This window comes from Cotesia glomerata, linkage group LG2, assembly GCF_020080835.1.
Source record: "Cotesia glomerata isolate CgM1 linkage group LG2, MPM_Cglom_v2.3, whole genome shotgun sequence".
In the NCBI taxonomy this organism is placed as follows: Eukaryota; Metazoa; Arthropoda; class Insecta; order Hymenoptera; family Braconidae; genus Cotesia; species Cotesia glomerata.
The window spans coordinates 2,985,004-3,129,182 of record NC_058159.1 but is presented as its reverse complement, the minus strand read 5'-3'; the positions used below and the strand labels follow the sequence as shown (position 1 = coordinate 3,129,182).

Here is a 144,179-nt window from a genome sequence, read left to right as displayed (position 1 = left end):
ACCAGGCAAATAGCATGAAGGTTGTGATGAAAAGGAAAATAAAAATGAGCTGATATTATGCAGGCAGATGTTGGGTTTGTCTCCTTATAAATCGCGAACGGCTCCAATTAGTCGATCCGAGCCAATTACTCGGCTATTCCCTATTCCCTCCATATCTCTCCTCTTATAAGAGGATATACTATGGTATACGATCCAATACGATACGATGATCTTGTTAAGTATTATCAAGGTTTGTAAATAAACAAATAAGCCCGGAAATCATTAATTCCAATCTTACAACACTCCACCTGATTTATCGATTTTAAAATCGCCTCTATGAATTTTAATTATTTAAACAAACAAACAAAAAAAATTAAATAAATGAATGAAGTTCTGTTTAAAAGGATCTAAAAGAACAGGTGAACGAAAAATTGCCTCCAGACTCGAACTTGGAGGTAAAAAGAATAAATTTTGAAAGATGATTTTTATTAAAGTCGCGGGTCCGAAGCGGTATCGGGCTTAAGCTTGAGCTTGAGGGGTACTTCTTCCCGAGCCTCACATACTCGCGGTTTACATGCATATAAATGTGATACACACACCCACCGGTGCTAGCTAACGATATATTACTCGCGCGCCTCGTGACACCTCACCTGCCGGGGTACCGCTTCCTCGTGGGTGGATCGCTGCCTCGGGACTCACCGTCCGAGAAGTAAAGAGCAAAATAAAAATATAAGTATATGAGAAGAATATAAAGGAGAAGAAGAAGGAGGAGGAAGTCATAGAGGCAACTAAGTTGAGAGGCATAAAGAGTGTAGCTACTTTTTTTACAACAAACTGCCGCTCATTCAAGGAGAAAAGCTGCTGGGGAATAAAACTGCGGTCAGAGTCACGGGAAATTTATAAATTTTATTGAAAATTAAGTTTCATAATTTTTAAAAATACTGCACGGAGAGAAAAATATGGAAATCATTCCTATAATTTTAATGAAATGTTTTCCTAGACAATTTTAGGAGCGATTACTTAAATTATGGGAATTGTACCCGTAATTTTTAGAAAATGTTACTATAATTATGGGAATGGTTCCTATAATTATAGGAACGATACCTATAATTATAACTGTAATATCGGCATGATTCCCATAATATATAGGAACAGTTTCTATAATATTATAGGAACCATTCCTATAATAATATGGGGACCATTTCCATAATATTATAGTGATGATGCCTAATAATAAAGATATTTATCATTACAACTCAAGTTATTTGTGACTTCGATGACCACTTTGAAGCATTTGAAATTATTAGTAATTTCGATAATTTTACTTGCTTCTTAATAACATCATTTGAAATTTGTAAAATAAGTATTATTGTTAATATAAATAATAAAAGTTACATACCCAGAAGGTGGATTTAATAAATATTCAACGTATTTATTGTAAATAAATAATTTGTTTTAAAAATAAAATGAAATTGTAAAAATAAACAATGAATTTCCATATCTACTTTGCTCCTCTAATTGTATAGTGAGAAAATATCCTTTTTATTAGAGAAACTTTAGAATTGCTACAATATTTTTCAATATTATCCAACACAATAATAACTGAGTTGGAATAAACAATTTAAGATTAAGTACACATGTGAATAAAAATTATGAAAAAGAAATTTTTTCACTCTAATAAAAGATCAATTTTTATTTACAAAAATAAATTTATTAGTAAAAAAATGTATAATAATTACTTTATATTTTTTAAATGATTGCTTCATTATTATGAACATAAACATTTTTCTATTATTATGTGCGTCATTCCCATAATATTATAGGAACAATTCCTTTAATAGTATAGAAACAATTACTATAATATTATAGGAACCATTCCTTTAATAATATAGGAACCATTCCCATAATATATTGAAGCTATTCCATTATTGTATAGGAACGTTTCCAATAAACCATGGGTATGGTTCCCATAATGAGCATAGGATCGATACCTATAATGATCATTTTATTATAGGAACCATTCCCATAATTATTGGAATGATTCCTATAAATTTCTCTCCGTGTACTGAAAATTATTCTGCCGATTTAAATTAAAAAATTAATTGGATTTACCTGCAAATATTCGTTTATAAAATAAGTTTAAGCGTTATTTTGTTTCTTTTTACATAAGAAATGCAGGTGCTTGGCCTTGCAGGCTTGCGTATAACTCAACACAGAATCTTTTCATTTATTCAAGTAGTTGAAAAAGTCCACTGGCATTCTGCGAGTGATAACAATTTTTAAAATAATTGTTAATAGGAAAACATCTATCGGAACTAATGCACTGTTAAGTGTAATCCACTATCTGTGTATTAGATACTGGATTTAGACTCGTGTTATTTAAATTCTTGTACACCTGTGACATTTTATAAAGTACAGGATTGAGGAAATATACGGGAAGGAATTAAAAAGAGGTATTTACAATAATTATAAGTATGACTGATATAACGGATTAGATATGAACTGGTATACTCTACTATGTTTATTAGACGAAAAAAAAAAAATAAGTGGTAATAGTAATAGTAAGAACGAGTAGTGCAAAGTGGATTCATTAAGGCAAGAAGTGACTCTAACTGTGGAGGAGCAATTCTTAATACTTAATAGTAAGCAGTAGCTTGTCTTGTATTGGTCGGCAGAATTCATACATATGATAGCAAAGTATATTTAACACGGTGCATGTACGAGAGTGGACGTTATCGAGTAAATCTGTGCTGTGGATAGGATGTAAATGCACGTGTGGGAGAGTGTAAATGTATGTACGTATATGTAGATAGCTCTGGATAGCGTATAATAAGTAAGTACACCGAGACCGGGTAAAGCTTGGACATTAGTTGGTGTCTCGGAATACCGTAGGACACATTAAACATCAGTAACCCAGTCTTTAAGAGCGTCACATTTCCAAGCGTCGCGACGTTACTATGTCTGAGTCTGAGTCAGAGAGATATCGAGTAGAGGTACAAGAACACTGCAATAAATATCCCTGGATGTCAAGCGTTGTGGCAACTATCTGGTTAAATCCTTTTTACCTCAAGACCAAGATATACAATATTTACGGAGACAATTAAATGATCCTATCGCGATCCGGTTATCTATTACCGGTAGCCGAGTTATTTTTAATTAATTTATCCTGAATCAAAATGTTTGCTGATAAAAACTACGCTGGGTAATGAGGCTACTGTGAATTTAGATGGTGAATTTATCAAAATTGATGAAACAAAATGTTTTGGTCGTTATTTAAAATTTATTCCATTTTTATTCAAATTTTCATTAAATGATCTTACACAGAAAGAAAATTTTCTTGACCGGAGAACAAAATTCTTGGCTCAAGAAAATTTTCGGGTGCCTGAAGGAAGACCGAAGTTGTGTTGGCCGAAGTAAAAATTTTTCTTGAAATTCTATTCTTGGTGGAAGTCATTTATTCTTAATTCAATCATAAATACTTGATACAATAAATTTTTGTATTTGATTAAGATTTCTAGATACTTTAGGGAAGCAGCGCCACCTACTTCAGCTGAGAAAAAAATTTTCTCACCTTGAGAAAATTTTTCTCTTGAATATTTGATACCTATTTTATATTATTTTAGCGTACAATTGTAGATATTGAATGAAAAAAAAATGATTCAATATTATTTGATCTTCCCATTTGACATGTTAATCAATAAAAATATTAATGAAAATTTACTTCTATCTTTATATTTAATTTTTTGGAGCAAGAGAGAAATTTTCTCAAGACAAGAAAATTAACTTCTATCAAGAACTAAATTTTTTGGAGCAAGAAGCTAAATTTTCTCAAAACAACAAGATTTTCTTGACTTAAATAAATTTTCTTGGATCAGGATACGTATTTCTTAAAGCAAGAGAATTAATTTTGTTGGAATAAGTGAAATTTCTTGTATCAAAAGAAAAATTTTTTTTTCACTCAAGCAAATAATTAGGAATTTTTTCCTGTGTATATTTAAAAATCATTTATCAAAAATTAATAATAAAGCTTATCAAATAGAAATAAATCCTTCTATGAGTTTAAAATCATCAATAAGTATAAAACAAAGGAATAGTTTCGAAATATCATAACAGCGCTGTATTATACAGTTGATTTAGTCATAAATGAATCGATTCTCAGGCTTGTACACTAGAGATTACTTTTGCGAATGTAAACCAAAAGAACTTTTCTATCGAGCAAAAGAGCAACCATCTGACATAAACAACCTCAGGTAATAAACTTGTGTCCAGTGTCGTAAATAACTTATTGATGCCGCGCTTTTCTCCCTCTCTGACAAATAAACTATTTTATAGAGTACGCTTAGAATTCCCGGATCTCGGTATTGATCAAATTTGAATTATCAGAATCAAAAAGTAAATTAAAATTATCTCGCTACTAGCCAGTAGATTGTTATACGTTGATAGACATTTAATTGTCTTCATTAATTCCTTACATACTAATTAACTTCCGAGTTCAATTGCAGGAAATTTTAATCAACTAAAATTTTTTCTAGTTCATTAGAACTGGCTTTTAATTAACGAATTTATTTTCCAAAGATTACATACGTTTCCCACAAAACATTCAAATAATTTAACTATCACCAATAACCATAACTTAGATAAAACTTTAGCGAGTAAAGCTAAAGCAGCTTCCAGTAAATTATAGCCCGGGTATAAAACAGTAAAAAATGTTACAATAGAATAAGAGCCTTCGAAGTAATACATTGCTCCTAGTGACAATAAATTGTCTGAGAAACCTAGCCAACGATATCCAATTGGAGGCTGCTAACTCCCAGTCCAGGAGAGAACATCGAGTATTATTACTATTGCTATTACTAGTAAGTGTATAAATAGAAAGACTAGAGATAGAGATAGTGGTAGAGGTCTGCTCAGCATAGACCTGGAAGAAAGCGGATGTGCACTTGGCACACCGACGGGGTCGCATTCACCGGCTACCTGGGGTCTCGCTCGCCCTTTTCTACAGCAGCTAGTCACGACGCTCTAGTCTATCGGCACTTCCTGAACGAACAGATATCCTCACTTACTCCCATCCCCGCTTTCGAGCTAAAATAATTTCATTCAACTATTATATATAGTATACTATACTATTTATAGGTATGCATTGAAGATAAAAAATAAAAAAACTCAGGAACATTTTTCCTACGGCTGTAGTTAGAGAGCCATAACTCACGGCATGTCACAATTAATTACTTTTATTAATTAAATAATTTACCGAGAAGAAATTGTGTGACTCCCGTAACAGAATCTGGCTAGTGGCAGATACAAATGCAAAGTCCAGATCAACTATGAGACCTTTAACTCCAAGATGTACGCTGTTGGTTGTATTATAGTTAAGTATAAGTAGTGAGTAGTTAAAGAGTGTATAATATAATAATAAGCGGTGAGATGGGCGCCAGAGCTGAGCATTTGCCGGTATGGGGCGTGCGAACGCTGTGACATATGCAGTGTCGCTTTCTTTAATCGCCCCACCGGAATATACAGCCACTACTTCTATTTAAAATGAGTATCTTACGTGATCGTAAAACACTATAAGAAAGCTGTTACACACTATAATATTTCTCATGATCCCTAATCCCTAATAAATAAATATGTAAATAAACAAACATTGAATTTAAATCGGTGGATTAGGAGTTGCTTGAATAAATTTATTGGAATTTAACAAGTAAAAAGTTTTCAATGAAGAGATACTGATTTATCATTTTCAAAAGGAATTTTTATAATAATTTATCCAATAAATTACAGATTAATAAAATAAAAAATAAAAATTTCTGATATGCTTATATTGAATTTTTCGATCGAATGTAGTGTTAAAAATCTCCGACAGAAGGTGCATAATCGTTTAATCGTCTCCCTTCAAGAGAGTTGTTTTGAAATAAAAATAATTTCTTGTAGTCTGTAAATCTTCAAGTCGGTAAAAATGTTATATAAAAAAATCCCGTTACATAAGCATGTAAATACACACAGGTCAAGCTAATAAAAATTTCTACAATTTTAAAAATGATTTTCTTTAGACTGTAAATTAGGGTGGCGCAAAAAAACCGACTATTTTTTTTTTTTGAATCTCGAATGAAAAAATGTTAGTTTTTGATGTTTTAAGAGCTCTCTCGAAAGGACATCTTAAAAAAAAATTTTTAAGGTTGCTTCAAATTTTTTTAAATTTCAAAAATCGTCAAAAATCGAATTTTTTTTCTCGTTACGTCATAATTTTATAGACCAAAAAAAAAGTTTTCCTAAAAGTTTCAGTTCAAAATGTGAATTTCAAAAGGTCGCTCATAATTTTTTTTTAATTTATTAGTGACTATTTAATTGGATTAGCATTTTTTGATTCTGAAATTTAAAAAAAATTATGAGCGACCTTTCAAAATTTAAATTTTGAATTGAAACTTTCAGGAACTTATTTTTTTTTTTGGTCTATAAAATTATGACGTGACGAGAAAATAAATTAAAAAAAAAAAAATTTCGATTTTTGACGATTTTAAAAATTTTTAAAAATTTAGAGCGACCTCTTAAAAATTTTTTTTTAAGCTGTTCTTTGGAGAGGGCTCTTAAAACATAAAAAACTAACATTTTTTCACCCGAGACTCAAAAAAAAAAAAAATAGTCGGTTTTTTTGCGCCACCTTACTGTAAATAAATAAAAAAATTTTCAGGCGTGAGTAAAACATATCCTCGGTGCTTGAAGCTCCTAAGGCCTGCAATAACCAGGGAATTGATTTATCAGAGAAATTAATAACTCGGACGAGTTAATTAAACAAATATTTATGTGTTGCTGGCCTCGATTAATTCACGATTAACACGTTACCCAGTCAGGTGGATTGACAACTCTCACGATGGTCGTAGTCACATATGCACGCGTTAACGCGATAGACTGGCCAGATTAAGCCCGTCGTCGAGTGTCCGACGAACTTTTACGTTAACGGGTGTCAGGTAAGGTATGGAGCGCTACACACCATCGCCATCACCGACGGCAGAAGAGGAAGAAGAAGAAGAAGAAGAAGAAGAAGAAGAAGAAGATAAAAAACGTGTGATGTTCTGCATTGCATTGCCCGAGGGTAAGAAATACTTGGAAGACATCTCGAAGCTGGATCCAGTCTCCGGCCTTCTCTCAGTTGTGAACAGATAAAAAAAATAAAAAGACTCAATTCCATGATGGGTAATAGCCCTTGCATTATGTCAACCGTTAGCGACAACCGTTTATTACTCGGCAACCTGATAAAAAGTCATTTTGCATAATGCAAGATAATCAAGGGGACCGAACCAACGGGTTTCGGACAGGTGGGTAGTCGAGAGTGTGTGTGACGTCGTCACGGTTTATCATCCTTCGTCTCTCACTCTTACTCTCACTCTCACTATCACTCTCCGGTGCTCAGTGCTCTCATCTCACGCTTATCCATCGCTCTTAATGTGTATAATATATAATAATAAATAATAAATTAATAATCCGCCTTTGGACTCACGCACTTTACTCCTATCCGAACTTTTATTATTTTATTTTTGAGGTTTCATTTATCCGAGGAAAATAAATATTTATTATGCTAATGAGAAGAAATATTGAAAAAGAATTTTTGTAAATAATAATGTTTATCGTAATAACTGTTGATCAATTTTTTAAATTGTTATTCATAATGTTAAACCAGAGATTATTTTGCCGTATCCCTTATGATAAAAATATAAATGTAATATTTATGAAAACATAAACATTTTATATCACACATAAATCTCTATCTTCAATTATTTTAAAATTAGCAGACATTAGTAAAAATACATAATATAAAAAAGATATATTGTTAAAAAATTAATTCGATTCGAGAAAAAAATTTTATTATTAAATATTTTTTTTATTTATTAATTTATTATTTATTAAATAAAAAAAAATCATTTTGAAGAATTTTGTGATCATGAATCAAGTTAATTTTTTATAATTATCATGTATCTGGTTATAAATTTTCAACATGTTTAACATATAAATTTTTTTTTACGAGGAAATAACTAATCTCAATTATATTTTAATTGAATAAAAGCTTTATTCGTACTCTAAATCAATTAATTTGAATACAAAAAAAAAATGAAAAAAACGTATTGAGATCGTGTCGTCGTGTCGACACTTGGATGCTTAATCTCGACGGTTAATGCATACCAATGGAGCAAGTTAAGTGGCTCATTATCGAGGCGCCAGGTGAGAGTGCGAATAAAAAAAGGAGGAACCTAACCACTACATTCACTCGAGCAGCGTTGTAGCTGTTGGTGCCCTTGAATAAAGTTAAATACTCATTTTCATTGGCATTTCTTCTACTGAGGATCGGCATTATTTATATATTACACACTACATTGCACGGCATTATCCTAGGGCTGAAGTATTAGACCGAGGCCTGTATACTTCTCGAATCGGAACTGGTACAATGATTACACTTATTTTAATCTAACGGTATATTAATGATGCCGTTAACGATTCGACTTTAACTCTGGTATCGTGACAAGAGGCTGTATGAGCACGGCTAAGACAATAATTATAATTAAATCTGAAATAGTAAGTAGTAAATAGTGAATTAAAGCTAAGCTCCCGAGCACAATTAACCAAATAAAATAAATTTCCATTCTCGTCAGGACGGAGATCAAACGTTTAAATATATAAAAGCGGCTGTACTGAGTAGAGGCTCTACTGAGGACTACGACGTATACGCGGATATGTCAACTTGGTCTTACTTCTCAGCTGTTACTTATATGCTAGTTGTATCGTTGGTTTAGTTGTAATCGTGCTATGCAGTCTAAGTCGTAATATACTTTAGTGTACTTACCGAGATCTGACATGACTAGAGTACACTGAAAAATCTCTTGCACAAGTATTACGTGAGATCGTACAGCTTTTTTGTCCTCGATCCTCGATAATATGTGTAACCAGAGACCAGAAATCAGAGGAGAGGTATCTGTCGAATCTATCTCGGCTTACAGCGGGCAATTGGAACTCTGTAAATAAGTCAAAGGATGTGTTCATGTTAATCATTTAACAGTGATAGACGTGAGTGATATTGATACACTTAATTACGTATAGTATTGTAAAATATTGTTCAGGGAATATTACATCAGGGTAAATGATGAATTTATCGCACTCTCGATTGCTAAATAAATAAGTATCGCTATCTTCTAAATATTCTTTATGTTATCAAAAATGTCACCTAATTTAAAAGGATAATTCATTTGTAATTCAAAATCAAAAAAAAAATCGCCAGATATATTTGTCAATACACAGAAAAAAAAATTAACGAATCAAGTAAATAATTTTGAAAAACTTCATCTTCTTGATTTGAGTAGAAAAATTTTTAAACTAAAAAATTTTTCTTGATTTAAGTAAATTTTACTGAATTCAAGAATTTTTTGTCTTGATTCAAGACAATGAAATTTTTCAAAATTATTTTCTTGGTTCAAGAATTTTTCACTTGATTCAAGTTAATATTTTTTTCTGTGTACCAATTTAGATTAACAAAAAAATATAAATTATAAGTACACTTTAAAATTATTTTAATAGAAAAATTACTTCGTAAGTATTCTAAGTATTCCCTAAACTAATAGAAAGATTTTTTTATAATTAAAAATATTTGTTAATATTTAACAAATTATTTATTAGAGACCACTTTTTAGTCCTTAACAAATATTTCTTAGTATTTAAAAAGATTAATTAATATTTAATAAATGAATATCAGATTTATTAAATACAAACAAATCATTTTAAATACTAAGAAATATTTGTTTAATACTAAAAATTTGTCTCTAATAAATGATTTGTTGAATATTAACAATTTTTCTAACTATAAACAAATCCTTTTATCAGTGCTGTATGTTATCAAAAATGTCACCTAATTTAAAAGGGTAATTCATTTGTAATTCAAAATCAAAAAAAAATTCTCCTGATACACTTGTAAATATCAATTTAGATTAACAAAAGAATATAAATTATAAGTAAACTTTAAAATAAATTTAATAGAAAAATGAATATCTACACTGAGTTTTTAAAAATTTCCAACTATTGCAATTATTTATTAGTACTACTATATCTACTATCTTATGTTTACTGTGAAAAACAATTAAAGTAACTAGAAATTGAATTGGATGTAATTACGTAATATAAGTTATGATGAGTCGGCTCGTAGTTCAACGGGAAAAAAGGATAATAATAATTTTATTGGAGTAAAAAGAAAAAGAGGAATTGCTGGACGATTAACGATCGCTCATCGAGCGTGCAATGTTTCTCTGGTTACTGGTTACTGGTTTACTCAGCTCAAGTATGCAGCAAGAGCTAAGGCTGAAGCACCAGGATAGAAACAGCAACAGCTGAAAAGCCCGATGATGCCAACGCGGATGTGAACTCTGGGGATTTTATATGCCGGACATAATAATGGATAGCGGATAGTAGTATGGTAGACTAATGCTATGTACTGGGCAGTTGGTACTGGTACTGGGCACCGGGCTGCTGTGCTCAACAGCTAAGTTCGAGTGCAGGAGCTTGTGCAGTGATTGCCGTAACCATCGGGCACGCCTGCCTCCTTTTTCTCCGTATCTGCTCCTCGATGCTCCCGGTCGTATTATTCTACCTGTTGTCCTTTACTCTCATTATCATTATTATTCTTCAGATGCTTTTTATTCACTCGATCCAGCAATTATTTTGTTTTTTGTCACTGATTGCTTTCATTAATCAATAAAATTACTTTAATGCTTGTTATTTGTTTCTTTGTGGCAATAATAATCGAAAATACTGAAATTAATCGAGCAAGCGGTATAATTGTAAGGTTATTATTATTACAAATTAATACGAGAACAAATATGAGAATAATTTGTTGTTTAATCATTTTTTCCTACGCAAAAATATTTTTTTTGACACAAGAAATTTCACTTATTCCAACAAAATTAATTCTCTTGCTTTAAAAAATACGTATCTTGATCCAAGAAAATTTATTTAAGTCAAGAAAATCTTGTTGTTTTGAAAAAATTCAGCCTCTTGCTCCAAAAAATTTAGTTCTTGATAGAAGTAAATTTTCTTGTCTTGAGAAAATTTCTCTCTTGCTCCAAAAAATTAAATATAAAGATAGAAGTAAATTTTCATTAATATTTTTATTGATCAACATGTCAAATGGGAAGATCAAATAATATTTCATCATTTTTTTTCATTCAATATGTATAATTGCACGCTAAAATAATATAAAATGGGTATCAAATATTCAAGAGAAAAATTTTCTCAAGGTGAGAAAATTTTTTTCTCAGCTGAAGTAGGTGGCGCTGCTTCCCTAAAGTATCTAAAAATCTTGATCAAATATAAAAATTTATTGTATCAAGTATTTATGATAGAATTAAGAAAAAATGACTTCCACCAATAATAGAATTTCAAGAAAAATTTTTACTTCGGCCAACCCAACTTTGGTCTTCCTTCAGGCACCCGAAAATTTTCTTGAGCCAAAAATTTTGTTCTCCAGTCAAGAAATTTTTCTTTCTGTGCATGCAAAAAAAATCATACATCAAAATTATTATACACATATAAATAATAATAATAATATATAATATTAAATTTTAAATACACAAGTATATATGGACATGGAGGGTAATGATATCGTGTTGATGTAGAGAGATCGCGAGTAGAGGCCAAGCAACTTATATTAAAGTGGTAGCACCGCAGGGCAACCATCCACCTGCCTCTGCCTGACGTCTATACAATTCCAACGCCCACGCATTTAGCTTGATTCTCTGTACTGGACTCTGCGGCATTTAGTCAACTCTTGATTCGCATGTGGATGCACATATCTACATCCACATCCACTTACACGAGGATGTGAACGTGGACGTAATAGCCGAAGCCGACACTGAAAAGAGAGAACGCAACGCGGAAATGAACGCCCGTATCCTATTCTCTCTCTTATTGGGATACGATGATATGATGATACGATACCAGGATAATATCAATGTTATTATATTTGTGTTGTGTGGCATGTTAGTGTATTACGTTAATATAATATATAATGCGTGGTAGATGTGGATGGATACAAGGGAGCATCATATCATAGCAAAGTTTTCAGGTTCCAGACTTGCTGCCATTACGTGCAATGCCCTGGTCATTCGCAGGAGATGAGATGAGTCCGACGTCACTGATCTGGAGTTCAGTTTTCATCTCGCATGTGATGCTGCAATGCCGTACTGAGTTGAGAACGCGAAAGAGCAATAAATGTATTATACATAGTATGCATATATGTATAATAGAGACTATACTTGACGGAGAGAGGCCCGGAGGCGGTCGTTATTACAATGGAGCTTTCCTGCTCGTGGCATTCCCGGAAACACGTCACACAATCCGATGAACTGCTGCTCATGAGTGCCCGGTGGGTGTCTAATACCACAGTCAAGCCGTACCGGTTTGATACTACACGGTTTGAGTAGAAATATCCTCGGGTCAGTTACTAATATTGTGTACCACAATATTACACCGACGTTGTAGACTGTAAACCCTCCAGTCTCCTCTCTGGGCTTAAACTTTAATTCCAATGACTAGGCCGAGACTTTTCAGAATTCGATCTGACACACACGCAGAATACCAGGAATTTTGTCCAAGAAAATATCCGCCAGATTGTAGATGGTTCTGGTCTCGCCGACCAGAGAATTGCAAATGCGAAGCCGCTGATTGTGAGTTTATAAACGTATAAGGAGTTTTTACCCGATCGGGACTGCAATAATTTACTACTTCTACTTTTGTGTCGTCTCTTCTTACTTGTACTCGGATTTTTTGGTGCCAATTAGCTTTTTACTTATTTATACTTTACTTTTTTGATGAATGTGTTTTTTTTTTTAAATTACACTGATAGAAGGATTTATGTTAGTACGGAGTACTAAACTGATTTAGTAACAAAATTTTTATTCATTAATTTGGGAGAAACAAATATTTTGTATCCATCAATATTATTTGTTATAGTTTAATAAATGATTTCTTTATATGAGCAAAGCCTTATTACAAGGAAATAAATATTTATTTCCACCAAATAATATTTAGTAACAGGTACTAAATATTTCTTTGGCAAGTATTGTCGGTAGATGGCTATGCTTTAATTCCAATGTTTATGTGATACATAACCTAATCACTGACTTAGATTATTTTATTCAGCTCGATTTTTGGAGATTTACCAAACCTTTAAAACCATACATACTTCCAATAAATGTCTTCTATTTATGTCTTTTCTCAGTGGAGTTTAGTTTACATTTTTTAATTTGTCTATTATTGATATGTTAAAAACTTGTTTAATTTTAAATTTTATAAATGCCTCAAACAAAAAAATGTAATTTAATGAGATTCTTTTCTTTATAATACCTTATATTTTTACTTAAAATTATTTATTCTAATTATTTTTATTTATTTTAAGTTAAAAAGTTAGGCTACACGCTAAAATTAGCTAAAAAATTAATTTCTTTGATACCAATAAACGATTTATTGAGTACCAATAAATCATTTGTTAAATACTACTAAATATTTATTTGCTCGAACTAAATGGGCTTTAATAAATGATTTAGTACTTATTACTAAATATTTGGTTATGAAAGGTTTGTAACTAAATCATTTAGTATCTGTTACTAAATCTTATTAAATAGAACTAAATCCTTCTATCAGTGTACAAATCGATATAAATTTAATTTTTATTATTAAAATAATCATATCGTGAAATTGTCAACACTGGATAAATATTTATAATCAATCAACCTTTTAAATGTCTCAATAATATCATGAAAATTAGTAAATATATAATATTACTAGCCGAATAAAATTGCACATGTATTGGAGGACAATAAGCAAAAGAGATAAAGATAAAACTAAAGAGATACAGACATATATATTTAAAAGAGTGGAGTCGGTTGTTGAATTGACTGTTATCGAAGAGCTTGAAGCTTGCCTACGGGCATCATTAACGTGAGTAGTGTATATATAGTAACCCAGCAATAGCAATCTCAATGTGTTCAGCCTGTCGACAAAGTACCTTTTCTCCATCAGCGCGTCTCGTTCAATTAACGATCTTTTTATATTATACATACATATCTACCTGTATCTACCTGTGCCTGCAACTACAGGCCCGTATTACTATATACAATACACAGACTAAGACATAAATTAAACTTATTATTATTTTCTTACACTAGTGCAGTTTGTAGTTAAGTCTTAAGTCGCGTGAGTTAAGTCGGAGTTTAAGTGTGTAGAGAGAATGTCACGCGAAGTCAATGGAGCGGAGAGCTTGAACTGGGTCGCCACGATGTCCTCATGATCCGCCGCCTTACTCCTCAACTCTACTACTGTACTGTAACTACATATACCTATAGATAAATTTAATACTCGTGTTACTCCGAACAAAATAATATAAAGCGAAATACTGAGAGCAGAAGAGGAGAAAGTGTTATTGCAATCATAAGCTATTAGTCCGGTTTTATTTAAAAATTAAAAATAATAATAAAAAAAATAAATATAATGCGGGTAAAAACTATTACCAACCTCTCCCACACTTTATTACTATTATTACTGTTATTTTATTTACTCAAGAGTCTTGACTAAACTCGTGAGAGAGAGAGAGAGAGAGAGAGAGAGAAGGTAAATAAGGACTTTACTGTACGTACTTATACTGCGCTAGGACGTACGACGTTCGACAGCCAGTACAGGTAAAACGCCTACTTGCTGTAGTTTACGGACGCCGCGGGTGGTCATGTGCATCTGCATCTGTTCTCGAATGAAACTCTCGGTGCTCAACATCCACCAGCCAACTTTCTGTGCATGGATATATGCTCAGCATACATACTGTCCGACCTTCCTTTCCGCGATGCCTTTCATTATTCGCTCTCGAGACAATTATTACAAGTCGCGCTTTGACCTCATCGCGATCGCGAGGACCCGCGGCTAAATAGTTACGCTTCCGCGCCACCCAACTCAGAAACCTCCTCTCAGCTATTTTGTTTTGTTTTTATCTGGCTTCGCTGTTATACCAACACCGAGGATATGGACCACAACAACAATGAAAAATGTTTAATGTAAAATGCAATATATAATGCGAGGTGGGGCACGAGAAAACAATGGCTCCGACTTTCATGCTTCAATCATCGCTCGGACATTGTATTGCCTATAATTTCTATCTCATCGCGGACATATATCTACTGTTTTTTAATTTATACACTGATGGAAGGATTTAGTAGGGAGTACTAAACTGATTTAGTAACAAAATTTTTAATCATTTATTTGGGAAAAACAAATATTTTGTACCCATCAATATTATTTGTTACAGTTTAATAAATGATTTCTTTATATGAACAAAGTCTTATTACATGGAAATAAATATTTATTTCCACCAAATAATATTTAGTAACAGGTACTAAATATTTCTTTGGCAAGTATTGTCGGTATAGGTGGCTATGCTTTAATTCCAATGTTTATGTGATACATAACCTATTTACTGACTTAGATTATTTTTTTCAGCTCGATTTTGGGAGATTTATTAAACCTTTAAAAGCACACCTACTCCCAATAAATGTCTTCTATTTATGTCTTTTCTCAGTGGAGTTTAGTTTACATTTTTTAATTTGTCTATTATAGATATGTTAAAAACTTGTTTAATTAAAAATTTTATGAATATCTCAAACAAAAAAATATAATTGAATGAGATTCTTTTCTTTATAATACTTTATATTTTTACTTAAAATTATTGATTTTAATTATTTTTATTTATTTTAAGTTAAAAAGTTAGGTTACACGATAAAATTAGTTAAAAAATTAATTTCTTTGAGACCAATAAACGATTTATTGAGTACCAATAAATTATTTGTTAAATACCAATCAATATTTATTTGGTGGAACTAAATGGGCTTTAATAAATGATTTAGTACCTATTACTAAATATTTGGTAATGAAAAGTTTGTTACTAAATCATTTAGTATTTGTTACTAAATCTTATTAAATAGAACGAAATCCTTCTATCAGTGTATGAATTGTGAAGAGAAAAATTCTTGGATCAAGAAAATTATTTTGAATCCAGCATTAAAATTATTAAATCAAAATAAATTTACTTGAACCAAAAATATTTTTTTATTATTATTGAAAATTTGAAGGCTTTTTATATCATTATTTCTAAGTCAGAAAATTTTAAAATTGATTTTTAATATTTAAAATAAAATATAAAATTAATGATTAAATTAAAAATTTTAAAATATTTTTTAACAATGTACGATGAACGATGAGATTTAAATATAAATAATAATTACGAGAGAAACTCTGAACTGCGAGTGTGAGTATTTTATTCAAGCAATTACGATCGTGTGGTACGTGCATACATGCGTTTAAAATACTACTTATATTATATCAAGAATTCACATTATATTATTATATTCAAGTAAAGTATTTAGAGATGTGTAGAAGCTCAAGCATAGTTGCGGTGGAAGAGCACTAAAAACCCGGAGATCCAAGATGAAAATTAAATTTCTAATCAACGAAAAATTTGAATCCTGTCCCAAGAATTTAAATTAAACATGAGGATGTACATACGACGGTATAACAACATCGAGTGAATTAAAAACAATCCGGTAGCCGCGGCTGGTTAATGGCCGACAAAAAGTTGAGTGGTTATTGAAATATTGCCGGAGGTAGCCGACAAATAATAAACCCGAGATGTCTCATTAAAGGGTGGTAAGATAACGCTGATACCCGTTCCCCGAGGGCACACTTCTTCTCGTGCGGGCTCTCCATATCCACTGATGCGCCATGACTCGCGCCGATGACGTCCGATCGCTGAATTACGCTGCATAATTCCCGCATTATGTTCCGCGATATCCGGCTAAATTTACTGCGAGCCTCCAGCTGCTTCTTTATTTATATTTTTTACTAAATATAAACTACAGAGAGCTTTATTGCCGATAATAAAACAAAGTTCTTCTTTTACTGGTAAGTTACTATTTGCAATTTAAGTCTTTGTAACACTTTTCATCGACTATTATTTTATTAATTGATGTAAAGTAATCAAATAATAGAACTTATTGTCAATTTTTATCTGTATTTTTAATCGATGTGCCCATCAGACTTAATCTAATAATTTTTTTAATAAAAGTTAGTGTTAAAAATCTCCAACAGATGGCGCATGGTAGCTTAATTTTTTCCCTACAAGAGAATTAACTTTGAGGTATTAAATTTTAAATAAAAAAAATTTTTTAATTTCTCTCAAAAGCATATCCGTCATTAATTTTTAATATATACTAATCTATATTATTAGGAGAATAAACAAAATTTTGTAGCCAGTGTATTTATTTGATAAAATGGGTTTTTATGGTTAATATTTATAATATTATAATATTTATACTGAATTTCAGTATCGTTGGGAAATTCTTGACCTGGAGTTGTGTCTTTTCATGGTTTCATATTATTCTTACCAATAGTCAATTTATGTGATAACTATTTAGACTGCATTCAAAAATACTCCATCTCTAGATAGATAATTAAGAAATGACCTTGTATCTGGTGAACTATTGAAATTTTTAAAGATATAAGTTCATCCCGATGTTACGCTCATCAAGACCTTTCATTTGAGTACCCACATCAATTTTTCATATATTTTATATATTTATATATATTATATATATGTATAAATGAAAAATATGTCAAAAATGCATATGGGTGCTCAAATGAAAGCTCTTGATGAGTGTAACATCAGGATGAGCTTATATCTTTAAAATATATATTATATATATGTATATATGAAAAATATATCAAAAATGCATGTGGTTACTCAAATGAAAGCTCCTGATGAGTGTAACATCGGGATGAGCTTATATCTTTAAAAATGTCAATAGTTAAAAAAAAGTGCAATTTGACAAAAGTTATTATTTAATAAAGCAAAATTTTATTTATTTATAGTTTACAAGTCACGGCAGTCACATAGTGACAACAAGGTTGCTAGTTTTATACTACTTTAATATAACTACTAATCCAATTTTATTTCATATAAAATCATAATGCACTAATGCAATAATTTGGCTGGTATAAAAATTTGTCATGTAAGGTAATGACAAACATTTTTTCACATATTTATAGAGTAATTCAACATATTGTATTGTCCAAAGTTATGTTATAAATAAATAAAATAGAAGTGAAACAAAATAAAAGTAAAACGTCAATCGCGTGTATGGTGACTCTCTCCAGATGATGATTTTAGAAAGGCAAACGCGGACGCATTTAAATATCGAGTTTATTGGTTTTGAGGATACCGCTGCCGCGTTCTGTGCCTAACCAGATACTAGACAGCTCGACTGGGATTACTATAGCTCTACTGTAGGATAATTGAATGGTGTCTCCGCTGAAGTAGATGTTGTTACGAGTACGACTTGAGACTCAGCTCTCCAATCCGGTGCATGTTCCCTCTTACACTTAATACCGTACCCCATCTATATGTATATACACCATATACCTTGTACCTAGCAGCTAATGCATATACCTAATATAATATAATAAAACCGAGGCGACTGCGGAGTAGAGGGGAAGGCTTAAACTCAGTGCTCACTACTCAGTGCTCTCTGTTCTGTGTTCTAATACTTGATACTATTATACATAGACTACATACTATCTATCTAAGAGTATCTATCTATCTAGTGGGTTACACTCTCGTCCGCGGTACGACAGCTCGTGGGAAAATCAAGTACCCTCGCTTTCGACGGGACGCTTTATTTTCAAATAAATATTTTAGCTCTGGAAAAATTTATTCCTTTAATGATAGCGTTAATGTGTCGCCGTCGACTGATTGATTAATCGTTTTTCCGATTAACCGCTGACTTTTTAACGTACCGCTGCATGTACACACACATTATTGTATCTACAGAGCATACATTTATATATTTATACTGCACATTCATGCATGCAGTCTCAGCACCGAGGATTAATATATTTATGCTTATTAAGAGCCGATAGTTTAGTGTGAATAAGTAAGCTGAAAGACACATTACATTGAAGTATACGGATAATGAATCGATCATTCAATTCAGGAGTAATAACAACGCGGCACGCTGATTAATTCATTAAGATCTTTTTAAGATTCGCAACTGATATCGGTTTTTGTTTTAACTTAATTTATTAATTGGCGGAAAATTATTACTGTAAAAATGGATTTTTTTTAGATATATGTGATATAACACACAATCTTAGCAGGATTGCGCCTACACAGAAAGAAAAATTTATTGACGAGAACAAAATTCTTGGCTCAAGAAAATTTTCGGGTGCCTGAAGGAGGACCGAAGTTGTGTTGGCCGAAGTAAAAATTTTTCTTAAAATTCTATTCTTGGTGGAAGTAATTTTTTCTTAATTCAAATTATCATAAATACTTGATACAATAAATTTTTATATTTGATCTAGATTCTTAGATACTTTAGAGAAGCAGCGCCATCTACTTTAGCTGAGAAAAAAATTTTCTCACCTTGAGAAAATTTTTCTCTTGAATATTTGATACCCATTTTATATTATTTTAGCGTGCAATTATACATATTGAATGAAAAAAAAAATGATTCAATATTATTTGATCTTCCCATTTGACATGTTAATCAATAAAAATATTAATTTTTTTTTTTTATTAATTATTATTTAGAGTCGGTTTTAACTGCTGAGGTCATATCGCCGACTTTAACTGTTGGGAGTGGTACGTTGGGGTCTTTTTGGATTGTGTAAATCTTAACCTACGCGGCAAGGGCCGAATATCAACCAAGTTGGTTTCTAAGACCAGCTTGAGATTCGAACCCACGCCTGGCCGGTAAGTTAGTCCGAGTTCTCTATAGGCCATGCGCCTTAGACGACTCGGCTAACGTCACTGGTTAAAAATATTAATGAAAATTTACTTCTATCTTTATATTTAATTTTTTGAAGCAAGAGAGAAATTTTCTCAAGACAAGAAAATTTACTACTATCAAGAACTAAATTTTTTGGAGCAAAAGGGTGAATTTTCTCAAAACAAGAAGATTTTCTTGACTTAGATCAATTTTCTTGGATCAAGATATGTATTTCTTAAAGCAAGAGAATTAATTTTATTGAAATAAGTGAAATTTCTTGTCAAAAAAAATTTTTTTTCGCTCAAGAAAATAATTAGGAAGAAAAATATTTCCTTGGCTCAAGTAAACCGTTTTTTCTGTGTAGAGTTTTTAACCGATCTTTACGAAATTCTATAGACTTATTTTGTGAATCAATACCAGGATCAGATTTGTTGATATGCCAAATTGATCTGTTAGTTTATGAGCTGTAGATGTTTAAAAAATTTTTTCATTTCTAAAAGTTTTGAATTTAGTAAATTTCATAAAAATAATTTTTCAACCGCCAAAGATAGCTCAAATCTGACAAAAGATAAAATATTCTTTAAATTTGGTTTTGTAAAATTTATTATAGAAAATCTCCTTTACTTTTTATCAAAAATAGATGATAAATATTTGAAACTTGACTTGCATCCCACGCATGGGACAGAGGGTTCACATTTTCCTCGCGGATAGTGCGTTGTATGTGGTTTAAATCGTTTCTCACTGTCACGACGTGTGAACAGAGGAACAGGGTCTTATGCCCAAGCTTATGAGCCACCAGGGTCCCACCAAGTTCGTAAGATGCTACACCGTTTACAGACACTCTCATAAAATAAAAATGTACTTGTCGATGTAAGTGTATAAAATAAATGTACATGTGGGTTAGTCATGAATATTCATGATTTTTGATTACCCCGCGTGACTATATACACACACAAATGAACTACATACTACACACACTTCATCTACATAAAGTTGTCCCACGCACACGCGCTTGATTCGCGTGCGTTGATCCCAATTTGTCACACACCGTGGCATTATCCCATTTTGTTTAATAAAGTAATATTATATTCAGCCGACAGGTGATTCACCAGTTTTTTCTTTTTACTCTCATTGTTGTTATTATGTATTATATATTATAAATCATATATTATACATTATATATTTACTTATTCTTTCATCGCGTACTCAAGGTGCCACGGTGCAATTATGCAACTCGGGTGGCATAATTTAAATTGCGAACGAATATCAACGAGGCACGGATATAATAATGTTAAGTATCAACCACTGATGCTATTTTATTATGAATTTTTTTTAAATATATTATGCTTTACGGACACGATGATTATGATTTCGATGATAATGATGATGATGATGATGACTTTATCTGTATAATTAACAACCAAAAGAGAAATTCAGTGTTAACTCTATCGCGGTGATTGATTCAATGAGGCTAATAGAATTTTCGATCGATAAAAATAGCTTGATTAAGGTAAGCTCTTTTTACAGCTTTATTGACAGTTAACAGCAAGATGACTCCCGGAACAATTTTCTGATAATTCATTTTCTCTTGTCTGTTCTACAGTTTTGACGTGTTAGAGACAAAAATAGTTTTACAGGTTAAAACTATTCGACACTTTAAAATCTGTCGATATCAGAGTGTCTATATAAAACAGAGTGTTATTTTTTTTTTTAATTTTTTAACTTTCCGCTTTGAAAATTAGTAATTTTAACAACTAGAAATTATTGATTTTGAAATAAAATTTTTATGTTTAATATCTTACATTGATAAAAGGATTTGTATTTATTTGTATTAAAAAATATTTGTTAATAATTTATAAATCATTTACTAGAGACCACTTTTTAGTATTAAACAAATATTTCTTAGTATTTAAAATGATTTGTTTGTATTTAATAAATCTGATATTCATTTTATTAAATATTAATAAATATTTTTAATTATAAATAAATCCTTCTATCAGTGTATAGGATAAATGAACTCGATTTGCAAAGATTTATTGAGAACTAAATCTAATTTAGAATTAGATAAAAAATATTGAAATGATAAAAATTAGAGATAATAATGATCAAGTATTTGGAGCTTAAAAATAACTAAAAATTTAAGAAATGGTCTGCAGGGCCAACTATTTTTAAAATTTTTCATTGAATAAGACAAAAAAACTATAAAATTAATTACCCTCTGGAGAAATGAAATTAAAATAACTAGTAGATGTATTTGGGCATGAAGAGTACGAAGGTTTATTTACAAGGTACATTCCTTTCTCCAGCGTCTTTTAATCTTATCAGGTTGATGTGTACTCGCAAAGATGCTCCCTTATCGTCCACTGTCGTACGGTACACGTACCGGTCCGCGTTTACTCTTCCGCAATGGGCCCTGACGAAGCCTAACAAATGACCACGCAAATTAAATCACGATAATCATCTCACCTATTAACTCTCCACGAGGACGTCAAAATAAAACACCGGGAACGAACCTGTCCTAGCATCATTAATTTAATTAATCCAGCAGGTTCAATTATTTTGCTGGAGCCTAGAGCGAGCTAGCTTCGCGGAATAAATGAGCAGAGGCAAGTAAAGGGTATAATTTAAAAAAAAAATATATAAAAGAGTTAGGCAAGAATCTTAAATTTACACCGAACCGACTAAAGCGTCATATCGAGCGATATCGTCACCAGGGCGAGATACCGGTAACACGACTTCGGCTTTCCTCGAGACACGAGCTTCGTTCTTTGAGTTTCTCTACTCGAGGTGCGTGTCCCACCGGACACGGCTTGCCCATTAGGTGGACCTGGGCTCCATCAGATTAGATTCCGTTTCGTTTTTGCTTCAGAATATAACTCCTCTCCGTTCTGCGAGACCAACAACAATGCCAGCTCGTAAAAGCCACCGACCAACCCGGAGATTTCCCACCACGATCAATGACCTCTGATATAAGTACATGTTTTACTTAAATTATTTTTATTTTTTAATCTCCCTTTTACATTAAATTGATATTAAAAAATTTACAGTGAAAAAATCGAACCAAAATTTAGACAGTTTTTTAAAAATTTTTTTTTAACCAAACTCCAAAAAAATTATATTATACTTGAATATAAAAGAGAATAAAGATCTAGAATAGTCAAAGTATTTCCTTATTGACTGAGTCCTTGTTAAAACAATTTTAATAACCGAGAAAAAAAAGTAATAGCAAAGTTAAGACGAGGTGTTGCCTCGCGATAACATTAACGCGGCAAGTGATAACTGGTTTATACGGTAATGACTCCACGACACGGAATGACTCTCACGATGCATCCGAGCTCGTAAGACACATCTTTTTCATGAACCTCTACTCTCTACTCGTTACTGGATTATCTGATTTCCACGATTACTCCAATTACCCGAGCAAACAGCAATAAACCCGAGGAGAACAGCATCGATAGCGCCTGAGCTGATAAAAACAAACCTAGATAGTAAAAAAAAAAAAGTATTTTTATATGTTTGTATACACGAAAAATATATAAAAGTAAATAAACTTTCTAAAAGGCCACCACATGTTTGGTGATTTTTAAAGTTCACTCTTACTTTTAGCGGTTTTTATCTCGAAAAATTGACCAGATCTCAGCTTCGGATAGCATCCAAGTACTCGTGTGAAATAAATTCAAGTCGCGTGCTCGTGTAATTGGCTTAAATGTCTGCGATTATTGTCGCCAGTTTTCGATATCCATCAGTTTTAAACTCACAGCTGAGCTTCAATACAGAATAAAGTATACAGTAGATGTTGGTGAATGTTGAGGTTGTACATAAGTACGTGATTCTAAAAAGAGCTCGCGTGTTTGGGTGATACCAGATGTCTGTTGGATTTGTTTCTACGGTTTTTATATAAAGAAAGAAAGAAAGAACCAAGAGATTCACTGAGAGATCGTTAAAGACAAGACGTCGAACATTGCCGATCGCTGCGAATGGTGATCTAAAAAACACGTCGCAAGAACCAGCTTCAGCAGTACACTTTTATTTATATTTTTATTTTCACCCTTCTTATCTATATACATTCCCCAGATCTCCTATATATGTCCTCGTATGTACTTTACTTGGACATGTGTGTGTTTGTAAGACCCTAAGTGTCGCCAAGACGTATCGCGTGCCCGAGGCTAGCAGGAGATAGCGGCAAAAAGGTTCAGTATTATATACATCCATACGCTTGCCAGAGACTTCAACTCATGCCGATGCCGATTTAAATTTATTCAGACTAACGAGTCCGCGGATTCCGCGATGATCGCGACAAATGGCACCGCTGGACCGGACAAACATTTCCAGTTTACGGTTAAAGGGATATACCTCACAACTGTCACACTATTTGTTTTATTTTTGCTTATTGAGAGAGAAAAATTAATAACTTTGATGCACTGATAGAAGGATTTAGCTCTATTTAATAAGATTTAGTAACAGATACTAAATGATTTAGTAACAAACCTTTCATTACCAAATATTTAGTAATAGGTACACTGAAAAAAAATTTAACTTGAATCAAGACGAAAATTCTTGAACCAAGAAAATAATTTTGAAGAGTTTCATTGTCTTGAATCAAGACGAAAAATTCTTGAATCAAGTTAAATTTCTTAGTTTAAGAATTTTTCTACTCAAATCAAGAAAATGAAGTTCTTCAAAATTATTTACTTGATTCAAGTAATTTTTTTTTTTTTGTGTACTAATTCATTTATTAAAGCCCATTTAGTTCCATCAAATAAATATTTAGTAGTATTTAACAAATGATTTATTGCTACTCAATAAATCGTTTATTGGTATCAAAGAAATTAATTTTTTAACTAATTTTAGCGTGTAACCTAACTTTTTAACTTGAAATAAATAAAAATAATTAAAATCAATAATTTTAAGTAAAAATATAAAGTATTATAAAGAAAAGAATCTCATTCAATTATATTTTTTTGTTTGAGACATTTATAAAATTTAAAATTAAACAAGTTTTTAACATATCAATAATAGACAAATTAAAAAATGTAAACTAAACTCCACTGAGAAAAGACATAAATAGAAGACATTTATTGGAAGTATGTGTGGTTTTAAAGGTTTGATAAATCTCCAAAAATCGAGCTGAATAAAATAATCTGAGTTAGTGAATAGGTTATGTATCACATAAACATTGGAATTAAAGCATATCCATCTACCGACAATACTTGCCAAAGAAATATTTAGTACCTGTTACTAAATATTATTTGGTGGAAATAAATATTTATTTCCATGTAATAAGGCTTTGTTCATACAAAGAAATCATTTATTAAACTGTAACAAATAATATTGATGGGAACAAAATATTTGTTTCTTCCAAATAAATGAATATAAATTTTGTTACTAAATTAGTTTAGTACTCCATACTAAATCCTTCTATCAGTGAGGTTAAATATTTTAAAATTCACTTCAAAAATTAAAATTTTATATAATTATTTCTACCGAAAGGTTTGTTCAATATTGATGAAAAAAAAAAAGAATATTCTACATAAATACATTAAACTGAGACCGATAGATAAAATAGAATTCCAAACAAGTGTAACGTCAAAGCTAAAGTCAAAGTGAAAGAGAAGTTAATAAATATATGAGAGATGCACTTTGTTGAATTCTATTCCAGCAGCTAGCAGCACGGGTCTCGGGGTGTGGGGGGTTGAGTGAATTGGTTGTCTCGTACTGACTACAACGTCACTTCTCGGTTCTCGGATATCCGTACGGCGATCCAGCTCCGTCTAGCTCGGAGGTATTTGATATTGACTTCTCGAGGCGCAGCTTTGAACTCCAGGATACACCGAGCTGTTACCCCCTTCCCCTTCTCCTTCCTTCGTATCGTATCCACGCTGGCACTCCAACCCCGGGTCTCTTCTCTCTTGCAGCCGTCTGTGTTTAATTAAAAAGCTCCGTGCGCAAGGTCGTACCCTCATGTACGGAATACGATATGTACAGGTCGATATTCTACTAGTCGATTTATTCTCTTGTCTCTCCCAGTGGCTGCCCTCCCCCATTTAACTCAAGCTTTCTATTACCCCGATTCCTATTCGCGGTCATATTTTTTCAATTTCCATCCACCGTTCGCCATTCACCATCCATTGTTTAATGACGAGCCAGAAAGTTTCCTCCTTAATTAAGAACAATTTTTTCAACAAAAATAATCACAAGACCCTTCATTAAATATTCTACTATTTCTACTCCACTCATTACTCGGATAATAATAAATAATCTCATTATTTCTTATCCCATAACTCATAACCATGTGCATCAAGTACAAAAACAAAAAAGTATACAAAGTTAAACAGAAAATAAAATAAAATTCTTCCAACTAGAACTGCCAATAAAATTATTTTTTTTTTTTACAACTGAATTTATCCACCCAAACGTTAAATTCATTTTTTATTTCAGTTTTATTCTGTGTTAAAATAAAACAAACTTCTATCAACTTTTCCGCTGAATTCAGTTAATGATTCTCCTTCAGCAAATATATAATTACATTCTCGAAATATTTTCAAACTTTTTGCGGATAAAAACTATAAATTTATGGACTAACGAATCGCTGAAGGACGAATAAAAATAATTAATGATCGGTGCAACAAAAGTTTTTATACCTTACACAGGAGCTTGCAAGGGATGATAGCGATCAAATTATTTGCGACAGAAGCCAAGGAGATATGGATCATCCAAAAACCGCTCTAGTCAAAGCTGAGCGGTCTAGTCAAAGCAAGATGACACGATAACCGAAGATGTCTTTTTACTCTGCCTCAGAAACAAACAAAGTTTCATCTGCATCTACATGTTTTGCATCCCACAATTCGCTTGACCTTAGTCCCTATAAACGCATCCTACATAAACCCTTACGTGACAGTCCCCGGAATAAGTACATTAAAAAGTCTAAATTAACACTACATTCAAAAATTTTGAATTCAAAGGCAGGTTAAAGGTTAACGTAAATTTTATTTTTAAATAGAAAAAATAAATCATTTAACCGACGATCCAAAAAAGATTAAGATTATCCGGCGATTAAAGCGTTTCCAGCAGCAGTGATATTAAAAGATAAAACAAAAAATTAAAAAGGAACTGCCCGGGGCAATACGAGGGCGTACGGAATTAAAACAAGCGAGTAAGAATTAATAATATAGGTTAAGAGTACAAGAGAGATAAGATGTTTTGAGTTATTATAAGTATAAAAGATGACTAGTTTGGGATTAACTTGAAGATATTTTCCTCTTAGGTCTTAGGTTCTTCTTCCTTTAGCTCTTTACATAAGTCGGTGATGGTTCTTTGTGGAGCAATGAAACGGCTCTCAAAGAACCCACTGGATACATTTTTAATTGCCTGAAATATCTATTCCCTTGACTCTACTCGGCTGTCTTAATTAAATGTCATATTATGCCCGAGGATTATTCCGGGCATACTTTACCATTACATTAGGCTGCGAATATCTCAAAAGCCTCTCTCCTCTATGCACTATACATTACACCTTACACATGCCATTACACTGCATTATATTTACATTTAAATTTAGATTTACATTAACATTAAGATTAACAGTAATAGTAACAGTAACATTAACTTATGTACAATATGCATTACGATACTTTATAGATATCTGACTAGCGGTGTTACTAAATAAACCAAGTTTATGTATTTGTATACTTTATACTTTAAGTTATATTACAATTAATGAAATAAAATAAACTCTAGTAAAACTGATAAATAATTTATATATAATGGAAATGGAGATTTGTATTTTTTTAAATGTTTTTTAAAGCAAATTTTGAATTGAAGCAGGTGGATAGATGTTAGAGTACTCTGCTCAGTGCAGGTGAATGTACATGCTTGCACTTGTACACATTCGACTTATCTCAGCAAATCGAGACGCGAGAGATTCTGAGCAGAGTGAAATGCCCATTAGCGTCCAACGGCGGATTTATATCACGATAACACTCTTCTGGATATATACAATCGTAAACATTGATACGTGGTGCAATGTTAATGCGTATATACCCTATATATATGTTATATGTTATACATTATGTGTATGTAAGAAGATATGTGCAAATAAATACTCATAAGATGAAAAAAAAGTCGTCAAATATGAAGAGAGTGATACTTTTAGTACAGTTATATTCAAGAAAAAAAATTATTTGTTTTGTTGTAGAAAAAATTTCTTTTACTCAAGAAAATATATAATTTACGAAGATAATAATTATCTTTTGGGCGAAAAAAAAATTATTTTTTTTAAGCTTTCTTGAAATTTTTCTTGGCTCAAAAAAACTTTTCTTTTCTATGTAAGAATTTGAATTCATGAAGTTACAATACAACAAAAGTAAAATTACAGATTCTAAAAATTCGATGAAAATTAATTAGATTGAGATTTTGAAAACGATATGAAGAATAAGGAACAATGGGGCAAGGTGATTTTTATTGAGCGAGATAAGAGCAAATAAATGAGGGAACAATATAGTGTAAAGGTAATAATAATATTATTCGGAGGAAGAAAATTCAAAGCAGATTTCTCGGTAATATCGTGGGATAGAGAGGCGTTTGCCAGCTTATATTTCTATATGTATATGTATAGGATGTACCTATATACATATGAGACAATATAAGGAATAAGGATGCATGTATTGTAATATTCGGGCCAATCATGGACTAGCAAAGTAACCAAATTTGAATATAACAACGAGGAACGTGTGGCCAAAGTCATATATGCCGCTTCGTGAGCATAAACTGACGACGGATACATATCTATTGATGTTTGCATGTATACAGCCGGCATGGTATATGGCACAGGGTACGTGGTACACGTTAATGCTACCATTGCTAAACAACTCGAGGTGTGTATTATATGTACATATTATGTATTAAACAATACGGTGGACACCGTTCGAATTGCAAACCTAATTTTTCACGGACAATGTTGCACGATATGTGTAAATTGAAATCCCTATTTACTTATTTATTTTTGTGTGTCGGGTGGTCTGCTTCTGCGACAATAAGCTTCTTTGCACACGTTGTGGTAGGTCAGTCAAGCTGTGCTTATGGTCTTTTCACGTATACTGGTTCTCTTTACATCTTATCTATTATTAATCTACCGAAAAACATGTTACAAGACTGTTTTAATAATTAAATTCCTTGCACTCAGATCGAAAAATTTATTAAATCTGACTATAAATAAATATTTTTTTAGGAAAAAAGTAAATTAATTTTTAACTGTAAATGAATGTTTAGTAAATCACTCAATAAAAAAATAATTTATTAATAATTAATGAAGCTTATTAAATATTAGCAAATTCTTCTGTCAAAAAATAAAAATTTCGGCTGAATTCTTTTTACTTAAAATGACAGTAAACATTCTGAAAATTAAGAAAGTAAAAATCCGCAAACGCATACCTCAAGTTTGATTAAAATTAGAGATTCTGCGTCCGGTCTTTCTTCATTTTTCTCTCTCCACCGTGCTCGGAATGCACAAAGTAATTTGCCTACAAAACTAATTCTGAACAATTTATTAAATAATAAAGAATAAGAAAAAAAGCTGTTTAATTAAATTAATATACGTTATATATGTTGTATTATTTATAAAAGTTTCCGGGCTGTCATTTATGTCGACGGATATTGATCAAATTGTGATGTATAACGAAAGTGTGACTGTACTCGTGACACACGTTGCGCTGACAGAGAGCGATCGTGTCCTTTGGAGAAATAACTTACATGTGTTTAATCGCGTGATTACAAAACTGTCTTAACTCGTGTTATGCACTGTGTGATGACAATCACGAGAATGTCTCTGATTCCTACATTTAAATAACAGACTATATTTTCAATATTTCTGACGTGATCGCAATCTTATTTATATTATTATTTATTATCATATTTATTATACGTTATACACGAAGAGAAAAATATATTATTTTTTGTTATTTTACATATCAATTTATTTTCGTAAAATTTATTACTCTCGTATTTGTTTTTGGGTTAAAATAATGAAATTTAGTAAAAAACAAAATTAAGGTACATTATAAATTATTTAATCAAGAAGTAACATCGCGTGCACTTTTTACTTTTATAAGAGAGAACAAGAAAAAAATATTAGCTCCATTACAAGCTCAGAGAGAGAAAAGTAAGAAGTGGAAAAAGCTTGACTGTTATCTGGAGCTTCAGCGGGAAGAAGAGCAGCAAACGTGAACAGCGCGAGATAGTTGTGTAGCGGTGGAAAGTGGAGGGTAGAGGGTGGAAGTGGGGGGTGTTGTGTGTCAGTGGTGGGCCCACAGCGGGTTTTGTACTGGAAGGGTGGCTCGAGGCAGTAATAAGAACGACGGCATAGTTTTAACTTCTCTTTTATGTTGGCATTTTCCACGGCGTTGCTTTGTGCGAACGAAAGCACAAATTGCCGGGCTACGCCTTCGGGGAGACATTGAGACACGGAAACAAGTACAAGTATAAAAAGACGGAGAAGCTAATGTTGAAGCTCCCAGTTACCAAGAAGAAGAACAACAACAAGAATAAGAAGTACCTCAAGACTACAACAACTTTTACCCTCTCCATTTATTCTTTACTCTTCGTTTTACGTTTTACATGGCAGTAACCACCCGCCCCAACCTACTCTGCGTTTCATTTCAACTGCCACGTTTACTCAAAAACCTCCAACCCCTTTATTTTGGTGTCTTAACGTTTTCAACAAAAAGTTACACACTACAGATTTACACTGTTTTTAATAAAATCTAGATGTCGGATTATTAACAGTCAAGTTTTTTTGTTTTACTTTAAATACTACACTGATAGAAGAATTTAGTTCTATTTAATAAGATTTAGTAACAGATACTAAATGATTTAGTAACAAACCTTTCCTATTTATTTGATGCAACTAAATGGGCTTTAATAAATGATTTAGTACCTATTACTAAATATTATTTGGTGGAACTAAATATTTAGTTTCCATGTAATAAGACTTTGTTCATATAAAGAAATCATTTATTAAACTGTAACAAATAATATTGATGGGTAAAAAATATTTGTTTCTCCCAAATAAATGAAAAAAAATTTTGTTACTTAATCCTTCTATCAGTGTATCAATAAATTTTGATGTTTTCACCAATAACTCAAAAACAATTATAAAAATATATTTTTGACAATGTACTGATTGAAGAAGAATTTTTTAGGATTTAATAAGCTTCATCAGCTTTTAGTAAATAATCATAATCAAACTATGATGATTAATTCGAATGATTATCAATGAAAATGTTCAAACTCTGAAACGAGGATTCAAAAATAATAAGTAGATAGTGATATCACATTACCTGCTGACGTTAAATTAAGTTTTAAGTCTAAAGAAAAAAAGTTGGGGCTGAAAAGATACGTAACGATTTCCTGCAGGTGTATATTTACAGAACAGGTCCACTTTAAACAATAATATAACTTTCCCCTCGTCTATTGTCGCGTGGATGCGCTACACCTAACGCTGTCGAGTTACCGGCAATGCATGTGCATACAAGTAAAGCAAGTACAACAGGAGAAAAAGAGTGAGATGCGTTATCGAATGTTTTATTCATGAGCGCTGAACAAAGACCGCGTTTATCCTGAGGACATCTCTCGGTTCGACGCGCGCGGCTTCTACGCAACCGACTTATTCACTACACCTATTGCGAAATTATTTGAAACTGAAACTTAATACAGAAGCGATAAAATAAAAATAAAAATAAATATAAATAATAATAATAATGAAATGATACATAACCGTGAAAAGCCCAGCACAGAAATGAATATGATAAAGGGACAAATTCTCGAGATCTGGAGTGAGATCTCGACACAGACACAAGATGCCAACGACCACTTGTGGGTCGTCAGAATTGCCCTAATAAAAATACCGCCTCCGCCCTACACTAACCCTAACCCTAACCCTATTCACCAGCACATGGGTACAAGAGGGCATGCCATCAAGTGAGCCGGAAAAAGAGAAAAAAATATTTTCAGAGTCTCGAGATCCCACTAGAGATAACCGTGAATACGGTAGCCCTCGGTTTGCATCTTTGTCGTTTGTAACACTGCGGGGATGCTGGAAAGACACACACGTGACTTTTCGCTCCAGAGATCTGACTAACTTTTTTTCGGCTTTTTAAAATTTAGTTTTGCTTCTTGACTTCGTGAAGGTATATTTAAGAAGGATAATTAATTATTCATCCAACAGAATAAACAAAAAAAAATTATACTCAATTCCTGGCAATAAAATTTTTCAGAATGACTTTCTTGGTTTAAGATTTTTTTCTTAAATATGTTCAAGTTTTTTTTGAGTGTGAACACTGATAGAAGCATTTCTTAGTATTTAAAAAGATTTCTTTGTATTTAAGAAATCATTTCTTAAACATCATTTCTTAGTATTTAAAAAATATTTCTTAGTATTTAAGAAATATATATATATTTCTTTGTATTTGAGAAATATTTCTTAAATACTAAGAAATATTTTTTAAATACTACGCAGTAAAAAATTTTGCGTCATTGCGTCAAAAAATTTTGTGTTAAAAATTTTTATGTTAAATATTTTACACTTTTTTGTGTTAATTTAACATTTTTCTGTGTTAATTTAACACAATTAATGTTAAATTTACACATAAAAGTGTTAAATATTTAACACAAAAATTTTTAACACATAATTTTTTGACGCAATGACGCAAAATTTTTTACTGTGTAAGAAATGATGATTAAGAAATGATTTCTTAAATAGAAAGAAATCTTCTTAAATGCTAAGAAATCCTTCTATCAGTGAAGATTAAGTGAATGAATATAAAAACTTTTGATTTGATAAACATTAATTATTGTATCGAATCTTCCAGAAGATTTTAAACGAGCACCGAAATAAAAGAGTGACTGAGGAGTACAAAATACTAGATCTAACCTCTAGAAAGGAAAAACGACACAGCGATAAATGATAGGGAGAATAAAGGAGTTGGTAAAAGCGAGAGGTGTGGGTGGATCGCGATGATTTACGAGTAAGCGGTGTAGTGGTGTTGGGGCTCAACCAACAGACTCTCATCCTCCTAGGCTCCTCTGCTGATATCGTCAGAAGCACATAAGTCATCGAGCCTACCGAGGGGTATCTGCTAACTAACCCTCTACTGACACATTATTTTGTCTTTGCAGCCCTCTGGGTGAAGGTCTTCGAATATTGTTGATCTATTTCTATCTAAGCTATTATCGAGCAGTTAATTATAGGTACAACAACAACAATAATAATAATAACTGTTATTGTGTGTGATTACTATTTTAATTACATGTTATATTAAATCGTTAGATGTCTAATCGAAGCAAGTATGAGTTTATCTGGAGAAAGTTCAACGATCTCGATTAAAAAATAATGGTTCCGTTAGCCTCGTCATTCTGAATTCCATTTCCGACGCCTCACGTACGCTCTTATTATTATTAGAATTATTATTAATACCATAATGATCATAAGGCGTGTATTATATGAGACTCGGACACGCCATGACCAACAGTATATGCATAACAGCCCTAGTAATTGCGTTGCACACTTGTGAATATTATTATGAATAACTACGATCGCTAAATTTCCTCACACAGCGAGGACTCGGTGCTGAGGCTCACTGGACACCCCACAGAGTTCACGGTTGTCGTCTCATCCTGTGATTTACCCGTCTTTGATATTAGAAAATATACATCAGCCTGCTTTCTGCTGCTTAGAAAAATTATAAGATGGTTTATGGTATTCCGATAATTTCACACTGTAATGATTTTGTTATTTTTATAAAATTAATAAATATTGTCAGCAAGTTATTTATGTTTAATGACTTTATAAGTTTTAAATATGTATTTGTGTAAATATAAGTTGGGGTTAAAGGTCGAAAGAGAGATAAATATATTGATAGAAAAGTTTTTAAAGTTGGAGTATGCTCTTTTCTATATAAGAAAAAATTAATTTTTATTTTTAGTTACCTATCCTAAAATTTTAACTGTAAATTTTGCGAGTCCTCTGAAAAATATTTGGCAAATGATTTAATATTTTCCAAAAAAAAAATTCTGTCTACCAGCAACCCAATAAAGATGTCACAAAATAATTCTCACCGTCTTGGAGTGAATTAAAATAAAAGAAATAAATTTCAGTGCTCAAAGAATAAATTAAAAAATAATTGTTCGAATTATTATAATAACGAATAATACAGTGGTATACATAAATAATATACCGATTAAAAAGAGAATTTAGTTCATTTCCGTCAGAGTATTTTATACAACAATGTATATTAGTGTCACGGTGAGCGCGCAATCGCAAAATCAGCGTTATTGTCGGTGCGTCGTTGTCGTCGTCGTCTTTAACGCTTATATATCTATCTTAGTATATCTATCCATCTACCTGAGTATATCTATTTATACACATTTACACACATTCAGACAAAGTTGGTTCTCGCGTCACAGTGTGCCCGAGGTCTGCATGAATATTACATGGTTCGTTATCTACCGGAAAGATAATTGTCAAGGAGTAAATATGGACTAAAGAAGAAGCCAGGCATGTGTATAGCCATCGCAAAACGGAATATAATATCCTATCCTATCCCTATCCTCAACGGATACATACACGTAACACAATGAGAATTTAGCCCGACAACAAACGCGTTGCGTCCAAGAAGTGTCAACATCAATCTCCTGAACGTATAAATTAAAATAATATTAAAATTAAAACCGACCGGATTTAAAAGACTCAATCGCATATAATATATCCTATATATCGTATCATAAGATTATTAACTTCTTGTTATAGTTCGGTCAATTTATAATAACAAAAATAAAAAAGTTAATGTAAAAAAATAATAGCAATATTAAATGGATCCCGATCCCTATGACCGTTTTCTAAGATCAGACAGTTTAGCCTGGGAGGCACCGGCCCATTTCCCGGACATAAATCACCGTGACGTGGTTGGTTGTTATGGCATTTTGAAGGTGGCCATTATCAACGACCCAACGCTATGTAATTAAGGTTTGAATAGAGCGAGACAATCATCTTGATGAGAATTATAAAATCGGTCTAGATATTTATTAAACAGTAATAAATATTTATTTGCTCGCACAAAAAATAAATTTTTAAAAAAATTCTACAGAATGACGGAATATTTTGGACGGTGAATTTCAGCCTTAAAAAATAATATTACAAGACAACCCTCGGTTTGACAGATGGACGTAGGGTTGGCCCGTGCGCATCCATACCAGGCAACCGCTAATTTACTCGGACAACCACAAAACCACAAAAATAATAACACCCCCTGGATATATGGGAGCCGCACAGATATTCCGGCTCATCCTCTGCTCAATCTAAGCTAAAAATTCCCGGCTACTCGAATGGAGAGTGGAGTAGAATGAAGAGAGCTCAATCGCATTAAAATTCGCCAATAACAATCTTTACCCGACCCTGTGATTAGTCGTGGATAAATCTCGACGCGGTAGCACAGGGGCCTTCCCTCTACACTCTGTATTCTACGTCTACTACATCGAGTGGTCTGTCCAGCCCATCCTAGACTCATTCTAGACAACGATTATGAGATTCCCTCGACGTGCTCGTGCAATTTAGCTAAGCCGTTTGGGGATAGGATTAAAAAGAGATCACCCAGACGACAGCTAGATAATTTACCTGACGGATTCCTATCTCGACACCTGGCAGTTCGTTTTTATTATAAAAATTTTTTGTTTCTTCTATTTTATTGCCTTTTAAATTTATTTAATGTCAGTTATTATCGGAAGTTTAATGACTAGAGTGTAATTCAGTCTATTCTAAAATTTATTTTTATTTATTGTTTATGCTAATGGAAATAATTTTATGCATCAATAGATGATGCAATTAGATAATATTTTTATAAAAAAATATGATAATTAACATTAACAAATTGTTCTATCAATGCAGAGATAAATAATACACATTTTTATAGAGGAAAATAATAAACAAGATCGCGAGAGTTTGAACTCAAATATTTGTCGAAAAAAAAAAGATATTTATATTGACATTAGATAAGCTTGTATTGAAAAAATAAATTTTACTTTATTACCAATAGTTCGTAACTCGAGACTAAAAAAAAAAAAAAAAAAAACTCGGAAATAAAGATAAAAAGGGTAGAGTTAGGTAAGAGGTAGAGGAGTTTGTCAGCACGAGGCAAATGAAATTGTATTAAAGTTTCACCTCGTAGTCCCTGTTTTGCTAGCTCTTCCCTCGAAGCTTCAGGATCCCCTTTCCACGGTATTCCTTTTTCCAGTTTTATCTCTCTTGACTCGACTCCTCATCATTCAGTCTTGCTCTTTTCAGCCCATTTGGTTTCTTTCCTGGCATTCTCTATCCTATCCGCCGACACCCTCATCGCCACGAGAAAACGGTTGAGATATTAAACTTGTCGCTTTAACGCAAAATGAAGGTAAGGGAGGTTGTGGCGGAACTCCCTCGCAATAAAGTCCCATGTATAAACAAAACCGATGTACAGTATCCTTGCAAACGAGCCGAGGACGTTTTTCGCGACTTTATATCGCGTTACTGTTCATGCCAAGGATTTTTATCTCAATCCCAAACAAGATTACTTTAATAATTGACGAACAACTTTATAAGCTGCACTGTTTTTTATTTTTTCATTTTTCCCCAGATTTATCATATCATATCACATCATATTTTATTTTTTTTTTCCACGTGAAAGGTTTTACGCTTAATTTTATACTTTTAGTCTACGATGTTTCGGTTGAAGCGCAAACGGTTGAAATTAAAATGAGTTACGGGGTAAAGTGCAGTCCTCATTGCTCGCTACGTATTCTTAAGTACACTGCAGAGATATATGTCGGTATATAAAGGATAAGAATATTAGAGGGAAGAACAGGTCTCGCTAACGGACACCTCGGCTGCCAATTTGCTGAACGCACGCAACGAGACGGTCATATTTTATTTACGATATAATTGAGATATATTGAAACGCGAGATACAGACTAAGACGTCCAACTGTGTTTCTGGTTCCGAGCACTTTGGCCTTTGTTGTTTAATTCTATAAAATGTCTACGGTTTTTGATCATTAAAAATTTATTTTAAAAAAAGTTTACTCATTAATTACTAAACTGAAAAAAAATTGACTTGATTCAAGAGAAAAACTCAATCAAAAAATTTTTTTAGGTTTTACTTAATTCAAAAATTTTTTGCCTTAGTTCAAAATTATAGAAAGTAAGAAAAGTCTCGCAAGTAGATGAGCCGTGCAGTAAATTTAGACCTGCGAAAAAATTGCTAGGAGGATTTAAAGTGCTTACGTCGGCGATTTTTTGACGAGCTTTCTGTATACACCAGGAGTGTAAGTAGTAGCAGTAGTCGTAGCTGTAGCATAGAGGATGTAAAGAAGAAGAAGGGTACTAATGAAATTCGCTGGCGCGATGAGAAGTGCTCCCTAAGGACGAACTTTTTATTTCTGCACCAAGAAGGTTCTTTTCTCAGAGTTATTCTCATTGAGTTTAAAAAAAATCGTGGCTCTCCCTGTATCAACCGATTGCCTAATTACTTCGCACTTTACCACCTTCCCAATAAACAAACCAAACAGCAAAACAACAATCAATTTACTTTACTTTACTTTTATTTATTCAGTCTATTTCGCAAAGAGAAAATAATCGCATGAATAAATAACACGTTTCTAGCTATGTGACGCAGTTGTTTCCCGAAGGAAATTAGAAACATCTCGCCTCCCACCCTCGCGATATTCACTCGCTTCTCCAGTCACAAATGTAATATTCAAGAAATAATCCAGCTCTAAACTTTTTTATTTTATTGCCGTATCCATGAGACAAACTGTTTAAATTATTATTTTATTATTAAGCTTCTACAGTCTTGAGATTAAATCGGGATATTGGCTTTTCGATCACAAAAATTTTCATCAGTAACAAAATATCTTTTATTTTTCTGCACATATGTGAAAATATGTCTATTTTATTTTTTACAAAAAAATGTTTGCTGCGAGCGTGTATATACAAACGTCAGCCAATAAACAGAAAATCAACTTGACGACGTCCAAGGCAATTTATTTTTTTGCTCGTCTTAGCGACTCGCAAATCATTTTGCCCATTAGACCACGTGGGTGGAGATATCGGGCTTGAAAAAGGGCAAAGAGACAAGCAGGGTATAGGGAGAATTCGTGGCCTCTATACACTATATACACTCTTAGTGTTAGTACTAGTGTGGCTCCAACATCAACATCAACAATAACAATACACATTAAAAACCCAATGGTACCTTCACTGAGAAAGATCCAACGTGAGCATCAGCATGGATATGAGTCCAATGATGCACATGTGAGCCAAAGTGAGCAAGACAAGGGCCTCATACAGACTCACTGTATATATATATATATATCCCTTATAGCTGGAGATCTCTGTCCAGTCCAAGTCTATACTCTTCCTCTCAACTTTATTCTTCACTTGGCTCCCATACACGCCCGCGCACTCATACTCATCGTCGCCGGATAATGGAGTGGGCGGATACGCCAAGATACCAACTGATGGCACAGCATACGGACAGGAACCTGAGGTCCAACAACGAACTGCCAACGAGAACCGCCACTCAAGACTGGACCATTAAATTCTTACCATCCCGAGTCAAAGAGTTGTTATATATTTTTATCTCGACATAACAATTCTATCCTAAGTTGTTGTATGTTAAGACATAAATATACATTCAACGTTAAGTGTCAAACATTCAGTTGGACTTGATCCTTGATATCACTTGTATTGGTCTTTGATAGGACTTCAAGGCATTTGAGTTCCTTGACGACCTCCAATCGTGTCAACCCTCGCGACAGAGGAGGACCTCCCTTGTCGCAAGGACCCTCATTGGTTCGAAAATTTTAATAACCCCCTCACGGATAGGCCGCTGGATTACGCATGTCCAAAGGAGTTTAGATGTCACCGGCGTGCGCGACACGCGACTCGACATCCACTGGTCGAAGAAGCACACCTATCTCCTCACCTATAATCCCTTTTTGTCCCCAACTTCCAATCGCGCAGGCTCCAAAAGAAATCTTTCATGTGGATTACTATTTATAAAAAATTCAAATCATAATTTTTAATCAAACAAAACAATTGTATATTTATTAGGCTTTTTTCATTTGAAATTTTGAATGACAATTATTTGTTATTTAATGAATAATTTTTTATCAAAACTTTATCAAGTATTGTCAACAGAAATAATTAAAAAATACAGAAATTATTTTTCAAACTTAGAGATTAGTAAATTTAATTATAAGGTTAAATTTAGACTATTTATAATTTATTAATTTAAATGAACTATTGAAAATCAAATAATTATCGTCCAAATTTTCCTGTTAACTATTATTGAAATTTAAGAAGATAAACATGAACCAACATAACTTAATTAAATAGAAAGTATGAACATATGATTAGTCTGGTCTTCACATTCTGAACTTTTATCATCATTAAAGATAATTAAACTTGATATATACTTATAGGTATAATGAAATTGTTGGCTAGCAAAATGTATCAAAACTTAAAAAAAAAGGATTTACAATATGATTAATGATAGAAAACTGTCTAGAGAAATGCTCAGGAGTGAAAGGATGATATTTTAGCCATCTCCGAAGATGACGTTGAGATCAATAGACTTGAGAGTGAGTGATAAAGATTTCTCATGTGAACACATATATTTCTTGCACTCACATAAGACGTATCATTGTAGCCGGAGGATCGGTAACGCGTCTCGTGGGACCAAACGAAAGATGGATCTGCGAATAGATCTGGGTGTGATGGCTCGGTCTATATATAGAGTTCGAGTATGGCAATCGCAGAAGAGTCTGTACAGACGAAAAAAAAAAGAGACACAAGTAAAGACCAAGACTAAGATTCGTTGGTGAGCCAAATAAACGAGTGCCAGTGCCTGTGTATGAGGGCGAACTCGCGGAGCAAAAGCGGCAAGAGGCAAGACGAGGTGGATGAGGTGACCCCGGGACTATACGGCAGTCGCCGGAAGATCGATACTGAAGAGGCGCGCGGCGGCTCCTGTCTCCGTACTCCGTACTCCGGGCTGCCATTGGTCATAGAGCTGCAGCAGCTAGACGCTCCTTGCCTCACCCTTACCACCCTCAACTTTATCCTCATCCTCATCCTTATCCTCATCCTCATCCTCATCCTTCCACCCCCAAGCGAGCAACCAAGAGTCCTCACTACTCTCGACCATCGTTCTATATCTCTCCTCTCATCCCTCGCTTTCCACCCCTTCACTTCCTACCTCAGTTCGTCCTCAACGTCGTCGTTACAATCCCGCCCATGCACTCTAAAAGTACCTCTCTGCTTTCAGATTTACGTTATTTTTAACGCTAACTTTAAATAGTGGAAAATTTGAAAAAATATATTTTATAAGCTTAAAAAACTATACAACTTTTTTTGCTTTTTATTAAAAACCAACCCTCAAAATTTTCGTTTAAATAATAGAGGTTTAAAGCTTTGAAGGTAAAGAAACACAAAAAATTTATCAAGTTATAGAAATGTTATATAAGGGTGATTCTCTGTAAAGACGTCTTAAATCTGTACAAAATTGTCTGATCAAATTATTTTTGATTTTAATAGAAAAAAAATTAATAAGGGCTACAAAACTATCAGCTTAATCATAATAAATGAACACTCGATTTAATTTTTGCTTTTTCGATATTTGTGTATCTTTTGCCATATAACATGACAGGGGACTGTTTGCCAGGGAACTGTTTTTTTTTATTAAATTGAGAAAAATCAAGCAAACTACTTCAATGCATTCAACTTTTCAAGTTCTCAATGAATGTTTACGTTAATTAGAATAATATTAAGAATTATGGATCCAATTTTATAAATAAATTATAAATAAAAATAGTTGCCAGGGAATTGAGTTTTTAAGTGGCCCAGACACATATTTCTAGCACAAACGGTGCTTTGACACTAAATAAAATAGCAATAAAGCGCTAACAGCCCTATGGTTATTAACTTGGCTAGTTAGATCCTTATAAACCTTACAAAAGGTAAAATAACACGCTGGATTTTTTTTTTGGCTTTGAACTTCTGGCAGGGGGCTGTTCTTAAAATGCCTGGGACAAACTTTGGTTTAATGAATTTAATGAAACAAATTAATTTTCGGTACTTTTTATTGAAGAAGATTGTTAGTTATCTAATTAAGTTTATAAACATTATGGACCAAATTATATATTATGGACGAATAACTTAAAATTTTATCTTAACGTTTTAATTTTGGGAGTGGGACAGCCCAGGAGACTGTTATTTCGGTGGTTTACGAATTTATAGCAAAAAAACCAAAATTTATTTCATTTTAGTTTTCAATGCTCCAAATAGAAATGTTTTTTTACTTTCGTAATAAATTTGTTTTAGTAACAAAATAACAATTTTTCTAATAAAAAAATGCCTGGGACAGCAAAAAACATCCTTACAGAGAATCACCCATAAACAAAAGTATGCTTTATTTCTAACTTCAATAATGACGAGATGAATTTTCTTACTCGAATCAAGTGAAGCAAAAAAACGCAATACCAGTGACTAAGTCCATGTGGAAACGCAGAAGTTGATGGCAAAATAATGACAAAAGATCATAGGAGTTGATATGATGTGAAAAGAGACATGTGTGCCGGTATGCAGGAGATAACATTGTCCCGATTCTTATTATGGAAGCGAGACAACCGTATTATATGCACATAGATAAAATGAAACGGAACACTCCCACGATGACTGTCAACGGTGAAGAAATAAATAGAGAATGAGAATAGAATAAGAGGGAGCAGGGAAGAAATTAAAACCCGGGATAGGATGGAATAAACGTTATCCAACATGCAGCGAGTTAGTAAGTAGAAGAATAACTAAATAACGTTTTCCCGTTGATGAGGACAACTACCATACCATGGACTAACAACTGGGTGTCTCGTATCTCGTATGTCTTGTTACCTTTGGTATTTTATATTATCCTCTCTCATTTCCTCACTCTGTGTCTTATATTAGCTTCTAAAGGCACCAGCAGCTAGCTCACCGGTTATTCTCGTGCCATGCCTTATACCCTTGCCTCGGAAGTTGCTTCTGAATATGGATGAACTTCTTGAGTCAACGGACACACTCTCATGCTCACGGGCGGAGACATAATTGCCTTAATTAACGCTAATATGTTAAATCGCGACGGTTTCCCTTTGTCCAAGACCCCTGTACTGGAATTCGTCCATCACTGAGAGTTTTAGTGTGGAAGAATTCACCCGCGATTTATATATATATTTATATTACATATATGACGAGTACAAAAAGACATTCTTTTCTTCAACTATTTCTTGCTCCGTGTACAGAAGACATTTTTACTTTATTTATATTATAAATCGGGTTGTAAACAAGACAGCAATTCACTGAAGAAATATTAAGTGAGAGCTAATGTATGAAATGTACATACATGGTCGATGAATTAATCCGAGTCATAGTTGGAGTCAGTCAACGTCATAAGCCCGCTGAAAGTCGTGAATACGAGGATAAGAAGTGAGTTCTGGACTCAGTCGGTTCTCCTCTTTCTTACATTCAACATTGTATTGTATATATTTATATTATGTTATGTTATATGTTATAGAGTGTAGAGCTGAGAGGGTACCTCGAACTGCGTTGGGGAATGCAGATACATAAATTCATGAGCGTAGTAACAACCCAGTGACGCCACGCTAGCTTCCGTGCCGGTGTGGCCGCGCGCCGTGGCGGCAATCGTCGTATTCATGAACCGACACGGTAATTAGGGACACTAGCTACTCGCCTCGCAACCGGAAGTCGACTCAAGAATCCTCCCCTCACTCAAGGAGCTACGCGGGGAGAATATTCGCCGGAACCACTTATGCATTCCGTTTCGTCTGTAAGAAAACTGCTCTGACTTACAATTTACAATTGCGATTTCAGTTCCTGACCAATTTGAATCAAAGATATGCTTCGATATTTTTTTGACCTTATGCTATTTTGCAATTTTTTTCATGAAAAAATTTTCAGGATCATAACAAAAAATCCATTGTTTTTCCTGTATTTACTAATATTTCGGGCAACATTTACAACTTTCTTCTATCGGAAAAAATCTAATTAGGATTATTACGAAAATTTAAAAATAAAAATACCTAAATTGGTTTGGTTTTTACTAGCTATTACTCGCCCGCTCCGCTGGGCGCTTTATAGAATTACATTTTTAGGTCTAAAACTTGAAATTTAATTAGAGTATTGTTTTGATTCGCACAGATTCTCCATTCTATCGAATTGGCATGCACTTTTTATCCATATAATTATTCTAGCTAATATTCATTGTAACTTTCAATGTGCAATCATTATAACATTTCCGTGTCTTTCTTACAAAAATGAATAATAATTGATATGAAAAAAAAAATTTTTTAATGAGCATTGAAAGTTTCAGTTAAAGAAATTGCAGGTCTCATAAGTGAAGAAATCTGCCTAGTATATAAAAATAATCAATAGAATTAAAAAATTTATTTTAAACAAATGACAATTGAATAGAATAAATTTAGTTACAATAAAAATTCACTATTTCTAAGTCAAAAAAATATAGGCTCCGGATAAGTAATCACCACCATATCATATACTAAAACCTTCTCCGAAACACGCTGCATCTTATGGTATAAGTATTATTCCGATCGGTTCAGTAGTTTTCGCAGTATAACCGGACAAAAAAAACCGGCCCTCCATTTATTAGTATAGATTTATATCAATGGAAAACTAGATAAATAAAAATCACTCGTTAAAGTGTAAAGACCAAATAAATACAAGACACATTACCCGAGGTAGTAAGCCAATTATATTCGTGTGGCTTGACCCAGAGGCAATGATACCCTAGGCTCTGCATAATTTCGTAGCTAGTTGTAAGGTACGAGGGATTTTTAATGAAGATATAACCGACGCGAGACATCTTTACGTCCGTGGATCTGCGTAAGTACCGAGTACCGCTATCCGTCGAATAAAATCATCGCGTAATATAAATATTATTTGAATAATAAATAATATATTAAAGTACAAAGAAACAAAGAAATTTATAAATGCAAATATATAAATAAATAAATAAGGATTTTTTATTATCAATTATAACTGTAAGCCCTGGACTTAAATCAAACTATAAATAATAATGGGAGTAATAAAGTGAAATAATAATTAGTAATCCCCACAATTATCGCAAAACAATTGCCAAAGTGTATTGATGCAAAGGAAACAATGACGACTTAATGGTATAGTTTAATTGTTTAATTGTCAGAGAACTAAACAAAGCTTAAATTTATTTATTAAAGAGAGAATCGCATTACTCACGGAAGTGAATCAAATAAATAAAATAAAAGTATATATAACATATATACCACGCCCGCAATCTGCAATTCGCTTGATTTCCGAGTGCAGCTACAGGTATTTATACACACATTGTATTATAATCCTATTACGGATATAATTTCTTTCGTGGCAGATTTTAAATATTTCCCGCGGGTTTTTTAATATTTTTATTCATCACCTTATTCTCTCGGTGATGTACGAATTCCACTTAAATAATACGCACATCATTGCGGTGTCGATCAAAAATTATCCATGTATATTTATAAAATATCGCATACAATAGAATGCTGTTATGTATAATAGCAAGAATTTTATTTAAAAGGTTGTCGAGACGCGCGAAAGCACCTAAAATTACCCGTAACGTATTTTTCCATTAGGCGAAATGTGTCCGGGTTAAGTTTTTGTAAATTATGGGTCTTACTTATCGTGTACAAGAGCACCGACGAGAGGTCGAGAGCCCAGGTTTTTAAAATAAAAATTACCTTCGAGACCTTACATAAAATATTGCTAAATAAATGTTTTTTTCTTATTTTTTTTCGGGTACATTAAAGACTTTTAAGACTTTGAACGCACTATACTTTTTACGCTGTACCAAAAGAGTCATCCGAGTAATTTAATGATAATAAAAAAGCAAAATCTGATGATAGAGGCCCGGGGTTAACGAGGCGGTCCCAGGGGATGCATCAAACGTGGCAAGGGAGGAAAAAACCGTCGAACTATAGACCCATTAAAAGTTGGCGACCTGGGGTGTCCTGACGGTAATCGTGGGAGCCAGAAGGGGCTACCATCTCTTTGCTCCTAACTTGTAAGTGAGCTGCAAATGTCGTTAGGGTACACTGGAGTTGTCTAAGAAAAAAAAAAATATAAATTACATCGTTCATGTACTTTTGGGGTGATTAGCGTTTTTAATATCACGCCGGGTGTCTTTTAATTTCCCAGTCCCGGCCAGAAAAAAAAATTTTTTCTCTTAATGCAATCTAAACATTAATAATAAAATAAAAAATACATTTAGCAGACCTAAAAGGATTCGTCAATAATTTTTTACAATTATTGCGCCGCTGAAGGGTTGATGAGAAATTTAAAAAAAAAAAAAAATAAACCAGTCTTGTCGATGGAAATTACATAATCATACTGATAATAAATCACGGTGACATTTATCTCAATTTAACGATTACTTAATTATTTTCTTGGCATTTGAAGAAGATGTACTTATTACCTGAAATAAAAGTCCCGAGGTAAGCGCGATGGGACAAAAAAGCGTTCTTTGTTTTTGCCTTGCAGAGACAGAGCACGAGAGAAAGATATCGAGGACATTGCTGGTGCATGGGCACAAAATAAACGCGAGCCCCTTTTGCGGTAAGTGTATCTAATTAGCCCGACGTTTACGTCAACGTTTACAATGATTTACAACGAAATTATGCCATGGACCTCGGTCGTAGCTCGAGCAGAAAGAGTAAAGAGCCGCGGCAAACTTGGCTAAAAACTACGAGACCATTTGGTCATTTATCATACAACGGGCGTCCCGACGATGCCCCGAGGGTGCAGATAGTAGAAAAGAAAAGAGAAAAGATGAGGAGGAATATTATCCATTGCCCAGGCTAATCGCGTTCGAGACTAGCCTATCTTCCTCATCCTCGTCTTCTGAGTCTGTCTCCTGCATAGTAAGCCAGGGCTAGAACTTGGATCATCCTTAATAATTTAGCATCTCTCGTTTTCTGAGAGAGTTCTGGAGATCACGGTGTAGGGTTCTACGCCGCAGTTGGATAAATGACTCGCGTATGAATTTACGGTCTTATGAATTATTGGTGACGTGTCGATCGTGAGCCAAGCATTTCATGCAACACATTTACCATCTTGACACATCGTAAAATTGATATTTTTATTTATAAATATGAATTATGCGATCGTCTAAAAGGGCTGCAATTATGATTACAATGATGATGATCGGATCAATGGAACCAAGAGGAAATCCAAACAGGTGCTGGGTCATCTGGATAAGACCAGTTCGAGGACCGTGTGACCAAGACGGTACACAATTATTTGGTAAGGACAAGAGAGAGCATCAGGATTCGATACTAAGGGAAGATTGTATTAATGTAATATATATGTGTAGTGTGGCCAAACGAGCGCTATACTATATTATATAAAGCAACACCTACGTGTCTCGATACACACATAACGCCTCCAAATTACAGAGCTCAGGTCCATCCATCACTGGAGGGTCCCATACAACGGACCCAGGAGAGGTCCTCGGTAGAAACGCCCCGGCGTTTAAGTCGTTAGCAATTTCCTGCACGGGACTATTTTTTTGGGCCCAAATTCCATATGGCCCTTGCCGTATTCCATAATACTTAATATAAAATATACTACGGCTGTTGGTTGTTGTCGTCTTTCTCTGATATTCAGCTCGACTGTAATCGACGGGTAATCGAGTAAATCGATCGCTCGATTGCTTTACCGTCATTTACTACCATTCATCCATTCGGGAGGAGAACTAATTCAAGAAGGAGACCGCATAATATACCGAGGATAATTCGGTTTTTTCATTTTTTTAGTATAAGAAAGAATGAAAGAGTTTGAGTGTGAGAGTTGTTGAGAGAATAGCCGGCAGGGAGAAGCAGTGAATGGGTTTGGAGTGGTGAAAAAGGTAGGATTGTTGCTGCTTTACGGATGGTATAAGCGAGTACTGGTAGACCGAGTGTTGTGGATGTTGATATTACAGTTGCGCATTGTTCTTGGGGAAGGTTAAATAGAAAAATTGAATATTTATTCCGAACACGGGATAATGAGTCCTTGCAAACTTGTTACAGCTCATTTTACCGACCTAAAACAGGCTACTTCAACAGTAATACGAAAAAAATAAATTTTCTGGAATTGGTCATTAGAAACAAATTTTTCGAGAGTTTCAAAACCTAATCTCTCTTATTATTTAAAAATGGGGATGTAACTTTTAAAAATTCTAATTTTATAAAAAAATAACTAAAGAATTAACTTTTCTGTCTATAAACCTCGTAGGAAATGCAAAAACAATTGAATGGGTATATAATAATCATTAGAAATAAATCTATTCGATTAGAAGTTTATTTTACTTTGGAAAGAGCTTTATTTTTTAGGATATAGTTTATTCTTACAGTTTTAATAAGATTTATAAATTGTTTACTTATTAAATCAACTCAGTGGTACAACAATATTTGATTACATTGTTTTATTGGAAATATCGACGTCTTATTAACAAATTTTTTTTGACATATTCTATTTATGCAAAAAACACAACAAATGAAAAAATTTTTATTTAAAAATCTAATCAATATTTATCCTTTGCATAATATTATTGTTTAAAGTACTTAAATAATATGTATTTAGACTATTGCTAAATAAAAATGTCAAAGAATCACCTCCTAAAAAATCTTGAGCTAAACAATTTATTAATTAAAACGTCGACATTGTTTAAACACATTCTTATAAATTTAAAAAAAACTACTTATTTTAATTCCAAGGTACAAAAAATATAGGATATAAATCAAAATATCAGTGATTAATGCTGAAATAAATAATCATTACTATTATTACTTAACAGACCATCCTAACATAAATGAATAATCAAGAGATTGAATCAATCTTGTCTCAAATATGTAATATTAAATCGCAGATAAAGAAACCAGAACCCCTATACCTCTCAAATCATCCCATTGTCACCATGATACCTCAAATTATCTAATAAATCAATAAATAAATAATAAATATCTAGTTTCAGTGTCTGGTTTCTCCACTGGGATCATTTCCATTGTCTTTGCGCTCTAGTCTCGCGCTGGGACGGAATCTGTCATAGTTCGGGTACTGCCCAAATACTTTTCTACCAGAAACTCTTTGATTATCCTTGACATTTATCTCAGTTCCGATTTGAACTGGCCAAGGTGCTTTGTCCTGTTCAACCCTAGCCTCGACTCCAGGAACTGGCTTCTTGGGATCTTCACGTTCTCGAGTTTCAGGAGCTTCTTTGTAGCTGGCGTGATCGAAATCTTGGTCCCGATAGCGATCTTCTTCCAATCTTTCATTAAAAGGAGCATAAGGATGATCTAAATAGCTGGATCTCTTCACATACGGGTCGTAAGAGTTGTAACGTTGATAATTTCGATACTGGTACCTGGTGTCATCTCGATCGATCATGCTGGGCATTCTTTTATGGTACCGATCGCGTGTAATCATTCCAACTGGAATCGAAGCTTTACTTACGCTGTCATAAGGTCTAGCATAAGTGCGAAGATCCACAGGCTTGCGGACGATTTCAGGAAGCGTTGCGTAGTATATTATCCTCTTGGGCTTCGGTGTTGGGCGATTCCGGTACATATCGTAGTCTTCAATGCGGTAACGATCCATAGAAAAAGCAGCAGGCTCATTAACTCCTCTAACGTAGTAATCTCTTTCTGTTCTGAAGTGATCTGGGTAGTAATAACCTCGGGAGTAAGGCGAATCAGGATCTCTTTCCCGAAGACTATTGCGATAAGGAGTTGCGTCATAGGACCTAGACATCGACAAGTCTCGAGTCATTGGTACGTCTCTGGGCAAAGGCAAATCCCGAGACTCTCTTCCTTCGAAATTTCTGCGATTTGCCGTGACAAAATCGACATGTGGAGCCTGATGACCTCGAGCAGATGATCTTGAAACTTCTTCATTTCCACTGGAAGTACTTTCATCTAAATCTGTGCGATGACGAAACTCAACCGCCAATGGTTGCTTGGACCAAGACTCCGAAGCACTCAGACGAGGTTCTCGTACATTTTTAGTAGCAGCAATCTTCTCCATTTGTTTTTCATCAACATCTCGACGTACGCGCAAATGTTTTTCTTCTCCAACAGAAATATTTTCCACCTCGTCGTCATTATCAGGACAGTAACCACGTTTTCTGCTAGTTCTTTGGGTTATCGATTTTTCCCAAGGACCTGGTAGCAATTCAACGTCTTTTCGTGAGTTCTTATTCACACCCTGAAAGATAGGGTGATCATAAATGACTTCTGGGCTGTAATAATCATTTTCCATGTCCTCGATCTCCTTAGCAACGCGATTCTCTCCAGACTCCTCAGCTGAAGTATCAATTTCCTCCCGATTTTTAACGGGCTCTTCTTGAATTTTAACCGGCGGTTGATTTTCGCGTGACGTCAATCGACCGATTCCACTGACACTCCTCACTTCAAAAGCCGACAAATCTAGCCGTGGCCATGTCGGATGTGTCGTAATTTCGGCGTTTGAATTTGGTGATATTTCCCAAGCTTTTCCCACTCCATCAGCTGAGCTGCTCACCAGTAGGCTAATCATAATTGCAATCAGTGCAATCATTATGCCTAGAATAAATTGAAAAAAACAATGAATATAATAAAATTTAATTTAATTAAATAATAATTACACGTGATACAGTAAAATAAAATTTATCACACCCATCAAGATAATTAAGTTTTAATAATCACTCATGCATAAATGTCACGACAATCTTTCTTTCACTTCAACATTCACGGTATACTAAATTAAACTCTACAATAGCTCCTAGTTTATTTGTTCGGTTGTGTCGCATTACCCTAACATAAACCGTGACAAATATCATTTCCCTAAACACTTCCGTGGCTTTTATGCAAAAGATCGACGAGCCTGAGATCCGGCTCTGACTTTCCGGTCACCGCGGGAACCAAAACAACTTGTTTGTTATAATTTCATTTTACCTGTCAAATCACACTCTACTTTTTATTTTTTATTTGAGACAACAATAATTATCGATCTCATGGTTTGTAAGCAAACCAACGGTAAGCTACTGCAATTTTAATCTACACTCTCAATGACAAACACAGATTAGAATGATAGCGGAACAAATCTTTGTAAGAATTTAGTAGCAACGTCCTACGATTGCTGTATATATATCTATATCTACTACTAAAGTTACCAGTTCCGGTATATTATAATCACAATATACAGTTACGTATAGTTCAATGTACTTCACAAATTCGCAATTAAACATTTAATTGGTTAATAACCTGGGAATCAGTGTGCGACACTTTAATTTCAAGTAAACGGCTCGCCTGCGCGATAGTAGAATTGCTTCTTTAATTAACGGACCGGTAATTTTATTTTACGGCGAAATTTTTAAGAATCTTTAAATCAATTTAATTTATAAATTTAATAATTTTTATTTATTAAAATGACTAATTTAAAATAAAATAAATCCGAGGGGTGTAGAAAAATTTTATGGAAAATTTGAATTGCAATGAAGTATAAGAATAGTTGCCAATGACTTGAACTAAATAAATATTTTTTAATTGTAAAGTTAAATAAATAAATAATGAAACTTACCCAATTGTGTCTATAACTTAAGTATAGTTGTAACTTTAAGTGTAATCGTTTAATAAAAAGGAGTATGTCCACCCCCGCGATGTGGCTTGGCTGAAGCAACAGTGATGACTGAAAGAACTGGTCACAATTCAGTACATACTTGCTCTGTAAAGTCACATCACACCGCGTCACCGTTTAAATAAACCAACGGTATAATAAAATTCACTACCCCCTACCACGCTAAAAAAACCCATTAAGTAGACACTTTACTGAATTACGAATAATATTAAATTTAATTTAGTACTTTACTCAATCCCGTACGCTGCTGATTATAGACTAAAAAGCTATCTTATAAAACTCAACGTTTCATATTTAACATCTAATGATCTGCGATAAATTACGCGCAATTTTATCGTGAATCACGAGATCCTCTTGAGATCATTAGACAATCCCGTTGCGTGGTATCTGATCTTCTTTAATAGGGCCCATAATCTTAAGATCTAGCAAAAAGTCTCACGTCCTTATAAATAAAAAATCCCGGAATCCGTTACGTTATCATTATCAAATTAATTAATTGCTTTGTTAATTTATCTTTAACAATAAGAAATAAAATTGATGTTACTTTTATGCTAATCAGGTTGATAGCAATCAGCACTGCGCACTTTGCTGGGAATCCTATTCAAATTCATATCAGTGCGGGAAACTCAGCGGTTGGTAAGAAAGAACAGTTCTCTTCCAAGCGCTCTCTAGATGGCGGGACGAGGTTATACAGCGCGAAAATTGCGATAGACACATGTGTTGAGTGACTAATTCTTTCTTACTTCGTCTAAGGTAAATGTAACATGTCACAATGACGTGGTTGTTAAATCCGTCGTTAATTATTACATCTTTTGTTAAAAAACAATTTTGTAAAGTTTTAAATAATCAGGAATATGTTACTAATAATTATTTTAATTTATTTCAGAGGTCTAAACTGCTTCGATCATGTCAGACGTCGAAAAGTAAGTTTTGCTTTGCTTGTTTTTTAATTTATTTATTTTTTATTTATTTTTATTTATTTATTTACTAAGTTTAATTTTTTTACTATTCATATTTTATTTTTTATTTTTTGAGTTCAACATTTTTAATTAAAATTTTGAAAATTATGAATTATATCTCGATGATAGTTCATAACCTTAAAGTATCTTAAGACTCCAATTTTTTAATTAAAATATAAAAATGCACCATTAGATAAATTTATTGTTCATACTTGTCAATTTAATATTTATTGTTTATACCAATCAAATTAATATTTTAAATCAATCATACCAAAAACTTAGTGAAAATTTTTTTTTAAAATTTTATTATAACTTTAAACACGTGTACTTGATTGCCGTTATTTAAATTAATTCAAATGTTGGATAAGTAAACATTATTTTCACAACTAATTAATATTTTTATAATTTACAGCGATGATGTGCCCTCCGCACAACCCTCAAACTCAATGGACGTAAACACGGCGCTCCAAGAAGTCTTGAAGAACGCCCTGATCCACGATGGAGTAGTTCACGGTCTGCACGAAGCAGCAAAAGTCCTCGACAAGTTTGTACTTTGAATAATTTTAAAAAAATAATCTAACAAAACATCGGATGAGCATTAAAGCCTCTAATGATGGAATTTTTTTAATTTCCTAGGAGGCAAGCGATGCTGTGCATCCTGGCTGAGAACTGCGACGAGCCAATGTACAAAAAACTTGTCCAGGGACTCTGCAACGAGCATCAAATCTCGTTGATCAAGGTTGACAACAACAAGAAACTCGGCGAGTGGGCTGGTTTATGCAAAATCGACAGTGCAGGAAAAGCACGTAAAGTTGTCGGCTGCTCTTGCGTCGTTATTAAGGTAATTGATTACTCTACTATTAAATCTTTATAATTTTATTTAAAAATTCATGATACTGAAGTTAGCAAACATCTGTCAATTTTTTAAATTTTTATTATAGGTCAACGATAAAAAACATTTAAAAAAATAATTTGCACTTTTAATTTTTTAAAATTTTTAGATGTGGAATTTTTTAATTAAAATTTTTTCCTAATTATTTTATTGTTATAAAAATCCAAAAAATTGACACACGTTAATTTTAGTATAATAACAATTCAATTGAATACCTAAATGATGATATGACAGGCTCCCTCAACTGAGGTGAACCCAATTTAAAAACCCTGCTGAAATATGCCAAAATGTCTGATAATTTAATTTAGTTATTTAATTTATTAACTTTATTATTAAATTTGTAGTGATAAAAAATATTTTTGATATGTTACAGGACTTTGGTGATGATACCAGTGCAAAGGAAGTCCTTATCGATTATTTGAAACAAAACAGTGGCCACTAAGCGTTTAAATAAATAATACTTTAAAATAATTGACTGTTTTTTTTTTAATTTAATTGATAATAGCTAATAATAATAATTTAATTTAATTTAATAAACGCGTTGATAAATTTAGTCGCGGTCCTTACTTATTTTTTCACATTCATTTTTGTGAGTTGTCCAATCTTTCACTTGACATTCTCTAAAAAAAATAATTTTATTTATAAACAATTTTATTTTAGTATTGTAATTTGAAAATCTGACAATTTATCATTTTTATTCATTCTCTTGCAACATTAAGGTAAAAGACCCAGTTATTGACACTTGCAATTTTATTTTAATTAAATAAAACAAATAGACTTTATTAAATTAATAATTATAAATTTTAAGATAATTGGTTTTTTAAGAACATTTTATTTGTTTAATTAGAATAAAATTGCAAGTGTCAATAACTGGGTCTTTTAACTTAATAGAGTTGCAAAAAATTCTAACAATTTTTAATAAAATTTAAAAAAAAAATTAGAAAACTGTCAGACATTCAATTTTAATTTTAAAAAAATTTCTATTGATATCTAATTACAAGTGTATTACCTTCCGCAATACCAAACTTTTTTACATTTGGAACATCGTTTATTAGCCAAGCTGCGACAAACTACACACTTGTTATCATCAATAACTAATTTATCCAAATCATAAGCTTCGCTTAAAACTTGCGCCATGTTTTGAACATACTCAATATTTTTAGCAAAAAAATATTCCGACTGTTGTTCAGCAATTTTTTTCCACTTCTTTTTATACTTATCAACAATTGACGACCTGATCTAAATATAAAACCAGCAATTAGAAATTATTATTAAGGTAGAAGACCCAGTTATTGACACTGGCGTAGTTACAGATACTTGCAATTTTATTTTAATTAAAAAAAAAAACAAATCAACTCTAATAAATATATTTTTGAATTGTAATTTAAAAAAAAAAAATTGGTTTTTTGAGAACATTTAATTTTTTTAATTAGAATAAAATTGCAAGTGTCAAACAACTAGGCCAGTGTCTTTTAGCTTTGCAAGAAAAAAAATCTACAACTCACTTGAGGAATAATTTCAACACAAAAACCAGGCTTGGAATCAGGAACCTGCGAGGTGACATTTAAACAACTAAGCCACCTACGAAAGTCGACGAGCGGAGGAATCTGATCAAGCACTCTTTCATGTAAATACTTTTGCAGCTTAGCCAACGCAGATATTCTAAACTCGGAAACTTGGTAATAAGTAGCGGCTTTGGGGTTGAGAAGAAGTTCGCGGAGTCCAAACCAAACTTGGCCTTCTATTTTAGAAACTTTGTCTTCCTCGCCTTCTTTTAATTTTTCCCAGACTCCGATAGTGGAATAAATCATTCTAGTTCCATCGACTACTTTTATCCAAGGACGCAATTCAATCAATTGAGCGAACAAATAAGGAACATCGTGAGTTGATAGCAAACGTTTTAAAGTAGCCAGAGGTAAGGAATCAGCAAAACTTCCCAGGTAACCGATTATTGAGATGCATTTGATACTGATGTCGAATTCTATCTCTTTTTTTTTTAGTAACAGCTCTTCAAGACAAGATTGATCTTCTTTGATGTTATTACTATCATCCTGGTCTTGCTCTTTAGGAAAAATAATTTCAGTAATACAAGAAACCGCGTAGTCTATTAAATCAAGAGATGGGTCTTCAAGAGACTCTATGCTGTCAGAGTGGTACAAAATATTCTCCAGTAACGAAACTGCGATGCTTTCGTGGTATAAAACACTGTAGAGCATGAAAGTGTTGGAAGGTTCCTCATCGAGCTCCAGGAGTCGCGGAAATATTTTTTGTTTCCACACGGAAATTTGTATGGCTTCGAAGATTAGAATAGGAATTTTTTGGAAAGTTACGAACCACTCTTTAATTGTTTCCTCACGCATATGAGTGATCTCTAACACACTTTGCTGACTTAAGTGCATCAGCTTTTTGTGGTACTCGAACCAGAGCTTTGTCCCAATTTCCTCGAGGTTGGAAGGCGATAGATCTTTGATGATCATTTCTGCTTCCCATGGAGGGATTACGTACTCAAAGTTTTGAGACATTTTTTTTTTAATGATAACTAAACTTGTATTTTATTGTAAATTAATAAACAGTTGCTATGGCAACGAGTTATAGCTTCTGAATTAAAGTAAATAACCGAGTAATCACGAGCTTAGGCGATTTGTGACGATTTTTAAGTCAAGTTTGAGAAAAAATTATAAGTTGAAAAATTGGTTCAATTTTTAAAAATAAAATTGTCAATTGAATGATAATGAACATCATCATAATACAAATAATAAATCGATATTTTATAAGCAAATTTATTATTAAAACTAAAAAACATGCATTACCAACCTCTGAGAAAAGATCAGAAGGGTTCCAGCACTTGACTGACTTTTTCTGAAACAGAAAATAATAATTTATTTAATAATTTTTTTTCTTATAAAATAAAATAAATAATCATAAGTATGTGATAAAATACCCCATTATGTCGGATGATGAATTTAGCTGCATCTGGAAACTCTGGCCTGCTTGTTTTGAAAATTCTGAATTTTTACACTCACACTCACTTCAAAACTTACACTCACTCACTCACTCACTTTAACTGATTACTAATTACTCAACTACACTCACTAAAGATAAACACAATTCAAATAAACTGAATTTTATTAATTCTACGGGTTTAAGAATCGCGACGATTTCTAGAACTTTTCTTATCAACGAAAAGCTTGAACTGGTACTTGTGTCAGATTTTTATATTTTTGCAAATGATTATTTTTTTTTATAGGAAATTTTATGAGAAATATACGGATAAAATTAGTTAATTAATAATTCATAAAAATATTATTATTATTAGTATTATAAATGAAAATATGATAGAATATGTTAAATTAATTTTTTTAAGCAAGTTAAAATTCATGACACTGAAGTTAGCAGACGTCTAAAAATTTTTGATTTTTTTTATTAATTAAATTACAACTAAAAAAATATTTTTAAAAAATTACACTTATAGTTTTTCAAGTTTTTTATATGTGAAATTTTTTTTTTTAATTGTTTAATTGAAATTTTTCTCAATAAAAAATTTCTAAAAATTTTGAAATGTCGGCTAACTTAATTTTCATTAAAATTCAATTTCGAAAATTATTAACAAAAAAAAAAAAAAAATATGTTAAAATACATTCAATTAAAAATACATTAAATTTTCAATGCGCCTTAAATATTGGATAATTAATGATAATTATTTTACATTATTTGATTATAAATATTTGAATGACCGTTTACTATTAATTGTAATGAAATTAGTTATATGTTAGTGTGTATATCTATACATATAGTGTATATAGATATACTGACCGTGATCTAAATGCGAGTACCAAAATATAAATATTTATAGAATAATTAATAAAAATTTATCGAAATAATTATTTCCCGAATTTTTTTAAGTTATTTTAATGAAAAAAATCCCGAAATAAATACGTAATTATTGCAAAAAAAGATAAAATACGCAGTAAATTCGAATCCCGCCACTATGACAACTTTCAGAATATATTTTAACGTTTTTACAAATAAATACGCGAAAATTTTATAAATTATTATTCCCGAGTGATTCTAGAGCTGTTTTATTAAGATTTAAGTACAAATTAGTGAATAATTACCCTAAAAAATAGTTATTTGTACCCAATTACCAAGATCTAGCTTTTCTAGGCGCGACCGTTGATTGTTCTGAGCCCGAAAGTCAAGTCGGTTGTAAGCACAAAAGTAGGGGAGAGCCTCGGCTTCCTATTGGTCGATTCTCTCTACGCGCTTGCGCACTGGGCTCGCAAATTTCAAATTTGTAACGAAACTCGGAATAGATGGCGCTAGTAGATCAAAGCGCGAAAATTTGAATGTAATTTAATTAGAAAATTATTTTATCAGCAGATGGTTATTATTATGAATTCTTTAAAAAAAATTTTAAAATATTTTATTGGTTATAAACACTGTCATTTTTTGACGCTGTATGACAGTAAATAATATAAAGTTTATTTTTTAATTTTTATAATTAATAATTGTTATTAATCTATGAACGTATAAAAATAATTACAGTGCGAATAAAATTGTTGTAAATATATTTTAACTCTAAAATCAGCAGATAATTTTGTTTTTAATTTTTAATTATTAAAAAAAAGATGTGTGATTTAATTAATTTTTTATAAAATATTTAATATTTAATAATATTGAATAAGACAATAAATAAATAAATGTATTTAATTTATTTACTTTAATTAAAATAAATAGTCAAAAATAATTCCATTGTTTTTTTTTGATAAAATTAAATAGTTAATTATCTAAAAAAAATTAATTATTTTTTATTACTGTTTTAGAAAACAAGAACATTTAATTTGAAGCTGGCCCAATAATGACGTGTTAATTAATATTCCTCAAGATGACACGATGAATTATAAATCCAGAATATAGAAAAAAAAATTCTACATTTGACATTTCACAGATTCAAAGAATAAAAAATAAATTAATAATAATTAATTAAAAAAATTTTAACTATACAAAAAAATAATACATAGTTTGTGTTTTAAAAATGATCTAATACTTTTTATCTTCAGTGTTATTAACTACGAAATTAAAATTTATTTGTGTAGTGTTTAAACAATAATTTAATTATATTAAAGTTAGCAGTCGCTTGACAATTTTTTAATTTTCTTTAATAAATAAATTTGCTCCGAAAAATCATTTCTAAAAAATTAGACTTTTTATTTTTCTAATTTTCTAAATGTCAATTTTTTTTCTCATTTTATTTGACATAATTTATTTGTTAAAAAAATTCTTAAAATTATAAAATATCTGCTGAATTAATTTTCATAATAATTTAAAGCAATTATTTGCAAATTAACATTATACCTGTCAATTAAAAAACAATTCTAAATTTTTTTTACTAAAAATTCTCAGATATTTTAAAACCGCGCTTTTTATTCTCGGCAAACTTCACGTTTACTTTCAATGATCGATAACAACTAACATAAAAGTGTCAGATATAAATACCAGAGTACAAAAATAAACCATCTGTAATTATTTACATTTTAAAATGTATTCATTTAAGCCATACGTGTTCAAGGAATGTGAAACCCAATCAAGTGAAATAAAACCGAGCCCCAGGACCTTCCCTACAATATTCTGCAATGAAAAGTATCTGTACTCATTCAGTGGCTACAAGTACATGTTGAATATCCACACTGCGACAGATTTTGACGACGCGAGAATAATAAAAGAGATTTGGAAGTATAATTTAGCCACTGGCGTCTGGACGTGCTTGCCAGAGCAGCGATTTTTCCCGACCAACAATGAAATTATCCTGGGCATGACTTTCAAGTCTGAAAAGTTGATCGTAGTCACTTGGAACAAGTGTCAGTCAAAAGGTTACCTCTACACACATTACTTGAAAAACGAAAATGAAGTTGAAAAAATGACAACCAAGGGTCCATTGCCCAAACGATTCTTTTCCCACAATTTTATAAGCCACGGGTCGTATTTATACACTATAGGAAATGACCGTGGCCTTGGAGTTTTTAGAATAGATCCAGAGACTGGAATCTGGGAGAAAATGTCTCCTGACAATGGTGATGACTTCCCAGGAGATTACGCTGATATTGAACTAGCGTTTGATGGAAGAAAAATTTATGTGATATTTGTAAAACTTCGAGGAGAAAGAGTTCGTGAACTCAAGGTACCAAAAGTTTTGTAGTAATAAATTTTATTTTATCCTCGAATAATTTTTTATCTATATTATTAAGAGAATAAGCAAAATTTTGTGGCTAGTGTATTTATATGATAAAATCGGTTTTTATGGTTAAATTTGGTATCGTTGGAAAAGTCTTGTGCCTTTTCATGGTTTCATATCATTCTCACCAATAGTCAATTTATGATGATATTTAGGTTGCATTCGAAAATACTCTATCTCTAGATACATAAGTAAGAAATGACCTTGTATCTCGTGAACTATTGACATTTTTAAAAATATAAGCTCATCCCTATGTTACACTCATCGAGACCTTTCATTTGAGTACCCACATCATTTTTTCATATATTTTATATATTATATATATTATATATACGTATATATGAAAAATATATAAAAATGCATATGGGTACTCAAATGAAAGCTCTTGATGAGTATAACATCGGAATGATTTTATATCTTTAAAAATGTCAATAGTTAAGAAAGTACAGGGCATTTTAATAAATATCTTCTGAACTATTGATATTTTAAAAGATATAAGCTCACCCAGACATTACACTCATCGAGACCTTTCATTTGAGTACCCACATCATTTTTTCATAAATTTATATATATTATATATGTATATATGAAAAATATATCAAAATGCATGTGGGTACTCAAATGAAAGCTCTTGATCAATGTAACATCAGGAGGAGCTTATATCTTTAAAAATGTCAATAATTAAAAAATTACCTTGTATCTCGTGAACTATTGACATTTTTAAAGATATAAGCTCATCCTGATGTTACAATCATCGAGATCTTTCATTTAAGTACCCACATCAATTTTTCATATATTTTATATATTTATATATATGTATATATGAAAAATATATATAAATGCATGTGGGTACTCAAATGAAAGCTCTTGATGAGTGTAACATCGAGATGAGTTTATATCTTTAACAAACGTCAATAGTTAAAAAAGTACAGTGCAATTTAACAAAATTACACATATTGTCTGCAACGTTGCTAGTAAATTATTATTTTTTATTGCAGACATTACAAGCTTACGACATTGAGCAGAACCGCTGGCATATTTTAGAAACTACTGGAGACCCAGAGAATGATAAACCTTATCCAGATCTCAGGATTAATTTCGGAATTGATCACGTAGTAGATCCTGAAACCAGGGAAATTAGTATTGTGATCTCTGGAGGAACAATGGATCGAAAAATTTACAGTGATGTTTGGCAGCTCAGGCTGTCTACGCTGCGATGGACCTGCTTAAATAAACTTGGATCTATTTTGCCTTTAGCTATTTGTGAGCATGATGCGACTACTTCCCGAGATGGCAAGATGTATGTCTTCGGTGGACGGATTAAAAGGACAAATAATAGAGTAATTATTTATTGCAAATTTTTTATTATCAAAAAAGTGAGGTAGGCTTGTTTTAAAATTAAAATATGAGTTGAATCAATTCAATGTTTTACTGAAAAAATAAATCCAGCATATTTATTTAATTTTTGATTTGTGTTAATTTTTAATTAATGATTTAATGTATTTCCAGTTGACTGAAGTGAATTCTCTTTACTCAGCTTGGCTACGGATACCGAAACTAGCAGACATTTGCTGGGAAGCAGTTAATTATTATTACAAAGATTTGAATTCTAAAACAGATGAAGAACTGTTTGAACTTGGACTACCGATTAAATTTGTGAGGTCTAGATGCCAGTGAATTTTATTTTTTATTTATGGAAAAAATTATAGATATTTTTTGATCAAATTATTTATTTAGTTTTTTATTTTATATACTATTGTAGTGAAATTGTTGCCGCACAAAGTACTAAATCTTTATAAATATATTTATTTTTATAAATTTTTTCTGAGATAATTATGACTAATCATGTACCTCAAATTATTGGAATTTACAAGTATAATTATGTAAAAAAATAATTTATTATGAAATAAATATGATAATGAAAATAATTGATAAGTGATTTTTCTGTAATATTTATAAACAAATTATTTATTATAAAAAATATACAAAAAAAAATTATGACTAATTTTTTAATTTATTCTTGAAAAAAAAAAATTAACTTGTAATATTTTTTAACTTCTATAGACAGAATTTCAAAAACTTTTTTTGTAAAAATGTACTTGTTAAAAAAATTGCCAAATCTCGATTTCATTATGTGAAAAATAAATTAAATTCATTAATGAATATTTTATACTTATATAAATCTATTATAAAACAATAATATTTAATTAAAACTTTTTTAAATGAAAAATATTGTAACATTTGCAGTTAATTTTTATCTCAATAAAAAATTAAAATTACAAAAAAATAAAAAAAAAATGTTTATTTGTAAAAAACTAAATGCAATTTTTAAATGAAAATTAAATTAGCCGACATTTAAAAAATTTTTTTCTTGTTGAAAAAATAATTACAAAAAAAAAAAATTTTTCATTTATAAAAAACTTGAAAAACTATAAGTGCAATTTTTAAAAAATATTTTTTAGTTCTAATTTTTAAAAAATTAAAACAAAAATTTTTAAAATTACACGTGGAATTTTTAAAAAATAGTTTTTTAGTTATAATTTTTAATTAATAAAAAAAATCAAAAATTTTTGAGTGTCGGCTAACTTAATTTTCATAATAAATTATTTCAAAATCCAGCCGGTAGATCGTTGACCAACTTCACGTCTGTTGTCATATGATGCACGTGCCACAAGTGTTGGTGATGGAATAAAATTTATGAATATTAAATAATAAAAAATAAAAATAGAAATGTATGTATTCAAACCATTTGTCTTCACGGAGTGCTTGAACCCTATAAGTGAAGCACGACCATCACCCAGGACATTTCCTACGATATTTAGTGACGAAAAATACCTGTACTCTTTTAGTGGTTATAAATACATAGTCAACAGAGACACTATCACCGACTACGACAACCCTAAAATAATAAAACAAATCTGGAAGTACAACTTGTCCACCGGTGTCTGGTCATGTCTGCCAAAGCAGCAGTACCTCCCAACAAACAGCGAAATAATTCTCGGTATGACATTCAAGTCTGACAAGTTAATCGTCGCCACTTGGAATGAGAACCAGTCGAAAGGTTACCTCTACACCCACCACCTCAAGGACGAGAACAGAGTCGTCAAGATAAAAGCCAAGGGACCTATTCCTGAGCGGTCTATTATCCACAATTTTGTAAATCATGGCTCCTATTTGTACACCATTGGTAATAATCACAATTTAAGCGTCTACAGAGTCGACCCGGAGACCGCGATCTGGGAAAAACTCACCCCTGAAAATGGAAATGACTTTCCAGGGTATTATGAAGACATTGAGCTGGCTTATGATGGAAAAAGAATCTATGTATTATTTATTAAATTGTACGAGGAGAGAATCCGCGAAATTAAGGTATCAAAACTTAGCTCTGATCTATAAAAATTTATTTAGCAGATATTTGATAATTTAAAAAATTTTTTAAATTTATAATTCATGTGAAAAAAAAATTGATTTATAGAAATTTAAAAAAAAATAAAAATGCTATTTCTTAAGAGTAATTTTTTAGAGTAAATTTGTTTGTTAAATAAAATTAAAAAATTATCAAGTGACTGCAAACTTGAATTTCATCTGATGTATAAAAATTAATTTGGCAGATATTTGACAATTTTAAGAATTTTTTTAACTAATAAATTATGAGAAAAAAAAATTGACTTGTAGAAATTTAAAAAAATTAAAAAATGCAATTTTTTTAAATTAATTTTTCAGAATAAATTTATTTTTTTAATAAAATTAAAAAACTGTCAAGTGATTGCCAACTTTAATGTCATTTTTGGTGGATAAAAATTAATTTAGCAAATATTTGACAGTTTTAAGACTTTTTGTAATTAATAAATTATGGCAAAAAAAATATGAGAAAAAAAATGGAGTTGTAGAAATTAAAAAAAATCAAAAATGTAATTTTTTAAAAGTAATTTTTCAGAATAAATTTGTTTGTTAAATAAAATTAAAAAATTATCAAGTGACTGCTAACTTTAATGTCATGTGATGTATAAAAATTAATTTAGCAGATATTTGACAATTTTAAAAATTGTTTTTAACTAATAAATTATGAGAAAAAAAAATTGACATGTAGAAACTAAAAAAAAAAATTTTAATGCAATTTTTTAAAAATAATTTTTCGTAACAAACTTATTTTTAAATAAAATTGTCTAGTGACTGCTAACTTTAATGTCACACTGAAAAAAAAATTAACGAGTCAAAAGAAAAATTCTTGAACCAAGAATATAATTTTGAAGAGGGTAATTGTCTTAAATCAAGACGAAAAATTCTTGAATCAAGTGAAATTTCCTTAAATCAAGAATTTTCCTACTCAAATCAAGAATATTAAGTTCTTCAAAATTATATACTTGATTCAAAAACATTTTTTTTCTGTTCATCTCTGATGTTGAATAATTTCTTAAAATAAATTGCTTAGATTAATTTTCATTTTTTTTTAGACGATTCAAGCCTACGATGTTGAGCAGAATCGCTGGTACATTTTAAGCACCACCGGAGATCCAAACAACGACAAGCCTTTTCCTGATGTCAGGACTAATTTTGGCAACTCCTCGTACATTGATCCGCTGACTAAAGATGTAAGTGTGATTATTTCTGGAGGAAATATGAATCACACGATTTACAGTGATATTTGGCAGCTGAATTTGCGCACACTTCAATGGACCTGCTTGAATAAATTCGGCTTTTCTCTGCCTCAACCTGTTTGCGAGCATGATGCTCTAATTACTTATAATGGCAAGATGTATATCTTTGGTGGGAGAATCAAGAATACAAATGACAGAGTAATTATCAATGTTTATATTAATGATTAAGTTATCCTTGTAGCTAAATCTTGAAAAATTATTTTTACTTTCACAGTTGATCGAAATAAATACTCTGTACTCTTCGTGGTTACGGATACCCAGGCTCACAGATATTTGCTGGGATGCTGTCAATCACTATTACAAAGATCTTAACACTAAAACAGATGAGGAGTTGTTTAATCTTGGCCTACCTGTTAATATCGTTAAGTCTAGATGTCAGTGAATATGTTTATAAGAATAATTAAAAATAATAATAATAAATACCCGTGATTTAGAAACAAAGTTTTATTTAAAGCAATTGTACAAAAGTATTATTTAACTGGTTATAATTATTTTAGATATTTTCTTTAAAATTTTAACATTTTTTATATAAATGTAAATTTTTTTTTTTCTTGATATTGTAATAAAAGTTTTTCATTAATTAATTTAATATTTTCTATTGATTTGATATTTTTTGTTTCATTATTTAATGAATTTTTGTAAAAAAAAAGAACTGATTAATCAAAAAAAAAGTAATGAGTAAAATTTTTATAACAAATTTAAATTGTTCAAGTATCTGAATATAAAAAAATTATTAACTGAATTAATCTAATTTATTTAAATTAAATAATTATTCATTATTTTCAGATAATAATAAATTTCTTAAACTATTTTTTTTTATTATTTAATGAATTTTTGTAAAAAAAAGAACTGATTAATAAAAAAGTAATGAGTAAAATTTTTATAACATAAATTGAAAATGTTCAAGTATCTGAATATAAAAAAAAAACTTTTAACTGAATTAATAATTTTAATTTATTTAAATTAAATAATTATTCATCATTTTCAGGTAATAAATTTCTTAAACTTTAATTCTTGAATTTTATTATTTTATTGATGTGTTGACTTTAAAAATTACATTTATTAATTAGAAAACTATGATAAATTTCAGTAGAAAAATATTTGTAAGATTAATTAAGGTAAAAGACCCAGTTATTGACACTGGCCTAGTTATTTGACACTTGGAATTTTATTCTAATTAAAAAAATTAAATCTCAAAAAATCAATTTTGACAAAACAGTGTCAGTAACTGGGTCTACCTTAAATATTAATATATCTACACAGAAGGAACAAGATGACACTGGATATCATCCCAGATTATACTCAGTGATATTTGTGGTGAAAAAAATTTCAGATAGTAGCTAAAAAAAATCCAGATTATACTGCGTGAAATCTGGATTATAATTGTAATCTGGATTATACTAGCTACTATCTGAAATTTTTTTTCACTCAGTATAATCTGGGATGATGATATTCAGTGTCATCTTGTTCTTTCCATGTATCTTAATATAAAAAAATTATTAACTGAATTAATATTTTCAATTTATATAAATTAACTAATTATTCATTATTTTCAGGTAATAATAAATTTCTTAATTATTCGTTTTATAAATTTTATTATTTTATTAATTAATATTGACTTTAAAAATTACATTCGATAATTGGAAAGCTATGACATATTTATGATAATAAATTTCAGTAGAAAAATATTTGTAAGATTAATTAAATATTAATATTATATCTACTTATTAAATATGAGGTAGAATTTTCTTATTAATATTTTAAAGTTACAATGAACGTAAAAAAAAGAATCAATAAAAGCTTAAGAAATTGTAAATAAATCCGAACAAAAAAAAAAGAGTTAGTAATTAATTTTGATCATAAAGATCATCTGGCTCTTCAGAAAAAACTTGTTGCTGTTCTTGAGCTGGAGCTTGAGTCGCAGATTGCGGGAATCTGAAATTAGATCCAATTCCACGAGACTGTTGAAGAGTAATCGAGAAATTTTCATATTTTCTTATATCCGCATCAGAAACAGAACGACGAGCGAATTTCATCGCTTGTTCAAAATGTTTCTTAGTAATTTCCGGAACTGGATCATCTAAATCCTCCATTTCCATTTTAGCCTCCTCGCATTCTTTTTCTCTGCGAGTATCAATCTCAATACACTCTCTAATCGCGAGTTTGCAAGCACGTTGGCAAATCTCTGTCAAATCTGCACCCGAAAAGCCGCGAGTAGCTTCAGCTAGAAAGCTCAAGTCCACATCCTCAGCCACTGGTGACTTACGTAAGTTCGCTTTAAGAATAGCTTCACGAGAAGGTTTATCAGGAAGTGGAATATAAATAAGTTGATCCAGTCTTCCCGGACGGAGTACCGCTGGATCAATGATATCCGGCCTATTAGTCGCTCCAATTATAAACACATTTTTCTTAGCGCCCATTCCATCCATCTCCGTGAGAATCTGATTAATAACTCTGTCCGAAGCACCACCAGAGTCTCCAGCAGAGCCACCTCGTGCAGCAGCGACAGAATCCAACTCATCAAAGAAAAGAACACACGGAGCAGCGGTTCGAGCTTTATCAAAAATATCTCTCACATTAGCTTCACTTTCGCCAAACCACATCGTTAGCAATTCCGGTCCTTTGATAGAAATAAAGTTAGCTTGGCACTCATTAGCAATTGCCTTAGCCAACAAAGTTTTACCACAGCCCGGCGGGCCATAGAACAAGACTCCTCTTGAAGGCTGCATTCCGAACTTCAAGAACATCTCAGGACGTTCAACAGGGTACTGTACAAGCTCTTGTAACTCTCTCTTAACATTCTGCAGCCCTCCGACGTCCTCCCAAGTGATATTAGGAACTTCAACAGAAGTTTCTCGCAGCGCGCTTGGAGCACTTTTGCCCAAAGCGAATCTAAAATTGTCCATTGTTACCGACAAAGATGCCAGAACTTCAGCGTCAATTTGATCATCATCCAGATCAATAAGATCCATTTTTTCTCTAATTTGCTGAAGAGCAGCTTCAGAGCACAGTGAGGCCAAATCAGCGCCAACATGTCCATGAGTTTCAGCGGCTATCTGTTCTAATTCAACATCATCAGCAAGCTTCATATTTTTGGTGTGAATCTGAAGGATTTCTAAGCGACCAATTGCATCAGGAACTCCAATATCAATTTCTCTATCAAAGCGCCCGAAGCGGCGAAGAGCTCCATCGATACTATTGGGACGATTTGTTGCTGCCATTACAATAACATGTGCGCTTTTCTTCATACCGTCCATCAAAGTCAGCAATTGCGATACAATTCTCTTCTCAACTTCTCCCTGAGCTTTGTCGCGTTTCGGAGCGATTGCGTCTATTTCATCAATAAATATAATAGCTGGAGAATTTTTCTCAGCTTCTTCAAAAGCTTTGCGCAAATTGCTTTCAGATTCGCCCGCCATCTTGCTCATGATTTCCGGTCCGTTGATTAAAAAGAAGAAAGCGCCACTTTCATTGGCAACTGCGCGAGCAATTAGTGTCTTTCCAGTTCCTGGAGGACCATACATCAATATTCCACGTGGAGGCTTAACGCCGATTGTTTTGAATAATGAAGGGTGACGTAGGGGCAATTCGATCATCTCTTTTATTAAAGCTAATTGCTTGCGCATCCCGCCGATATCGTCGTACCCTACAGCGTTCAAAGACTCTTCTTCCTCTTCTCGTTTAACTGGCTCGCCTTCGCAGTGAATCACTGTTTCTGGTGCGACAATGCAAAACGGACCTGGCTCTGTTTCAATTACTTTGAACTCTACTGGTCTCATTGTTCCTCTGACGATAAAATTGTCGCCTTTGTAAACTGGACGGTAGGCTTCTAAGAAGTAAGGTTTGAGGTAAACTTCGAATAAATTACCCGTAAGTCCTTCAACGGTATCATCAATTGGTAATATATGGACTCTTTGTCCGTACTTAATGTGTGGACAAGGGTGGACAGCTACAGCATCGCTTGTACGGACTCGGAGGTTGTTCCTGACGGTGCGGTTCATTTTGATCTTCTCGTCGGAGCAAGCATTGTCAGTTACGGCAATGCAAACTGTTTCTTTACGTCTTTTTCCTTTTAATAAGACTGTGTCTCCACGGAATAATTGAAGCTCAGTCATTTTGTTCTCTGACATGACGACTATGGAATTGTCGTCCATGACGGCATCTTCAACCAGCAATCTATTCGGCTTGGTTTTAGTTTTTAAAATAGCAGTAGATAAATCTTCACTGGATTTGTCGCTCATTTTTATTTATTTATTTTTATAATTGGAAAATTAACGAGGCACTGAAACATAACCAAAAATATTTTTGGTTAGATTATTATTTTACAAATATAGAATTTTTTAATTTTGTTGATTAATGTAATAGTTACCTTGACATTTAGCGAAATGGGTGTCGGGTATCGGGACAGTGTGTCTTGAAAACTGAACGATGAATGACTATATAAGTCAAATTGAAACTGAAACTTTAAGGTTCACAGTACGACGATCAAGCCGGCTGGCGAAAGAGGAAGTGCTGAATCACGTGATCAAGATTAAATAAAGTGCACCTTAACCTTCTTAATATAGAATTATATATACTTTCAGTGAATAAATTATTACAAAAAAATAAATAAAAAATTCATTTGTAAAAAACTTTTAAAACTGTTAGTGCAATTTTTTAAAAATATTTTTTTGTTTTTAGAATTTTTTTGATTGATAAAATTTATAAAAGAAAAAATTGCACATGTAAAAAATTTGAAAAACTATACGTGCAATTTTTTTTTAATATTTTTTTATAGCTAATTCAATTAAAAAAAAAAAATAAAAATTTTTCGCTGTCGGCTAACTTTAGTATTATATACTTTCATACTTATGATATGTATTCGACTAATAATATTACGAATAAATTTTTTTAATAAATAATTATTTTTAAGTTTAATAAATTTTTTCGTTTAATTTTATCAATTTTCCTGACTCATATTCTTCAAAAATTTTTTATTGTATTGTTAAATAATTTTTAAATAATTACTAAAATAATTAATAATTTTTTTTTTTTTGAAAATTTATTTAAGTTTAAAAAACAACTTTCTATTAAAATAAAAAAAAATTTATATTAATTTTCAAAAAATTTGTTTTCCCGCTGAAAATAAAATGATGCGCCTGCGCTCCGCTTTAACTAATCAGCGCAGTAGTCGACTGCGCAGCCATGATGATATTGCGGTTTGTGGACGAGTTGTACTTGTACGCACCGACTTTTCAAGCATAGCAGTCGCAGCTCTTGTCGCTCTGCAATTTATATTTAAATAATTACTTTTTTAGACTAAATTAAACCTAAAATGTATTAATTATGCGTCCCTATATAGTATCTCAAACCCAATCCGTAGTAATTATAATTTATTTCGGTAAAATAAGTAAAAAAAATAGCGAATATTAATTTTTCAGCAACCCGGGCTGCTTTTTGCCGCGTACCGCGCCATAAAATTTCCATTTACGTCATTGACATAATTTATTATTTTAATTTATTAATTTATATCCTTCTTCCCTAAATTACATATTTTTGAATAAATTAATTTTGAGTGTATCAATATTTTATAAAATCAAGCTAAAATTATGCTGTTTCCTGTATCTCCATTCTGCCATGGTACATTGAAAATTTAATGTAATAAAAATATTTTTTATTAATAATTATTATTAATTATGTTACAGGAATATTAGAGTGTTAGCAGTTCTCTATAATTTCTATGGTAGTGGTAAGCTTATATTTATTATTATAATAATAATTATAATACATAATATTCATCCATAAAAATTTCAAAATTTTTATTCTTATAAAAAATATGAAAACGGACATGACACGCTCCGCCATCTTGTGTTCAAACTTTCATATTACGCATTTACTTTCGGCGCGACAATACTCGTGCCATTGTTTACACAAGTGCGTTTATAATTTACATTCAACTGTTTACAATCATAATTAAAAGTACATACGTAATAAATAGCAATAAATCAAACAAGCAAAATAAAAAAAAATATATTATAATTACCAAAGTTTTGAAAAATAACCTGCTTGTTTTTTTAAGTGACGTCTGTTTTTAATTGAGTGTAATTTTAATGAAAGGTTAAGGTAAGTTTGACATAAATTTTTATCTCTATAAATTTTAATATTTTCATTTATATCTACAATTTTAATTCTTTTTTGTGTAATACTAATGTTTAATACCAGGAGTTCTCCATTGTCTTCTATTAACGCACTGTCCTTGAATGCAAATCTAAAAAAATAAATAATTTTATTTTTCCCCTATTGAGACAAAGAAAAAAGTATTTGTTTTTTAGTCAATCCAATACTTTTTTTAGGTCTAAATAGGTAATTGGAAAAAATAGACCTGGAAAAGAAATAAAATTTTCGAAAAATTCATTTTTCATTAAAATTATTATAAAATAAAAATTATAATAATAATAATTGTATCACACCCACAATTTTCCTAAAAAACAAGTACTCCCAGAATGATCGCTCCATTTTTTGTTGCAGAAAAAAAATAAAAAAAAATATCATTATTATTATTATTTTATAATAATTTTAATGAAATATTATAAAAATTTTTCATAACTCTAAAATTATTTCGGGTCTACTTTTTCCGGGATTCGTCTAAATAGTATAATAATAATTAAATTCATTTATTTAAAAGAAGACTAGTTACCTTCTCATTGCCACAAGTGGACCCTTCAGCAGCCGGTCCAGTAGAGAAACACTCATCAGAGTTATTTTTTCTCGAACAGAAAAGCAACGTACATGCTCGTTCGTCGTGCTGAAAAATTAAAGTTAGTATTTTAATTAACAACCACGAACTTAATTAGTAAATTAAATAAATTATAAAAATAAATTGTAAGTACGTGACAAGCATCTAGAGCTCCTGCCTCAGCACACTGTTCATCTAAAGACAGCAGCGTCCCCGGTAAAATCTTCGGTAGTTCTCTGTTCATCGTCGGTTTATTAAAAAGACATTTAGCTATCGGTAGCCTGCAAAAATAATTATTAATTAATAATTATTAACGATCTATAATTATAATAATTAATTAATAATTATAATTATATAATTAATAATTGACCATAACTTTTGACAACTTACTGCAAGAAATGCTTGAAACACTCTTTGGTACATTTAGACCACGTGAATGCTTTTTTGTCAAACCGATTGCTGCTCATTAAATATCCGTCTTCCCATTTACACCTGGTAGCTCCAGGACCTCCTACATAACGAGCTGACGCTGACCCATCATGCGGTACCCCCAATCTAACAAATTTATTTATTTTTAATATAATTAATTTATTTTTTATATTTTTAAATTTTTTAAAAATCAAACTAAATTTTTAATTATTTACACATGAGCTAATTCATGAGCAGCGGTAGCAATTCCATTGAATCCTTCGTCATGTACAAATGCGATGGCTTCAACCGCTTTATTGTTCTTACTCCACGCACAAGCTGATCCAAAGTTACTTATTCCTTTAAAAATAATTTATTTTCACTGATTAATTTTGAAAAAATACCAAGTCTATTATTTAAAAAAATTAATATCAGATTAATTAATACCTCTTAAAGGAAGACATTGTGATCTATCATTTCTTGGTGAAGTCCATTCACATACTTGCAATCTATTAGCAATGTTAAGTAAATATAATCAATAAATTCAAATTAAATAAAATTTTATTGACAATGATTGTGAATTTAACAAACATCTGACAATTTTTTAGATTTTCTTAATTAAATTATTATGAAAAAAAATTTTATTTAAAACATCATTAAAAATTTTAAATATTGTCAGATATTTGCTGATTTCAATATCATTATTAGCAGTGTACTTAGTAAGCAAGACAGCAATGTCATAAGAATTTTTTCCAAATTTAGTTTCATTGTACAGAAACTTCCCCATAGGCTTCATAGCTTCAACATCTATTGCATTATCATTAACGCGGTATCCATTCAAGTACGGTGTTGCATCTTCGTCCTAAAAAATAATTATTATTAATAAATAAAATTTATTTTCTTCAGCTAAAATGACAACAGAAGCGGTATATAAATTTCTACAAGCGCGTATTCGACCATACAACGTCAATGACATTGCGTCGAATCTTTCTGCAGAGACCAAGAAGTCAGCGATTCAGCAGTCACTAGATAAATTGGTAAAAGCGGGAAAAGTCTTTGAGAAAGTAAGAAAAAATTCATCATTTATTTATAACACGGTTCTTAATATTTAATTTAATTTAAAATTATTTAATAATTTAATTAAATAAAATAATTTAAAATAAAATAAAATTTAATTAAAAATTATTTAATAATTTACATATATTACTATATTTTATGGCTTGTAAATGTTTTTGCAGACGTATGGAAAAATAAAAATTTACTGTATTGTTCCGGATTCGACAAAAGAGCCTCATGAACTGATCCGAGTAGATCGCGAGCTTAAAGCACACGCGAATGAGCTTGAAACAAAGTTCCAGAGTCTTGACAAAGAAATAAAAGCCCGAGAAGCTACTTTGGCGGCTTTGAAAGCCACTCCGAGCCTAGAAGAGGCTCGGCGACAATATGAAGAAGTCAAGGCGAGGGTTGAGCAGCTTGAGAGTAAATTAAAAGACCTTAAAGCTGCTAATAATTCCGAAGATTTGGGTGACAAAAAGAAGAATGTTCAAAAAAGTTATGATTTGTACTCTCGAGCGTACTCCAAGCGCAAGCGGCTCTGTACGGATGTTATCGAATCTATCTTAGAAGGGTTTCCGGGTACTAAAAAGGCGCTCTACGATGACATTGGCATCGATGTTAAAATAGTCGAGTGAAAGTTGTTAAAATGAAAATTTTTTATATTTTTATACTAAAGCTATAATGTATTATTTTTTGTACCTGGATACTGTAAATAAAATAATAATTATTATTTAATGTTATTAATTACCATTGCTATTATTATTGACGCGAGGTTTATGTTTATTTGAGGATCCGTTAATTGTCTGTAACGTAAATCCACTCCGTGCCAAAATGCCGCTATATATACCAGAGTCTCTGAAATATCTGATCCGAAGGATCTGTAATTTAAAATAAATATTTAATTATTTATGAAAATTAAGTTAGCTGACATCTAAAAATTTTTATAATTTTTTTTATTGAAGAAAATTATTACAAACAATTAAAAAAAAAAATTTGACATGTAGAAAATTTTAAAAAGACATTTTTTAGTTCCAATTTAATAAATAAAGAAAAATAAAAAAATTAAAAATGTCGGCTAACTTTATTATTACAATTATTTTTACGTTTTTTGATGATGTAATTACTGACTTGAATGTGTCGTAGTCAACCAGCAAAAGTATCTCCGGGTATATAATTTCATTAGGTGTAATTTTTCCACTAGTTCCATCATTAGTTTTATAATTCTTAATCACAACTGGGTTGTCTATCGATAAATATTTTTAAAATAATTTTAGTGAGATTTATCGTAGTCAAAATTGTCAGTATCATGATCTGTTAGTTGGACTTACCTGGAAAAATGATATTTCTAGGATTCTTTAGCTTAATAATCGTGTCATTCATCCGATATATAACGTGATGGTTAGTCAGAAAATATGAACTACGTGAATGAGGTGTCGGGAATAAGTTTGCTTTGAAGAATGATATATTTTTAAGTATCACATTTTCTATCACGCGAGGCGGCAGAGATCTGATCACGTAGTTTTTGTTAAAAGTTCCATCCTGACATTTTTAGTTAATTTATTATTTAGTTTTATTTATAATAATAATTTTTTTTTTTTAAGTTTTGGACTTACAAATTTATATTTGTTGTACATTCCATCGCGAACAATTATCGCTGCATTATTGTTATCATCACGAAAAGCGTAATAGATCTGATAATTTTATTGAAAAATTATTAAAACAATTTACTATTGAAAATTAAAAAAAAAATTTTAAATTATTTAAAAATCTTACACCATATTCATCGTACTCTGTGTAACGTAAGCCTGTTGACGACAGTTTATCACTCTGTACCGTATAAACAGGTGTGTGTTTTCCAAATAATAATCCCTCGGCAGGCCACAAGTATAACGATATATCATTTCCAAAAGCATGGAAATAAACTTCGGGATACTTAACATTTTTTTTATTCATTGAGTGCAAAATCGGTACTACTTCATACTTTGGTACTAATTAATAAAAATTTAATTAATTATACACCCAAACATTGTAAAATAATAAATAAAAATAAATACCACTATCGCGATTGCTTTGAAATACGGATTGAATTTCTTCATCGGTCATCAACCCGTGAAGCTAAAAATTTAATTTTATTAACAAACGAATTTATTGTTAAGAAAAAAAAAAAAACTATTCTAACTAATTAATTTTTACCTGAGCTGAATAACCAGATTTAAAAGACTGAAGCACTAAGACCAAAAGTATTGCAAGCGACTTCATTTTGCAATGAGATATTTCTGTAAAATTTTTCACTTTTATTCAGAAAAGACCAATTATTTATTGATATGTTTAGTCCATAAATTACTATATCATATCATGATATACTACTTATTTTTATTCCGTATTTATTTAAAACAACGACAATCATATTTAAATAAAAAAATATTTTATTTACAATATTTTCACACAAATAAATAAATAATTAAATACAACTCAATATTTTACAGTATTTTCGGTAATTAATTAATTTTTATCGAAGAAAGCCCGAAGTAATCACCCCAAAACGGATTTGTCTCGGGTTTTGCTTCTTCCCAGTTTGGAACAGTCGTTGAATTTTCAGCGATGCAATTTCCTCGTATGCAAAACTACAATTTTTAAAAATCAATTTTTTAAAATTTATATAATATAATTAATAGGATAATAAACATATTATGTTTATTAAATTATTAAACTATTGTGAATAGTCAAAATATTTACCATTCCTTCGCCACATTTAGACCCTTCAGCAGCAGAAGATATTGACTTACATGACCCTCCACCCCTCGGGATTTCACAGTCTAATTTCGAACAAACTCTTTCATCATGCTGAAAAAAATTATAAATTACAAATATAAAATTAGCTGCTCTATCAAATTCGAATTGATATTAAAATATAAACTCACATAACAAGCCTTAGTTCCATAAACTTTTTGACATTGTTGATCGAGAGTTTGAATTTTTCCTGGAAGCATGAGCGGTATTTGTTGGCTTTTTCTTGGCTGGTCAAAAAGACAAGATGCATCGCTCATCCTGAAGAATTAAAAATTAATTATAGTAAACAATTCAAGTATTTTTAACTTGCCGCTAAGAAAATTAAAAATTAAAAAAAATCGGGAAATTATTGTTTTTTTTAATTAATAAAATAATTACGCGAAGAATTCTTCCATCAGTCTTTTACTGCACTTAGACCAGTGGAAGCTGTTGCGGCCAAAAGTAACCGTGGGGGTCATAATGTAGCCGTCAAAGCCCGAACAATCTGATGCTTCTTCAGTACCGTCGTGAGGAACACCCACTCTGTAATTAATAATTAATGAATCAATTTAATTATCAAAATTTTAATTTAATAATTGAAGTATAAAACTTACAAGTGACCAACTTCATGAGCAGCTGGAAGAATCGCGCTGAATCCACCATTATCTTCCACAATTCCTACGGCTTCGGTATTTCGGTCGACTGAACTTCTGTTACAGGCTCCCATTTCGAATGCATACCCTGTTGATATTTTTATGATTAATTTTCTTGATAAAAGTTCAATATTTTTTTAATATAAAATTATTTTTACCTAACGTTGAAGTGTCGCAGTAGCCGTATTCTACGTTACACATATCGTAGCTGAAATATGAGAAATAATATTAAAAAAACAAACAGTTGGTAGAAATAAATAAATTAATAAATACACATTTGTCAATTTACTTGGTAAGAGCGACAGCCATGTCATAAGTCTCAAATGGAAATCTCGTTTCTCTATAAAAATATGTACTCATGTCTGTTAATGCCAAATCCGCGTCAAGTTCTATATTTCCGCGGCGATTATTTTCTAGGTACGGAGTTCCTCCTTCTGACTGAATTTTTTTTATATTTTTATGATTATTAAATAATTGCTCATTTTTCTGAATAAAAAGAAAAATTTAATATTTACCACTGAAATAATAAAACCTGCGATATTCAATCGGACTTTCGGGTCGCTTATAGTTCGGTATCTCAAGTCAACAGCGTTCCAAAATGAAAGTAAATATAAAATTGCTGTTTTGTAATCTTTATTCAAAATTCTGTAATTTTAAAAAATTAATTTTAAATAATTATTGTTGAAAAAAATAATAAAAGTATTTACTGGTATAATGTGTTGTCTAAGATGGCCAACACTTGCGGAAAAATAACATCTGGTAAACTGCGTTTGTTTCTACTGAGATGAGATTTTCGTGCTCTTTCGACAAATCCTGATTAAAATAATCAATTATTGATTATTTAATAGCTTAAAATTATCAATAAAATCACAAAATTAGAAAATTAACATACTAATTCCATTTTTCAATTCAGCACTGCTCATTTCAGAGCGTTTGTAAATGATATGATGATGCGTATCTACAAATTCGCTGTTCTCAGTTTCATTTCCGACACTTCTCTTTACTCGGAAAAATCTGTTCAAAAAACGTCGAGGCAAAGGACGTATTATAAAGTCGTTGTGAATTTTTCCGAACAATTTTAGACTATTTCTTTTAGACCTGTAAATAACGACTGCCGAGTTGGTCTGGGCGTCTTGATACGCTCGACCGACATCATTGAAGGGCTTTAAGTAGCAAAATTAATTATTTGATCTTTCAAATTTTCATTATTAGCTTTGACTAGACTTACATCTTTAACTTTGCGATATTTAACATCGTTTAATGAATCTGTGTCGGGTTGAGCCGTCCAAACAGGAGTGTTTTCACTAACCAAAAATGCATCGGATGGGCTTAAGTACATTTCTAAATTTTGGCCAAAAGAGTTGATTTTTACTGTTGGGTCTTTGTTGAAGTTTCGGACGTGAAAATTGTGTGCTACTGGTACTATTTCATAGTAAGGTACTTCAAAAAAATGATTAGTGTTATAAATTTAGCAGAGAAACAAATTTATTAAAAAATTTTACTATACAGAAAAAAAATTATCTTGAATTAAGAGAAAAATTTTTGAACAAGTCCATTGTCTTGGATCAAGACGAAAAATTCTTGAATCAAGTAAAATTAACTTTAAACAAGAAAAATTTCTTAGTTTAAGAATTTTTCTACTCAAATCAAAAACATGAAATTCTTCCAAATTATTTACTTGATTCAAATAAATTTTTTTTACTGTGTAGTTTTCAAAAAGTAATTAATAATTGACAATTACCTGTTTCTCTCGACGATTGAAAAATAGATCGAAGTTCATCGTTAGTAAATTGATGATGAATCTTTAGATAATATAGAATAATATAATGATTAAATAGCTATTAAAAATTAAATTTAACGAATTATTCACTTGAAAAAATTTACCATTTCACTGCACGATGAAGAAATCATTGCAAAAATTAATAAACCGATTTTTCGGATCATTGCGAATAAAAATAAAGTTATTGATCCGAGTAAAAATCAATTACATTATCAAGTAATCATCATCTTAAAATTGTACTTTTTATACAATTTTTGGGTATGTTAATTAGTTGTAAGTAAACAATCAGTTGAGTAAACATATTACACATTTAACGAAGGTTCCAAATCGTTAATTGTTTATTTATAATCAATTTAAGTAATTAATTTACCGTTAAAAAGCCAACCACATTTGATGAATGCTAATAATTTATCGATCTATATTTACTTTAACGTGATTTGTCACACTGAATATTTAATTTTTTGATTATGATAATTTTCATGGTTAAAATTATTCCGGCATCTCGTAATTGAATTAAATAATAATTATTATTATATGATCAAGGAAATACAAGTAATAAATTGAAAGCAAATAAAATTTCAAGATCATTGTGATTTATTTTTTTTTTTTTTTTTTTATTACATTTTAAAATTTTCGTCGTCACACATTTTCACAATAATGACAATTTCCATTTGATTTGTCACTAGATTTATCTCTAATCAAAACAATGTGAAATTTTTCACGATTTTCTACACAATAGAATATAATTAATAATAATAATAAAAATAAAATAATAATAATAATATATTCTACTTAAAAAAAATCTTATCGTCAATATCGTGACCATAAGTTATAATTATATATAATATTTATATATTTATATATATATTTTTAAAAAAATTAAAACAAAAGTAAATTACAATGTTGTCTATTTCAATATTTGTTTTAAAATATTTATTAGAACAATTTTTCTCGTGTTTATTATTTTCATCATTTATTTCCAAAAAATTTTAGCAATAAAAAATAGTCCAATATTAAATAAATAAAATTAATTTTGTATTTATTATTATTGAACAAAATTTATTGTAAGGAAAAAATAATTGGGAAGAAAAATTTCCTTATATCCGCGGTTATAAATAATAATAATTGTTTTTTTAAATGAAAATTGAGAGAAAAATATTGAACGGTAAAATTGATATGATTTTAACAATAAAATTTAATTGTTATTTGCAGTTTTGTATTTTTAAAAAATAAAATTCTATCTGCAAATGCCTTTAAGGGAGGCGCAGCAGCGAATTTTCACAGTTGGTAGATGGCACAGCCACGTTCTCAGCCTGTCAATCTGCTCCGCGCAATTTGTCGCCGTATCCACACACTCACCGTCCTCGGTTTCTAAAAATTACATAGAATTTATTAATTAAATTAAAAAATTAGATAATAATACTAATTTTTTTTTGTAGTTTTTCTTGATTATTACTTAATTTTTTGGAGTTATTGATTAATGGCTGAGTAAATAAAATTTGAGTAGACAATAAGAGTGATGAGTAAGGTAATTGGGTGGGTGGTTTTGCTTAGATGCATTAATATTTTTTTAAATGATTGATTATTTCATGCCACAGGTGTCAACTTATCGAGCACCAATTTATTGTAATTTGTAGCTGTTATAACGATATTTGCGTGACCTTGAGTCGCATCTTTAGACCTTTGTTTAATCAGTTAAAAAGCGGATACGTATTGTTATGTTGATTTATACTTTTTTTTTTTAATTTTAATTTTACTTGTTAAGTTAAAGTGTGAAGTTTTAGTCAGTTGAGTGATAAACTTTGAAATTAGTCCCAGTTATTATTATTAAAATTTTTTTTCTTTTTTTTATTAATAGTAGGTAGTTTTATAATTTAGATTTTTGACCAGAAAATTTTCAAAATAATTTATTTATAATTTTTTAAAATTACAATTAATTGTAATAAATTAAAAAATAAATTTTCTAGTCAATAAATAAATATTATTAATAAACAGTTTGAAAGTATATTTTAATCGTCATAATTGAGTTCCATAGTAAGAGCGGTGATAAGAGATAATCCATTAACCCGTAGTGGTCACACTTCTAAAAAATAACGTAGTGGTCATACTGAGTCTAGTTGACCCGATGCACGGAAAAAATTGTTGCTACTTGCGTTCTTATCAATATTTTCACTCGAGCCGTACATGAAAGTAATTCTTAACACTTCCGTTGAATAATTCAATCGTTTTTTAATTTTTTAATTATAAAAAAAAATGCAAGAAAGTCAAGTTTCGAAAAATTTGACTTTTTTTTTACTAAAAACTTCATTTTTTAAGATAAATGAAAATAACCTCCGGGATTCTACTTCGGACATCGCATAATTTGAAAAAAAAAAAGTGGTGTCATGTCGAGCTTTTCAAAAAGTATATTTAGGATAGAAGTACACTGATAGAAAGATTTGTTTATAGTTAAAAATATTTGTTAATATTTAACAAATCATTCATTAGATACCACTTTTTAGTATTAAACAAATATTTCTTAGTATTTAAAAAAATTTATTAATATTTAATAAATTAATATCAGATTTATTGAATACAAACAAATCATTTTAAATACTAAGAAATATTTGTGAAATACTAAAAAGTGGTCTTTAATAAATGATTTGTTAATTATTAAAAAATATTTTTTAATACAAATAAATCCTTCTATCCGTGTACCGTTTTTGGCCACCTTAGCACTGTTTTTGGCCAGTTAACATTTGAATTAATTTATAAAAAATTATACTATTATAGCCACATTTTTGTTGAGTTTTAAAAAATGTACATTAAAACAAATTGAGTTTGTAATGGTTTATTAATACAAATTCATTTCTATCGTTTATTAGAACAATAAATGGCCATAAACGGTACAATGGCCACAAACGGTACTTCTATTTGTGCAATTAAAATTGTAAATTTCCATGAATCTCAAAAAATCTTCAAACAATAATAGATGGTACCACAGATACCATTTTGAATGATATCTTCGAAGCAAAAGCAACTCAAAAATTCCCCGGGGTCATCTAGACCCATAATGACAACTACGGGTTAAAATTGAAATAAAAATAAAAATAGAAGTTAAAAAATTTAGAAAAAAATAAATAAATAAAGAAATAGAAAGTTTGAAAATAAATTTTGATTTTTCGAATGTTCTCTTACCACGACCTGTACTCGGTCGATGATTTTCGTCTTGAGTAGCAGTGGATGTAGTCACTGAATTTGGATATTTTTTACGTACGTACGGGTTTACTTCATTATTCAACATATTATCATAAATATTATAATTATTAGGTAATATTGTACTGGCTGTCGTTGAATAAACTTGATAATGATTATAGTAATTTTTGTTATAATTATTATAGTAATTATAAACACTCTTAACCGTCGTCGTCGTAGTTGAAGTCGTCGACGTCGTGGTAGGTTCAGTCGTCTTGTCATCGTCGTTATAATTAACATTATTATATTCAGGAATTGACTGAGTGTTATAGTTGTTATTGTAATAATTATCATCATTATTATTATTATTATTATTATTATTATTATTATTATTATTATTATTATTATTATCATTTTTATTGTTATTATCATAGTTATATACGTTGTAATAGGGTGTCGTTGAATAATATGGCATATTATTGTTATAGTAATCATCAACAGATGATGTATATTCATTTGAATTTGGGTAATTCGGTGTTGAATACTCATTATTTGACTGTTGTATGTTTTGTGTTGTCGATTCCCACTGATACCTGTATATATTTTCATTAATATAATAATTTCATATTTTTATTGTCATCCATTTAATATTTTTTTTACATATCAATTAGTTGATGTAATATTAATTAGTTAAATTATATAATTACATGCATATTCAATTTAGTCCCATTTTTAATAAATTATTCACGAAAAACAAAAAAAAAGTTACTGGAGTTAATTTATAGTTAATTAGCTTCAGTATTTTATTAAAAAAAAAAGTAAATAATGAAATTTAATCTTCCAAAGCTTAAAAACAAAAATATTATCTACATTAAAATCTATAAGTACCGTGACATTTTTTCTTGATTATTTAACCGGTGACATTTGCAGTACCGTGGGCGGATTAAGTCAGATTGCATTTTTTTATTGACAAATATTTTTATGTCATTTATATATTTTTAAATATTTATTAAACATTAAACTATTGCTAGTAAATATACCGGTTTCATAATTAAAAAACATTATTAATATTTTACATAAAATATATCGACGTTCTAATTAGCAAATTGTCTAAATCCATTTTAGAGAATCTTCCATTTATACGAAAAAAAAAAAATTGGTTCAAAATTTATTATCACTTCAAAAAACAATTTAATATCTTATGGAGGTATATTTTGTCGATATATTAAATGTGTATCAAAAATAGAAAATATAAACATGTTTTGAAGGATTAAATTCGTGTGAATTATTAATGTAAGTGAGTAACAAACTGAAGCGTTAAAGCCAATAAATAGTTTCAGATTGACGACTGTCTAATTACAAGCTTATAAAATTTTATCGACAGTGTAATTGATTTATTTGCTAATAAAGGCTCGTTTATTTGTTTATTGCTCATTAAAACTCTGAAATTATTCTTTGGCTTCATAATATATCAAGTTAATAAATTTTTAAAAATATTTATATTATTATTGATAGTTTGCGTAAATAATCGTTATTGACCATGTCCCAGTTTCTGACCTTTCTTAGCCTTCAAAATTAATATTAATAAAATTACTCACTTTATTACCGAGTCAACGACTATTTTTATTGATCTTGATTGTAAATTATTGACTAGGGATTAAAATCAAGTAGTTGACAAGTTTAATTTTTTTTCCAAGTCACTTTAGGTTTACATTCGGTAATTATGTAAAAGTGGGACTAAATTTATTTTTAGCCATAATTGAAGCCTTACTTCTATATAATTACCATAAATTCTTTTAGATAAATGAAAAGTATATTTAAAAAGATCAGAAACTGTGAATTTTTCAAGCTAAAAAAGTAAAAAAAAATTTTTAGATAAACAAATTTAAAAATACCTGTAGTCTGTATGATTATACTGTGAAAAAGGACGGCTATGAATTGCATTGTTGTAAACACCGTCATGACGGACATACGAGGGAATATTTTGCGTGTAATCGGGAATAATATTCTCGTGTTCTGCTACACATTGACCATTCAAGCAATGCTGAGGAATAAATAGACGATGTTAATATAGTATTAATTACTTAAAGTGATTATTTCAAAATTAGTATAAAAATTACCTGTCCATCCCCACATGAAGAGCCTTCTGCAGCAGGTCTGTACGCAACACAGTAACCAGAGAGCGCGTCAAAGCAAAATAATTGAGCACAAACTCTGTTGTCTCTCTGTAATTTAAATTATTATATAATAAAAAATAAAATAATAATTTATTCAAATTTCATTACACAAACGACTAAAGAAGTGAAAATATATATTATGACATTTAAAATTTTTAAAGATTTAAATACAAATTGTAAATATCGAAAGATTAAATTTATATAGTTGTTAATGTATTTATGCTTACGAAACATGCACTCGTGCCACGGTCCTTGCGACATTGTGCATCTAATGACAATAATGTACCCGGTAATACTCGCGACAGTTTTTCGTCTTCATGCGGTACGTTTGTCAAGCAGGTCGCCGTATCTCCGCTGTAAAAATAGTATTTATGTTAATTAACAAGCTCGGAATAATTTAGAATTCACAACAATTTGTCTAGCTCGAAAAAAAAAAAGAGCAATTGACAAATTTACAGTTTTTGTAATAATAAGAGTAGCTTTGAGCAGAAAATTTATAAATTATCTATATTATTAAGAGAATAAGCAAAATTTTGTGACCAGTGTATTTATATGATAAAATGGGTTTTTATGGTTAAATTTGGTATCGTTGGAAAAGTCTTAACCTGAAGTTTTGCCTTTTCATGGTTTCATATCATTGTTACCGATAGTCAATTTATTATGATAAGTATTTAGGCTTCATTCGAAAATGCTCTATCTTTAGATACATAATTAAGAAATGACATTGTATCTTGTGAACTATTGACATTTTTAAAGATATAAGCTCATCCCGATGTTACACTCATCGAGACCTTTCATTTAAGTACCCACATCAATTTTTCATATATTTATATATATATATTATATATACGTATATATGAAAAATATATAAAAATGCATATGGGTACTCAAATGAAAGCTCTTGATGAGTATAACATCGGAATGATTTTATATCTTTAAAAATGTCAATAGTTAAGAAAGTACAGGGCATTTTAACAAATATCTTGTAAACTATTGACATTTTTGAAGATATAAGCTCATCCCGATGTTACACTCATCAAGACCTTTCATTTAAGTACCCACATCAATTTTTCATATATTTCATATATATTTATATATATATATATATGTGTATATGAAAAATGTATAAAAATGCATGTGGGTACTCAAATGAAAGCTCTTGATGAGTGTAACATCGTGATGAGCTTATATCTTTAAAAACGTCAATATTTAAGAAAGTACAGTGCAATTTAACAAAATTCATTATTTAATAAAGAAAATTTTATTTATATATAAGACACGGCAGTTACATAGTGACTGCAAAGTTGCTAGTAATTATAATTTTTTTTTTAGTTAAAAATTAAAACCATAGTTTCAAATAAAATTTGTATAAAATAAAATCCTAAGTATTAATTTTTACAATTTTTCACTCAGAGCTTTTATAAATTCTATTTTCCTCATATTAATAAAACTTTTAAAAAATTATTTACTCATTCAGAAATAAAAATCTTATTTACAGTAGATGTATATTTAAAACAATTATTAAAATTAAAATAAAAAAATCAAAGTGTGAAATTAACTTGCTCTGACATTAATTTGTGTTGTAATTCACTTTAATTTAATAACTTAATAATATATTTTTAATTTTGAAATAACAATAATAATATAATATACATTGTTTAATAAATAATGACTTTAACAACTTCCGCGATAGAATTAAAAATTAATTATAGTAACAATAATAAATAACAAACAACAAGAATAATGAAACCGAAAACTACAAACTACAATGATTTATTAAGTCAAATTTAAATAAAAGCATACTTAAGAAAGTGATGAAATGATGCGACACTGCAGTGGGACCATTTAAATCCTTTTTCAGTATGTCGAAGATCACTCATGATATAACCGTCCTCCCATCGGCATTTGATAGCACCTGGTCCACCAAGGTAGCTTGGAGGCGGTGAACCATCATGGACAGCACCCAGCCTGCATAATAGATACTTATTGTAATTATATTTTTATGTAATTATATTGTAATTATATATTTACGGACATATTATAATAAATTTTAATAATTACTCGCGCAAGCCGATGATTACGCTCACAATCAGCTAGACTTGACTTTTATTGACATTTTACTTATTTATGTATTTTAAATTTTTATTACTCTATTATACTTTAATAAGAGGAATTATAAATAGAAAGTTTTGAGACTTACAAATGACCGACTTCGTGAGCGGCGACGATTATTCCACTAAATCCGCCGGTGTCCTCGATAATAGCAACTGAATTGACCTTCTCCAGACGCTTGTTAACAACACAAGCACCACCCACATAAGCGAATCCTGCGTCGAGAAAGTTTATTACATTAAAAATTTTCATAATATTCCACCCCAATAATATTATTAATTATTATTCAATCTATTATCCATTGTTTAATATAAATTACTATTTATGGAAACCAATTTTCATATTAATATTTTTTGACAAACAGTTTAGTTAATTCAGCTACTTTGGGTTAAAAATACCAGCAATATTTTTTTCAATTAAAATTAATAAATTATCGAGTTACTGTTAGGATGTTATTGATTTTATTTTATGATTAAAGTAACTGAAATGTTATTGTATCTATTGTAATTATAAGCCATGCTAGTGGCCGTCGTAAGCTCATGCGTAATTTTGTAATTTTTCAGTCATTTAAAATTTTTTATTTAGAAAAATTTTTTTAACTTTGTAATTCTATTCATTTAGTCACTCACGTGAAGAATAGAGAGACTTACCGTGGGGGTCCTTAACGATAGTACGTTGGAGGTGAAAAATTAAAACGTTTATCAAAAAAGTTTATAGTAAACGAGAAAAAACGTGCATAGAAAAACGATAAATAAAATTATTTAGTGCACTGAAAAAAATTAACTTCGTTTTAGAGAAAAATTTTAGAATGGAGAAAATTGTTTTGAAGAGAAAAAAAATTCTTGAACAAAGTAAAATTTTTTTACTTGATTTAAGAAAAAATTCTTCAAAATTTTTCTGGCCTCAAAAATTTTTGCTCTTTAATTTTTTCAGTTTTTTTTTTTCAGTGTTAATAAAATAATATAATTTTTATTGAGACTTTTTGGTTTGGAGATCGCAATACGTGCCAGTGAGAGAACAAGCCAGTGTAGAGAGCAGGTGTCCAGAAAAAATAATTCTGTTTTTCAGCAATTTTACTAGAAATTTTTTTTTTTTTTTTAATAAAATAATGAAATAATAAAGACAATTATTTTATAGAATTTTTACATTTAAAAGTAAAGTGATAGGTGATTTGTAAGGTAGTTAGGCCTTTAAACTTTCATACTAAATTATTAATTTTAAAAAATTTTATTCAGCCAAAGAAATTTCTCAGAACTTTGATCTAGATCAAATTAATAAATTAACTCATCATTATTATTTGAATAATTTTTTTCACAATTAAATGAAAAATTTATTCAATAGAATTTAAAAATTTTTGATCCTGGTTATAAGTTTAATTATAAGAATTGAAATTTAAAATTTAAAATAAAATTAATTAATCAGAAGAATAAAAAAAAATCGGCCATTTACCTTAAAAATAAATAAAGTGAAGTACAAAATAAACATGTGAAAGATAAAAAGGTGCAAGTGCACAAAAATTGAAAAAAGTGAAGAAAAAAAGATTCTTTTTATATTGTTTGCTTTAACTTTCTTCGTCGGAAAACATACCTGCAGTTCCTCTATTGCATACGGCATTAGTATGTTGTCTCCTGCACATATCTAATCTGGAACGCACAATTAAAATCGTTGTTTATTATTCAGTAAAAAACTGTGATGGAGAACCACGTCACGAGACTCTCAATAGAAAAAAAGAAGAAGAATAATATACTAATATAATTAAATAAAATGAATCGAACGATTGATGACTAAGCGATTACTGTCTTATTTTTTTGGCAGACTTGATGTTTCAAAAGAAAATAAAAATTTGAAGCGACTTGATATCGAGTGTTTGCGTTACTATAGTACAAGAAAAAAAAATAAAAATCTTTGTCGGGAATGACAGTTAGAGGTGACTCCTTGAATTAGCGGTGTATTGTCCTGGTATTCTACGAACTCGGTTCGTCACTGTCGAGGGCCACTAGATTGCACTTTATTTTTTAAAATTAAATTAATATACATACAAAAATTAAATTATAACCACACTAATGACTAATGATAATCCAAAACCCAAACATTAACAAGCAATTATTCTACCATTATTATCTTGTAAATTGTTTTTAATTTTCGTCCTTTTTTTTAATATTATTTTTATTGCACTTAATGTCAGTGACTTTATCGTGATGTCAACGCCCGGATTTTGGGTAATAAAAATTTACTGCGTAATTAAGTTTAAACATTTTTTTTGAATAATCACGAATTTAAGTTTCTAGTTTATTATTAATTTTATTCAATAAAAAAAATCACGATAAAGTAACTACTGATTTCAAAAATAAAAAATTGACTACGAAAAATTTTTTTAATTAAAAAAATCTTTGGTTACTAAGCCCAGTAATTTTTCCACTTAACGAGTAAATGTTGGCGCAATATTTACAAATGGACGGTGAGGGTAAATAGTTATTATCGGTGATAATTAATAATAATAAATAACAAAAGTATATATATATATATAATCTCTGGAGTGAGCATACCAGCGGTTCCCTTAGTGCACCGGCCGCCTTTCCTACGACGGCACATATCATACCTGTTTTATAGAATGAAAAAATTCGACAGTATGAAAATAGTGATGGCGATGAGTTTATATTTTTTTTTTTGTTTAGAAATAATTAGTGTTGCAAGAAAGCAATCAATTAATTGGAAAATCAATTCTTAAAAAAAAAAAAAAAAAAAATAAATAAATTATTGAAAAAAAAATTTTTATAGTGATTAATGATTAACTAACCGATTGATTGATTTTTACAACACCAGTAATGATAATAATAACAATGACAATCTACAAATTGAATTATTATTTCTAAATTAATCGGGCCGTGACCGCTGAATATTTTCAAGGCCCGCCAACAGTTTCAGGGTCAATTATCGTTCGACTGATGGTCATAAATGAAACAAATTTTGTAATTTAAATAGTTTGATAAAAAAAATTAATTTTGGGAGAAGAAATTTTAAGTCAAAAAAATAATTTTGATATTTTGAATTTAATTAAATTTTTTAGAACCAAAACAAATTTTTGAATTTAAGTACTTTTATGTTTTGCACGACTCATGATGCGAAGCATCAGAGAGTGCTTTACGACTAAAAAATTTATTTCACTTCATTTCGGCAACTATTTTTAATATTACAGTCTTGGTAGTTCACGGAATCAATATATTTTATATACTGTTGTCAAGATAATTTAATGGAGATTACTTTGACACTTTTAAAAAATTGATTTACTGCAATAAAAACGGAAAAAATGTCAAAATAGATCAAAAAATTTTCCTGTCCGTCATGAATGAAACTCCGAAAACACTGTAACTTGCGAAAAAAACGCATTAATTGAGTTAAATTTTTTTTTTTTAATTACTCGAAAGAATTGTAGGTTACTGAATGCGAATGGCTAGGTAATTCAGTGTTGTTTATAAACAATTAATAAAATAAAGCAAAAACTATAAGCCTGTATATCTATATATATTGTGTACATTTATCTCACTAGAGGCACTTGCGCATTATCGTGCTGTTTTAGCTGTTTTATATATTTTTTTTCACATTCTTTATTTTATTAATATTTCATAATTAAATGAGCATTATGAGTCGTGAACTTTTGGATTTTCCAAACTTTTATTGAAAAATATAAAAATTTTCAATATTTTTTTGGTTTAAAATTTTTACTCTTGAATCAAATAAATTTTCTTTATTTTGAATAAGATTTTTTAAATAAACGGGTGTTATTTAAATTTAAAACATTGTTACCGAGAAACACAAACAAGACCCGAAAAAAAGTTGGTGAAATTACAACGGCAATTATTTTTTAAGCAAATGAAATGCAAAGAAATTCTTTTATGCGACTCGACTGGACTTGATGCGACACTAATGAGTTTTAAGAATACGAAGAGTAAAATGTTTAGTCTAAATTTAAAAGTGGGACAATTTGTTCCGAGAAAAAAAAATTTCGTGACTTTTAGTAATGAAGTTTGAGTTGATAAAAATAAAAATAAAAAAATAGTATTCACACAGTGTGTAATTTACGTGGAATACAGTTACCCTTACTTTGTTACTGCGACGGCAATATCGTAAACCGGAAGTCTTCTCTCCCGGAAGAGATATTTGCCCATGTCGGTAAGTGCTGCTGCTGAGTCGATGGCATCACGTCCTACACGATTATTTTCCAAGTACGGTGTTGCGTCCCTTCCCTAATAATTACAGTTTAAATTATTAATAAAAAATTAGATTTTTTAAATAAATAAAAAATTTTACCCTCGAGATAATAATTCCGGCAATACTAATGCGTATTTTTGGTCCCTTTAACGACTTATATCTCAGGTCAACTCCGTTCCAAAAGGCCACAAAGTATTTTTTTATTTGCAAATTATCTCCTCCGTGCATTCTGCAACAAGCCGTTCAATTATTAATACAAACAAGAACAAAAAAAAGAATATGCTTAAAAATCAGAAGCTAATTTATTTCTATTGAACTCCGAACTTGGATAAAAATTATTCTGGCTTGTAATTATAAATCGATCGGTTAACTAGTACTCAAACTAATAATTAAATGGTTGAATCCAGTTCACTCCGATTTTTAAACATTTTGCAATTATATATTATTATGTAAGAATTCGTTCAACATACATATAGTTTCCTCGTGATGCGTGTAAATTAATATCAGTACAATAATTGAATATTTTAATATGTTATTTGAATGATTATCGTAATTATTTATTCAATTTTCAATATAAAAAATTATAAATGATAATAATTATCTCACCTGTAGCCTTCGTAATCAACAATACATAATATTTCCGGATAAATAACATCAGGCGGTGGCGAAGAATATTCCGTTCTCGAGTTAATTGATCTCTTCGACCTGAACCTCTTAGCTAGGTGGTCCGGTTCCATAAAAGCTGTGGTTGATTTAAAGTACCTCGTTAATATTATTATCATCATTATCGATGTTTAATATTTTTAAAATTTTCTCATAAATTATTATTATTATTTTATAGGAAAAAAATTCAAGCGAAACTATGATTTAATAAGTGACATTAAAAAATAAAAGATTACTCATTCTCATTATATTTAATTGTACTTTCGAAATAATTTAAACAATTATAAAAAAAAAAACTTACCGAAATCATTATATTCATCGGAGACAGGCCGACTCGTGCGTTTATACACAATGTGATGATGTGTTTGACTGAGACTTCTCTTTACTCTTGTAACATTTGGCAGTAAATTAGACTCGTGATACACATCATGTTTACTTACTATTTCATTTAATCGGCTCGAGAGTGGTCGGATCACTAATTCAGAGCCAATGTCTCCTTCCTAAAAATAATTCATTTTAAATAAACCCACACAGAAAAAATAATTTTCTTGAATCAAGTATATAATTTTGAAGAACTTAATATTCTTAATTTAAGTAGAAAAATTCTTGATTTAAGGAAATTTTTCTTCTTGATTCAAGACAATTACTATCTTTAAAATTATATTCTTGGTTCAAGAATTTTTCTCTTGAATCAAATTAATTTTTTTTTTCAGTGCAGAGAGAATTAAATTATATCATTAATACGAAATTTTTTTATAAATCATCTAACATAGTAGTAAAAATTTCTAGTGTTGAAATAATTAGTTTTACAATTTTATAATTAGAATTAATAATTATTTATTAAGAGTAGGAGTTATTATTGAAGATAGTAACGATTACTATCAAGGATAATAATTTTTAATATGAAATTTTAATTAGCTTAAATGATAACTATTATACTTTGTGATAATAACTGTTACTATCTCTCAATTATTCTTATTATAAATATTTTTTTGGAGATTATAAAATTTGATAGTAAAGTTTGATAAAAATATTAATATTAAGTTTGAATTTTGATAAAAAATATTAATATTAAATAACGTTTATAATATTGATGTTTATAAATATTTTCGAAAATAAAATTCATCAGCTCTTATTAATATCAACAATTGTAAATTTAATTGTATGAATAAATTAAAAATGACTCTATGATAATTTGAACAATTTAATTCTCTCCATGAAGTGAAAAAAAATTGCTCAACAATGTTATTCAATTATTAATAAAATTATAATAATTCCGGCTAATAAAAAAAAGAAAGTAAATATTTTCGACATCGCTTAAGGAGAATCTTTCAAAAATTACATGCGTAACCGGGTCATTAGTTGAAAAAAAAAAAAAAAAAGCAAGAATTGGTCTAAATGTTCTTCATTTACGTTCTTATTCGGATTACGTGTAAATGTTATCCGTGCAGTAATAGCCGGCAAAAATGAATATGGCAACAAACTCGGTCTCGATCGATCATCTATCAAGTTTGATCACAGGATGGGTACATATATATGTTCAGTATATAGGCATTTCAAGTTAACCGGTAAAAAGTAACAACTGTAAAGTGTAGAACACCTAACCGGCAGCAGTGAAAGCGCTCACGAAAAGGTCATGACACTAAGTTCATTTGTAGCCAAGTTGAGATGAAGACCAACACGAAGAAGACGAGCAAGATATTTTAAAATAAAAATACAAATATTATTTTACCGGAGGCTTGTCTTTACATCACAACATTAGCCTCTTATTTTATTATATAATCGGTCAGTCTTACTCGTGCATAATTAACATGTTTATTGAGTCATTGATAAATCCGATGCTCGTCCCTTTTAATAACAATCAAGAATAATTTTATAAAAACTTTAATGTAAAAGGTCCTAAAAAGTGCATTCCATTTGCCTATGTTAGCAATCAATTATTGACGTGCGTACCAATTACTGCGTACTTTCAGTAGATATTATTAAATGTCAAGTTAAAATCCTAAACTATTACTTAGCTTGGTAATAACAACAATAATAGTAATATAATAATGAAATGTCTATTGCGAACAAGGTGAGGACATAAATAAATGTTTGTAGCCACGAAGATGAGCGATGCGTGACCAAATACTAAATATTATTGTCGTGTAAGAGTACGATTGATTATAATGTATAGATATTTATATAATAATGTATAATAAATAAGTATAGGAGGTAACGAGGACAATTCACTTGACTACTTCCTAATTACAAAGCGTCGGGCGCCACGAGGCCGTCGCGAGGTTATTATTTTCATTTCTAATGAATTGAGTGATTGAAAAAAAAATTTTTAAGCAATGAACTCGAAGGAAGAAAGAGATTTATTGAAGCAACTTTGTTAACGGAATAAATATGTTGACGGAAATTGCAAGAGATGGATCGAAACTGGGACGCTGAGCGATGCGTGACAGAAAAAATAACACCGGAGTTGTATTGGGATAAAGAGAATAAATAAGAGTTGTAAGAGTTGTAGTGAATAAATATTGTTGCGAATTTAAAAAATGTTTTGTTTAGCTGGCTGTCTTGCAATATCGTCTGTTTTGCTGACACGGTGTATAGGAGAAACGAAGAGACCTAAGAGCATTGTGATTGCCACCCTCTAATTGTTTTTCCGTCATGCAACCTACTGTTACGATGCATCGCGGTTTTGTTTTTGTACTATTGTTGTAATGATTATTATTATTATTATGATTATTATTATTATTATTGCTGTTACATGAATTGAGTTGGACAGCTCACGGAGATAGCGTTTCAATCTGTCCGTGGACCGAGTTTTAAAATAAAAGTTTACGAAATATTTCTGGGTATAATAACTGTTACGGTTACGGACTACTTCGTGGTGTGACGAAAGGGGTATACAGGTTGATTATTATGTTTTATTTATTTTTTTTGAGACTCGGGATCAGTGAAACGCGAATCTTTAATCTGATGGCTAAGAAATTAGAGGACGAATGAGATATATTTATTTTTAAATACGGTTATTTTCTTACCACAAGTACTTTCCCATTCGCATCTCGGTGCAGCAATATAGACGCCATGTTCACCGGGTCTTGATAAATATCACCAATATCTGCACTAGCCTGTCAGGTTTTATTGATTAGTATTTTTGGTAAAATAAATTTTTATTATTATACAACTAATTGGTAATTTATATTTCTTCTCAGAATTTTTTTTCTTACAAAATTCTCTTTCGTAACATATTTTTTATGCATAAACATTTTTATTTGTAATTTTATAGATTCAATGAATTTATAAATTTAAGTTTTTTTTTTTATAATAGAAAAAAAAATTCTTTTGTACTTTAATGTTATTTAGTATAAAAAAATTATTTACATCTTTCCAAGAATTTTATATTTTTCATTCAAAATTAAATTGATCTGACGTTAATAGGAATTTTTTTATTATAAACTTTATGGTCACAATTAGTTGATAAATAAAAAAAAATATGAAGGAACCTCAGGAACTTGTTCGTAGTCGAGTCCATTAGGACTGGAGCTATTCTTAATGACTGTCCACATGTCGATGTGTTTGTCAGGATAAAAGAGTCCTTCTGTTGGCTTCAGGGACAATTTGTAATCCTGACCGAACACCTTAAAGTGGACCTCAGGCTCCACTTCCGGGCTTCTCTTGAATACCGAGTGCAAAATGGGGACCACTTGGTACGTCGGCACTAAAGACATAATAAAGATCACCATTAGTCGCAAGGGAGTTAAAAAAAATATATGTATATTTGTATACTGATAGAAGAATTTAATTCTATTTAATAGGATTTAGTAACAGATACTAAATGATTTAGTAACAAACCATTTATTAAAGCCCATTTAGTTCCACCAAATAAATATTTAGTATAGTATTTAACAAATGATTTATTGCTACTCAATAAATCGTTTATTGGTATCAAAGAAATTAATTTTTTAGCTAATTTCAGCGTGTAACCTAACTTTTAAACTTAAAATAAATAATTTTAAGTAAAAATATAAAGTATTATAATGAAAAGAATATCATTAAATTATATTATTATTATTATGCTTTACATGTACACCTCTCGGTTTTTACAAGGCTGATTCCTCTTTTTCTCCTAGCTCTACGCTTTTTCTATTTCTCATATTGGACCTCAGCAAGTCCCACCCAACACTTCATTTCTACTTTTAATTTTTGCGGCTGTGGACCGACTTGTGCTTTCTGTACCGTATTCACCCTGAACCTCACCTTCTCAGGCTGTTGGAACAGAATCATGGGGAAACCACAGAGAAAACCCATGATAGTACAGTCGGAGCTGGGCTAAGTCTACAGTGATTGATAAGAAACTCTTCTTTATCGACCACTGGAGCATTAGGCCCCTCTCCTAGTGTGCAGAGATCCCTCGCGCTAGCCAACGCTGACTAAAGTGGTCTCCCATTCAAGTTGTTGCTTAAATGTGTGATCGCCCAAGTCAGACGTGTGCCGCCCGGCTATCTCTGCCACTTCCAGAGGCTGGCAACGTAATGTAACGCACATATTTTTAATTATAATCACTGAAAAATATTGGTGCGTGCTGGGATCGAACCCGGGTCCCACTCTTTCGAAAAGCGAGCACCGAGCCGACCAGGCCATTGCCAGCCTTCTCATATCATTAAATTATATTTTTTTGTTTGAGACATTTATAAAATTTAAAATTAAACAAGTTTTTAAAATATCCATAATAGATAAATTGAAAAATGTAAACTAAACTTTACTGAGAAAAGACATAAATAGAAGACATTTATTGGGAGTATGTGTGTTTTTAAAGGTTTAATAAATCTCCCAAAATCGAGCTGAATAAAATAATCTAAGTCAGTGAATAGGTTATGTATTACATAAAGATTGGAATTAAAGCATAGCCCTCTACCGACAATACTTGCCAAATAAATATTTAGTACCTGTTACTAAATATTATTTGGTGGAAATAAATATTTATTTCCATGCAATAAGGCTTTGTTCATATGAAGAAATCATTCATTAAACTGTAGCAAATAATATTAATGGGTACAAAATATTTGTTTCTCCCAAATAAATGAATAAAAATTTTTTTACTAAATCAGTTTAGTACTCCGTACTAAATCCTTCTATCAGTATAAAAACTTTATTTTATTGCCATTACTAATACATCCTTATCAACATTTAAGTTAATTGAATTATTTTACGTGGGAACAGAATCTTCCAGATGTGAATGACCCATGAATCGATTATATTATATGTATATTATTATTTTACCAATAAACATCTGGGTAAAAAATGCCTCAGCCGATTCTTTCTGATAAATAATTCATACCACAAATGATTCACCGGCATTAATTCACAATACCACTAGTTTAACACGTGATTCTTGGTCCTTTCCCACATGTTCATCCAAAAATTAATAACAACAATAAATTACTATTGTCAGATTACATAAATTTAATTATCATCAATTTATAATTCAATATTAATTTATTCTCGCAATAATGAATGAATTAATTTATTTATTGAGTTCAGTTTATTGAGTGCTTCTTCCTATGAATATTTGCTTCTACTCCCTTTCTAATTGATAACGGGATAACCCAATCGAACTTAAAAAGTCAATAGAAAAAAAGGAATCATCGAAAAAAAATTTTTTATGACTCATGGGATAATTTGCATAAATATATACACCTGAGCCAATCGACCCACGTAGACACTACGTCGAGGACATAAAAAAAAATATAAATATATATCCCAGGATAAAAAATGATCGTCTTAACTTGAATGTTGATTTTACATTTTACATTATATTCGTAATATATATAAATATATAGAAAAGTGATGTATGAATGAAAATATATACATATATTTTTTTTTTTATTTCTAGACGTATTAAATTTGTTTTTAGTTGTAATAAAAAATATTTATTTAAATTTATCAGACTTACCGATCTCATCAGTCGTTTGGTGAAATACCGACAGCCTTTCTTCTGCCGTCATGTGTTTGTGAATCTGAAAAAAGTATTTTCGAATTTATGAGAAATTTTTTTTTTTTTTTTTTTGGTTAAATTTTTCACCCTTTTTAATTCGTGGGTGCTAACTTTTATTTTATTTTTTACTTTAAAAAATTTTAATTTTTCAAATAATATACCCGAAAGTTCATCTTTACAAATTTATAAATTATTATTATTAAGAGAATAAACAAAATTTTGTGGCCAGTGTATTTATATGATAAAATTGGTTTTTATGGTTAAATTTGGTATGGTTGGAAAAGTCTTGACTTGAATTTGTGCCTTTTCATGGTTTCATATCATTTTCACCAATAATCAATTTATGATGATTATTTAGGCTACATTCAAAAATGCTCTATCTCTAGATACATAATTAAGAAATGATTTTGTAACTCGTGAACTATTGACATTTTTAAAGATATAAGCTCATCCCGATGTTACACTCATCAAGACCTTTCATTTAAGTACCCAAATCAATTTTTCATATATTTATATATATTATATATATGTATATATGAAATATATATCAAAAATGCATGTGGGTACTCAAATGAAAGCTCTTGATGAGTGTAACATCGGGATGAGCTTATATCTTTAAAAACGTCAATAGTTAAGATAATACAGGGCATTTTAACAAATATCTTGTGAACTATTGACATTTTTAAAGATATAAGCTCATCTCGACATTACACTCATTGAGACCATTCATTTGAGTACCCACATCAATTTTTCATATATTTTATATATTTACATATTTCACAAATACCATATATATAAAATTTATAAAAAATATCATGTGGGTACTCAAATGAAAGGTTCCGATGAGTGTAACATCAGGACTAGCTTATATCTTTAAAAATGTCAATAATTAAGAAATGACCTTGTATATCGTGAACTATTGACATTTTTAAAGATATAAGCTCATCCTGATGTTACAATCATCAAGATCTTTCATTTAAGTACCCACATCAATTTTTCATATATTTTATATATTTATATATATGTATATATGAAAAATATATATAAATGCATGTGGGTACTCAAATGAAAGCTCTTGGTGAGTGTAACATCGGGATGAGCTTATATCTTTAAAAACGTCCATATTTAAGAAAGTACAGTGCAATTTAACAAAAGTCATTATTTAATAAAGCAAAATTTTATTTATTATTAGTTCACAAGGCACGGCAATCACATAGTGACTGCAAGGTTGCTTGTTATTATTATTACACTAATTTTTTTTTTAATTTCAAATTATTTGCAATACTAATAATAATTTTAATAGCTTAATCTTTTATTAAATTTTTATTATTATTATAAATATTAAAATAAATGATAATTTCTATGCATTAATAGATAAAATAATCGATTATCACGCTGTCAATGTTAAAAGTAAAAATGTTAGATGTATAAATAAATAAAAAAAAAAAACATTAATTACTGGGATGATAGATTGATCTTTAACGTTTACCTTTACTTTTGAAATAAAATGTCCACGAGGAAAAGCTTTTTACAATCAGTAGAAAGATCGGTAATACAAGCAATAAGAGCAGTAAAAGGTCGCGCATAGAGGTGTGTAGTCGGTTTTACATTTAACACACACAATGTTAAACAAATAAAAATGTTAAGTATGCTGGCAGTCGATGTAGATGTGATGGAAAGAACAAGTATAAGTCGAGAGTGAAAGGATGCGCTCAAACTATCCGTCGATACCATCGATATCACGATAAGTGAAGATGTTTCTTCTTATATTATTCCAATCGATTACTCCGGATACACAATGATCTGATATAATCGCTCGGGCTTTGATTTTATCGAGGGTTTAATTGCATCAGCGATTGGTGCGTGCCCTATACCAACCATCCCGGCTTTTTCTTCCTCACGCATCACGTTCAATAAAAAAAAAAAAAAAAAAAAAACTTGGAAAAATTTTAAATGTCAACTCAACTTCAATCAATTATATTTTAATTCTTTTATTCATTATTTATAATAATGTTAAAATACATCTAACGCTTAATTAAATAAATAAGGAAATACTACGAGTTATTGTATAATTTTTATTGCATTTGGAAATGAATTTGCTAAAGGATGAGCCGACCTCCATTTGAATCGAGAGTGAAAGGACCTGAGTGAATACATCCCCGAGGCATCACTTCGTGTTAAATTCACTCTTAGTTGCCTCGTTTTTAAATATGTGTATTATTATTATATTACTTATTTCCTTTCTTATTATTATTACATATTTATTATTGTTACCATTATTATTATATACAGGATTGACGGATCGATCGTTAGCCCAATTGCGACAATCTATTGTTAAACAAGCGGAGATTTTGCAATTAATAATAAATAATAAATACAAAAGTCAACAAAAGATTTCAATATTGTATTTATAAATTTATAAAAATCAAACTCGAAACTTTTATAGAATTTAATTCAACAGATATTTACAAATTTTTTAATTTTCTGAATGATTAACTTGTTAAAAAATTTTGCATTTATAGTTTTATCAATTTTTGATTAATTTGTAAAGCAAAAAAAATTGTCATATTAATTTTTAGCTGCCCAGAAAATAGTCGTATCGTTGAAGCAAAAAATGAGAAAAAAAAAAAGTTAAAATATTAATTTATTTATCGAGATTGGGTTGATGGAGCATAAATCGTTGTTTTGTGTTAATGCAATCGTTTTGCATTATATTCAGTACTTTCACAATTTGCTGCTCTGCTTTGGTTGAATATCGCGAGTTGAGACAAGATCGGCGTGTACTGAGAAAAAATAAAAATGTATAAATCCCCGGAGATCTTAGAATCTTGGATAGGAATCTATTTTATTCAATAGAATTTTATTTCTTAATAATAAATAAATAAATATAATAACATTGAGAAACATCAATAGTCAGATAAAACAGTTTTTGTTACCAATTTTTTTGTATTAGTACTATAAGCCACTAATGAAATAGGCATAAATTTATTGGACTAAATGGCATTTTATTTCTTGGAGGAGATTTCGATATCGGTAACGAAATTGAAAGCGAGAATTTACTGAGAACAATTAGATACACATCTTAATGTGTTGGGGTGATCTAAATGGTGTTATTTAAATAATTCACCCGGTTTTTTTGGTTAATCGGGAATTTTACGGCGCAAAGTCTGGTAAATAAAATGTTAGGTAATCGGTGCTAGAAACAGCCAGAATCGGAGCGTCCTTGGTTATTTTCTCGGCTTATTTGCTTCTCACTTCTTACTTCTGTATCTGAGAGTACTCACGACACAGTGTATTTGTATGCCAACATAAACACACGTTAGAGCCCTAATGAGACATATAAATAACTCCCGGGAATTATTTGCGAAACGTGATTCAAACTAAGTGCGTAAAAGATTACCTTTTTATTTTTTTTATTTTCACAATCGGTAGCTCCCAACTCTCAAGCATTTTCCTTTTTTTCGTTCAATCATATTTTTATTTTCCCAAGCTGATTAGAATTAGCAATGCTTTTAAATTGCGCAAATATATGCGTTTGCGTTACAGCGTGAAGGTACCAATTGCATAGAAGTTCTGCTAATGAATCGATTCGTTGATCGTTAAATATTTATTTATCAGTAATAAGTAATAGCTAATAAGCAATAAATTTTTAATTATTAGATAATTATTTATTTTTCAATTAAATATTCATGTCCCGGTTTATAATATTTATTGTCTTCATTTCACAACTTGATTTATTTTTTAATAATTATTATTGCTCATTTTTTAATTAATTACCCATTCGTTTTTTTAATGTAAATATTGCATAAGAGTTAAAAGTTTAGATGAGTAGTTACAGATAAGAGACACGTGCAAAAAATTTAGAAATCGATTTTTACAAGTTGGAATTTTTTATTTAATTGTCTAAATTTTTTTATTTTTTTTTTTAATGAAGAATTTTTTTATTTATTTAATTTTATTACAGCTCGGTGATTTCATTTCCTTTGAATGCAATAAAAAATTAGAAATATAAAGAAAAAGATATTCTGAATAATAAAACAAATAATATAATACAATGTTATTTTTACGGACGTAAGTATAAGAAAATAAATTAAAGTTGACAGCTCATTGAGTAAGTGACAATATTGGTTTTCTTTCTATCAACACCTAAAAGACATTTTACTTTTTATATTTATTTAAATTGCGGTTGTAGGTTTTCGATAACCAAACCTGTCAGTACAGAACACTAAAACGTATTAAATTAAAACGAAAAGCCGTAAAACTAGTCGTATGTGTTAACTTTTAACTTGTGAGTCTTTTTCCTCAATATAAATATTATTTATACTATAATTAACACAGTCTGCACTTTGGTACATTGTAAAGATTATTTATATTATATTAACGGCAGTAAACTCTGACCACAGTGTTGAACGCATTCTATTCGTGAGTGAACAAAGGGCTGCAAATATAACTGCCAATAAAATGTTTACAAGAGTATTAAAATTTGTATGGAGGTTTTGGTTCGATGATTAACTTTTAAATGAATAAAGTTGGTAATAAAATGAAAGAGTGATTTTTTTCTCACCTGGTGACATTGTGCGACTGATAAAACGGCCATACACAGCAGGACGCGAATGTGAATCATTTTGCATTTAAATATTCCTGATGATTGGCGACGCCGCATCTCTGGAAAAAAAATGATATATATTTCATTAATTTTTTTATGAATTTTAAAGCTGAAAAATTGAATATTAAAAAAAAATATTCTTAATTAATTTTTTAAAAATAAATAATATCAAAATTAAAAAATTAAAGATTGAACGTAAAAAAAAATATTCTTAATTAATTTTTTAAAAATAAATTTTATAAAAATTAAAAATTGAACATTAAAAAAAATATTCTAAATAAATTTTTAAAAAATAAATTTTATCAAAATTAAAAAATTAAAAATTGAACATTTATTTCACAGCTCATCTTTAATTACACGCAATATTTAACTTAATGAATAACTAGTACGTCTTAATGATAAATCGATGATTAATGAATAAAACTAAAAAAGCTAATAAATTAGAAATAAACTCTTTGCCCTTTGATATTAATGGCTCATCAATTATCAGCAGCCAGACACCTAATATCGCAATAGTACGAAATAACCCATTAATAAATCTCACTCCATTAATAATATTCTAATAATGCTATTTTATATTATAATAAATAAATGTTATCTAATAAATAGCTTTTTTTTTTTTGAAGATCAAAGTGAGGAGAAGGATAATTAATTTGCCAAGAATTTATTTCATGATTTATTAACCTGATCGCCAAATAAATCCGATAGACATTTAATCTCAGTACATATTAAGAGCAAAAGATTTTTATATAAATATATACATATACATGCATGGATACTTTGTATATGTACTTGACAATAGCGGAAAGAAATGATTTGCACGCGGCAGTACTGAGTTAAAACCTACGGAGTAGAGTTGAGCATTATGATTCGACGTAACGAGCAAAGTCGGTACTTTCCTTCCGGGATCGGTGCACGAGTAGTGTAGAGACGCAGCTTTACTTGTTGTATTATATAGATATACATAGCTATTACTAGATCTGGTGTGTTGTTCATTATATTGTGGGCCGTGCATCACGTCGCGAAATAATAAACATACAACGCGGCATTGTACATTGTACAGGGAAAAATTAGTCGAGTAAGAGCGCGATTATTAACCATCAGACATATTATATTATGTTATATCGGAAACATATTAATGCACAATTGAAGGTTATCCTTCATTCTTACTATTAACTTGTAACAAATGAAAAATAATTTACAACTAACAACACAGCTTGCGATATCTCCAGTTTACATCCCGTATTCTGTCAATATTTAATGCCTTTATTATTTGCATTGGATAAATAAATAAAAATATTAAATATTTATCCGTTTGATTATCTGTCACCGTTATGTAATCCGTGTTATTACTGTCATTTATTTATTTATTTTATATTTATTCATTTTCCTATTTAATTCATGTATTCAATGTATTGTTGTTTTCTGCCGTCAGTTTGTTTACGTTCAACTATATGTTTTGCTGTCAGTGTGACAATATGTTACACATACACATTTAATACACGGTTGACTGACGTTACGAGCAGTAGGCAGTAAGCAGTAGTTACCATTATATGTATTATATTATATCGTATTGTTCTAGGGAAACCTTGAGGAAATTTATATCTTGTGTTTATAAGTACCGTAGTGTGTTAAGCCTCGTGTTATGTTCACGACAACTTTTAGCTCAGCTGATCCTGTGAATTAAAGACAAAAACATTCCCATGACCTAAATTTTATGTTAATTATTTGTGTTTACGTTTATTTATTTGAATAATCTTTATTTTTTGTTGAATTACTTTTTTTTATACTTGGAGCACTTTTTTAACCATTGGCCAAAATTTATTATTAAGTCAGATTGATTTTGTAGATGGCTGAATAATTTTTGGGCTATGAGAGTTTTAAAATTAAAATTAAAATTAAATTTTATTTTTCCGTAGAAAAATAATAAATTGATTCTTTAAATTTAATTTTTTAAATTAATAATTTTTTTATTAGAAAATAAAATTTCATGAGTTAATATATATTCAATTAAAAATTCACAACCCTGGCTAAGAAATACTTTTTATCTATATTTTTTCTTGACTTCTGAGTCGAAAATTTTTTATTGCAATGAATAAATCATAATAAATAAATACATTTAATTTTAAGTAGGTATTTATTAGACAAGTGCAAGTTATAGAATAATTTCATAAAAATCCCAATTTGTCATGAATCAATAATTTTAAAAGTTTCCTGTTTTTTTTTTAAGGCGGCCTATTTCGCAGCATTTAAATTTTATTTTACGACTAGATCTTATTGATGTCAAATTTATCGACTAAAAACAAGTAGTTTTTTTCTTAGGAAGCCCATTTTGCCCCTGATTTATTAAGGCTTTAAATTTATTCTCTGACCACACCATAAAAAGTAAAAAAAAAATCAAATTTATACGTCTATAAAAAATTTCTCGAATAAAAAATAAAAAGCCGACATGTGTCGTCAGTTAATTCTGCTGACGTAAGTGGACGAATTAAAATATCCATAAATATATTACAATGGTCAGCGTCCAGTGTATCCGATAATTATCTTGTACACCTGAGTTAATTATATACCCGTATAAATATATCAACGCCCTGATCTTGGAATCTTAATTTTTAATGCATAACTCTCGTATTAACTTCACTAGAAATAATATTTGACCATAATATATTTAATTACACACATGATGGTAATATTTTGCCGACAAGTTACGATAATTGAAGCCAGTACATTAAGATCTACGATAATTCAAATTTAAAAACAATTTTAATAAATATTTTATTATTTTTCTTCATCTTCACATTTTATGCATTTATATCTTTCATATTTTACATATTTGACCACCCAGGGATAATTTTGTTCATATTTATCACTTGAATTAATATTATTAAAAATTAAATTCACTTGCTTACAATTTGCCGCCAAGGCTGACAATACTTTCTCGTTTTTTAGTGTACATGCCACCATAAATGTATACGTACCGATAAAAAAAAAAAAAAAAAAAAAAAAAAAAAAAATTACCAGCACCATAACCACCTTGATGTATTTTTCTTGTCAAACGAGTAAATAAAAGTAATCATCATCACGGTTCAAGGAGTCAATTCCGGAAGAAGCTTTTACGCTTTTAAAAACTTTAAAAATTTTAATTTAAAAAGAAAAAAAAGTTTCTTGCCTATTAATTAAAAAATAATTTATTAGTGTAATCTATTTAATTATTCAACAGGTTGCGTACATTTATTGCATACTTGATAACGCATAATAACAATTGCATAAAAAATGAACAATGTAATTTATTAAGTCAATCATAATAAATATTATGTTGATTCGAATAACAATATTATTATTAAAAGTCCCGGGTGTAGATTAACGATTAAAGATTGTCTCGTGCGCATAAAATTATCGCAATACAATAGAATACAATGCGAGTCGAGTCAATAATTCTGTTATGTATTATTAATATATATATGTTTATTCCATCTTTGGCATTTATTTTTTCAATTAACAATAAATGCATATTTCATGTGTGATTTTTAAAACAAATACTTCCGCATCGGGATAACAGAGATGTTTATTAATTATTATTGACAGAGGCATAGGTTTTGTTTATACTAGTGAGATGATAAAATAAAAATCAATAGTCAAGTGGTATACTGTACTGAGAATCCGAGATCTTTCTTATTATTATTACAAATTGCAGCTTCAAGCATCTTGATACTATCAAGTGTGATTTAATTGCAAGGTGAACGAGTTTACATTCTAACTTTTACGACACTTATATTATCACACCAAACTTGACGACTTGATGTAATTTACTTATAATTGTTGTGACATTTTAAGTAATTGTAGAAAAGTTTCATTTATTTAATCAATCATGATAATGGTATCTGCTTTATTGCTAAGTTATATTAAGGTTTATTGCGATAGGAATATTAATTTATTGGCTATTTATTTTTTTGCATATCTATTACTGATAATAATTAATAATTTTTAATATTTAAGTCTTGTCAAATTTTTATTGAAAATTTTAATAACATTTTTACAATTTTAATAATTTTTTTAAATTAACAATTAAAGTTATAATATAAATTCACTGAAAAGTACAAAAATTTTGAAAAAAAATCAAAAAAAAAATTTTATAAAAAAAGGGAAGGATTTTATAAAAAAAAGTGTCTATTCACTCGTAAAAAAATCCTGATAAATCCACGCAGCGTGAATATAAGGGCCTTTATATTCACGCGGCGTGAATTTATCAGGACTTTTTTACGTATGAATAGACCTTTTATAAAATAATAATAAAAATAAAAATTACTTTATCAATTGCGATATTTGTAAAACTTTAAAGCTTAACCTTCGCCAAAGACATCACAACAATAATTTTTAATATTTAATCTTAATCCCCAGACTTCGATTCACTGCATCTAAATAAAATTGATCCGTATGAATATTAATCCGCGTATTAAAAAATTATAACAATAAAAATAATTGAAAAATTAGCTGAAGATGAAGACAAAGTTTAGTTTCTTACAGAAATAATAAAAATAAATGAGAAAAAAAAATAAAAAAGAAACAATGATTTATTGTCCGCTATTTTATCATCACGATGTATGGAAAAGAAGTGACTGTATTTTGTACGAGAGTCAATATCACGACACTTGTATTAATATAATAGTAGGCAAGCTTGTTTTTTGACCACCTGATTCTTGTAAATTTAAACATATATTTACTGTTTTGTTAAGTCTCTTTCCTCTGGTTTTTTTAAATGTTTAATAAAAAAAACCTGATTTTTCAGTTGCTGACTATTAAGTAGCCAGAATTATCATCGTTATTATTATTATTTATATTGTGACTCTCAGTGTGTCATTTAATTCGTAAAAACAAGTTGACTATTGGACACACACGTGCCGGAACTTGTTGGAATAAAATTATTTAACTCTATATTTTTTTTTATATAATTAAAAAATTTTAAACTAGTTAACGATAAAAATATTTAAAGATTTTTTTATAGATCTCTAATTCTGAAATATAAATTGATTTATATTAATTATGTATCTAAATATTTACCAAGAGAGATCAAAAACTCATTAATAATAAAATAAGAATGGTGGCATTGGATCTTACATTAGCAATAATTAATAATAAACGTCTTGATTGTTATTATAATCCTAAAAGAAAAAGGATAACTATTAATCAATTGATTGAAATAAACATTAGAAGACATCCTGGGGGATCCATAGATCATTCAAATAATTTTTTTTACCGTCGTTTCCTTTTATAATTCAATCCAAGTATCAAGGCATGATACAAGAGCCTTTCTCGTGAACGATTGATAATATATAACCAGGTAAAAAGACACCTGCGTTGGATGCTGGATGAGAAAAATATTGGACAGCGAAAACAGTGAGAAGATTGTATTTTTTAAGAATAATAAAATTGAAATAATAATAATTTGTGTGTTCTGAAAATAAAAAAAAAAAAAAAAGAAACATTTTTAAATAATAGATTTGGGGACGGTCCAAGAGTCCGACACATACGAGGTGCGGTCATTCGATCGTTGACCTCTTAACTTTCCTGGTATCCTATCTCCGCTGGGCTTCGTCATTTCTACCTACGACCCAGTCAACCTAATGTGGATAATATCAATCGTACGATAAAATAATAATATTTATCATTATTATGATGATCAACAGAAGAAATATATGAGATAAATATACAAATATTTCACTCAAGCGGGTTTTACGAATAAATATAATATATAAAATGGAAAAACTTGAATTTTAAACATAAACTTGATGTCTCGAAAAGTCTCTGAATTTTTTATTTTTTATTTTTATACTCTTCTTAAATTCACATTTTCGGTACAACTGTACCCTGTAAAAAAGGACCTTTGCAATTTTTACAAAAAAAAATATGGTTTTAATTTAAAATCGAGATTTTTAAAAATTATTGAGTCATTTCTTAGTTTTTTATAATTATTGACATATTTCCTTTTTTATAGTGGCCTAAGTGAATGAGTCGGCAGTCGCCAAAGGACCCGCGTTCGACTCCCAGTCTGGGCTATCGAAACTATTTTTTCGATTACCTGTCAACTCCCACTGAGAAGGTCTCTCCATTTCTTTTTATTTAAAATTCTCTTTAAATGACTAATATGCGGTTTATACTTTTATATATTTTAGTAATTGAATCATAAATATCATGAATTAATTATTGGCTACTTATTAGCAATCATTTTTTTTTTTTTTTTAGATCTTTAAATTAATATTTGGTATTAAAAATTATAAAAATACGAGACAGTACACAGTAAAAAATTTTGCGTCATTGCGTCAAAAAATTTTGTGTTAAAAATTTTTTTGTTAAATATTTAACACTATTTGGTGTTGATTTAACAGAATAAATGTTAAATTTATTCATAAAAGTGTTAAATATTTAACACTAAGTTTTTTGACGCAATGACGCAAAATTTTTTACTGTGTATTGATATACATTTTAATTTGAAATAAATTAAAAATTACTAATGACTTGTTAATCGCGGCTCTTGACGAAACAATTCGCGTCTCAAGGATTGGCCTTTTTAGCAAAAATTTTTTAATCACACGTCAAAATGATTACGACAAACTTTCCATTTTCACAGAAACAAAAGTAAGTTTTTGGCGACCGAGAAAAAGAAATACTCGGCATTGTTAATCCGAACAAAGAATCGAAAGAATACAATGTGCAGGAAAGAACGCAAGTGTCAATCCTTTTTATAATAATCTATTAAAATTAAAAAACGGTCGGAAGTCTCGTCTTCCGAGTGAATTAAAGCCGTGTTATTCAGTCTGTAAATTTCGTAGCCATGTAAGCGCTTAGTTTTATAAAAATCAACAGATACGGTGAATGAAAGTAATGTAACACAATGGTCGGTGTCAAGTGATTTTTATTTTTATATCCATACCAATAATCCTTACGTATGATCGTCAGGGTCCAATGACTGGTACTACACAGTGCTCACCGACTTAGACCACAAGTGAGAGCATGCGAATTGTTCTCACAGTCGTTTATTATTATCGCTAAAAAGTGAACGGATAGGAGACCTCGAGACTAAAACGAAAGCTGTGTAATATCAAGTTTAATTCTAACGAATCTGTATTAAATTCATTATAATTATTATTACTCTTATTGCCGCCCATTATCATTATCGTTGATCTTTTAAATTTATTTCTTAAATTTTTAGTCTTAATTTGGGACATTTTCAATAATCCAAAATTTTTGGTTCAAGAAAATTTTCGAGTGTCTGAAGGAAGACCGAAGTTGTGTTGGACGAAGTAAAAATTTTTCTTGAAATTCTATTCTCGGTAGAAGTCATTTTTTCTTAATTTAAATTACCATAAATGTTTGATACAATAAATTTTTATATTTGATCAAGATTTTTAGATACTTTAGGGAAGCAGCGCCACCTACTTCAGCTGAGAAAAAAATTTTCTCACCTTGAGAAAATTTTTCTCTTGAATATTTGATACCCATTTTATATTATTTTAGCGTGCAATTATACATATTGAATGAAAAAAAATGATGAAATATTATTTGATCTTCCCATCCGACATGTTAATTAATGAAAATTTACTTCTATTTTTATATTTAGTTTTTTGAAGCTAGAGAGAAATTTTCTCAAGACAAGAAAATTTACTTCTATCAAGAACTAAATTTTTTGGAGCAAGAGGCTGAATTTTTTCAAAACAACAAGATTTTATTGACTTAAATAAATTTTCTTGGATCAAGATACGTATTTCTTAAATCAAGAGAATTAATTTTGTTGGGATAAGTGAAATTTCTTGTCAAAAAAAATTTTTCTTACGCTCAAGAAAATAATTAGGAAGAAAAATGTTTTCTTGGTCCAAGTGAACCTTTTTTTCTGTGTGTTATGGCTGTAATCTCCTTTAATTTTATCGAAATGTTTTAAAATTTTTATATTTTAGTGTGTTTAATTTCTAAGAAAAATAGTATATTATACACATAGTGAATAACTTAATTCGTGATTCAACTTTAGTGTCTTCCCGCAATCGATAAGCTAAAAAATGATAAGTACATACGAATGTATATATATATATATATATATATATATATATAGCAGCTATATATATATATATATATATATATATATATATATAAAAAGTATATATTTTTATAATAAAAAATATATAAAATAAAATGAAAGATGTTCCTATACTCTACTTTTGTATCGTTTTGCGGCGGAATCATTATTGTGAATAGAGAAAAGATAAGGAGATAGAAAAAACAGGTTATTCTTCTTCTTATTTTTCTTCTTATTATTCTTAGTCTTCATTAACGCGTACTCTGTCCACCTGGATACAACAATCCCACAGACTTGTATGAAAAATTTCTCACATCACATCTCAAATCTTTTCCCATAAACCACTAAAATACTGTCGTTTTATGTCCATCATTAAACGCTAAAAACTTAAGGAACTTTAATTTTATTCATCCAGACACCATTAGAGACAATTAAATTAATTCATTATACATATCATTCATATAGACACGTTATATGTATATCCTAGGATAAATAATTCATTGTTTGAACGTTTGCTGATATAAAAATTTGTGACAAAAAAAGGTCTTGAGTATATAGTAGTTATTAAAAAGGATGATACTTTTGATCGTACCGCGATGCGTAAATTATTTTTACGATATTTTTTGGCCCACTCTTAACTTTATTATGTTTTATGTAAATATTTGAGTCGCGTTCAATTTTCACACACTAAAAAGATGACCAAGAAATTTTCGAGTTGTTAATTTATGACAAAGAAATTTTACGATACAAATTGATTGAAATTATTTTATAATAACTCAGGGTTTTTTTGTTTTCTTATCTCAAATTTAAAAGATTTTAGGTATTGTCTTTTTAACATCTCGATTATTTATGGCCCAGAAAATTTTATTATCCATAAAAATTAGAATCAAATTTAATTATTAAAAATTTTTAATCTAGATTATAAGCTTATAGATTTTTTTTATCGAATTTTTCAATAATTCGTTGACAAAAAAAAGTTGACTTACTCCTAAAGCAAAAAGTTAAAATCAAAAAAATTATTTTTAATGATTAAATCATTGTCAATCAAGGAAAAAATAATTAAATAATCAAATTAATTTTAAATTGATCATTTGTATTTTTATTTACTAAAATAAATTGCTCGGGTGATTTAATCGCGCTCTATAAGCTACTTATATATTTTTTGTTAAATAAATAAAATAAAAATTCAGGGGCAATAATTATTGGCGATAAATCACAAATCATAAATTAACTTAAATCGTAACTCACATTAAAATAATAATTTTCACTAACAATTAATAAAATCTGATTTATTACAATCTAAATTAAATTAATAAAATCACCAGTGATTTACACACTCAATTACGTTCGATAATAGTAATTACACTTAACCTCTCGTAATCTAGATAGAAGAAAGACCGTTCTCAAATCTACCATCGAAGAAAAAAAATTTCATCAAAACAAAAGTTAAAAAACACTCAACTGTTGTGCAATCACCGGTAAGAGTAATTCAAATCTTCCCGACCAAATTAAAGTAACATAATCGCAGTTACATTTTTAAAATCCGGACAATAATAATCATGAGAACTAGCTCATAAATCCCGAGTGAGATATGTTTTATTACTAAATGATTCACTAAAAAATTCCCTACTCAATAGAATAAAACTCTCGCTTTCTCATCATTACTCAGACTTTTGTCTTCGAATTCTAAAAAATAAAATATCTGAGAATCAATACAATTTGTTTTTTATTTCAGAAAATAGTTACCTTGATCTAAAGAAATTTTTGATGATGATGAACGTAACCTTTACTATTATGTTCACGTACTCTAATAAAATATTATGACCGTGGTATTGCGTAACTTTAATTTAAGTACCCTCCGCGTCATTAAATTTCAGCTATCTTATACGTCAATTGTGTACACATCTATCTGTATAGTGTAGTAAAGCAGTATAGTTTTGATTATTTTTTAAGTAAACACTCAAACGATACAACCTTTTTTTAATGACTTACAGTATAATTTAAGTCAAATTATACATACTTTTATTGACGATAAAATAGTATTCATTATCGTTGTTTAAATTAATTTAATTTGTATTTAAATCAACTATTACAGCTAATTTAAATTCTTTCTTTCAACTTTTATTTTCTTATGCATAATAATAATAATTATTATTTCTTCAATGATACATTGTACTAAATATATCATTTATATGAAAGTAATTTCTGACATTTAATATCCATGATTTATTATTATTTTTATTTATTATTGCCGATAAATTTCTCTTTTTTTTTCTTAATCAATTACTAAATTTGTCGAATTAATAATTACATATTTTTTTTTTAAATTATTAATTATAATAAAAAATGATTCAATTAAAAAAAATGAATCAAATAACCTTTAAATATTTTTTATTACATAAACAATCAATTTTATTGGACGTATTGATCACAGTATTGGCCTTTAGATTCTCATTTTTATAAATTATATTTTTATTCATCTTCATCTCAATAGGAAAGATTCACTTTCAATCATAAAAAGGATGGGATGAATACCGTGACCTCTATTGTGGTAGGTTAGTATAAATGATTTCAGCAAACTAAACCCGGTGCGGCTTTGAGCTACACTTTCTTCATCCTCGTCTAACCAACGGCCAGGGAGCGTGTTGCCGTTGCGAAAGTATTTTTTATTGCTAGCATCTCGCGTTAGTGAATGCGGGTGTAGAGTAGAAAATAAATAAAATAAAAAAAGATAACAACCCATTACGTAATTACCGGCAATATACATAACATGGCTTGTATTGAATTGAACATACCGACGGTATATCTATAGATGTGTATATAAAATAGGTAGGTAGGTAGGTCTTAGCCTTTACTTTGCTGAATTGATTGTACGAAATAAAATATCGAGCGAGACTAAAGTCTGATCTCAATCTCAATTTATCTTTAGTTGAGTTGACTGGCGTGAATAACAAGTGCGCTTCCAACTTCCTAGATCTCATTTTGTCCATATCTAATAAATTACATAGACGGTATTTATAATAAATAGTTACTAACTGGATGCCGACCAAAACGAGTGGATCGAATTATAACAATCTGCTCGTGATTGGTTATTATTTATTATTTATCATTTATTATATTATACTGAGAATTTATTTTTCATACTTGTCACTCTAATAAATGAGGATAAAAACTACAGACGTAATCATTCTATGATTTTGTTCGGGTTTAAACTTTTTAGACGTAATTGATAATCTATTAGACGGCCCTCGTAATGACTGATGGTAATCAGGCCATATAACGTAAGATTGATTATAATTTAGAGATTTATTCCCATCGAATTAGTTAAGGAGTGTAATTATTTTGATTGTACGTGACTTTTTAAGTAAATGTTTTATAATTTGATCGGGAAAAAATAACTTTGAAGAATTTCATTTTCTTGATTTGAGTAGAAAAATTTTTAAACCAAGAAATTTTAGTTCAAGTAAATTTTATTTAATTCAAAAATTTTTTGTCTTTATTCAAGACAATTAAACTCTTCAATATTTTTTTCTTGGTTCAAGAATTTTTCTCTTGATTTAAGTAAATTCTTTTTTCAGTCTGGATGCGTTATAAAATTAAATTTTTGAATTTAGACTTTAAAGTTCATGAAAATTGAACAAAAATTTCTGTATCTACAAATTTTTTTTTTTTTAATTAAAAAATTTTTAAACGTCAAGAATAATTTAAACTTTAAATTTAAAATAACTACACTGAAAAAAAAAAATTCTTGACTGGGGTGTAAATTTTCTTGGCTCGAAAAAATATGAAGGAGGGTTGAAAATTTCTTGAATGAAGTCAAAGTTTCTTGAGCCAAGAAAATTTTTTCTTGCTCCAAAATAACTCGTTTTCCTTAAAATTTTCTTGACGTAAGAAATTTGTTTTTTGTATGTAGATATTAAAAAATAATAATAAATTTAATCAGTTGAGGAAAACTTTTTGGTAAAAATTTAAACGATTCATCAGTAAAAAAAATGTTGGCTCTTTTTGCAGAAAATTAAGATGGGTTGCTGACTATCAATCGCGACGACAGATCCAAGGGTAATAGGAGGAAGCAGAGCTGAGGTCTCAATGATTTATCACCTTGACACCTACAGAGATCATATCGCCAACGGGAATTAGGTAAGTCTCAAGTCTTAATAATAACAACACTTAACTTGCATATATATTTATATATTATTCTCCTTCATATTGAATTTATTAAACAGAACAACCCCGCGTGGGTAATTACATTATAAACGCAGACACACACTCAGATCCATTACATTAGTATTACACTTGAGGCGTCCTTGACCCGTATCAAACACACGTATGCCAAACGCGAGTTCTCAACTCAGACGTTCATCAGATGGACAGGTGTACGTCCCATACCTGTCCAATATTTCGACATTTCCGACGTCTTACGCCGGACATTCCATCTTCATACATGACTCCTTTGGTTCTTTTAATTTATTATCCTTATTCAAGGTCAGTTTTTAGTTTCTTATTCATATTTTATTTACAAGTACCCAAGTTTCATTAAATTTAATTATACATCTTCGATATTTTTTCCCTCTTCAATGCCAATCGATAAAATTCAATTATAAATTTTTTTCAGTTCAAATTTTTATTTTTATTATTTTATCTCTACTAAAGTTCCTCCTTTAATGATTTAAAAAAAAATTTTTTAAATTCAAATAAAATTTCGTAAATCTAATTAAAAATTTTTTTTCTACTCGAGAAAAAACAAAAGAATGTCTTACTTAAAAAACAATTACTTTAATGACAAACATAAAAAGTAGTAAATGCAACCTTGACCTATATTAAGACACAAATCTTTCCTCAGACAAAAGTGGACTTATTTAATCCACAGAATAAAAATACTCTTACTTTTCCTCCCACCTGCTCTAAATATCATTATTTATATTTATATTTACATTAACATTTATTTAGAGCATTACAATGACATTACTAATAACAAAGTAATTGAATAAAACCTCCCACGAGGCCTTTTACTGTCGCAACGTGACATCGCGGATCGCGGGCAGCACCAATTTCACTTCGACCGTGACTCGATTCCGAATGTTAACACATATAAAATAAAAACTTGAAAAAAAAAAAAAAAAAAAAAACAATACATTTATAAATGACAAATGCGGGCGTGATCTTAATATATTGCCTCTGCAATATTAAATCTCTTTCGTTCAGTTCGATTACGAATCAAAAATACGTACAGCGTATTATAAACGTCTATTCACCTCACATTAATTATTTTAATACAGTATACATATATACATATGAATAACAACCCAGCATTGATATTGATATTGATTGCAATCGCGATTGGATTGGCATGAGGTTTATATATAATCGTGTACCTTTTTGAGCCGAATGATATTCATGCGACCCAAATGTTACAACAATAAATAAATTTAATTTTTTATAGTCTCTGTCATTGCTGACTTAATAATTATTTAGCATTTTAATAAATTAAATCATTTTTTTATTTTTCGTAATTTAATTTCGTAAATTTTAAATTGTTGGGTGAGATACTAGAGCGATCACCCGGAGATTTCGATGCCGGCGTAGTGGTCTAGTAGTGTCTTATTTAATTTAAAAGTCAATCGATATATGAGTAATATAAAATATACTAAGACATAATTAAATATACGATTATTATTATTGTATGTTTATAACAACATAAATATTCCGCATGCTTGACGAGAATGTACGTGCTGCGGCATTTGTTAAAATCACTTGACTATCAACCTTGACCCGTTTGAGAAATCAAGTGGAACCCCAAAAAAACAAAAATAATTATCTCAGTAGAAATGCTGTTCAAAAATAAGCTACACATTATAATTGGTAATTAAACGGATTGAACTTGACAATTTTTCGTGCATGATTTGTTACGCTTTGATCAATCATTTGATATTATATGGATATAATAGCTATGAAATACCGCAAGGTGTGTTAATTTAATAATATTCAAGGACAATGATCTCGACGCCCAGTTTCGGAGAGATCTTTATCGCGACAACTTCTGTTTCAACATTATTATGAGCATACACGCAAAATTAGTAATTATTAGGCTAGAAACTGTTTATTAAGTACCCGGTATTTTAGATGCTTGTTTATTTATTTATTTATTGAGTATTGTATATTCTGAATAATAAATTCATGAATGAAACGAGCGATTTATTATAATTATTGTATATTATATGTAAGCACTTCAACGGGTTGGATTACTCATTTGGAAATTTTCAGCTTCTTTATGATTAATTACACATTTTTTTGTTAACATAAAATAATCATTTGGTATCTGATTTATCGCTTTATTTTATTCGAAGAATTTAAAAGTTTTACAAAAATATGATGACAAATTTTATTGGATTTTTATTCGAATTAATTTATTCTCTATATTCAATGTCAGTTTTTTAATTATTTCTTTTATTCGTGCTTTCAAAATTTGTTCAATCAAATTTTTTTTTTAACTTTGATTAGAAAATTAAATAAAACCATCATAATCAATAATTTTTTTTACTGAGAAATAAATAATTTGAATAAAAAATAAAGATTGATGGTCTTAAATTAAAATCCAGTTAATCAAGTATAGTTTAATTTGAATTTCCGATTACCAAAATATTTATTACAAACTCTGTAAATTTAATTTTCGATTAAATATTTAAATTAAAAATCTTTATTCAATTCTAATGCATTTGGATATTCGATTCCGTAATTTATTAGTTTATTCGATTGATAAATGATTCTACAAAGTTTTGAAGGCTTTTAAGCCATAGATTTAATTGAAAATCAATGTTAATGACACGTGACATTGAATATTAAAAAAAAAAATTATAATTAAGAAGCAGAAGCAGTTATTAATTTTTTTCTCGAAAAATAAATCTAAAATTCCCGTTAGATTAGCGAGGAGATAATAAGTAATGAGTAATGAGCAATGTTATGAGAAAAAGAAATTCTTGTCACCGTTTGTCGTAATTAGTTTATGCAATCACCTGCAAGTAGTGAGATAATGCAGGTGAATCTAACAGTAGTGACATCATTAAAGAAGAAGTCGTATTGCAGAATAGGAATAACCTAAGAATTAGCGTTTTATCGCGTCAGAGCTGTCATAGTACGTCAGATTGAAACTGGTCATTATGGTCATCGTAAAATTAACAACTGAAATAGTCAGAAGAGTTAAGAAAAAATTTAATAACAATAATAAAATAAGTTAAGAAGAAGCGCTACGTTGATTCAGGTGAATTCTGATGCTCATGTAATTTTAGTAGCGGTTTTGTCTCATACTTGCTTGCATTTTAAACTCTGATACAATATTTAAGTATGTAATTTATTGTTTTAAGGAACAGTAATTCATTAAAATTAATTAAAGCTACTGTGTAATGATAATAATTATGAAAGAGTAACAGGGATTATAAATTTAGCAAACGAAATAGAAATATATTGTGACCTATATAGTCATAAGCCATGAATGATATACATTTATGGTTGTTTGTATTTATAATATTAGTACACTGGACAAGCATATTACTTAGGACATAAAATTATTATTTTTATGATGACGCGCTTCAGGGAGCCCTGGTAAATAATAAATTCGCTATTTTTTCACGGTGGATATGCTACAGCCGACCCTTACATTATTATTACTACAGACACAACGATTATTCGCGTGTTACATGGATCAAATTTCGTGACTTTCATTGCATCCAGTTAATCAGGATGTTGCACAAATTCGCTTCAGTTTTTCTCCCGGGACTTTTTGGATAATTAATGCACTGCAATTATTTTTATGTCCTGTATAAAGTATTTTATTACATAAAGTTAGTTTATAAATTACAAAAGCTTTAATTTTTTTTTCAAAAATATATATCTTTCTTGCTTTATTTATTTATTTATTTATTTATTGATCATGGAGATAATTCTCCTTTTGACCAAAAATCTAAATGATTTCAAAAATTGTTGAAAATACATTTGTAGAAAGAATAATAATAATAATATGAATAAAGTAATACTAATGAAATTTGTATTTTTTAGAAAAAAATTTTTTTATAATAATTCAGTCTAATTTTAATTCTTCGGTTATCTTTTTATTGACAGAAAAAATTGAATTTTTTTTTTACAGTGTACAAACTAATGTTTCTTTGTACTTTTTATTAACTCATTCATAAAATATGTCACTAAATTAGCCACAATAAAATAAACAACTTAAAAAAAAAATTAAAATCATCAATGAAAGTTTTATTTTTTTTTTATTTGTATCTCTTACTTCCGCAAATTAATTAGTAGTAATGAAAAATAAAAAAGCTTGCTTTATTTAATTACAGGCTTTTAAATTTTCGTCAAAATTTTGATAAAAATTTATAATTTTCATCTTAAAAAAAAACTATTGGTTTTTTTTATAAATAACTTCATTATTTTAGTATTTTATTACACTGATAAAAAAATTAACTTGACTCAAGAGCCAAAATCTTGAACCAAGAATACCATTTTAAAGAAAATAATTTTCTTGAGTCAATAGAATAAATTCTTGAGTTGAGAAATTATTCTTGGTCTAAGAAAATTTTCTTGTTTTAAGAATTTATTCTCTTGACTCAAGAAAATCATTTTCTTCAAAATTTATAAATTACAACAGATTTAATTTTTTTTTTTTTTTCAAAAATTTATCTTTCTTGCTTCATATTTTTTAGAAAAAAATTTTTTATAATAATTCAATCTTACTTTAATTTTTCGGTTGACTTTTATTGACAAAAAAAAATTAAATATTTTTTTTTCACTGTACTAACTAACATTTCTCTGTACTTTTTATGAACTTATTCGTAAAATATGTCACTAAATTAGTGACAATAAAATAAACAACTAAAAAAAAAAAAAATCAAGTCATCAACGAAAGTTTTATTTGTATCTTTCACTTCCGCAAATTAATTATTAGTAATGAAAAACAAACAAGCTTGCTTCATTTAATTACAAGCTTTTAAATTTTTTTCAAAATTTATATTTTTCATTTTAAAACAACTATTGTTTTTTTTTTTTTTTATAAATAACTCATTATTATTTTAATAAATTCCGAGCAATACAATATTCCATCAATAATTATACGTTTGCATCATGTATATTTAAAATAGTAAAATACATGCACCAAGCATATATTTTTTGTCGTACTACAATATACAATAACATAATAAATAGTTATACATATCATATTACCATATATAAATAATAATAAAAAAAGATCGGAGTACTCACTCACAATCAATAAAATTTTCTTTCCTCTTTAACATATTTTCCCACGTTAAACTTCGCGCAGCAGGAGCCTGAGCGGAATAAAAGTAATAATATATGTTACAGTAATTATTGCAAGTGCACTGACGTTATTGATATGTGGCAAGGCCAAGCATCAGATCACATATACAATATACAATATACAATATACCTGTAGTGCAAATTGGCCATCGTTGTTGTACTATATTATGTTATATATAAATATGCTCTCTACATTCAATAACTACCTTAGGATATAATTAGCGCCTTCACACCTGAACTCAGTATCTAATCATTAATTAGAATTATTCACCTGCGGTATTGAACGTCGATAACAACAATCAACAAACTAAATAATTCTTAATCACTTGAAATTTAAGATAAAAATAATTATAACGATAAAGTAAAATATAGGATTGTAATTTAAATTTTTAAGAAGCCTAAGGATATTCAAGGCCAGATTTAAAGACATAAATAAATAATTTAGTGGATGTCATTGACGGGTATTTAAAGAACCGGTAGTTCAATTAGCGTCTTCCTGATCCACTTAGTATTGTAAATTGTAAATTGTAAATAAGATACGTCCGTATCATGGAGTACTTTTAATAAAATAAGCCAAAACCGGAAGAATAGTCGTCGGAATAAAATATATCGTTAATGGACAAGAAAATGAAAAGTTCCCTTGGGGCTTTAATCACGTTGCTATATCACTATTTATACATATATGTATTTTGTTTAGTACAGTGATACTTTATTATTATTTATTATTATTATCATTATTTAATTTCTCAATATGGCACGTTAAAACTGTCATGTCAGTTTTAATAAGAGGTGTAGAGATCGATAATCGAATGCGCACACGGAAGCAAATTATTAAGCCCGGTTATTCGCTTTTTATTTTCATTACACCAGTTGAGCCTTTAAACTCGACACGTTCAATGTTCGGTATAATATTAATATATTAATATAAATATGTTGAACGGATTTTTATTATTATATTATTCTGTGCCACGTCTAGCTAGATGTATTATTAAATATCCATTTTTAACGAATTAAAAATCGTGTAAGAATAAATTCTTAACTTAAGCAAGCAGTCAATCTTAATTTCATTTTAATTCTTGTAAAACTATACGCTCGATTAATACAACTGTATAATCACTATACTTTACGGTGTTTGCTGTTATATAATCTATTTCACTTTATATATGTATATATTACATATGTTTATCCTGATTTTTAAATGTTAAATTTGCCAATCTATCGTGACAAAGTAATATTAATAGATTTATAATAATATTTAAATTGACAGATATTTTTTTAAGGAATATTTTATGTTTTGTTTGTCGTCGGAATAGTTTTATCACCGGTTATATAATCACTAAGCTTGTAAATTATTTTTTTTTAATTTTTAAAAAATCTAAGATGACAATAAAATTTTAATATTTAATATTTAACTTTTAATATTCAATATTTAATTTTTTAATATTTGATAAAAAAAAATTTTTTTTTAATAAAAATAAATTTGATTTATTTTTATTAAATATTAAAAGAATTTTTAAATAAATAAAATATTTGATAAGTTTTAAAAATTAACAGTGAAGTAAATTTAACAAAACAAAATTTGCATTTTAAAATCATTAAAAAAATTTTTATGATGAGTAAAAATTACATCTAATCAATTAAAAGTTATCGTTTAGATTTTTGTATGCTGAAAAAAATTTTTTTCCGGATTTAAGTAAATTTTACTTTAAGTATTTTTTAATTTCTGGTTCAGTTATATTTAGATTTTAACACACAATAATCAGGATCAAAAATAATACTGACACACATTGTAAGTTTTTTCCGAATAAAAATAAATTTAAAAAAAGCTTAAAAACTGGACGATTTAAAGTTGTTTGTCAAGGTCAACAAATCTATATATTTTCCATCGAATATTAATAATATATCGGAATAAAAATAAAAAAAAATAAGCCAGAGACGAAGGCACACGACTTTCGAATTCAAGGTTTCAATCTCATTTTTTATTATTATTTTTGTCTCAATACCTATAAATAAAATAATTATTTATTTAAGCTCCGATCCTTAATCATTTTTTATCACCCCTCAGGCCTCAGTAATCTCAATCTAAAAAATATAAATCCATAGAACTTAATAACTGGACAGACAATTATAATTTAGTCGGTGTCGGTAAATGCCAGCGTATGTAAGAATCTTGGGTGTGACTAAATGTATGCGCGTCACTGCTAATTATTTTACACAATAAAGGCGCATAAATATATTTGCAGATAATACCTGAATTGAACAATTGTAAAAAATGGTCATGGCGTTAAAACGGTTAAAATATCTCTAAGATAGCTCATAAATATATAATATATAATGTATATAATATAGTAATAATGTGTGAGTGGTATAGTAAGAATGCAGTTAATTCAGTATCTGAGCCCAGCATAAATGAAATTACTCTCTGTTATCTTCAGCATAGCTAGGATATATAGAGCTAAACATGTCCAGGTGACCGTACCTGCAGATAGGAATGGAATGGAACCGAATGAGTAGTGCTATGCTGTATTATATTGGATATATAGTAGCCAAGTATTACAAAATATCAGCTTTCACCGTATCGACGACGCGACTACGCTTTACTTCTTCTATATATATATACATGTATATCAACTGAAATATACGTAAGACTTATACTTTTATAATAACAACCAAAATCTTTAAATATCATCTCACTGGATGTACATTTATTTTTTTTAATTAAAAAAAACCGAACGTATGAATTTTTTCCAAGTTTTAAAATTTATTTTTTCATAGAAAAAATTATCCAACTATAAGAAATTTTTTTTAGTAAGCTACAATAATAATAATAAAATCGAGTATTGTATACTCTACTTTTTTATTACATTTGACCTTTAAAAAAAATGTTTTAATACTCCAATCATTAAAAAATTCTCAAAATTTAAATTCTGGACCATACAAGTTTTCTTAAAAAATAAAAAAATAAATTCATATCACAGAAGAGTGTTTACACACTTTTACCTGTACCATATACACTTGTAACATAATATCAAATGTATACAGATGATCAGATTATATTAGTGTAAACATTATTTATATGTATGTACAATATACATAATATAAATAAAAATACAAATATAAGTAAATAGTCAATCAGAAGTTTTGAGAAAATTTTCTTGTCACAAGAATATATTTTCTTGTCTCAAAAATTGATCGAATTATTTTTTGTTTAATTCAAGTGAATCTATTTATTTATTAATCTATCAAAATTAATGTCAATACTTTATTATCATGATAAATATTGATATTTTTTTGTCAAAAAACCGAAATTTAATTTAAACGATTCTTGAGTCAAGAAATTTTTTTTCTGGACAAAAAATTTTTTTTTTCTCAGTGTACAATACATCTGATGCGATATGTTAAAATAGTCTGTCTTAAACTACAGACTGGTTACATTACACGTTGAATAAAACTTAAAATCGCGGAAGCCAATTACTGAATTTAAGCGGTGAATTTATTCTTTATATTTAAGACCTAAAAGTTATCTGATTTTAAAGTTTAAAATACATTTAATTAATTTTTTTCTCAACTCGGGCCGTTATTATTGGGACGTTTGTTATTATGAAACGAGTTACGGGTTACGGGTAACGAATGCTTGAGGAAAGGACATGAATAATTTAAGTTAATGTTCATTATATTTATACAGCGAAAAATTTATTTATTTTTTATATAATTTTTTTCTTTATAACTGTTTAAGGAATTGAATCAATAAAATCACTAACAGAGATTTTAATTGAATTAAGATAGAAAATAAAAAAAAAACGAATTTTTTTAGTGACAACCTTTCCAACCCTCACGCGGAGCTCCACGTGAGTGAACCAGCTCAATGCTAACTATTACGATCGAAAGTAAATTTTTCTCCCCATATATAAATATATACATATACATATACTATCTTTCGATATATATATATATATATATATATATATATATATATATATATATATATATATATATATATATATATATATATACATATACATATACTATGTTTCTATATATATATATTAAATAAATCGTGTTATGTGCCAGCGGCCTTTCGTGTGCCTTGATCCCACAGTACTTAAACTTAAGAATTACGCCGCCTTCTCTATTATCCATCACACTTGCTCCAGTTTATCCTGCAATTTATCAGCTTTTAAAGTCTCAATTGCTCACGCCGGAGAAAAATCCCGCGATCATGTTATATTAAGGAGCGAGCGGAACTGTTGAGACAAAATAATTACATTTTTTATTCGATTAATTAGAAGCGATAAATAATAGATCCCAGTGCAAAACTTTAAACTTAAATTTCCGAAACAATATTAGAGATACAAAAAAATTATAAGAAACCTTTTTTGTAAGAAATTTAATTTTCTATAAAACAAGTGTTCAAACAATTTTTTGTATCGCTTATACTTTTGTCAAAATTCAAGTTCAAAACATTTATACTTACACGGAAAAAAGAAAACAAGAATAATTACAGTATAAAATATAAAATCGGTTCCGTCGTAATCAAAATTAGAAAAATTACAGTTTGAAATAACATTTTTTTAAATTCAATTTTTGAATTTAATTTTCACAGCTTTCAATGTAAATATTACATTCTAAAATGTAGTTCTTATAAAATCTGTAATAATTACAATCTGAAACTGTAATTTTTCCAATTTTCATCACGAAGCGCCACATTGCATTATAAATTGTAATTTTTCGAGTTTTCTTTTTTCCGTATAGAAAACAAATGTACAAATTTTGACAAAAATGAAAAACCGCGAATCTATAAAACATAATAAAAGCTTAGAACAGCCGTAAAAAAAATCAATAGCAAGTAATTTATAAACTATGTAGGCCACTCGATAATTAGTGAAAGATATTAGCGACTGGAATGAGTTTCCATTAGTGCAAACAATTTCGAACTCGTGCGAATCTTTTGCAACAATAATACATACGACTTTGGTGTCACAACTCGACCGTCGAATCAGTCACTGGTTTAATCGCGACCTTGGTTATACAAACGGGCGTGGATTTTATTCCCCGAGGCTGTTGTCGTGAACTTTTTCATCTCACAATTAACCAAATAAAATTGATACGTAGTTAGCAGGCTAGATCAACGAGTTTTCTCGTTTATGTGTCCCTGATACTTATATTTTTTTACATTCATTCACTTGTTTACTTTTTATATTTATTTTCATTTAATTCACATATTTTTCGTCATAGTTTTTTGCTCCGGGCTCTGCTCTCTGATGAAAAAAAAACTAAAGTTAGGCCAATAAAATATCAATTAGACAATTCACTTCTTTAGTAATCTTTTGTAAAAAGTTTCTAAATAAAATACTACGACGAGTGTCTTTAATTCGATTCTCCTTGTATACTCAGCTGTTTAATGTTAGTATAATTTACTATCGAACCGCGAGTAAATGCAATTAACGGTGAATGACATTATGGATGTCGATATCGATGTCCAACTGAATGTTATGTCGTTTTGAGTCAATAAAATAGGACTTTCGAGGCTCGAGGAATCTAATCGTCGAATAGAATAACTAAACCGATTCTTGGATTTTGTAATCGTTATTTGTACTCTCGATTCACAAGTAATGTAAAGTGAGACGGTACAGATAGCAATGTTGATTTTTATTTTAGCTTCACTAATTTGAAATTACTACATAGATACTTTATTTTAATTATTTATTTATTTATGTTTTTTATTATTATGGGCATTAGTGATATTGCGATAGATTTACATATGAAGGAAATAATTTTTTTTTTCGTTTAATTGGGAAGTTGTTTAATAAATGGCAATGACGACGGCGAGTTAGATTTATAAAATCGATTGACTTTTATGCAACTACAGAGTACGTTGATCAACACGCTGATCGGTATCAATGTTACGGTGATTAGTATTAATGAGTAATACCAATACTAATACCAATCATTTATTTAAAACTTTTAACTTTTAGCTTAACATTATTTGGTGGAGCTCTTAGTGATCAAAACTTGTATCTCAGGAAATTAACATGCTGTAATTGATATTTCGTCAATTTGTATCAACTATCTCGATCATTAGATAGTTATCTTATTTTAATTAATTTGCTTTATATTTATTATGTTGAAATATGAAGAGTACATAACAGTCATGTTATGTATTTAATTAACTTATTAAATTTAAGTATTCGATGATTGATAGTTGTCTACACATTCTATTACATTAATTTAAATTTACGGTAGTTAAAAAAAATACTGATTTTAATTGGAAATTGATCAGGAGTATATCGATTAAAAAAATTAAGTTGGTTAAAGAGGATAAAAAACTTGAACCGCACAAAAAAAAAGTTTAATTGAACATAAAAAATTTTTTGAAAGGCCTGAAAAATTTTTTAACTGTTAAAAAATGTAATTTTCTCTTCAAAAAATTGTGATGTATTGTTTAAGAATGAAATAATAATAATTACTTTAATTTACAATATATATATATATATATAGAAATACATAAAAATTTATTTTTAAACTGAAGTTTATGGAAGCTTCTTTATTCATGAATAAGAAAAAAAAAGATTATAACGAGAGATTTCTCTTAGTGATTTTTAAAATCAAACATAACATGTTCTGTAATAAATAACGCCGTGATTTTTAATTTGGTTATGCGTAAATTTCTAATTGCCGAAGAATAGAAACTACTTGTATTGGGTAAGTAATTTATAGAATTGTCAGCAGCTGATTTCTCGCCAGCAGTACAGTTATATCGTCATCTTTTCATAACAATCGTCATCAGTAACACGGTGTCATTACATCGGAAATCCTACTAAAAAATTAGTAGAAGTGAGATGATGCCCGATGATGGTTAATGTCAAAAAATGTTTACAAGCTGGTCAATAAATAAAAACAGAGTAAAATTATAAGAACTTTTTATTGAGAATTATGTTCGATCAAGAAATTATACAAAAAATGTTTATCTACACAGAAAAAAAGTGATTCTGAATTTGTGTCTCATGTATTAAATCCTACTTACTGTATTAAGGCACATATTATATTATTGAACTGAAAGTTGCATCGCCGTTATACAAAATAATAATCACTTTTTTTCTGTGCATAACTCTGAAGTCACACTGCCCTTGAGATTAGATTCTAGAGTTAATACTGGTGTAATTATAACTTTAGAATCAAGTTCTTTTTTCAAGTCAAAAAGCTGATCCAGTAACATATAAATTGACTTTACAACAAGCGTTGTGGAATAAATCATGAACGCGATGGTCATCACTATAAGTGTGGGGAATACAATAAAGATCTTTAGCAGTACGTATTCTCCAGACAATAGCAAGTAGACCGTCAATTTCTTCCAAAAATTATCGTCAAATATATAAAATGAATCCCAGTGCCTTGTAATCAAAATATGCTGTTCTTCTTGTTAGGAATCTTGGACAAATTCATCGGTTTGATTCTGTAAAAGGATTAAAAATCATTAGATGTTTTAAATCATTTTTTTTTCTAATGGTAGTAATTTTGAAAAACTTACGAAGTTTGCAGCGCCATTTATTCTCTTTTCGGATAAAGTTGTAGCCAATTTTTCTGCGAATGGCTGTGGCGTTAAACATAATATTGATTCTTGATCAACATCAAAGCGAACGTTTTGTTCATAGAAGAAATCGACTTTTTCGAAATAAAGATTGCACATTGTATATGCAAGAAATGATAACTGTAATTGAACAGAATTATATTTTAGAAACAAAAAAAAAACATCAGAACTATTTTTGAGTATATCGTATGAGTATATTTTTCGGCTTACCAAAATCCAAAGAACAGTATTAAGCAGCCAACTTAGTACTAATTTTATCTTTTCTTTGTAACTTTCCTTAAGATTTTGTGAAGTTTTATTTATGGACTTCCATGTATAGAAATAATGCAAATTGCTCACACAGTAAAAAATAAAAACACCCACCATATTTATTATGTTTAAAAATAGAAACAAATAAGATGTGCAAAAGTTTGAGCTTAATGTGATCAGTCTCAATCCTTCACCTGCATATTCTGAATGCGATGGCTGTACTATGAAAAGAAAGGATTCTTTCTGTGCCAAAATTTCAGAAGATTTTTCTGTTTGATTCAGTGAATGAAAAATAGATGTTTAGATGTTCATGATACAGAAGTGAATGATTATTAAAAACTTACAAACGGTAAAAAGCTATCAATTATTAATTCCACTGAAGGCATATACGAATTGCACTGTAAATCCAAGTGTTTTAACAAAATACACATAAAGTGTTTTGTTCCTATCTTAAAGCATTGTAGTCACTTTTAAAACACTTTCACGTGTTTTAAATTTCCTATGTTAAATGCCCATTTGTAGTCACTTTTAAAACACTTGGATTTACAGTGCGTCTGCCATTTTTGATGGTTTAAAACAAAATTTTGAGTCACCATGACTCTCAGGGTAAACAGTATATTTTACATCCTGATTTTCTTTTTTTGCATCGAAACTAGTTGATACAATTGAAGGATGCGAATCAACTATTTGCTGTAATTAAGTAGAATTCATAAAATGATTTTGAAAAATCATAATACGATGATTAACCATTGATTATTGAGGAGCTTTAATCACTGCTGATATCAAATAGTAAATATTAAATAATAACAAAATTTGGATTTTCTGGTTGTTTAAATCGTAATTTATATTAGCTGGGTACACGAGAATACTCAGTTGTTGATCTTGGAATGTTTTGTATTGGATCCGACAAATAGCGCTGCGATCGTAATGTCGAATATTCAAAAATATTTCATTTTAATTCTAGTGTGTCCCGATAGTAGACGCTGCGATCAGATTCAGGAAAATTTTGGGTTATTCTATGAAAATAAATCACGTGCTAATTTAAATATTATATTGCAATAACGTTTTAATAAAAATTTTTATCAAAACGGTCCAAACTGTTACAGCTTATTTAAAAAAAAGTTTAAAATTTTCCAATTCAAGACATGTGTACAGGACAGCGTCTGTTGGGTCCGCTAGTACCATATAATTTTCGGCGTGCTATGTGTACAAGCATTCAGTCGGCATCCCCTAAAATTGTACTGGTCATTTTTTTTCCCTAACTTATACACAATACACACTTACTTGTTAATAAGTATATGTGCGCGTACCCAGCCAATTGATAAATGTCGTTAAATTTTTAAATCCTACCGAGTACGTTAAATACTATGACCATAAAATTAATTATTTTAATATTCATAAAATTTTTTTTCTTGAGTTGGTTGTCGTACTTTAAGGCCCAGGTGCTAATTTTACGATAAACAATTTTTTTTTTCAATAGAATTTTTCTTTTACTTGTTAAAATTAGTTTGAATTCATTAAAAAATTTTTTTTTGTTAATTATTATACTTTACTTGACTTTAGGCAGCCATTAAATCTCCTCAAAAAAATTTAATTATTTATTGAATATAATTTTTTTGACTTACCAAAATACAAAAAGTACCGATTATACAAATTATTGCTTCTTTCCACATTTTTTATAACTCAAATCACAAAAATGGTTGCTTTGATGAGCAATGGACAGTTGAGTCTAACGAACTGGCGTAGTATAATTGAGAAAATTCCAAATGTCGTTTATTTTTAAGCGGGCGTTTTCCATAATGTACAAAATAGTACAGGATGTGTTTAGCGTACCATATACGGTGTTTGATTGCTAATATTTGGTAAATATAAACATATCGTTTCATACCAACTCAGTAAAAATAAAAAATAATATTTTTGAATTTAGCTGAATTTTTTACATTTTATTGTATGGAGACTAGACTATAAAATGAATTTTTTAAGATTTTATTCATATATTAAAAACTTTTGGAGATTGAGCGTTAAAAATATACAGATAAGCTGCTTTTGATATATATAAAAAAATACGATTTCTAAAATTTGGTCATTTGGTATAGAACGATTCAAACATAAGTCTACTGTACCGATAAATTTTTTAAAACGAGGAATCTCTAGATCAAACCTCGAGTAACGTCAAAATGATTCACCAGAAATGATTCCCGACTCGAGTAATTTTTTCTCTATGCAATTAATAATACATTAAAAAAATACAACTATTACGGAACGTTAGTTGTAAAGGAAGATATATATAATGTAAGGTAAATATAGGAAGTAGAGAGTTAAAGGCGGAAGGAAACCCGTCAGGCCGTCAGTGAATCTAAATAATAATTAACAACAAGAATTGTGCTACGCGTGAAAGCGCTGCAAGATTAGATCGTCGAGTCGTTACCACTAAATAATTAAATATTTTATTCACTAATATTCTTTTTCATCATCCATTTATTTATTTAGGTGTCTTTTAATGCGAGAATCCTTCTGATTCCATTCTAACAATGAAATTAAAAATTTAAACAATAGATTTTACGACTCTTGAATTATTTTATTTAATTAATTAGACGAATGCTCATTATTATTATTGTTATAATTTTTTTTTAATAACACGAGACTTATACGTTGTTTCATAATTGTCTTAATTATCAAATTTTTAATATTTAGAAAATTATAAAGCAAAAAAAAATTCAAAATTTTCTAAAAAAAACAGCTCTCTATATCAAGTTAATGATAGTAATAACACCAACAATAATAATATTAATCAAGTTGTAGACTAAATTGGATGAAAATTGTCAATTTTATAACGCGGAAGCACAAAGTATGTAACCGAGGCATGTAAACGTCAATAAATATAAAAATGATAAATAAAAAAAATGAATAATGTCATGGATCTAAAGATCGTTACGGTCAGTTAAAGTTACGCGAACCGTAGCTCTTGTCTTTATTATAATACCAAGAAAATAAAATAATATCGGAAATTAAAATAAACCAAAAAGCAACAAGCCTTATGTTGCATTATATTAACTTGTGTAGGTATTGAAAATGAGAGTACTCAAGCTGCCCGACGTCTTGTTATATTATCATTATATTCCATTGCATTACATTACATATATGCCGTTTTAGGAGAGCCACGGCTTGTCGTCAGTTTGTCGAGGAAAGTGTAACAGTATCATGCCACTGAGTACACCATCCATAATCCAGTAATATAACTGCTGAATAAGAACCAAACTCTCTTTACCATACTTGTATTGAATTACTCTTTAATCTTCAATCCTTGCTGTCTATAACAAATCTTTAATTACTAATCCGTTGAATTTGAAAAATCAGCTGCTGACAATTTTTATATTTTTTCCAATCATAAAAAAATAATTAATCAGAGCAAGTAGAAATTTTTAGAGACAATAAATTTAAATTTGAAATGTTGCAAATTTTTTTCTTATTTTGATTAGGACTTTTTCTTTATTTCCTTCAATAGTCTAGCAAGAATAAGTAACTTTACCGGTGCAGAATAGGGGCATAGTTGAATTACTGCAGCATATGCTTATATTACCACGGACAGGATTGTGTCAGAGAACAGTAAGAGAGAAATGAAAGTGCTCCGGAATTGATCGTTGCTCACGATATCCGCGTGCAAGCGTGGAGATATTCATTGGGCGCCGCCAACGCCACTATTACCCAGACTTTATCTTATTTTATATATATTTATATATAATACTTAATGCATGATTTATCCCTAAATGCATATACATATATGTTATGTATTGTTAATTTTAAATTAAATAAACCTACAAGCCAGGTGGTTATGCATCGGGTCGGCAAACACACACTCAGATGCGAATTCTCGTCTAATTTTTACGGGTTTGTATTTAAAATTTTAATCGTTCCAAAACCCATCGTGAGAAATAGATCAGCCGAGAGTAGAAATATATACATATATACTTATTATATATTTATTTATATGTATGTATGTATTTTATGGGCTTTCACTTTGGCTGATTGCCATTTTAAATCTCTTGTATTTATTTAGGTAATATAATTATTTTTATCATGTAAGATTTTATTAGTAGCAGCTTTTTATTTTTTATGTAATTAATTTTTTTTTATGATATCAATTGCGTGTAGTGTTAGAGTTTCAGTTAGAAATGACTTTTTTTTTTTTGTCATAGTTTAATGCTAGTTTATTAAAGTTTTTTCAGTTGTTTGTGAATAGTAGTTATTAGTCAGAACTATAAATATTTATTCAAGTATTTACGAGCGATTATTAGTTTTTACAGTGATAGGTAACTTAATATTGTATAAAAAAAACTGTGAATTATCGCGGAGCTGGTCTCACGCTTTTCGGATATGTTAAGTAATTTTGTAATTGAGCTGTCAGGTGCTTTTTAATGTTTTAATTTGCACGTTGGTGAGAAATAGATATTTTACTCGGTTATTAATTTGTGGAATGGCTGATTTTTTTAGAAATTTTTATTGAATTAGATATATTACTAATTTATTCATTTTTTTAAACAGTTTAATTTTTTTTATAAATTTAAAAAATATTCTTTTGGTTCAAATTTTTTTCTGTTCAACCAAATTAATTATCCTGACAAGATTTAATTTTTTTAATTAAATTGCTTTATATTTTGTTGTGACTAATCTAGTGACATAGTTTACGAATAAGTTAATAAAAAGTACCGAGAAACAATTGTTTTTTTAACCATTCGCCTATCAGCCCACATTAGATAGATCCCTTTCTTTACGCCGTTTCATTTCTATTGCACAAAAAATATGTATGTCAATTTACAGATATCCACATTCTAGTGTAACATTTTCCACAAAATTTAATAATTTCACTTTTCTCTTCAATGAAAGTAAAGCCTAATATACATACTCCACATCACAAAATTCAAATCCAAAAAAATTTTCAAGTCTGAGAGAAATGAAATAAAATAAAAGAGTCACGATTTCATCTAATATAAAAAAATTTTCTCCTATGTTAATATTTTCGGCGTACTCTCAACTCAGGACTCCTCACAGCTAAAACTTCTTATTCTTATCCGTTTCTCCCGAGTACGTGCTCAGTTTACAAAGAGTGTCTTTCTTTCTCGACAAAGCGAATAAATAACGACAGTATTTACCTTATCAATTAAACGTCAAAGTTGTCCAAAAATCAAAAATAAAATTTAAATAAATAATAATAAATATTTCCATATTAAATTAATAATTAATTCAAAAACATATCGATTAACGAACCGCTAATTATTAATTATTACACTCATATATATTTAAAAATTTTCAATAAACATATTACACATAAAACATATTTATATACTTTTGAACAGTTACTGCCGTTAAGTAACTTACGATCCGATTACGGGGATCCTAATTGACGATCATTATTACGTCAGCTCATTCATGATTATACCAACCTTATACATTATCATTATTATTACTCTTAATATATATATATATTTATATGTATTATGTATACGTATATGAAATGTGTATGTAAATTTTGTCAAAAGGGACTTACGTCATTTATAGATGGTTAATGTACAATATTGCTGATCAGATGAACGATCCTGTTTGGTCTTCATGTTTCCATCGTAACTGTGGCCAAATAATTCGGCATCCTTCAATTATATTTGCTTAATATTATTATTATTTTTCTTTATTATTGTCACACACGTTTATATTCGCTAATCTGGCAGTAATTGTATAAAAAAAAAAAAAAAAAAAAAAAAAAAAACAGCAACAATTATTTTATTCAAAGTCCGGAAAATAAACAAATAATGAAATCATTTACTTGAATTTTGTTTTAAGAAATACGATTTAAACAATAAAATTTAATTTCATGGTAGACAATTTTATTTGTGCAATAACTTTTAGAGTGTCACTTGAACCCGTGCGTCATACGATATTTAAGTATCACTAATAAAATAAAATGTGAGATAAATCACATCATAGAATAGATAATGATAACAATAAATGAGTAGTAATTATTAAAAATTGTTTGGCAAGAAGAAAATAAAAATTGAATAGAGTGAGAATTGATTATACTGACGTTGTATTGATTGTAAATAGCAATTACGAGAAAATGTTGAAAGGAAAATCGATAAGTAAGTTAAATAAATCGAGTAGTGCTAAATAGAAACAGAGATAGAGATAGAGAGCAAAGGATAAAATAATACAACGCGGTGTATAATTATCACGGTACTCGGTACTCTTGGACAGGAGAACTATAGTGAACTGAGAACAGAGCGGAAATGACCAAGTTTCTCCGTCAATGATTTGTTGAAAGAAATCTCAGACGTTTCGAAACGATATCACGGTTATTTAAATGCTAATGAAACATTCAGATAATCATTTTTAAATATTTTTTTTCTCGGGACGTCTTTACTCAGCTGAGTCATTAAACTTTGAGTTTTAATCTTTGCGATGCGTTTTATCATTTAATTAGTGGTCAGAGGAATTTCTGATGCGCAAAATCTTATTAGTTTTTTTCCGAATTGTAAACAAATTTAAGTGTTTACCTGATTGTTAATTTGTCTAATGATATAATGATCATTTAACACTTTTGGGTTTAAATATTTTATTTTGTTAGTAATTAGGTATTTTGGAATTTATTATAATTATTGACTGATCAAAGTTAATAGAATTTTAAATGATTATAAACTGTTGAGATGTTTTTTAGTAGTTTTATGTGTAAACATTTTATTTAATTTTTTTTTTTACGAATTAAATGAAAAATTTAATTAATAAGTTTTCACATTAATCATTACTCAAGTACATTTTTTTAAAAATATAAACAAAAAATTTTTAAACTTAAATTTATTTATACTAAAAAAATTTTGTATTTGAATTTTTTTTTATTAAAAATTAAAATTAAGTAAAAAAAAAATTTTAAAAAGAAAAAAAATTTCTAAAATTCAAAATACTAAGAGAAAAAAATTTCACAACAAACCAGTTGAAAAAAATCTTATGAAACAATTTTTAATTACCGAAACAAAATTTCTTCTCAGTCACAACCGAATCCCAAATACTTCTTCGAGCGTATAAGTCCATCAAAATTAATTTATAGCTTATAAATCTACGCCTATTATGATATTATCCAATTACTCGACATAAAAACTTTCAAAAACATAATACAGAATAATGTATAGAATTTAATGAAACAATCGCGGAAAAATGACAAAGCCGAATCAAATCTTGAAGTACAGATACTGAATTAAGTGGAGCACGAAATTATTTAAATGTCAGTTAGCACAGTACATTGTAACAGCCGAGTTAGGTTAAGTGAAATCTATCGAATAGAAGTTAACCGAGTGGGTACATAATGTAAAACCTAGCTGGCATAATCTAACTCACCTTACCCGTACTGGGGAAAAATACAATCCGGAGAAATTTTATTTCAGCGATTAATATAATATAATGCATGAATCCGGAAGTTGCACATTTGATCTTAGCTCCTAAATAAAACTTTTAGTTATTTTTTCATTTAAATCCTTTTACTTTAATTCACTAGCAGGCACAGATAAGAAAACAAGCACGTTATAAATTTAATATAGTATAGCACAATCGGGTTATATCTCCCATAAAATCGTAACATAAAATCTAACCGATCCGAGATCCGATCTGACGTAGACACTTCTACGATATGAGAAATATCGGCAGTATATTTATAAATAATTTAATATAAAAACAGAAAGTCCGCAAATTCCTTTAGCTGTCGGGTAAAAATCCTCACACGTATCCTAGTGAAATTTAACCTCCTCTTTAACTACAAGTTTTCTTCTTCACGCGACTATGTTTATGCATTTAGATTTTTATTTATATTCATATAAATTTACCATCAAGTCCCAGCGGTATCATTAAGATAAATAAAATATAAACAATAAAAATATATGCATGCGTGCGATTAATCAAAAGTGAGATTTGCTTGAGGATCTCGTCCGATTTAATGAAATGAAACTGAAACTCATGACCTAGAGTGGAGATAAAAAAATTCAGTCTGGTGTAGAATGTAGTGTGTCTTATGTATATCATTATCATTATTATGGTTATTATTATCGAGTGTATGACTTCCATAGTGAGTGTACTCTTGTTGTCGGCCTAGAAACTAGAATGATTTCTCTATCGTCGCTCCTATCCTCAAGAATTGCATTAAACTCAGTCTCATTGCGGGCTTAAATAAACTAATATAAACTAAACTTAACTTAAGTGAACTCGAGTTGTTTGTTGTATCACTCCGGCAAGTACATATGTTTACTGACATGATGCCTAGTGAGATTGTAGAATAAACCAACACCGGCTAAACATTTAAGACATGAGATACTCGACTGGATTTCCATGGAAACTCGCGAATTCATTCCATCGAATGTCATGGACTTTTTTTCTTAATATTTATTGCAACCTGATTTGTTATGTAATTTGTAATGGAGATTGTTTTCTTAAGATATGTTGATGGTTAGAATTATTGTAGCTATAAAATAAAAAAAAATAAATTTTTGGTTGAATTTTTAATTTGATTTTTGGCAAAAAAAAATTAATATTAAAGAAAAAAAATTTTTTTTGAAAGTAAAATTAAAATAATTCTTACGTTTAAAAAAAATTGATTATATCTCATTACTGGTATATTAATTTAAAACCCATCAAATATCGGCAATTAAATAATTAATTTGCTTAAAAAATATTAATCGATTTCTACATCACCAAGAATCAACTTGTTGAGAAATTAAGTAATTATTTTTATTTAAACATTTAAAATATTATTTTATTGCCGCATTACCATTCAATTTTTTTTTATTTTTTATTTTCATCGATTACCGGTATTTATTTGTGCTCGATTGATTTATCTGATTAATAACTCGAGGTTACTGTTAAACGTTATTTCATTAAACTATTTGAGGAAAAATTTATAAATTAACTCGAGCTATGTCGATTTTGATCTACCGGCTGATTAACCTACTTGATAATTTACTTTGCTGAAAATATTAATTACTTTCCACGAGTTTATTTTAATAAACTCTGCGCTGGTGAAATTCATTTTTTTCAGTAATTAGTCGTTTAGATTCTTTATCAAAATCATTACATAGTTTTTTTTTTTTTTTGTTAATAGATTTATTAATTCAATCTAGATTGATTTATTGCCATAATAATTTATTATACCTTTACTCTCAGTCTTAAAACTTTTTAGTAAATTAAATTTATTAATTAATTCAATTTCTCAGTAGGTTTTTTTTTTTTTAATTTAGAGCAAAATAATTTGAAAACTAGTGCAATAAATTTATAAAAAAAATAATTAAGTATCAAGGCAAAAAATAAAAAAATTTTCTGACATTACGTGATTTGTCAATAAAAATAAACTAATTATTGAATATTTAATTTAATTTTATTAAAATAAAAAAATTGATAAAAAATCAAAACCTAACAACAAAAATTCCAATACACCATAAAAAAAAAATTATTCCACGATTTTATAAACAAGCTATTCAACTCATTGAATTTTCCTCTCACCTGAATAAATTAAAACTGCGAGTGCTCATTATATCTACCATCTTACAACAAAAACCTCCTTAAAAAACCAATCCGAAAGTAATTTCAATCACACATAAGAATTACGAAAAGAAAAAAAAAGTAAAATTACTCTTATTATTCCCTGGTCGTTATCTCTAATACCAATACTAATAACTAATAAGATATGCAGACATATGTGTCATTAGAGTTAGAGTGAAAACATAGAGATTAGAAAATACCAAAGTCGATCCGATTTAAAAAGTTAAGGATATACGCCGTGCATTATAAATTATTATGGAAGCATCAATCGCGATAAATTATCCATGTCATGATTGCTCCTTACCACGTTGTCCATATAAGTTTTTTAACTTACATACATTACACTCTACTCTATACTCTACACTCCATTGCTAATGCTACTACTCCAATTATTATATTATAATATTATGTCTATTTTACATTTACTTAGATTGAAGTTTACTTTAAATCTAAACAAATAATATAATATAATGTATAACTTTCAATGATTTTCCTTTGCTCTCATTCTCCACCCTATTCGCAGAACACGTTACGGCTCGGTACGCGCCTTTACTTATTTAAATAAAAACCGTTTACCTATACCAATAACAACAATAGCAACTGTAACAACTATAACAGCAATCTTGACAAACAAATATAAATAGACATATCTCATTCGTGACCACGACTCATTCGTGGGACGAAGGGATTACGCAAAAGCTTGTGTACCTATGTGCTCTACATACATCGTCTACTATCAATAAATATTTACTAGTTTTATTTTAAAGAAATTTTTTAAAAATTTTCAGAACAAAATTTTTTGACAAGAATTTTTTATTTTAATTTTTTGAAAAAAAATTTTTTAAACAAACTAAAAAATTAAAAAATAAATTTTATGAAACTTGAAAAAATTTTAACAAAAAATATTTTTTTTTTTTCGAATTAAAAATTTTAGTTTAAAAAAATTTTGTAAAAAAAATTCTTGTCAAAAAAATTTCCTTAAAAGAAGTAATTTTTTTTCAAGTGTGTTCTTACATTTCCAGTAGATAAAAACAATTATTATTATTAATATAAATTTTTTTTAAAATAATTTTTAATGATTATTTTCCTCTTTTATCACTCGATCACGAAAAACACTCTCGAGTCGACAAACGATTGAAAGTTTAAATACAATAAATTTAAATAATTTTTCCTTTTGACAAATTCACTGTTTTCTTCCGGCACTATTTCTCTTCCTCGTGTTCACTATTCACGCGAATAAACTCCCGTTGAATAGTACTGTCGGCGTACGCTCACTCTCGGCATTTTCGCGCAACCACGTGCTTAATACTCCAAACAACCAAATATAGGAAAAAAAAAAATTCGAGCACAGATTAAAAAAAATTTTTTTTTCAAATAAAAATTCCAAAGTTTAAAAGTCCAAAAAATAATAAATTTGAAAACTAAAAGTAGTCAGTGCGAACGCGTGAGCAGACTCGGGCCAACTGAGGACATCCGACTTGATACTCAGATAAGTTGTTGCCGATGGAAGAACAGGCCCAAAGAAGAAGCAATAATAATGACAATAATAATGTTCAAATTTTAACCAATAATACTTCTAAAGCGACCAAAAATAATAATAAAAAATTATTAAAAGTGGGGACAACAACTACTCTGGGCTCGCGACTCGCGGCTTATGCTTGACTACAAACTCCGTGATCGCGATTGTAACATGGTGTTTGTATACCCGCAGAGAAGCCTGTCAGTTTCGCCTACTCTCTTTCCACCACTTTTTAAATTACCACCACTTTTTACCTCTACCACCTCGTTGGTGCCTCCACACCACAGAGCGTCTTAGACGACAAACACCATCACAATCACAATCACTATCACAATCATCGTCATCGACTTTGACTGTATACTACCTTCTCTTTGGGACTTTACTTCCATTCGGCTTCTCCTTTTACCTTTTCATTATACATTATACATTATATATTATATATAATATTTTATACCATCTACCTGCTATGCTGTATGTGCCTACTACTTCAGTAACACCATCAGTACACACATGTGAATGTGTATAAAAAGAGGGAGAGACTAAGACTATTACCGGTAATTTCAAAATCGGGAAAGTTATCGTCGATCCGTGGATCATGGATCGTGGATTCCCTCTTTAGATAAATACTTACGCTTATATGTTTAAATAATTATTTTATTCGACGGACATTTATGGCTACTGATTAATTTTTAACGGCCTTGACAGTTCTGATACCTGATTATTTTTTATGTAATGCAACTAACTAATAAGTATGAGCTTAAGCACGGTATGGGCACACTGAGTAATGATACGTCGTTATTTATGGCCGGGTAATGCATTTAAGGATAATAATTAATAAGTTATTGTTTCGAAATATTGGGAAAGCTAAGAAAGATATAAGTACGGACTAGCGATAAAACCAGCATTTGTTGACCCGTGCTGTTTTATACGGCATATTTTTATCCAGCAAAGTAGTTGAGGTTCACCAGATTTCAAATTGCACACAGAAAAAAAGGTTCACTTGAGCTAAGAAAAAATTTTTCTTCCTAATTATTTTCTTGAGCGAAAAAAAAATTTTTTTTTGACACAAGAAATTTCACTTATTTTAACAAAATTAATTTTCTTGCTTTAAGAAATATGTATCTTGATCCAAGAAAATTTATTTAAGTCAAAAAAATCTTCTTGTTTTGAGAAAATTCAACCTCTTGCTCCAAAAAATTTAGTTCTTGATAAAAGTAAATTTTCTTGTCTTGAGACAATTTCTCTCTTGCTCCAAAAAATTAAATATAAAGATAGAAGTAAATTTTCATTAATATTTTTATTGATTAACATGTCAACTGGGAAGATCAAATAATATTTCATCATTTTTTGCACGCTAAAATAATATAAAATGGGTATCAAATATCCAAGAGAAAAATTTTCTCAGGGTGAAAAAATTTTTTTCTCAACTGAAATAGACGGCGCTGCTTCCGCAAAGTATCTAAAAATCTTGATCAAATATAAAAATTTATTGTATCAAGTATTTATGATAATTTGAATTAAGAAAAAATTACTTCCACCAAGAATAGAATTTCAAGAAAAATTTTTACTTCGGCTAACACAACTTCGGTCTTCCTTCAGGCACCCGAAAATTTTCTTGAGCCAAGAATTTTGTTCTCTAGTCAAGAAATTTTTCTTTCTGTGCAGATGATATTGCTGCATTTCAATTGTTAATTGTGTATTGCCAGTTGGACTGCTATGATGCTGGGTGGTGGGAAAGGTAAGCCTGATTTTGAGAGTGCATTGAGTTTAGTAGAGAGTGAAGGAACGGTAAGAATTCGAAAAATTGTCGGGTTTAGCTTTTTGTCGCGTTTTTGTTGCAGTGTCCTTCTGGGGCCGAGTTAATGCTAATATTTAAGTGGTGGAGTGTTAGTTGGTATGGGTGAAAGAACGAGACAGGAGTCAGAGATGGAGATGGAGACGGGACCGCTGAATGAGGTACAAGGTCCGAGACCAAGAGAACAAAACAAGGGCACTATTATAGCGACGTGATTTACCACTTTTGCAGCAGCAACCGTTAACTAGCTTCTTGTGGGTCAAAATCCAACTAAATTGCTGAGATAAGATTCCATTGACTCGCGATTTATTCGCGCTATTATGCTGAAAAACGAGCAACGAGGTGCTTAAGGCAGGGGTTATTTATTTGGTGGGAAATTAAAGTTGTAAGGGGTTAACAGAATTCACTGGGTTTTTCAAGGATTTAATTATCTTGTCATTACTTTCGGAATTATTTATTTGCTTGAGAAAGATTTTTTGTAGAGATAAGAACTTTTTTTTTAATAAAAGGTTGGGAAATTATTTTAGAAAAATAAATAATTTTATTTAATACTCTTTTAAATTGATTAATTAGATCGAAATTTTATATTTAGAATTTTTTCTTAAATCCCATATTTTTTTTTTTTAACTATTAATTTTCCGATAAAAAAAATAATATTAGAAAAAATGAAACAATTGACATTTAAAAAAAATTTGTTAGTTATTCTATTTTTGATGAGTTTAGTTCTAAAAATTTCATTATAAAATTGTATAATTTTATAAAAAAAATATTGAAATTTCCAAAAATTTCAATATTACTTTCAAATAAAAAGAATGTTGCTAAAAATTTTTAAAAGATGAAGAAAACATCTAGTCGATTAAGAAATATCAAATATAATATATAATATTACAAAATATTTATTCATCTAATATATATAACATAATTTGAGCATTTAAATAACCCATAAAACCATTCTCCTTCTGATCAGGACATTAAAGTCCTTTTTAGAGTAACATCTTCATCATGAAGATCAGCGAGCATTCCAGTTAGAAATAAAAATAAATAATCAACCTACTTGTTAGCTCCATCGTGCGTAGATTTCGTCTGGTGAATATTTTAAATCTTTATTTTCTTATATTAAATTATTATCTTAATATATTATTAACCGGGTCCAATCGCTGAGAACAAAAAGTACAATAAAACCACGGATTAACTTTTTTTTACCAGGCACAGTGCAAATGTTAGAGTCCAACCGTGCAAAATTTAACGTCGAAACTGAAGACGTCCACCCGAGGGACCTTTTTATATACGGATTTTTATTTACTGACACGCCATGCTGACTGCTGCGAGTCCCCAAACTTATGATGTTTGATTTAATGATTTATCACCTTATGAGACGTTTAATTTGATAGTCCAAACAATATTTCAAATTGTCTCCATAAATAGAAAAATCTTAGATTAAGATTACCCCACCTGTGCATTCAAAAACTGACCTTGTGTTATTTACCAAAAATACAAACTTCCATTAATGGGACAATTGAAAAAATCGACACAACAAGGTAATAAATTTCAACATTACGCACTTCCTATTTAAAACGAACAGAAAATATTTTCTCAGTGTTATTCCTGAGGACAATAAATAAAAAGTAATTACTCATTAATCGCTGATAATAATCAATAGCTTCAATCTAATCACGTAAAGCCGGCATCTGCATACCAAATAAATAGAAATTAAAAGAATAAGAATTTATTACCAAAACCGCAACCACAGGCATTTCTAAAAAACAAATCAAACTGGGGAGAAAAATAGTCTTTACTTAATCTGTCTAAGCTTTATTTACAGGCATTTTCAATGATCCGTATCATTTCCTGCATAAATTTATAATAAAATTAAAACCATGTATAAATAGTTAGTCAGCCGTACCGTCAATTCAATAAACATAATATTATTGGTATAAACAAATAAATTTAATCTAAGTGGCATAGGAATTAGAATCGTGGCCGTAAACTCTCCCATTAAATTATCAAAAACAACGGTATTTACTTCTATAATAATAATAACAATAATCATCAGCGACTACCCAGACTGGCATCGGACATTAATGCTGGTAGCAGTTCTGCAAGTACAAGTATTAGATCGGTATTACCGGTATCAGAACTGCACACAAGTAATACCAAGCGGAAGTACTAAACCGGACGCATAACAAATATGGACAAGTGAACCCAAGCTAAGAGAAGAAAATGAAATTATCTTGCACTCTCTATTATGAGTGACGCTAACAGATTTGTTAGAGTTCTCTGAAGATGACTTTGATTTTTTTTTTGTAGAAAATCTATGATATATACATTGTTAAAAAAAATGATTTTTTTTATCAAAAATTTTTATCAATGTAATTAAGAAAATGAGAAAAATTTTGTGACAGATATTTATTTCAAAATTAATTTTTATAAAGTATTAAATTATCAATATTTGTTATTATACACTGAGAAAAAAAAAATACTTTTACTCAATTAACAATTTCTTGGTTCGAGAAATTCGATGACGATCAAATATTCTATTATTATTAATTATTAATTTCTGAAGAGAAGAGCATCAATATGTATCTTTGAATAATAGATAAACAAGAAAATAGTTTTATTTAAATTAAGTAAAAATTATTTCAATCACTTTAACAAGTTTTTGAGCTGAAAATAAGGTAAAAGACCCAGTTATTGACAATGGCCTAGTTGTTTGACATTTGCCATTTTATTCTAATTAAAAAAATAAAATGTTCTTAAAAAAACAATTATATTGAAATTTGTAATTCAAAAATTATATTTATCAATTTACTAGAGTTGAATTGTTTTTTTTTTAATTGAAATAAAATTGCAAGAGTCAATAACTAGACCAGTGTCAATAACAGGGCTTTTTACCTTATATATTCTTGAAAATTTTCAAGAACATGAATGCTTGTATCAAGAAAATTTTCTTAATAAAAGTATTTTTTTTTTCTCAGTGTAATGGTAAAATTAATTCAAAAAATATCTTAGTTTATTATATTGTGATTGAAAATATCAAATAAAAATACACAAAGGTTTCTTGAATCATACTTATTAATTTTTGAATTTTTGGCAGTCACTTATAAAAGTGACTGCATGTTATTAATAATTCTTACATTTTTGAAAATTTGTCGACCTCTTCTTAATTCATTGGAATTGATAATTATTTAGCCTTATCATCCATATGTTCCGGTTCCAACGGAAGTAAGGTTACCACCAAGTATAATACCCCAAAAGAAATGAAAAGTACTCCACTTACAATAACTAATTTGAAAAGTATTTCTTCGGTCGACATTTTGAAGCTATATTAAAAAACAACCAGAAGACAAAAACGAGTAACTAAAAAAATGAAACAAATCAAATAAACGTTTGATAATTGCTTCAATCTGCCGTGGTAATTGAAATCGAATATATTCACTTTCCTGCGCGTCGCAGACTCGAGAAGTTTTCGCTCAGAAGCCACCTAGCGGAGCGCTGCGTACTAACAATTCAATATCACAGTTCAAACAATACAAGAATAATTCTCCATACAAATACTGCATTACTAATGAGAATAAGAATAACATAAAGCTTGGTCGTTAACCCGTCCAGCTTTTAAAAAGGACAGATCATAGGTCAACCTAGCGACCTATAATACAACAATAAAAACATAACCAGCTTATTGTCGAGCATGGAGTTAGTAGTTTACATTTAAAAGTGAGAATTATCGACGAATGACTTAAGCATTTATAAATTACATGTTCCTAAGCAGTCTATCTCTGTTTATTTATCTTAGAGTTAAACTCGGTCTCTATTGAGCCTTTGTCTCGATGCATATTGTATCAGTTCAGCAAAGACAAGGCGCGGCTTATATTAATTCTCTAAAACTCGAGCGTTTGGTTTTCCGGTTTTTCCATTTTGCCGTCTTAGACAAAACCTACGTACAATATTGCACTGTAACTCTTTGTATGCATTATTTACCAACACGCTCTTGAATTTGTCTGTATCGTGGATTTATATACCATACAAACTTGTATTGATGTATTTATTAAGTGTGTGAGTGTATATATTGTATACATTCAAGTCCAGATCAGTACGAGAGCGAAAGTATTTTATAGCACGCTCGGCTTGGCAAGAGAAAGGGGACAACGAACGGCTTGCTCCTAATTTTCTGTGTTAACTTGCACGCTCCTGACTCCTGAGCCAATAGCCGCGAGCATGAGCTGGACTTTTAAAAATAAAACCAACCTAAGCTTTTATTTAACAACCGATATTTAAACTGCTATTATTACTAATATATATCATATTTATGGGCATTACTGACACTTGAGGTGTCTTGGTCTCTTGGTCTTTTGTTCGGATCGGCTTTCGTCGGGTGGGTCAATTTTTTAAGGTGGTTTTTTTTAGGAATAATTAATTATTATTAATTAATGATTTTGTTTTTTGCTGTTACAAAGCTTGCTTTTATCGTGTATAGTAATGAGGATGATAATGAGGAGATCGTTAAGAGTTTGCATGGCTAAAAGTGAAATCGGTGTTGGCTTTTTTTATGCTTTGTATCACTGACGTTTATTACATGTTCATATGCCGTATTAACAAATTCCGAGACTGTTATGTTTAGGGAAGTGTTATGCATCAAATGTACGCTAAATCCACCGGAAGCTTATAATCTAGTATAATATAATATAATTTTATGTTTTAATGGATCAGGGATGTGTTATTTATTTAGATGTGAGCAGGTTACTTTTTTTTTTTTTGTTGAAGAGAAGATAAATCGTACAGATTTACGGGAGAGTATCTTGTTTTTTTATTGAGGGAAGGATATGAAGGAAGGGTATCTTAAGGAGAGAAAAATATTGATTAATAAAATTCTTTGATGGCAGAAATGATAGTGATGATGTGAGAAATCTGAGTGAAATCTTTTTACTATTATTCAGGCGTAGAATGTGATTAGGATTGATGATTATCTTGTAAAAGCTTTTTTTATAATGCAACATTCAAAATTTGGGTTGAAAAATTAATTTTAAAAAATTTGTAGAAATTTTTTAAATCTTAATATCATTTTTTTGTGCTTTTAATAAAAAAAAAAAAAATACTTTGCAATTAATATTAAAAAAAATTTTAACAAAAAACAGTGTTTTTTTGCATAAAAAAAAATTAAATATCGAAAATGATAATTTTTTTATTTTTTACGACTAAAAAAAGTTTTTTTTTTTTAAATTAAATTTTTTAAGGGTTAGAACAATGATTTAAATTTAAAAAAAATTTTCAAACAAAAAAGATATTACTTCCGGATAAAATAAAATTTTTATAGCCGTCTATGGTATTGTAATTTTATTATCAAGCTGTAAATAATGTTTTACTAAGATTATAATTATCGTCTGAAATATTATCAAGCTCCGAGGTTGTTATTGATTTTAGAGTAGATAAATAGTCAAATGGAATGAAATATTAATTAACTATTTTACTGGAGAAAATTGCATAGTAAAAAAATTAATGAATAAGTCATTACTTTAGTGACTTTGATGTTGATCAATGGAGAAGGAAAGAGGATGAGAATTATGGCGATAATGATCAGAAATCATGGATTTAATTTTCACGATTCAAGGTCCCTATTGGTTAGAACAATTATCGCGAATTAACACATGCAGAGAAATTATAATAAAATAAAAACAGCATGGCTGGAATTTTTTAAATGCTATATATTGATACATTGCTTACAATAGTTTAATTATTTATTTTTTATAAATAAATTCCCGTGCATCCGCATTCAAGCTTTTTAATGAAGTCGTAAAAGCCGTGATATAGTTATATTAAGATAAACTTTGTTTTTTTGCATTCTCTGACAACCACATCCAGGAAAATTTTTATATTTAGACGAATTTTTTTTTTTAGAAACAAAATTATTAGTGTAATAACATTGATATTACATAAATTATAAAAAAAATTGTTATTCAACTTCTGTTATTTAATTTATAATAAATTTTTTTTTCTAGACGTTAAAGTTGCAACAGTCGATTTTATTATCTATTAAATAAATTCATTTATTCATGATAATAAATTATAACAATATTTTATACTTTTTTAAGCAAAACAAATTGATAAATTAACACCTACAAATCAAAGGTATTTATATTAAACTAGTTAAGTACAGACTTTTATTGATTGGGCTTTCGTGGCCTTCAATACGAGTTCGATTAAATATTTATTAAATAATTTATTTACTGTCAGTTCAAAACCGGACATATTGAAAAACTTACGTAAAATATTTTTCAAACCATTAAATTTATTTGGTTCGTAAATATATACATTGTATCATATAAATCAATCTAATATATGTACGCTGATACAATAATAAACTTGATTCAGGGAGAAAAGTATTGAGCTCATAAAAATTTTCTAATAAATAACTTTAAGAATTTCTCTTTTTGATCCAAGGTAATTTTTTTGTGTTCGCAA

At 29.5% G+C, this 144,179-nt stretch overlaps 11 protein-coding genes across 15 annotated transcripts; 4 read left to right on the top strand and 7 right to left on the bottom strand.

The window, feature by feature from the left end:
• Positions 1-47,565: 47,565 nt before the first annotated feature.
• LOC123260064 lies at positions 47,566-51,164 on the bottom strand. Of its 2 annotated transcripts, none has more exons than XM_044720988.1 (2): positions 50,521-51,164; positions 47,566-49,523 (listed from the first exon to the last, which is right to left on the bottom strand). In XM_044720988.1, the coding sequence occupies exon 2, from the start codon at positions 49,512-49,514 to the stop codon at positions 47,931-47,933; it is 1,584 nt and encodes a 527-aa protein (XP_044576923.1). In that variant the 5' UTR covers positions 49,515-49,523; positions 50,521-51,164; the 3' UTR covers positions 47,566-47,930. The 2 variants fall into 2 exon arrangements, with proteins under 2 accessions (XP_044576923.1, XP_044576922.1); XM_044720987.1 differs by having other exon boundaries at positions 47,567-49,519; positions 50,517-51,164.
• A 176-nt stretch (positions 51,165-51,340) lies between these two features.
• LOC123260067 (40S ribosomal protein S12) lies at positions 51,341-52,895 on the top strand. The gene is made up of 4 exons (XM_044720991.1): positions 51,341-51,496; positions 51,945-52,076; positions 52,169-52,373; positions 52,798-52,895. Exons 1-4 carry the CDS (start codon positions 51,480-51,482, stop codon positions 52,864-52,866), a joined length of 423 nt encoding a protein of 140 aa, XP_044576926.1. The 5' UTR covers positions 51,341-51,479; the 3' UTR covers positions 52,867-52,895.
• Positions 52,896-52,898: 3 nt separating this feature from the next.
• LOC123260065 (zinc finger MYND domain-containing protein 10) lies at positions 52,899-54,996 on the bottom strand. Its single transcript, XM_044720989.1, has 3 exons — positions 53,930-54,996; positions 53,434-53,663; positions 52,899-53,044 (listed from the first exon to the last, which is right to left on the bottom strand). The coding sequence occupies exons 1-3, from the start codon at positions 54,944-54,946 to the stop codon at positions 52,975-52,977; spliced, it is 1,317 nt and encodes a 438-aa protein (XP_044576924.1). The 5' UTR covers positions 54,947-54,996; the 3' UTR covers positions 52,899-52,974.
• A 2,780-nt stretch (positions 54,997-57,776) lies between these two features.
• LOC123259377 (kelch domain-containing protein 10 homolog) lies at positions 57,777-60,481 on the top strand. Its single transcript, XM_044719830.1, has 3 exons — positions 57,777-58,602; positions 59,655-59,996; positions 60,166-60,481. The coding sequence occupies exons 1-3, from the start codon at positions 57,964-57,966 to the stop codon at positions 60,331-60,333; spliced, it is 1,149 nt and encodes a 382-aa protein (XP_044575765.1). The 5' UTR covers positions 57,777-57,963; the 3' UTR covers positions 60,334-60,481.
• An 807-nt stretch (positions 60,482-61,288) lies between these two features.
• LOC123259189 (kelch domain-containing protein 10 homolog) lies at positions 61,289-77,458 on the top strand. Its single transcript, XM_044719519.1, has 4 exons — positions 61,289-62,025; positions 63,111-63,452; positions 63,529-63,733; positions 77,443-77,458. The coding sequence occupies exons 1-3, from the start codon at positions 61,387-61,389 to the stop codon at positions 63,694-63,696; spliced, it is 1,149 nt and encodes a 382-aa protein (XP_044575454.1). The 5' UTR covers positions 61,289-61,386; the 3' UTR covers positions 63,697-63,733; positions 77,443-77,458.
• Positions 65,106-67,830, bottom strand: LOC123259164 (transitional endoplasmic reticulum ATPase TER94-like). Its single transcript, XM_044719461.1, has 2 exons — positions 67,684-67,830; positions 65,106-67,596 (listed from the first exon to the last, which is right to left on the bottom strand). The coding sequence occupies exon 2, from the start codon at positions 67,553-67,555 to the stop codon at positions 65,162-65,164; it is 2,394 nt and encodes a 797-aa protein (XP_044575396.1). The 5' UTR covers positions 67,556-67,596; positions 67,684-67,830; the 3' UTR covers positions 65,106-65,161.
• LOC123259176 (venom metalloproteinase 3-like) lies at positions 69,424-73,761 on the bottom strand. The gene is made up of 14 exons (XM_044719490.1): positions 73,687-73,761; positions 73,548-73,608; positions 73,267-73,481; positions 73,107-73,184; positions 72,822-73,032; positions 72,622-72,736; positions 72,242-72,371; positions 71,154-71,299; positions 70,885-70,946; positions 70,674-70,797; positions 70,420-70,584; positions 70,184-70,310; positions 69,991-70,098; positions 69,424-69,561 (listed from the first exon to the last, which is right to left on the bottom strand). The coding sequence occupies exons 1-14, from the start codon at positions 73,750-73,752 to the stop codon at positions 69,499-69,501; spliced, it is 1,671 nt and encodes a 556-aa protein (XP_044575425.1). The 5' UTR covers positions 73,753-73,761; the 3' UTR covers positions 69,424-69,498.
• Positions 69,982-72,221, top strand: LOC123259206 (homologous-pairing protein 2 homolog). Its single transcript, XM_044719546.1, has 3 exons — positions 69,982-70,111; positions 71,342-71,501; positions 71,676-72,221. Exons 1-3 carry the CDS (start codon positions 70,083-70,085, stop codon positions 72,126-72,128), a joined length of 642 nt encoding a protein of 213 aa, XP_044575481.1. The 5' UTR covers positions 69,982-70,082; the 3' UTR covers positions 72,129-72,221.
• On the bottom strand, positions 73,968-76,903 carry LOC123259177 (venom metalloproteinase 3-like). Its single transcript, XM_044719491.1, has 13 exons — positions 76,800-76,903; positions 76,657-76,717; positions 76,144-76,355; positions 75,808-76,078; positions 75,623-75,728; positions 75,431-75,560; positions 75,205-75,353; positions 75,074-75,123; positions 74,877-75,003; positions 74,662-74,805; positions 74,415-74,541; positions 74,230-74,337; positions 73,968-74,117 (listed from the first exon to the last, which is right to left on the bottom strand). Exons 1-13 carry the CDS (start codon positions 76,857-76,859, stop codon positions 73,992-73,994), a joined length of 1,671 nt encoding a protein of 556 aa, XP_044575426.1. The 5' UTR covers positions 76,860-76,903; the 3' UTR covers positions 73,968-73,991.
• Positions 77,459-77,594: 136 nt separating the features above from the next.
• LOC123259161 (venom metalloproteinase 3) lies at positions 77,595-136,102 on the bottom strand. 4 transcript variants are annotated; one of them, XM_044719455.1, is made up of 18 exons: positions 135,424-136,102; positions 130,388-130,487; positions 99,581-99,681; positions 94,975-95,038; positions 92,525-92,739; positions 92,060-92,149; positions 89,332-89,530; positions 88,974-89,109; positions 88,467-88,596; positions 88,260-88,402; positions 86,705-86,757; positions 84,247-84,373; positions 83,850-84,014; positions 82,274-82,400; positions 81,990-82,094; positions 81,765-81,913; positions 79,873-80,462; positions 77,595-78,066 (listed from the first exon to the last, which is right to left on the bottom strand). In XM_044719455.1, exons 3-18 carry the CDS (start codon positions 99,677-99,679, stop codon positions 77,933-77,935), a joined length of 2,526 nt encoding a protein of 841 aa, XP_044575390.1. In that variant the 5' UTR covers positions 99,680-99,681; positions 130,388-130,487; positions 135,424-136,102; the 3' UTR covers positions 77,595-77,932. The 4 variants fall into 4 exon arrangements, with proteins under 4 accessions (XP_044575390.1, XP_044575388.1, XP_044575389.1 ...); XM_044719453.1 differs by lacking the exon at positions 86,705-86,757 and adding an exon at positions 85,746-85,801; XM_044719454.1 differs by lacking the exons at positions 86,705-86,757; positions 130,388-130,487; positions 135,424-136,102 and adding exons at positions 85,746-85,801; positions 116,949-116,967.
• Positions 124,426-126,691, bottom strand: LOC123260111. Its single transcript, XM_044721062.1, has 6 exons — positions 126,468-126,691; positions 125,396-125,532; positions 125,187-125,238; positions 124,804-125,121; positions 124,534-124,713; positions 124,426-124,458 (listed from the first exon to the last, which is right to left on the bottom strand). The coding sequence occupies exons 1-6, from the start codon at positions 126,513-126,515 to the stop codon at positions 124,426-124,428; spliced, it is 768 nt and encodes a 255-aa protein (XP_044576997.1). The 5' UTR covers positions 126,516-126,691.
• Positions 136,103-144,179: the final 8,077 nt, after the last annotated feature.

Coding starts and splice junctions, on each gene's coding strand:
- LOC123259161 (XM_044719453.1), bottom strand. CDS start 99,679: ATGCGGCGTCGCCAATCATCAGGAATATTTAAATGCAAAATGATTCAC. Junction 92,740..94,974: donor CCAAACGACTGATGAGATCG/GTAAGTCTGATA, acceptor TTATGTCTTTAG/TGCCGACGTACCAAGTGGTC. Junction 92,150..92,524: donor ACTACGAACAAGTTCCTGAG/GTTCCTTCATAT, acceptor AAAACCTGACAG/GCTAGTGCAGATATTGGTGA.
- LOC123260064 (XM_044720988.1), bottom strand. CDS start 49,514: ATGATTGCACTGATTGCAATTATGATTAGCCTACTGGTGAGCAGCTCA.
- LOC123259377 (XM_044719830.1), top strand. CDS start 57,964: ATGTATTCATTTAAGCCATACGTGTTCAAGGAATGTGAAACCCAATCA. Junction 58,603..59,654: donor AAAGAGTTCGTGAACTCAAG/GTACCAAAAGTT, acceptor TTTTTATTGCAG/ACATTACAAGCTTACGACAT. Junction 59,997..60,165: donor TTAAAAGGACAAATAATAGA/GTAATTATTTAT, acceptor ATGTATTTCCAG/TTGACTGAAGTGAATTCTCT.
- LOC123260065 (XM_044720989.1), bottom strand. CDS start 54,946: ATGTCTCAAAACTTTGAGTACGTAATCCCTCCATGGGAAGCAGAAATG. Junction 53,664..53,929: donor GTGTTGAAATTATTCCTCAA/GTGAGTTGTAGA, acceptor TTTTATATTTAG/ATCAGGTCGTCAATTGTTGA. Junction 53,045..53,433: donor AAAGTTTGGTATTGCGGAAG/GTAATACACTTG, acceptor TATTTTTTTTAG/AGAATGTCAAGTGAAAGATT.
- LOC123259176 (XM_044719490.1), bottom strand. CDS start 73,752: ATGAAGTCGCTTGCAATACTTTTGGTCTTAGTGCTTCAGTCTTTTAAA. Junction 70,798..70,884: donor ACAATGTCTTCCTTTAAGAG/GTATTAATTAAT, acceptor TTATTTTTAAAG/GAATAAGTAACTTTGGATCA. Junction 70,099..70,183: donor GAGCTCTAGATGCTTGTCAC/GTACTTACAATT, acceptor TTAATTTTTCAG/CACGACGAACGAGCATGTAC.
- LOC123259206 (XM_044719546.1), top strand. CDS start 70,083: ATGCTCGTTCGTCGTGCTGAAAAATTAAA. Junction 70,112..71,341: donor CGTCGTGCTGAAAAATTAAA/GTTAGTATTTTA, acceptor TTTATTTTCTTC/AGCTAAAATGACAACAGAAG. Junction 71,502..71,675: donor CGGGAAAAGTCTTTGAGAAA/GTAAGAAAAAAT, acceptor ATGTTTTTGCAG/ACGTATGGAAAAATAAAAAT.
- LOC123259189 (XM_044719519.1), top strand. CDS start 61,387: ATGTATGTATTCAAACCATTTGTCTTCACGGAGTGCTTGAACCCTATA. Junction 62,026..63,110: donor AGAGAATCCGCGAAATTAAG/GTATCAAAACTT, acceptor ATTTTTTTTTAG/ACGATTCAAGCCTACGATGT. Junction 63,453..63,528: donor TCAAGAATACAAATGACAGA/GTAATTATCAAT, acceptor TTACTTTCACAG/TTGATCGAAATAAATACTCT.
- LOC123260111 (XM_044721062.1), bottom strand. CDS start 126,515: ATGTGGAAAGAAGCAATAATTTGTATAATCGGTACTTTTTGTATTTTG. Junction 125,239..125,395: donor AAACCATCAAAAATGGCAGA/CGCACTGTAAAT, acceptor GGATTTACAGTG/CAATTCGTATATGCCTTCAG. Junction 125,122..125,186: donor TTGATAGCTTTTTACCGTTT/GTAAGTTTTTAA, acceptor TTTCATTCACTG/AATCAAACAGAAAAATCTTC.
- LOC123260067 (XM_044720991.1), top strand. Junction 52,077..52,168: donor GCAGCAAAAGTCCTCGACAA/GTTTGTACTTTG, acceptor TTAATTTCCTAG/GAGGCAAGCGATGCTGTGCA. Junction 52,374..52,797: donor GCTCTTGCGTCGTTATTAAG/GTAATTGATTAC, acceptor GATATGTTACAG/GACTTTGGTGATGATACCAG.
- LOC123259164 (XM_044719461.1), bottom strand. CDS start 67,555: ATGAGCGACAAATCCAGTGAAGATTTATCTACTGCTATTTTAAAAACT.
- LOC123259177 (XM_044719491.1), bottom strand. CDS start 76,859: ATGATCCGAAAAATCGGTTTATTAATTTTTGCAATGATTTCTTCATCG. Junction 75,561..75,622: donor TTAGACAACACATTATACCA/GTAAATACTTTT, acceptor TTAAAATTACAG/AATTTTGAATAAAGATTACA. Junction 75,124..75,204: donor ATGGCTGTCGCTCTTACCAA/GTAAATTGACAA, acceptor CTCATATTTCAG/CTACGATATGTGTAACGTAG.